Here is a 143,051-nt window from a genome sequence, read left to right as displayed (position 1 = left end):
TTGTGAGCTCTGTGTTGCTGCGTGCTGGCATTGTGACACTCGGGTGACAGAGCCCCACGTGTGAAGCCCCGCCCGCAGCAGCCCTGCTTATCTTCCAAAAATCAAATAGCATTTGCATAGTCAGTGCTTTGCCCTATTGGCTGATCTCTCCCTGTCCTCCTTCACAAGAACTGAAAAGTTACTGGGTTTTGCTGCAGTCTTGCCATCTGGTGGAGGGAAAGGGCATCCCGTTGCAGTTGGCACTTCTCCTCGGCAGGCAAATGTTTGTGCTCTCAGGCAGGGAACAGCCCTGGCGGCTGAACCTTGTCACCAGGAAAGCCAATGGCATCCTGGGGTGCATTAGAAGGGGGGTGGTTAGCAGGTCGATAGAGGTTCTCCTTCCCCTCTACTCTGCCCTGGTGAGACCGCACCTGGAATACTGTGTCCAGTTCTGGGCTCCTCAGTTCAAGAAGGACAGGTGTGTACACATACGCAGGCACGTTGCAAGATGAACCAGAGGCCACTGATGCATTGTAAAGAGCAAGTTTTATTTTAGTAATCTCTCTACTGAGGGATCTCCGAAGCCACACCTGAGCTCCCAGGCAGAGGTGACACAGGCGGGGACACAGGCGCTGGTCAGTTCAGCCCTGCTGGAAGATCGCTGGGCCTGCTGAGCTCGCCTGTATTCCAAGGCTTGAGGCAGGCGCAGCCTCCCGCTCTTTCTCACAACAAAGCAGGAATCTCAGACATAGTGATAAGGTGCCTAGAGCTTCTCACAGGCCTATGTTACCTAACACAGAGGTTCTACTCATCCAGCACGCAAGGTCAGTAAAAGAATTAGTGTGATGTATGTGCTTTTTCTACAGACAGGTGCAAGTCACTTGAGCACATTTACATTTAACTAACCTCCTCGCCAAATCTTCCGCTATATCCCCATACAACAGGGAACTGCTGGAGAGAGTCCAGCGCAGGGCAACAAAGATGGTTAAGGGAGTGGAGCATCTCCCTTATGAGGAAAGGCTGAGGGAGCTGGGTCTCTTTAGTTTGGAGAAGAGGAGACTGAGGGGCGACCTCATAAATGTTTACAGATATATAAAGGGTGAGTGTCACGAGGATGGAGCCAGGCTCTTCTCAGTGACAACCAATGATAAGACAAGGGCAACGGGTACAACCTGGGACACACGAGGTTCCACTTGAATATGAGAAGAAACTTCTTCACAGTGAGGGTGACAGAGCACTGGAACAGGCTGCCCAGGGAAGTTGTGGAGTCTCCTTCTCTGGAGTCATTCAAAACCTGTCTGGACACCTTCCTGTGTAGCCCTATCTAGGTGTTCTGCTTTGGCAGGGGGATTGGACTGGATGATCTTTCGAGGTCCCTTCCAATCCCTGACATTCTGTGATTCTGTGATTCTGTGAAGGAAGGCAGATATCCCTCATGTTAACTGTGCCGTGAACTCATGGAACCTCATTTCCTGACAATTTGGGACTTGAATTGACAAGCCAATGCCTGGTAAGAAATAAGTTAACCCTGCAGTCTTTCCCACAGTGATGAGGAGTTCTGCTCACTTATTCTCACAAATCTTTTCATGAAACTTGCATTAGCTTTGCATCTTTGAGCACTTTATCATTTTACATTCAGACAAATCTGACTGGGAGTTAAAAAATTATGAGGAAGTCAGTGATCTGATAGCCTCATTTTCATTTAGGCTGAACTACAGTGACAGAAGATCATTTCAGGCAGAGCTAGAAACAGAACTCAGCTCTCGTCTTGTGGCAGACTTCTGTTTCATCTGTTTTGCATTTTGGAAAAATAATTGACCCTAAGTCCTTAACTCTGTGAGAACTGCTCCTGCTATTACATTGCCATTGTGACTGTAAGGCAGCTTTTAGCTGGCGATTCACCAAAACTGACTATTTGTCATGTACTCCCTGAAAACCTAGAGATAGCCCAGCTCAGGAACAAATGGTACGTTTTTCTTTAGGCTGTGTGTGCAGGGCCTGTGTAGTAGGTGTCTGTAGTTGTCTGAAGAGACTGTGTGGAAATGCTGTATTTAGATCTGGCTGGTAATGCTATGAGGAAAAAAAAAAAAGCATGCATAGGATCATACCATTAAAGATGGAATGACAATGCATGTGTGCAATTTAGTTTCGTGTTGGGCTGCAAGTTAGATTCCTGTATTTCTTAAGATTTTGTGCCTGTATTGCATAACTCTACAATGCTGCATGTCATTAATACTTTTACTCATTCAATTTAAAGTATTATATTTTTAAAAATTATTGTTTACATGAAACAAATTGTCCTTTACCACACACCAAAACTTAGGAAAATGGGAGGTAGGGCTGTTCTAAAGGAAAAGCTGATACATTTGATTTCCATTTCCTTCTTGTGGTTATCGAAAGTTCTTCCTGATCAAGCAACATCCCCAGAGAGCAAGACATGTTCTCTCCCTGAAATGCTGCTTGGTGCTGAAACTGTCTTCTCTGCAAGTAGAATCAAGAAGAAAATACAGGTAGAGACACTGAGACAAAAAAAAAAAAAAAGTTAGTGGAACGGTTGCAGAGGGTTAAAAAGAACAGGCTGCGTGTGCCGTTGTTTTCTTGCTTTCCGATGCAGTAGTGGCACTGTTTTCATCCAGAAGAGGCAGACCGCCCTAGCAAAGAAATTCCCATTCGCAGTTTATTGCGTCAGTGTCGAGTTGCTTTGGGATCTCGCTGTAACAGGAGAGCAGAGCAGCTGGCGGCAGTCAGCTCTGAGGCACAGAACTGCTTGGGAAAGGGGCACATTCTTTCCAGACAAGCCTGGGACTACAGGCTGCAATTACCTGACTTCTGTTCTTGGTAGGGATGCAGCCGGTTACTTTTGTGTTGCTAGTCAGTACTGCTGAGCCGTTAGGTGCAGAAACAGGGACAATATGCTCAGGGAAGCGTATCTATGTTCTACTGTTGTTTTAAACATCTAAGGAAATATCTATCACAGTTAGGATGGTACTGAAGTGCCCTGGTAAAGTTTTACGATATCTGTTTTACGGATACGAGATTAAACTCCACTATAGAAGTCTCCAGCAGCTCAGAGCTGCATCTGGATTGTACAAGACCTCTGCAAGTGATGCTGTTATAGTTGGGGACTCTACCTATAGTACTAAACTCTGCAGTTACAAGCTATCAATATAGCATGGTACATGATATTGTAATGTCTAATAGCACAGAGCAGTTGAGGTTGGAAGGTGTCTCTGGAGATCATTCAGCCCAAGCCCCCTGCGCAAGGCAGGGTCGGCTAGAGCAGAGCGCACAGTGCTGAGTCCACTGGATACCACCGTGCTGCCTCTCCGTCTGCGAGCAGAGAACCCTCTGACTGGTCCCAGGAGACAATGCTGAACGACAAGTAAGGACATTAAGAAAGGGCAAAAAGTGTTGGATTTACTCCCGCTCCATTATGAAGAGGATGAAGAGCAGCATGAATGTGTCTTTTGAAACGGTGCCGTGAACTCCCTGGTGCCAATGGCGCTCACGCACCGCAGCCGACACCTGTGGATTGGACGGGGCTGTCCGGGGAGGCTGGAGGAGGGCGCGCCGGTCTGGGGGTGCTCGGGGTGGGTCCTTCCCCTCCTGTCTCCCCACACTCTTTGCGTGGGGCGGGGGAAGAAACACAACGTCCCGGTGAGGCGGGGCGGGGCTCGGCCGGGCCCGGAGCGGGAGCTTTTCTTCCGTGTGGGGAGGTGGGGCCAGGGGAGCGGCGCTCGGGCCGTGCCGGGGGCCGCTGCCCGCGCAGAGGCGGGACCGGCGGGGCGCAGCGGGCGGCGCGGGGCGGCCATGGGCTCCGTGAGCTCGGCCCTGGGCCGGCCGCGGCGCGCCCTGGTGCGGAGGGGCACCGAGCCGCCCCCCGCCGCCGCTGTCCGCGGTGCTGAGGCCCCGCGGGGAGGAGGAGGAGGAGGCGGAGGAAGAGGAGGAGAATGAAACGGACCGCCTCGCGGAGCCCCCGGCACCCACCCGCAGCCCCGGCGCCCGTGAGTGTCAGCGGGGGGAGGCGGGACCGCCGGGGCTCCCCGCAGCCGCCGGCGGCACCCGGCCGCCCCCGCCGCTTCCTCGGCGCGGGGCTCGCCCAAGCGGCGGCGGGCGGCACAGCCCCGAGGGGAAGGGGCAGGGGGTGCCCCGGTGTGTGGAGGGGAAGAGCCCAGCCTCGGCCATCTTTCCCCCCGCCCAGCGAGGAAGCGGAGGGGGCTTGTTCAGAGGCAGAGCGCTGTTTGCTCCAGCGGTGCGATGTGGGGAGGGGGCTGGTTTTTTTGGGGGGAAGGAGGTCGGTGGAAGTTAGAGAGCATTTCAAAAAGATGGGCCAAATATGTTACAACTACACAAAAAATTATAAGTGGTTTAATGATTTATCAGGTTTTAGTAAGCTTTTTATAAATGCACAGTATACCCTTCACCTGCTGTATGGACGACATAGAGAGGATAGTTGATAGTTCGTGGTTGCAGAGATGCAGTGACTTCAAACTGGGTCCACCTTTTGGAAACACCCTTCCAGGTTTCTTATGCAGTAACCTGGGTAGAGTTTAGCGGGGGAAAGAGCTTGGTAAGTGTTAGGAGTTTCTTCCCGGGATGCTGGCAGTTTGGAATTGTTCCCACTGTGTCGAAACTTCCTCAGCCAAAGATTTGTGTGTGTGTGTGTAAAACTTTTTTTTTTGTTGTTTTTTTCTTTTGTTTTTGTTTGTTTGTTTGTTTGTTTGTGTTTTTTCGGTTTTTTTGGTTTGGTTGGTTTTTTTTGTTTTTTTTTGTTTTTGTGTGTGTGTGTGGAAAACTTCCTCAGCCAAAGATTTGTGTGTGTGTGTGTGGAAAACTTGTTGTGTGTGTCTGTGGAAAACTTGTCCCATAGCTGTACTTCAGTTTCAAAACAGTGCATCACATTTTGGGTAATACAAAGTGTCCTGGTTTTGTTAAAAACAAGTTTCTCTTTTAGCGAATTTTTGCCTGTCAGCTAAAGCCTTCATATTAGCTGCATTTTCCTGGAGAACCCAACACATGTTTTGGTTAAACCTAGCAATGGAATGCAAACTTATTGATAAGCACGGATGGACATCTCGCGAGAGGGGCAACGAGAAACTGATGACTGAGAGACTGACCAACGGTGTATAACCTTCCATTCACGTGAATACTTCATATAAAAGTGGGAGATCACGAGGATCTCGGCCCTTTTCCCTTTTGTCTCTTTCCCTTTTTTCCTCATGGCTGACATTAGGAGAGGACCTTGCTGGTCGTCCCTGCAAACTGAGGCCTAGTGAGAGACTGAATCCAGCTCCGGTTGGCTACAGAGTCTAATCCAGGACTTTGGGTGCTGGCTCTGCAGTTGCTGAGACTTACAAGATTGGTTTTGTATATTTTGTATGATTTTCTCTATTCTTATTAGTAGCATTAGTAAACATCTTTAACTTTTCCAGCTCTCTTCTCTCTGTCCTTCTTTCCCTCCCGATCGCCTGTCCTGAGTGGGAAGGGGGGAGAGGGAGGGGCAAAAGGGGGAAGTGGGGGGGAGAGGAGGTTAACAATACATCTGCCAGGGTTTGATTGTCACCCCACAATCTTAACCCTCGACACAAAGTGATTGGTGTGTTTTATTCAGTCAGGAGTAATAAAAAGACGTCTGGATGCTGCATTGGTTAAAAAATCTTGAATATGTTGTAAAGGAAGGCAGGGAAGCAAGCTCAGATGAGAAGAAAGTTACACGGTCAGGGAAGTGAATAACCTGCTTATTGTGCTGCTTAGCATCAGCTTTCTCCTGTACATATACATACACATATACGTTACATTAGGTGGTAGGTGTGTTTGTTTTATGAGACTTGCTTTGTAGCTCTCTTTTGTTGTATCTACTCTTTAGACCACACACACAATAACATTTGCAATCAATGATCTAACAAAGCTTAAAGGTACTGATCTAACTAAATGCAAAGTGTGGCTCCTCACAGAAGGGTAGGCTCTCTCATGAGAAGGTTTGATGACCATGGTGACTTTTTCCTTTCATACTGTTCCAACTTTCTTCCTGTTTGATTATCTCCTATTTATGACATTATATGAGTTGGAGCAACTGTTTTTATGTCCCATAAATTTTTCATATTACTAACTCATTGGTGTTTTCACTTCAAACCCTGCAGTTATGTCTTCAGTGCAAGGCACTTGATGTCTGATCAACCTTTTAATACCAACATCCAAATTTGTCAAAAAATCAGTAGAATATGGCCAGATTCTGAAGTGTCATCGTCCCTTGAAAGAGATGGAATGATAGTGGTTGACACTAATGATTTGCCATTAGGATTTATCTGATTATGCCTTCTAACACTTCAGTGTACAGGAGAAAAGAGAACATACAGCAGAATATGCAACCTATTTTTCTTCTTTACAGCAGGGTCGAGATGCCATTTACCTGGAATTTGAGTGGAAGGAATTAATTTGGCATTAAAATAGATTTTAGAGCATGCAGCACTTTTTTTTCCCTCCTCTGAGTGGTTCATAGCTTGTAGACTTCAAATACTTTAAAATCTTGCTAAAGTGCATGACAAGTATTGCAGTCATTTCAGTTGAGTGCTAAGCCTCGAGGCAGTGGTCTGCTGCTGATACTTCCAAATGAATATTTAAGTTCACAGAGAGTTTGGTGTTGCTTAGCCACACATTCAAGATCTAAATATTTCTCAAGATGGTTATTCTGAGCAATGATATTGCCATTTCTTTTGTTACACTCATTTGTAGTATATTTTAAGGTATTATTGTTTATGCCAGGAACATACATATTTATTAGCTGAGCAGTGTCAAATTTAGTAGGCAAGAGATTTCCTTGCTTACGTTGTAACCTGTGTAATTAAATTTAGGACTGATGCCTTGCACTGACAGCAAAATTAAACAATTAAACACAATAATGGGTTTTGAGATTGATCTGTGGAGTCTCCAACTCAGAAGGCATTCAAGACCTGCCTGGACACCTTCCTGTGTAACCTCATCTAGGTGTTCCTGCTCCGGCAGTGGGATTAGACTGGATGATCTTTCGAGGTCCCTTCCAATCCCTAACATTCTGTGATTCTGTGATTCTGTGATCCAGTTTCAGTGGAGGAGACCAGAAGACAGTCAGGAACTATTTGACTTGACTGGGTTTTGCTTGCATCCAACTTAAGAGGCTCAGACTTAGTCTGGGCTTGAATCACCAGTGGGGCAGAGGTGCAGTGCTCTTGTGGGAGCTCTTGGAGACACCGTTCCTTCAAGGACTCACCTGGCAGTTTCCTGAGCTTTGGTGGGCATGAATACAGGGACGGTGGCAAATGCAATCTGCTGTTTCGCTCAGTGCCCATCACTTATGTCCAGGAAAGGGCCTGACACCATTCATCCAGAAATGCTACAAGTACCAGCACGTGGCCTTTCTGCTTTCAAACATTTTATATCACAGAATATTAAATGTTTATAAAATTGAAAAGCCACATGCTGGTACCCATGGCATTTCAGGATGAATTTTCATCCACCTAAGAGCAAAACATTCCAATTGCAGTTTGCAAAGTGGCTTCCAATGGCTTTATTGATCTTAAGGCCTAGTCTTTAAGTCACAGTAGGATAATGCAACATTTGCATATCATGTGATTGCATTATGATGCTGTGATTGCAGGGGGACTGTATCCGTTTAGAGTATGGTATGGGAATGAGACCGAAGGCATAAATTAATAAAACCTTAATTTATCTCTAATGATGTTCTGATCAAAAGGCCTCAGACAGTAGAGGAAAAAGGTTTATAGAGTGCACCAGTCTGTCCGTATCATACGAGTTACCAGCCACTTCTGATCACATGAGAGAAGTGCAGGAAAAGAGTCAGGGCCTCGTTTATTAATTAGTGCTAAAAACTTATGAATTAATTATTTTATTTTTTCTTTTTTCAAGCACAGGAATTTTTAACTGCAGAAACTGACTCGAATCTCATCATCAGTGACTGCCTGACCTCCAGCCTTTCCCCACTGATTTCCCTGCTGTTTCTGTTAACCCAAACTCCAGTCACTGGGTTCTCTGATACCTTCCAAGCCCTTTCCCAGTGCTCAACTGAAGGACCTGAAAAGACCTCCTGAGGCAGGACTGCTCTTTTCCATGACCAGCATGCAAACAAACATCCCATGTTGTCTCCTGGCAACCTAACCATCCTTTGTAGAGCCCTCAGATGTTAAATTGCTCTTTCATGTCCAACCACCAATGTTACACCCCCCATCTTCTCCTTAAAACGATGAGAACCCAACATGTTATTTGTGATGAGGATGAAGGGTGAGAGGACTTGGTGAGCTGCTTTGTTTCTCTGCCCAGGTGCCAAACAGCCCCAGTCCTTCCAGTTGGAGAGCACAGTTGCTTGTGATGTTCTGGTTAGTCTCCTGTTGTTTCTGCAGTGTGGGACTGCATCAATGACAGAGCTTTCTGCCAGATTAATGAAACAGGCTATGTAGAAACGCTAGTGTTCTGGGGAGTCTGTTATCTGTGGTTAGTCTCAGGTTGAAATGTGATATATTAGTTTTGGATACTTTTTCCAATATATGTTTTTTAATCCATAAAACATTTCATCTAATCTGTGGGACACATTATTAAGCTAAAGTTGTGCATATGTACATTAGAACAACGGGCATTACTTCAAAGTCCTTAAGGGCCTAAAGGCCAACTATAAGTAGGTAGGAAATAGTTTAAACATAATTTTTTAATCCACTGGGCTCTGTGACCCTATTTGTTAGCTGCATTATTATCTCCACCGGCCCAAGGAGTGATTTACATCCAATAGCACAGAGAAAACGAGAGGGGAGAGGAGAGATGTGTTGGAGGTGGCAGGGTACTTTGACTTCTGGGGGATTTCAGCTGCAAGTGTAAGAATACAAAACAATTTCCTAAGATCATCAAAAATACCTGGAGGTTTTAATTTGACTTGTAGGGAAAGAGCATTCTTTGAGTTGAGAACTTTGAAGCCCTTCCTCTGTTAACGGAAAGCACTTTGCCATTCTTTACATGCTATGTTCTTTCCATGGATTTTATTTTTTGTTTTCTGTTTTTGTCTACTTCTCTGCCATCTTCATTCATGACCAGTTTCTAAGACATTCAGGACTGTATCTTATTATATAATGAATGCAAATCTACAGAAAGTGTCTAACTTCTGGCTATGTATACATACAAAAATAGTTAAAAAAATACATCTATATTAATTACAGATGGTGCCTCAGGGCTCTAGTGCTGGCTCTTTATGGAAAAAAGGAATAATTTAGGAGGCTAAATTTGTGTTAAACAAATGAGATATATGTCTCTAAATTGAGCTCTTGGGGACTGTTTCAGACTTAAGAGCATGCAGTGCTGATAAAACTTGCTAATTACTGGCTAGTAATGTCATTACAGCTATGAAATATGAAAGATCAGAATCCAGTGCATCTTAACTAGCTGAAAAAGAGTGAATCCAGTATAATATTGATTTGATCTGAAGGTGTTTTTGCTTGTGGCTGAGGTATTGCTGTGAAAAGCTAAATGGCTGACATTATTTCAAGGTGGTGATATCTGGCTCTCAGAATAGCAGGGGCATGTTGCCAAAGTGCTAATAAGGGATTTTCAGAAAACATACCATTTAGTCAATGGTTGGTGTGCCCACAGCCTTCTGGTCCAAAGCTCAGACTCCTGATATTTCAGCTAATGGAATAATCAACACAGCAGTACAAGACTTTATTACCCTTTTGAGCATAGAAAGTGCACACTGACAGTAGTTTGTTAGATTCATCATTTATGTATAACAACATATTTGACAAGCTTATAGATGAGATAACAGTGCTTAGCAGGAAGCTTGCATTTTTTCTTGATGGTAGAAAAGGTTGTGGTTAGAATCAGAGTTTGAGAAAGCACGTAGTCTAAAAGGCAGAATTTAAATAGATAAGTTTTGTGTTTAAATATGAAATTCTTCCAGTTCTTCCCAGTGTCTCATTTAAAAATCCCCTGATACTTGAAATTTTTGTCAATGTACTTATTTTCCTAGTAGTGAAGACTGGGGATAAAAAAAGAAACACTGAATGCCTTCCAGTAGAGGAGGTGGAAATCATAGTCCAGGGATTTTCAGGTCTTCTAAAGACCTCTGGGTTGGTCCTCATCCTTTGCAGACCTTTTGGACAGGCCTCATAATTTAGCAGTCGCAATACACAAACCACTCTAGGGCACAACTCTGAACACCACAGGCAGCCCAAGTACTGCCTTTAACAGCAATTGGACAAACCTGTGTGCCGTTGTTTCTTGTACCCCAGGTATGGGGATTGTACCTGTCCAGGTATTGTTCAGAATAATAGAGTGTTTGAGGTTAGAAGACACCTCTGGTGGTCATCCTGTCCAGTTCACCTGCTCAGGCAGGGTCACCAAGATGGTCCAGATGGCTTTTGAATGTCTCCAAGGATGGAGACTCCACAGCTTCCTGGGGCAAGCTGTGCCAGCACTTGATCACCCTCACAGTGAAAAAGTGTTTCCTGATGTTCCAAGGGAACATCCTGTGTTTCAGTGTGTGTCCCTTGCCCTGCCCCTGGGCACCACTGAAAAGTGCCTGGCTCTGTCATCTTTGCACCCTCCATTCAGGTATTTATATACAAAAATGAGATCCTCCTGAGCCTTCTCTTCTCCAGGCTTCACAGTCCCAGGTCATCTGCTCTTTTTTTAAATAATGTTTTGGAAAATGCAGATCTCTAGCTTAGCACTAAGATCTGAAAATAGCTGCATTATGAATCCTATTAAAAGTCTTGGCATCACCTTGCTTGGATAGTTTGGAGCATGTGGATAAATATTGTTTAAGGGAAGTCTGCCTTTTGAGGCTTGAGCTGGCTCTGTGTGCAGTAACAACTCCAGAACCAAGCATGCTTGGTTCATTATCTTAGGCTGGACTGATTACGCTGGGTGCTATGCTACCCAAATACAGCTGTATCCAATTGGGTGCGGGCTGGCAATCAGAACAGGACGTGGTCTCACACCATGTGTGCTGCTTGGCTTAGGCCACGTGGCATAGATGTGTCTTCAGTTGGGATGACCAGATATTGCCAGAAGAGATTATTCCCAGGTCCCAACAGTAGTTCAGGATGCTATTTCCATGTTTCATAGCATCTTTTTCTTTGTCTCCTATTCTCTAGACACAGTTCTTGGAAACTGCTTGCCATGGGGGCAGGATGGGGTGGAGGGGAAGGTGGTCTATGCTGGGTGACACAACCTGGCACAGCAGGTTTACCTGCCTGCCATGTGGTCCTGTGCTGCAGTTGTGACCTTGCTTTGGTCCCAAGTAGTGTTTTAAGCAATGAAATTCATTTTCCTGTGGTCTATATAAGAGCATATATGCTAGTTTTAAGCAATAACTAGATCTTGGAAGACTTTCCAAGGAAAGTAGAAGTCATTATGCCTGTTTGATGGATGAGGAGATCAAAGTATAGCACCTAGCTTAAAGGGGATGAGATACTATGCCTCAAGGAGCTACCATCTGCAGCTGGACTGTAGCAGAAGTGCGTGTCCTCGGCCCCAGGACTTAGGCAACTTGGCCAAGATTTGTGGTAGACAGGTACAGAAATGAGTTCTCCCTTGTCTTATTAAAATGCTGCATAGGGCCTGCCACAGAATTTGGGACATTATGGCAGATCTGCACATGGGTGGCTTGGTGCCCCTGGCCTGCAGTGGAAATGCTCTTGAGGTTCTTGCTAAGCACTGAGCAGAAACAGGCAATGATGGATGTCTATTGAATGTTCATGGGCAATAATTCCAATGCCTTATTTCATAAAATAAAAGACTTTTTTTTTCTTGGTGGTGAATTCAAGCTTGCAGATGCTACACAGGCACTCCCAGTGACTATTTTCAGCGTATGGCGGTGTGGAATTAAGGTTGAGCTGTGAGGGTGGCAGATGCTTTAATTGCATATTTTGTGTATTATTTACCTTTTTCCTGAGTTTTTTTTAGTTGTTCTGTGCAATACCACAACGCTGACTCAGGTCTCCATTGGCAAGGTTTGCAGGCATCAAAGTATAATTACATGTTTGAATTTATTTCTATAATTTAAGAACCTAGAGGAAATTAATAACAAAATCCATGCCAATGTAATTGTGATGGTTGTATATTATTTTTTCTGGTAGTGAGCCAAAACAACAAATACAAGAGTGTTTCACTCTGTTAAATGCGCAAATAGCATTTGGTTCATTACCTGTGCGCAGAGTTCCATTCATGGTTTGTTGATACGCAAGTGCTTCCTCTCCATGCCCAAAGATCATGAAAAGACCTGGCTGGTTTAATACATAGTGTATAGCAATCCAAGCTGCAGCAGCTCCAAGCTAATGTACATTGAGTTCCTGCAACAGGAAATGTAGCCTAATTCTGACAAAGGTTTTGAGAGCAGGCAGGTCCATAGACTGTGTCTGTCTAGTGTAATCATAAAAACAATGTTTGTACCTCTGCATTTTTCTAAGTGAAAATTTAGGTCTGCTTCCAGAGTAAATATGGCCTGTCCTGTTTTGTTTCAGTTTTGCGATCTGTTTTCAAACTAGTTTCTTGCAGGTGAGAAAAGCCTGTTGGATGCTGGTCTTGCTGCCATGGAGAGAAACCTGCTTTTTTTGTAGCTGGCTGGCAACTCTTGTGACGCACATTTGCTTATCGAGGGCATAATTACACAAAAGTCTGACACTGGGATTTTTAAAAAGTGAAGCATGACTAAAGATTATTGTTCTGAGCTATAATTAAGCACTCATTTTATTGCAGCAGGTCTTGAAGGGAACCTGATAGTTATTATTAACTGTAAGTGTGAATACATACAGTGTGACAAACAACTGCAGATTTTCTATCCTTGCTAATGCAACATAAAGCTGAGTCCTTCCTCTATTTGCTTCCCTCCTAGGCTTTTCCTGATTCCTGGATACAATGGCGTGTTTCATCATGTGTTGCTCTTGTTTACCCTTCATATAAGATCTTGGTTTCTGATACCTCTTTTGGGCTGTTCCGTTTAACTAGAGGAGAATCAAAACTACTGGGGATGCTCATTTTGCAAAGGCCATGGGATCCATCCCATTTGGAGGCTTTATTTTTGACATGTGACCTCTACAGCCACAACAACATCAATGTGCGGTATCTAATTCACCATTCAGGGCTTGCTCAGTGCTGTACTTTCTTGTGTAAAGCCCACAGGTACTCTCAGACTATACTTCTGCTGCTAAATGAATGAGCTTGAACGCTGCTCTCTCATTCTTCTGAGTCGTTCCCTCGTGTGCTGCTGGTTTGTGTGAGTGTCTGGATGTGGTGGGGTGGTGGCACACGAGGGACTGTTCTCACCAGACTGACCCGGGTTTGGATCTCTTCACAGGTGTCCTTTGGGGCCACTGGGTCCTATAGTAGATCAGACAGGCCAGCCTGTGCTGTTTGGCCTCAGGATCAGACACCTGTTTGTGGCCCTGTTCCATCTGACCCTGTAGATGTAGCCTTGAAGGCTGACCACCGTTGGGCTGTTGGACATGCTATGGCTCTATAAAAGAGGAATTCCTCATTAGTAGTATTTTGTAATATTTTCCTGGAACAGAGGTGAGAATCTGGCTCCTGTTGCCTCTGTGGGAGGGTGAAATTTTCTTGCTTGCCACCATAAGACTCTTTTGATTCCTTGAGGACCAGATCATTGCATCAGCATTGAGCTGGCCAGAAGAGAAACTGAATTTTATTCTTAATGACAGTAATTAAATGATTTTTTTTCCCCCCTGAAACTAACAGATATTTCTCTCATTTACAAATTGTGGACTGTACAAAACTATCACCTGCAGAGCCTAGCAGTCTCTTGTGCCTTAGACATATATATGTACACTTGTATGAGGGGCTTAAACACTCGCCCTTCTCAAATGCTTCCTTATTAGTGTTCATGGTAAAACTCCGTCTATAGGTTAGCATCCTGCTTTGATGAAGTGAAATTAAATTCAAGACAGAATTCTGAAAATGTAAGCATTGCTAGTGCAAGATGAAAAGTAAATCTGATGTATGGCACTGCTTCAGTTTTCTATATTAGTCCTAGTGAGAGTTCTTCGATCTTGATTTGCAGGTGTGCAGTCTGTTATCACAACAGACTAAAATCTTCTGTTTTAATCTAATTTTATTGACTCTATTTGAAGTATGGTTTTAAAGTTGATGGCAAAACCTTCAGAACAAAATGCCTTTAGGGAACTGGAAAATAAAGTTAGATTTGCACTGAAAATTTCTCATGTCCATGAGCAGCTTTTCAAGAAGAGAATAATTTTTCCATTTTCTCAGTATTCCCAAAAGAAATACTGACAGAGATCAACCAGCACTCACAGGCTGAACTCCAGTCTCTCTAGAGGAAGCTTGTGTGTATCAGGAGGTAAATTATAAATGTCCATTTCCATGCAAAACCGATTTCCCTGATAATCCCTGCCCCTTCCTTTTCTGGGGCCGTTTTGTACAACATCTGCCAGTGGTGTCAGATTCTGTGGTAGGTTTATGGTGTCTGTGTGCAGCTATCTGTAGACTTTAACATTCAAACAAAGCCAAAGTGTGTCCACCATGATTTAGCTTTTTGTTTGTGGTTTGTTTTTTGTTGTTTGTTTGGTTGGTTTTTTGTTGTTGTTTTTTTCCTGTGTTTGTTGTTGTTGTTGGTTTCGGGGTTTTTTTTCTTATTTGTTTGTTTTTCTTGCCTTTTCTTTTTCAGAAGGCAAAAGGGCACTGGAGCTTGATTAAAGTCAACAAGAGGGTTTTTATTTTGGTCGGGCTGAACACAACCTCGAAGTAGTGTTTTTGTGCAGACCAGGGCTCCTGAAAAGAAACAAAAAAAAAGGTAGAATTGATCTTATGGCATTGTCTTTTGGTTTTTTTTTTTCTTTTTTCCCTATCCTGACCATCTTGATTTTGATAGATCCAAGCATATACAGCCTTTAAGTATTTCTCTTTCAGTTTTAGTGTCTTGGTGGGTGCTGCCTTCTCTTCCATCTTGAAAGGCACCTGCCTCTCAGGAGTCTGTTGGATTAGGCAGCCATGGTGGAAGGTGTCACTGGCTGTAGCTCTTGTCTCCCTTCTGCTGGAGGTTTTCATCACAGCAACAGCAGCAACCAAGTGCCTCCTCCTCAGCTCCTGCAGCTTTGAGGCTCCATAGCACAGCCCAGTAAAATAGCCTTGTGAACCTGGGGTAGCTGAAAAAATGGTTGCACTATTGCTCTTGTTGCCTCTTTTTCTCCTGGTGTTAATCTCCAGCAAAACAGAAGAGCTGGAGGTGATAAATGTTGCTTGTCTGCTGGAGCCCACATGATGGCTCTGAGCTGTGTTGGGGTGGGATTCAGGCTTAATTGAAACTGTCAGGACTTTACCTCATAAATTCAGCGGGGTCAGTGTTTTGAGCCTGATGCCTATGGAGTGTTAGATGGATACCTGCTGCCAAAGTCATGGACTGAGGACTAACTTTCACTTCAGACCATAAAAAACAGGCACTTATTAAGGTTCCGGTGAAGTTAAAGCAAGATAATTGCCTCTCAAAACATTAAGTCTATCCAGCAAGCTCGGTAGTTTTTGTGTACCAAACAAGTGAATTTGGTAGCATACTAAGCTTGTACACATCACCTTGACCTGTGTAGGGTTTTTTAAAATGTTTTCTTTCACATTTGTGAGCACATAAATAGATTTTTGGGGGGATGTGGTAGTGGTGACAGAGCAAAGGTGAATTTGCAGTATTCTGACTGAAGACTTGCCGTTGAGCCAACAGATGTAGTAATTGTTTATGATTCCCTTGACTGTAAGGAGCTAAGAGAAAACAATTCAGAAATTAGCAATTTTATCAATTATTTACAAAGTGGTGTCCTAACAAAGAAAACATCTAATTCTAGGCAAATGAGGTCCAAAGGAAGTGGAAGACTGTCAACAGCACTTGGCAAGTTTGTTCTGAAAGGCTAAGTCCACGTTAAAACCAAGTGTGGATCCCAAAGCAGAATCCTGACTTTATTTACTTGAGTTTCTGGCTCTTGCACTTTTGGAACTGTGATCAATGCAAGTGAGAGTTGGGCTCTGTTTGCAGTAGAGCTGAGTCAGCAGTTGCTCTTGGCAGATGGGACTTGGCTTCTCCATGTCTACTTGGAGCAGAGTGTGAAATGTCCTGTTAGGTGTTAAGCTTGGCACTTTAAAACAGAACAAACCCTAAGTGACTCCTCTAAATGTTCACGTATGCCTTTTTGCATGCAGCTTATTGCTGACTGAGAAATGGTCCTATTCATCAAAAATGATTTATGGTATTGCAGACATGCATACAGAGCAGGAACTCTGCAAACAGCCCATGCAGGGACCTGAAGTAATTGGCAATGTTTGGGCTGTCCTAAAACTTGGTGGGGCCCTGAGTACTGACTGTGGGCATGAACAGATGACTCTAGATTCTGTGCTCAAGGAGAATGGGCATTTTGGAGTCCTTTGCACCTACATACAGGCTCTCCTACGTGAGTATTGCATCTTCAGAATGGCACTGGCAGAAACGTTTTCTGCATCCAGTGTTTTGCCTGACTGCACTTGTACTGCATTGTACTGTTTCTTGTATCTCTAATATTGAGGATCTAGATCCAGCTGAGCTGCTGTCAGCCCTGCCATGACTAGAGGAGGCCTTTGGGGGTCTTCTCAAAATCCAGACAAGGATCTTTCTCATGGGGTATTGTGTGAATTGGGGTTTCTGCCTAAATGCCAAACCCAAAAACACAGCTGTGTGTGTGTTGGGGTGAGGTGGGTGTGTGTTATGAGTATGTTGGCAAAAATTTTTATGAGTCACACTGTTTAACCTTTTCTGACTCAGTTAGCTTTTCATCTTTGTTGTGGTTTAACCCTGGAAGGCAGTGAAGCACCACACAGCTGCTTGTTTGCTTTCTCTGACCCCCAATGGGATGGGGGGAGAGGAAAGGAAGAGTAAAAGCAAGGAAACTTGTACATCAAGATTTAAATCGTTTAATAAGCAAAAGGTAAGTGGAAGAAGAGACAAAGCAAGCAAAAGTCATGCAAAGGCAATCACTCACCACCTCCCACAAGTAGACTGTTGCTCAGCCAGTTCGTGACCAAAAGATAGTTAATCCCCCTAAAATCCCCTCCTCTCCCTTTTTATTGCTGAGTGTGATGTTATATGGTACAGAATACCTCTTCGATCAGTTTGGGTTACCTGTCTGGTCATGTCCCCTCCTAACCTCTTGCAACGCCCCCAAACTATTCGCTGAGCGGGGGCAGAGTGAGAAACAGAGGCCCCCAATGCTGTGCAAGCGCTTTCAGCCACAGCTAAAATGTGTTATCAACCTTGTTTTGGTCACTAATCTAAAACACAGCACCATACAAAGTGCTATGAAGAAAATTCACTCTGTCCCAGCCAGATCTGATACAGTGTTATAAAACCGATGGGATTGATCACCTTTTTTCTAATGAGGAATAAGAAAATCTTCACCATCAGATGTAGTCCTGCAACTGGATCATTAATCATATGTTGTGACTTGAAGCTAGAATAATATTTTTTAAATGATTGCCCCAATTCAAATGAGCTTTTGGTACATCATGATTTCTAGCTAATGAGCACATGGCTAGCACACTAGCTGGAGTGCTGCTGTTGTTTAGCCATTAAATTATATTATTAATACTATTTTGTTACCACAGAAACAACAGAAGCACTGAGTTACAGTCTTTAAGGACTTGAAATACAACACCTGTTTGTGGGTTTTTTGAAAGTATTAGTAATCAATCATTCTGGCAGGACTACCAGCAGGATTATGTTGTACTCCTGCAATGTCCGCCAACCTGCCCACCTTGCTACGTGGGTTCTGATTTGGACAAGGGTCTAAAGTGTTTAGCCTGACACATCTCTCCTCAAGTGTGATGAGTGCTGCATTACCAACAAACAGAAACCCCCATCTTGTGGTGATCTGAAGAAGAACAAACACTGACTGAAGCAACATTAACATTGTTTGTGTATGCAAATAAGATTTTTGTGGATAAAATGATCTTGCACTCAGATTGCAGGGGTAGTATCTAAAGGGTTGGAGTAACTTTTTCAGCTGTCCAAATTAATCTCCTAACAACAAACTCAGAGATGTTTTGACTTGTCATTTGGAAACAATTAGTAGCACTGTGGAAGTAATGTGCATGTGATTTTATTTTTTCTGCTTCAGCAGTTTCTTTTGTTTCACTGAGCTATGTTCAAAAATAAAATGTACCAAATGTTTAGTGTCAATGACTCAAAGAAAACACTCACTCTCTTCAAAAGAACGCCCGAGCAGCAAATGATGCTTAATTGCATTGCTCTTTTTGTTGCCCTCGGGACTGTTAGCCGCTGGGATACGTACAGAGGTTGCCAGGAAAGGACAGGTTAGTGCTGCTGGATGGGTACAGCACACAGTATGCTGCCAGCCTCTGTTACAGAGGTGTCATAGGAAAAAGAAACAAAGAAAGTGTAAGATTTATTTCCCTCCCCCCCACCAAAGTCCTTCATTTTCTCTGTATGGCGATAACTTCTCAGTAGGGGGTGGATTTATTAATGTCACTTCCCTAGAGCCCTGTAGATAAATAATATCTGCCAGGAGAAACAAGGCATAATCAAAAAAAAAATACTTCCTTTATTCTTTGAAGTTCCTGAAGGAGCTCCTGAAGAAGCACCTCTCCCCACTTTCCCTGTCCTTGCACCCAAGCTGTGGCCTTTTCTATCTCTTATTTCCATTGAGTGGCAACTGTGCTCTACCCCCACCAGGATGTATTTCTTTCCATTAGAGGGTCTCAATGGCCCGACATAGTCAACTTGCCACATGCTCCAGAGAGTCTTGCCCTGCCTGATATGTAGGACCGGGGCCTGATTTGTGTGATCAGCTTTAAGTCTGATCCGACATTGTGGACAGGCTGTGAGAATTGCTTCACATGTTCCCACGGACACTGGCCAACCCCGGGATCGGCATTCGTAATAAAGATCTGCTTTTCCAGAATGGCCTTGCTTAAGGTGTAACCATTCAGCTAACTGTGCCCACTCCTCTGGTATGCTTTCAGCTAGCCTGATCTGGGCTAGAAAGTCAGCTTGTTGATTCCATTTGGCAGTGGGGGTTCCATCCTTTGCATGTCCTTTTACCCAGCCCACACTCAAAGGTCGTGACGTGCCTATCTCTAATAGTCTTTGCCAATCTTCAGCTCTCCACACTCTGGTGCAATTTACTTCCCACTGGTTGGATTCCCATTGGCATATCCATTCAGTGGCACCCTTATAGGTTGCATAGGAATCAGTGTAAATCGTGAAGGCTCCTCCTTCTGCTGCTAATAAGAGAGCACGCAGTTCTCCTACTTGAGCACTACCTTCCCCCTCCTCTGTTATTCTTTTTCCAGTAGCAATCTCCAATGCTGCTGCCTTGTACTGCCAGTTTGTCCCTACCCGATGGGCTGATGCATCAGTGAACCAGACTCCTTGTGTGTCTGAGTCCTGAGTTAGCTTAGGTGCTTCTTTTATTGGAGAGGGTTTAGAAGGCAGGCTCAACAGGACCTGATCAGCGTTCACAGGTTGTTGAAGTTTTGAAACTTTTACAGAACCCTCCTTTAGTAGTAACAATTGGCTAACTCCCTCTAAATAGGCGTACCATTTTCGTACCGTTGCGTTCTGTGCCACCCCCTCGGGGGGGTAACCCTTTAAGGATTGAATTCAACAGAGGGAAGGGGCCTTGTACAATAACTTTCTGTGATGTACACAGTTTCTCTGCCTCCTTAACTGCTCAGGTAAGTGAGAGAAGCCCCTTTTCCCACTCCGAATATCGTTGTTCAGCTCCCTTAAATGCGGTGGAAGAGAACAACAAAGGTCTAGCTGGCCCTATTGGCCCCCTCTGGAATATAGCACAATAGGAGGCATGTTCTGCAAACCCCCATTCCACTCTTAATGGGTCTTGTGGATGTAGCGGGCCAAATTTCTGATAGGCTTTAAGTTCATCTTTTAGAACATTAAGGGCCTCTGTATGTTGTAGAGTCCAATTCCATTTCTTGTTTTTTCGGAGTAGGTCATATAGGGGACGGGCAATCACTGAGAATCCTGGGATATGTTTTCTCCAGTACCCTAATGTACCCAACAGGCATTGCAAGTCTGCTTTGCTGTTTGGGGTGTGCCCCTTGTCTACGGTAGCCAGAACATCATCAGGCACTGCTATGGCTCCCCCTGTCCACCAAGCCCCTAGGAATTTAACTTCGTGGCTGGGACCCTGGCACTTGGACGGTGGAATATCTAATCCGTTCTGTGTTAATAAATTCCAAAGAGTTTCTGCTACTTGCCCCACCTGTTCCTTATTGTCTCCGCCCACTAAGATGTCGTCTAAATATTGATATATGCAAATGCCTGACGGTACCTGTACAGTGTCAATGACTGCAGCAAGGGCATTGTGGGCAATAGTAGGAGAGTGTTTGTACCCCTGAGTAAGCTGATTAAAAGTGTATTGCTTCCCTTCCCAGGTAAAAGCAAATTGTGCCTTGTCTTCTTCCCTTAGGGGAATCATGAAGAACATATCTTTAACATCTAAAGCAGCCATCCGTGGGTGGGCTGCTGCTTGTATTACAGTCACCACGAGGCTATGTTTGGGACGGCAGCTGTTAGTGGTGCGGTGTTATTATTCAATTTTCGATAATCAATAGCTAGGCGCCAACAAAAGAAGCTGTTACCCTCAAGTAATAGAGAGGGAGATGTGCCTACTCCTTCCATATTGAAGGAGGGGGGGGGAGAGAGTGGGGGGGAAGGGTTGCATCCTGCCACAGATACTGAGGCTAGCAGCAAAGCACAAAAAAGGAGGATGCCTATGAACAAATATTTGTACAGGGGACCTCCTGTTTTCTGTATTTTTGTGTTGCATTGACTGTATGAAGGGCTGGAGAGCCATTAGCAGGGTCTTCTGAGATTGCTTTTCCTTCCTATAGTGTCTGGCAGGTGGTGAGAGTGTGGCAGGTCATTATATGCTCTGGTTATTTTCTCCTGCTGTGCTGAATCTTTAAGGTTATTGCTAAATCTTAGCAGTATCCTTTACTCAAGGCTCACTTTTTCACTCCAATCTTGCATGCTTTTCTGTTGTTGCTACTGTCTTCTATAAAAGTCTAAGATGAATCTTGTTCAAAATGTTACCTTAACTGCCTTTCTTGGCAGACTTTAATCAGTAACACAGTTTTATGAGTACTTCAAATCTTAAATACGGAATTCTATTCTGTATATCACTGAGACATCAGAAAGAGTATTAGGCAGGCTGAAAAATAAACCTCTGAACAATTATGTCAAACAGCTATGTATATAGAAGATTGAAGTAAATGTTAGTTGCGAAAGAAGACATGCAAACTTGACAGTGAATGAGCCTGTAATTCATTCTGTCCTATCCTGGCACATAGAAATAAAGAGAAATTGTAGAAGATCCTTGCTGCATGAGACATGTTTTCAGAGGGCCTGAGTGTGGGAGGAGAGGCCACATCTCAGTCATGACCTGGAAAAACGGATTATGTTTTAGGGAATACAAAATGCTAGAGGTTTTTCTTCAGTCAACCACTTTCTTCTTCTTGTTGCTTGACAATAGGACTTCTGAGTCCCTGATGTTGCTTCCCCATCAAATAGCAGCTATAAGAGATTTGAGGTTGGTTTTGGCCAGTGCGTACCTGGTACTCTATGCATAGGAATAACTAAGTTTTGAATTGAATGAAAGTGCCCCTACTCTTTTTCTTAAGAAATTATTTTTTATTCCCCATTGAGCTTTGCTGTACTATTTCTATGCTCTATCACTGATAACAATGCTGAGTGATAAAATGCTTCTTGCCTTTGACGTCAGGTCTAATAACACTAATTTTCAAACCAGTCTGAACTCTTTTGTGGAAGAAGATAGGAAAATGATAGGGCGATCATTAGTTTCTTTTTTCCTCTAATCTGGTATAATGTGTCTTATTATGGTCTTTAATAACTGTAACCACAGCAACAAATAGTGATGGATATAATGCATTAGGGTCTCTCCTCTCAGTAATCATATTCTGCTTCCAGATGCCTTTCAGGCCACAAAGTAAATTAACATTCAACAGCAATACATCGAGATGCTGCAGAAATTCCCTCTTCCTTTTCAGAGAGGTGATCCAGGTTGTTAGGGACCTTTGAGTAGTAGCTGACTTTTCCAAAGACCAACAGTATTCCAACTTGACAGTTACTGAGCAGGCTGCTGTGTAAAGATTAATGAAGTTGCCTGCCCAGATTAGTTGGAGGGGCTATACAGGAATCAGCTTGTGGAATAAAATTCAATATATACCAGCAGAAGAATGAGAGAGTGGCTTAAGGGGGCAGGTTGTATTGGAGCTTTGGTTGTAGGGCACTCTCTGTTGTGGGGTGGAGTTTTTCTTAAACTGAAAGTCTTTCAAAGCCAAAATGTTTATATTGGTTATGGTTGTTGGTGTTTTGCATCGCAAACCCTGGCACAGGAACTAAACAGCATGGAGTGACATGCAGTGTTTTTGGAGAGTATTTATGGTCCAGGTGGGGATATAGCAGTAATGTGTCCTGTAATCAGAGGGTGGTATCCTGGTGCAAGAGGTCTTGGGTGAATGTCAAAGCAACAGTGATTACAGAGGAAATGAATACATCTGGTTGTCCTCCCCAGCATCTTGTGGAAAAGACTGAAAACAGCAGCAGAAGTGATGTACTGAATGCAATGGAGAAGAGCTGTACCTTATATGTAATTAATCTTTATTTGAAGGGTTGTTAAAATGGAATCATAGAATCATTTCAGTTGTAAGAAAACCTCAGGATCATCGAGTCCAACCATAACCTAACTCTAGCACTAAACCGTGTCCCTAAGAACCTCCTTTTGACCTCCCCGAAATGAGGAAGGTAATATGTGTGTCCAGTTAAATTTCACATTTGCTGTGTACATAAGCAGGTTTAGAAATGTGAATTTTTGCCCAGCTACAGGATGTCCTGAGATCAGTATGAGAACAAGTGAGATAAATTGCGTCCAAGGAGTGTCTGCATCTTCCTAAAGAAGTTGAAAAAAAATGTCAGCTTTTACATGCCTAAAGTCAGAAGAGATCTGAGTCCTATGGGAAGATTTTTGTAAAACATTCAAGAGGAAGAAACAGAAGAGTGCTTAAACTGTTCGATTGAGTTACTTACTAAAATTGCGTGTGTGTGTGTGTTGTTAAATCTCTTGGGCATTTTAGAAAATAATACCCTTCTCAAAAGAAACTGAGCAAAATATGCTTCCAGATAGTGATTCCACATAATATTTCTAAGAAGAAACAGAATTTTCTTCATTTTTTTAAAGAAATTTGCCTATGGCCTATTTACTACTCTCTTGTTACTAAAATGATTTTTTCTGAACAGTTCACAAATATGTAAATTCTATAGTTATGAAATACATAAAAAATAAACGGTGATCACAGATATATTGCATTCTAGTCCCCGCCAAGGTCCATCAGGTCAGGGGCATTTGAGCACTCTCGGGAGCCCAGGAGATGACTCCAGCTCAAGGGAGGATAGGATAGGATAGGATAGGATAGGATAGGATAGGATAGGATAGGATAGGATAGGATAGGATAGGATAGGATAGGATAGGATAGGATAGGATAGGATAGGATAGGGCTGGGGCAGGTCCTGGGAGGCGTGAGCAGCCTGTGGGACAAGGAGCCAGGTCTGGCTCACATGCTCAGGGAACAGCCGATCGCCAGCACTGGGGTCAGGAAGGAGTTTTTTCCCCCGGGGCAGATCAGCACTGGTCCCCGGGGGTTTTTTGCCTTCCTCTGCAGCATTGAGCATGACCACTTTGCAGAGCTCCTCTGGGCCCTTTTGGCTCGGATCCTGCCTGCTGCTCAAGCACCAGGAAGATGGCCTCTCGTGCCCTGCAGCTGGGGGGAGGAAGGCTTTTTTTTACCCCCCGGTGGGACGGCAAGCGTCTCCGGGGGTTTTTTGCCTTCCTCTGCAGCGCTGAGCACGGCCCCTTGCCACGGCTTCTTTGGGCCATTTGGGCTGGGTGCCTGCTGCTCCACGAGCTGGCCGTAAACTTAGCTAGAACAGCACACCCAAACCAGCATAGAACAGCTCACCTAAACCAACCTTAAAGAAGCTAAACCAATCTGCCTCAAAAAACTTCAATCAGCCACCAACAACCTAAACGGAACCTTAAACAATCTACAACAAATTACCTAAACCAAACAAAATAAACCAACCTAAACACCCTAAAACAAACCTATCTAAACCAAATGATCTAAAAAAATCCTACCTAAAACAATCTAAAACTACATAAACCGGCATTTCTCAACCAACCTTAAGCAACCTAGAACCAAACAAGCTAAACAAACTGAAACCAACCAATCTTAACCTAAAATAACCATTAAACAATCTCAAACAACTTAAAACCAATCTAATAAAGGATAAAACCACCTAAAGCGACCGATCTAAACCAACCTCAAAAATAGGAAACCAAATGACATAACCACACCAAAATGACCTAAAGCAAACAACCCAAAGCTAAATAGAACCACTGAAACCAGCCTACGACGACCAAGCTAAAAACCAATCTAGATCAACTCAACTTCAACAACAAAGCTAAAACACCCTAAAAAACCTCAACAACAAAAACCCAACCACCAGCCACCCTGCCCCAGGCAGTGTCTCACTTGGATGTGCCTGCAGTCTTGGAAGCCTGACTACCCCAGGTTCTCCTCCTAACGGACCCTGAGCTTGTTTGGAGGTCCTCAAGCACGGCGCAGCTACCGTATACCCTTGACCTAGCAACGGTTCGCCTCTAGCGGGGAACGTCGTCCTCTTTGAGCAAGGCGGGGAAACACGTGGAGCAGGGAAGGAGGAAGGGGACGTCTGCCGAGACAGCAGAAACAGCCCAATCGAGCCTGGTGATTAGTGGGGGGACACATGTCCCAGCGAGACTGCACTCACATCCAAAGCATCCAGACACAACCGAAAACCAACTAAACACAATGTACATCTAACCAAACCACCTAAAGCACCCTCAACAACCAATCTAAGCCACCCCAGCCTGAAGGAACCCATCTTCAAAACATGCGCCGTGCATAACACTGCCCTAAACAACCTACCAGGAAATAACTAAACCAACCTAAACCAAACAACCTGAACCAACCTTAACAGAAACCCTTCAAGCGACCTAAACAATGTAAACCAAACCTGCCTAAACCAACCTACCTAAAAACACAGACACTCACCAACCCACCTAAACTGCTTACTGAAAAGAAACAACCTCAAATAACCAACCAACCAACCAACCCACCCCCAACTTAAAATCATCTAAACAAACCTCAACCAAACTACAGAAAACAGCCTCAATGAAAACAGCTTCAGATAGGCCACCTACAACAACCGACGGAAGACAACTTCAACCAAAAATCACCTGCATCAAGCAACCTGAACCCACCAGCCTTCAACAACCAGCCTCTCACAGCCACCCTCAAAGAACCTGCCTCAAACCAACCTCAAACGACCGCAACAAACTGAACCAAGCTACTAAAACCAGAAACCTAAACCAAACTAACACAACCAGTGCTAAAGAATCCTCAGAAAACAGCACCAACCAAAGAACCCAGCAAAACCGAGAAAAAGAAACCTCCTCAGCTAAACCACACAGAGCAGCGCTAAGAAAATCACATCAAACAACCTGAACCCACCCACCTAAACTAACCAACCCAAACCAAGCTAAACCATCAAACCGGAAACAAGCAGCTAAGACCGCCAACCTAAACCAAACTTAACAAACCTTAACCTAAAACAACCAGCCTTCAGTGACCTACGAACACACAACCTACCAACAACGTCATACAGCGTCAAACAACCACCTTCGAACAACCAGTCTCAAAAAGCCTACCAAAACCAACTCATAGAAACTGACCTACACCAACCAAACGAAACAAACTTAAAAAACCCCAACAAAACCAGAACAACAGCAACAAGAGAAACAACACCACCACCACCAAAACAAAAAAAAACAAACAAGGTAGAAAGAAACAGGCAAAACCCAAACAAGTTACAGACAAAGAAGGCAGATGTAGGGAACAGGATGCAGAGATGTTGCATGGGGACCCAGTGCTTTGGAGCAGCCACTGGTGTCCTGTCAGGAACAGGAAGGATTCGCAGCTGCCACTCGGCAGCTCTCCCTGCGGGCAACACCAGCGCCTGGCAGGGACCAGAGCGCTTCTCGTGCATCCCTGCCCAAGAAGCACAGCAGCAAAACAAGCTGTGGAAGGCAAAACACCTGCTTGTCATCGCTACATGTGATGCTTTGGAAAAGATCCCACAGTACCACATACCTCTTCTTTTGTGCATGGTCAGTCCCGCGCCTCATTCTCAAGGTTCTCCCTCTTCAGGAACCAGGGAAAGCTTGGCCTCTATTCCTGCTGCTGCTCTCTGCAGCTCTGGGACTTGCCTTTGCCAGCCTGCAAGGGCTGTTTGTTCAAGCTAAAGTGAAGAACGCAGCAGCCTGCTCCTGGCTACACGTGGGCTTGCGTTAAGGATTGTGAGCACTGGCTCTGAAACAGAGTGAGAAACAGAAATGACATGAAATAACATCAAAGGAAGTACATTAAAAAATAAAATAAAACAAAATAAAATAGAAACACTTGTATCCATTGCGTTTTGTGTCCTGGGAAGTGGTTTTTAGGGAAGAGTGAAGGAAGGGAGAGGGAAGGGGGAAGGGAAGGGAAAAGAAGGCGGAGGAGAAAAGAAAGCCCTGACAGAGCCCTGAGGGCTCCATACCTGAAAGAAATTGTGCTGTTTTCACCGAAAGCGAACTGATTTTCTTCATGCAGCTAGAAACCTTTCTTTTTCACAGCTCGCACGCTCATTATTTGGAATTAGTTTGAGAACAAGAGCTAACACCCCAGCACAGAACTAATGCTTGTAATTGCTCTGGTCTGAGAGCCAAGGACATTCTGACTGCTCTGCCCACAGATGGGACCTGCCGAGGAAGGGGGGCAGAGATGGGACAGAGCTTGACTGACATCCAGGCTGATCAAGAAGAGTATTTCATCCCATTAGCATCACGGTCATTATTTAAGGAGGGAGGGGATCTTTCTCACTCTCTCAGGCGTGCAGTGGAATCTTGATCAACTGGCCACATGGGTCAGGAAAGCTACCTGGCAAGCAAAAAGATCCATTGCACTCTTCTGCTCAGCACATCAAGATTTGCCCTCTGAGTCGCGGCAATTTCTTGAATATCACCAAGAATCAAAACAGGTTTCAAAGAGCAACATGGCATGACCAAATAATAAATACTTCTCTTTAAGTCCACTCATTTGTTTAATCTTTGCCTAGACCTTCAGGAAATGGAAAACCAAACTCACTACGGAGAAGTTCAACACAACAACCCACGCCAAATCAAGGCTACCAGGTAGGAACCCGATGACAAGGATCAGTCACGCAACTGCTACCCTATGACAGGGCTGCCCCGAACAGATCACCCCCAAGGATTCAGTCCAAGGCAGAAACTACTCAGCCGGCAAACATTCCAAAAAAACAAGCACGTTTTGCTTCCACACCTTACAGCAAGTTTTCCCTCAGGAAACACAAAATGAAACAGCAACAACAAGCAGAAATAATACTCACAAGCCTGTAACATCTTCGACGGGATTTTCCCGCACCGGCCGACACCGCCGGACCCGGCGGGCACAGCCGCTCCCCCCGCTCCAGCTGCCCGCCAAGCGGCGGCGCCGAGCGCGCCACCCACGCGTGCCCGCAAGCGGCCTCGTCCTCCCCGCCCGCCCGCCCGCCGGGCACAGGCCGGGCCCCAGCGCAGCCCCGCCCGGGCACCGGGAGAGCGCGGAAGCGTCGCGGCGCCGCTTACCGAGCGGCAGCAGCAGCTGAGAGGGGCTGCTGCTCGCCTTGGCCGCCATGCTGGACACAGACCCGAGCAATCGCTACCGCCTCCCGCAAAGACCGAGCCAGCAGCCCCGACGAGCGGATGGCAGAGCCGTCGCTCCTCGGCCCCGCCCCGTGTGCCGGTAAACGCGGGAACGAGCACTGTCTCTTCAAACACCTTTTGCATTCTTCATCCTACAGCACTAAAGAAATAGCAGAATCCCTTAGCACAGGATAATTGTGCAATACAAGTGCCAGGTTTGTCGTGCTGGTAAAAGATATTGTCAAAAGATGTGCGGCTGTCGGTCTTTCCTCAAGACAAAAGGCAAACGAGCTGGTTCCATCCGAGGCGAGGCAAACCAAATGCAAGCACTGACAGCAGTGCAGAGCAAAATGGCCCCGCGACGGGGCCCTCGTGGCCCTGCGGGCCGCCATGCCGGCCACCGCAGCGTTCGCTGGGGACGCCGCGAGCCTCTGTTGTGGCAGTTGGAGCACAGCCGTGCCAGCCGCGCCAGCGCTCGGAGAGAAGAGGCCGCAGCGAGCAGAAGAGAGAAGAGGAGGCTCACGGACCCCCCGGCCCATGGCTCCGCCGCCCAAGAAACGGCGGCAGCCTGTCGCGAGCACCAGCACCGCCCACAGGCGAGAGGAGGAGCCGATGGAGGTTGACCCACCCCGGGAGGAGGAGGAGCAGCCCATGGACATCGACCCGCCTCGGGAGGAGGCGGAGCCGATGGACGTGGACCCGCCTCAGGCAGGGCTGCTGGGGCACAAGAGCAGCATGGGCGGGCAGCCCCCGGCGCCGTGGTGCCCGAAGCGCCGCAGGACGGCCGGGGGCTCTCCCAGAGCCCCCAAGCAGGCGCCTGGGCACAGGCGGCGCCGCCGCCCCCGCAGCCGCCACTAGCCGCCTCCGGGGCATGGGACGGGATGGGATGGGCCGGGCCGGAGCAGCAGCCGCTCTGGAGCCGCAGGTGAGCCCGGCTTCCCAGCCCGCATCCCCGGCCCTCATGCCGGGGCATCTCCTCTGCCCTGGGGCCTGGGGAAGAGGCGAGGAGAGTCGCTGCCATCTTCTGGTCGGCAGCCCCAGAGCACCGGGAGGAGTCCTCAGGAGCCACCACAGACGGCCAGGACACCCAAGGGCAGCGCTGGAGCTGGAGCTTGCCTTCAAGGGAAAAGGTTTGCACATTGCACAAATAAGTCAGACTTTTTCTCCTTCTCCCTGTAGACGTGTATACAGACTCTAGAGTTAATAGAAATGTGTAGATATAGAAAATAAAAACCAGATATGTGCGTGCGTGCGTGCGTGTGTGTGTGCACAGAAGCCCACTGGAGACCGCCAGAGACCGTCGGGGACCGAAGGACGCCGCTGGAGGACATCGTCGGAGACCAAAGGACAGCGTGGGATCTGCACCTTGCCTTCAAAAGAGGAAAAGTTTGGAGACAAAACCTTACGAGGTATGCTTTGTATTCAGAGCCTGGTCTTTTGGAACCCTTCTCTTACTCCTCTGATTGGCTGAGATTCAAGGGTCTCGTTTACTTCTGTGTTCTCTGCTCCTCCTCTCCTTCCCCTCTTGCTGTTTTCCTCCGTCATCTCTGTTGTGTCCTCTTGTTACGTGCAGTAAGTTTCATCTCTGGCATTTTGTTTTCTCTGCCCAGGTTTGCTCAGGAATTCTTGACAGGACAGTTGGAAGCAGGATTTTCCAAAGTGTCCTTGCCCCCAAGGTCCGTCAGGTGAGAGGCCTTTGGGCACTCTCCCAAGTCCAGGAGATGGCTCCAGCGCAAGGTAGGACAGGCTAGGCTAGGATAGGATAGGCTAGGGCTTGGGCAGGTCCTGGGAGGCGTGAGCAGCCTGTGGGACAAGGAGCCAGGTCTGGCTCACATGCTCAGGGAACAGCCGATCGCCAGCACTGGGGTCAGGAAGGAATTTTTTCCCCCGGGGCAGATTGGCACTGGTCCCCGGGGGTTTTTTTGCCTTCCTCTGCAGCATTGAGCATGACCACTTTGCAGAGCTCCTCTGGGCCCTTTTGGCTCGGATCCTGCCTGCTGCTCAAGCACCAGGAAGATGGCCTCTCGTGCCCTGCAGCTGGGGGGAGGAAGGCTTTTTTTTTCCCCCAGGTGGGACAGCAAGCGTCTCCGGGGGTTTTTTGCCTTCCTCTGCAGCGCTGAGCACGGCCCCTTGCCACGGCTTCTTTGGGCCATTTGGGCTGGGTGCCTGCTGCTCCACGAGCTGGCCCTAAACTTAGCTAGAACAGCACACCCAAACCAGCATAGAACAACTCACCTAAAGCAACCTACAACAGCAAGCAACTAACCGACCTTCAAGAACCTAACATTAAAATAAAAAGAAACACTTTGTATCCATTGTGTTTTGTGTCCTTGAAAGTGTTTTTTAGGGAAAAGAGGAGGGAGGGGGGAGTGAGAGGGAGGGAGGGGGGAGTGAGAGGGAGGGAGGGGGGAGTGAGAGGGAGGGAGGGGGGAGTGAGAGGGAGGGAGGGGGGAGTGAGAGGGAGGGAGGGGGGAGTGAGAGGGAGGGAGGGGGGAGTGAGAGGGAGGGAGGGGGGAGTGAGAGGGAGGGAGGGGGGAGTGAGAGGGAGGGAGGGGGGAGTGAGAGGGAGGGAGGGGGGAGTGAGAGGGAGGGAGGGGGGAGTGAGAGGGAGGGAGGGGGGAGTGAGAGGGAGGGAGGGGGGAGTGAGAGGGAGGGAGGGGGGAGTGAGAGGGAGGGGGGGGAGGGAGTGAGAGGGAGGGAGGGGGGGGAGGGAGTGAGAGGGAGGGAGGGGGGGGAGGGAGTGAGAGGGAGGGAGGGGGGGGAGGGAGTGAGAGGGAGGGAGGGGGGGGAGAGAGTGAGAGGGAGGGAGGGGGGGGAGAGAGTGAGAGGGAGGGAGGGGGGGGAGAGAGTGAGAGGGAGGGAGGGGGGGGAGAGAGTGAGAGGGAGGGAGGGGGGGGAGAGAGTGAGAGGGAGGGAGGGGGGGGAGAGAGTGAGAGGGAGGGAGGGGGGGGAGAGAGTGAGAGGGAGGGAGGGGGGGGAGAGAGTGAGAGGGAGGGAGGGGGGGAGAGAGTGAGAGGGAGGGAGGGGGGGGAGAGAGTGGGGAGGGAGGGGGGGGGGAGAGAGGGGGGAGGGAGGGGGGGGGAGAGAGGGGGGAGGGAGGGGGGGGAGAGAGGGGGGAGGGGGGGGGGGGGGGAGAGAGGGGGGAGGGAGGGAGGGGGGGAGAGAGGGGGGAGGGAGGGGGGGAGGGGGGTGGAGGGAGGGGGGGAGGGGGGTGGAGTGAGGGGGGGGAGGGGGGAGAGGGAGGGAGGGGGGAGGAGAGAGAGTGAGAGGGAGGGGGGAGAGAGAGTGAGAGGGAGGGGGGAGAGAGAGTGAGAGGGAGGGGGGAGAGAGAGTGAGAGGGAGGGGGGGAGAGAGAGTGAGAGGGAGGGGGGGGGGAGAGAGTGAGAGGGAGGGGGGAGAGAGAGTGAGAGGGAGGGGGGAGAGAGAGTGAGAGGGAGGGGGGAGAGAGAGTGAGAGGGAGGGGGGAGAGAGAGTGAGAGGGAGGGGGGAGAGAGAGTGAGAGCGAGGGGGGGGGGAGAGAGTGAGAGGGAGGGGGGGGGAGAGTGAGGGGGGGGGAGAGAGTGAGAGGGAGGGAGGGGGGGGAGAGAGTGAGAGGGAGGGAGGGGGGGGAGAGAGTGAGAGGGAGGGAGGGGGGGAGAGAGTGAGGGGGGGGGAGGGGGGGGGAGAGAGTGAGAGGGGGGGGAGAGAGAGTGGGGGGGGGGGGAGAGAGGGGGGGGGAGAGAGGGAGGGAGGGGGGAGAGGGAGGGAGGGGGGTGAGAGAGGGAGGGAGGGGGGGAGAGAGAGAGGGGGGGGGGAGAGAGAGTGAGGGGGGGGGAGAGGGGGGGGGGAGAGAGTGAGGGGGGGGGAGAGAGTGAGAGGGAGGGAGGGGGGGAGAGAGTGGGGGGGGGGGGAGAGAGTGGGGGGGGGGAGAGAGTGGGGGGGGGGGAGAGAGTGAGGGGGAGGGAGGGGGGGAGAGAGTGGGGGGGGGGGAGAGAGTGAGGGGGGGGGGAGAGAGTGGGGGGGGGGGAGAGAGTGAGAGGGAGGGAGGGGGGGAGAGAGTGGGGGGGGGGGGAGAGAGTGAGGGGGAGGGAGGGGGGGAGAGAGTGGGGGGGGGGGGAGAGAGTGAGGGGGGGGGAGGGGGGGAGAGAGTGGGGGGGGGGGAGAGAGTGAGGGGGAGGGAGGGGGGGAGAGAGTGGGGGGGGGGGAGAGAGTGAGGGGTGGGGAGAGAGTGAGAGGGAGGGAGGGGGGGAGAGAGTGGGGGGGGGGGAGAGAGTGAGGGGGAGGGAGGGGGGGAGAGAGTGGGGGGGAGGGAGGGGGGGAGAGAGTGGGGGGGGGGAGAGAGTGAGGGGGGGGAGAGAGTGGGGGGGGGGGGAGAGAGTGAGGGGGGGGAGAGAGTGGGGGGGGGAGAGAGTGGGGGGGGGGAGAGAGTGGGGGGGGGGGAGAGTGTGGGGGGGGGGGAGAGAGTGGGGTGGGGGAGAGAGTGAGGGGGGGGGGGAGAGAGTGGGGGGGGGGAGAGAGTGAGGGGGGGGAGAGAGTGAGGGGGGGAGAGAGTGGAGGGGGGGGAGAGAGTGGGGGGGGGGGGAGAGAGTGGGGGGGGGAGAGAGTGGGGGGGGGGGAGAGAGTGGGGGGGGGGAGAGAGTGGGGGGGGGGGAGAGTGGGGGGGGGGGAGAGAGTGGGGGGGGGGGAGGTGAGGGGGGAGTGGGGGGGGGAGAGAGTGGGGGGGGAGAGAGGGGGGGGGTGAGAGGGGGGGGGGTGGAGAGTGGGGGGGGGGAGAGAGTGGGGGGGGGGTGAGAGTGGGGGGGGGGGGAGAGTGGGGGGGGGGAGAGTGGTGGGGGGGAGAGAGTGGGGGGGGAGAGAGTGGGGGGGGGGGGAGAGAGTGGGGGGGGGGAGAGTTGGGGGGGGGGAGAGTGGGGGGGGGAGAGGAGTGAGGGGGGGTGAGAGTGAGGGGGGGGGAGAGAGTGGGGGGGGGGGGAGAGTGGGGGGGTGTGTGGGGGGGTTGAGGGGGGGGGGAAGAGTGGGGGGGGGGGAGAGAGTGGGGGGGGAGAGAGTGGGGGGGGGAGAGAGTGGGGGGGGAGAGAGTGAGGGGGGGGGGGGGAGAGAGTGGGGGGGGGGAGAGAGTGGAGGGGGGGGGGAGAGAGTGAGGGGGGGGGGAGAGAGTGAGGGGGGGGGGAGAGAGTGGGGGGGGGGGGAGAGAGTGAGGGGGGGGGAGGAGAGAGTGGGGGGGGGGGAGAGAGTGGGGGGGGGGGAGAGAGTGGGGGGGGGGGAGAGAGTGGGGGGGGGGGAGAGAGTGAGGGGGGGGGAGAGAGTGGGGGGGGGGAGAGAGTGGGGGGGGGGAGAGAGGGGGGGGGGGGGAGAGGGGGGGGGGGGAGAGAGTGAGGGGGGGGGAGAGAGTGGGGGGGGGAGAGAGTGAGGGGGGGGGAGAGAGTGGGGGGGGGGAGAGAGTGAGGGGGGAGAGAGGGGGGGGGAGAGAGTGGGGGGGGGGAGAGAGTGGGGGGGGGGAGAGAGTGAGGGGGGGGGAGAGAGTGGGGGGGGGAGAGAGAGTGGGGGGGGAGAGAGGGAGGGGGGGGAGAGAGGGAGGGGTGGGAGAGAGTGAGGGGGGGGGAGAGAGGGAGGGGGGGAGAGAGGGAGGGAGGGGGGAGAGGGAGGGAGGGGGGTGAGAGAGGGAGGGAGGGGGAGGGAGGGGGGGAGAGAGAGAGGGGGGGAGAGAGAGTGGGGGGGGGGAGAGAGGGAGGGGGGGAGAGAGGGAGGGGGAGGAGAGAGGGAGGGAGGGGGAGAGAGAGAGAGGGAGGGAGGGGGGAGAGAGAGAGAGGGAGGGAGGGGGGAGAGAGAGAGAGGGAGGGAGGGGGGAGAGGGAGGGAGGGAGGGGGGAGAGAGAGAGAGGGAGGGAGGGGGGAGAGGGAGGGAGGGAGGGGGGAGAGAGAGGGAGGGAGGGGGGAGAGAGAGGGAGGGAGGGGGGAGAGAGAGAAAGGGAGGGAGGGGGGAGAGAGAGAAAGGGAGGGAGGGGGGAGAGAGAGAAAGGGAGGGAGGGGGAGTGAGGAGGGATAGGATGGGGAGGGGGGGACAGAGCGGGGAGCGCGGGAGAGACAGGGGAAGGGGGAGGGGGGCAGAAGGGGTGAGAGACAGGGGATGGGGGGGAGGGGAGATGATAGAGGGAGCTACCATTTCAAGGGTTAACTAAACATATCATGGGTGCCTACTAAGAAACTACCACTTTAAGGCTTAGGCACACAAGAAGTGCTTAGTTTAGAGCTTTATGTAGACTTATGCTAAGAAAAACAGAACCCCCTCGAATGCCAAGATAAGAAGTTTTACTGCACCCAGCTGTAAACTTGAGGAGACGAGATAACAAAGATTTAGAGCAAAAGGGGGCGCCAGCCTGGTTTCAATCGACTTGGCAGCTTGGGTCCCAGTCAATTCAACATAATGAGCCAAAGGTAAAAAGTTCCCTGTGACCAAGCTGAAGGAGCCTTCATCCAAAGACCCCTCCTCAAGACCACCAGATGGCACTGCGCAGGCGCAACAGGGAGCTGTCTAGGAGGAGACTTTGCAAATTATGACCTGGGACTCATTTTAATAAGAAGCGGGGAAAGGTTATGAATAAGTATAGGCGTTCCTGGGGTCACTATGAATACCTAACACCTTGCTGTATTTAAACACACCTCGTAGTGTTAGAAGGTGCGCATGAATGGTGGAACGATCCCCCTTGCGCCCGATATCAGATAAACACACCCGCTTTATAACCTTGCACGTTGTAAAGTTTTATGACTTTCTAGGTTGTAAAGTTGTTTCCACGTATCAATTTTGGCCACCACGAAGGCACAAGCTCTGCCCGGCTGTGCGGACCGCCTGAGAGAAACGGACCTCCCAGACGTGTCCCGAACCTTTTATTTCAGAGGGGCTCCGTTCCACTCCGGCTGGTCACCGCGGGGGCAGACGACGACTTTTTGAATTAAGCGGATAAGGTATGCTTCTGTTTTACTGTAACGTGGGCCTGCAACATGGGGGGCCAGCAACTGGCGACGGAAGCCTCCGCATGGCCAGATTCCCCATATTGCTGTAAATGGGCACCTACCTAAGGGGGCTACTGACTTGACTCCACCAGAAGGGGGTCAGCCGCTAGCCATCTTGGGGGTAGATCGAGTAACCCTGAGTGAGCCTTCTGTTGCGTCCCGGTCACGGGAGCCAGGATGGACCCGCTAATGACTGCATGGAAGTGGGAGAAGGGTAAACAGACTCTCCGCTCGTGGGTTCGAGTCCCCCCATGGCAACTGAAGCTTTATAACAGAACCAACCTAAGCCACCCAACCTCAAATCATCTAAACAACCTCAACCAAACCACCTACACCAACCTCAAACAAAATACTGAAAACAACCTCAATGAAAACAACTTCACATACCCCACCTAAAACAACCAAGGGGAAAACAACTTCAACCAAATATCACCTCCATCAAGCTACCTAAACCCACCAGCCTTCACCAACCCAGCCTCCCACAACCACCCTCAAAGAAGAACCTGCCTCAAACAAACCACCTCCAACCACCTCAACAACCTCAACCAAGCTACCAAAACCAAAAACCTCCCTCCACCAAAACAGCCCCTGCTTGGAAGGGCTCCAGCGCGGCTGCAACATCCGCAGCTGCCACTCGGCACCTCTCCCTGCGGGCAACACAAGCGCCTGGCAGGGACCAAAGCGCTCCTCGTGCATCCCTGCCCAAGAAGCACGGCAGCAAAACAAGCTGCGGAAGGCAAAAAGTCTGCTCGTCATCGCTACGTGTCACGTAGCTCTGGAAAACATCCCACGGTACCACACCCGTCATCATCTTCTTCTCCTTCTTCTTCTTCTTTTGGGCATGGTCAGTCCCGCGCCTCATTCTCAAGGTTCTCCCTCTTACGAACCAGGGAAAGCTTGGCCTCTATTCCTGCTGCTGCTCTCTGCAGCTCTCAAAATCACTCTCTTTATGCCTCAGGAAAGGGTTTGTGTCCAGCTGGATTGAGTCCCTGGTCTTCCTTGCTGTGGGACCCAGCGGGCTTTTTATGTGGGGCAGAGAGGAGATGGCTACTAGGGTGGCCTCGAGGCTGCAGGGCTGGTTTCTGCCTGAGAGAAGAGAAACAGCAGGAGGTTTGTTCTGGGGAGCCGAGCGGCGGAGGAGGCCTCAGGGACACCCAGCAGCTGTGCCCAGTGAATGCACACCAAGGGCAGGGACAGCCTCCTGGGCCTCTTCAGCTCAGGGACTGATTCGGGGCCAGCACCCCAAAGGCTTCCTCCATAGGGTGCTGGGCGGATTGGGGGCGGGCGGGGCTGCACACGTGGGGCTCTGTCACCCCCACGTCACAATGCCAGCACCCGGCAACGCAGAGCTCACAATGCCCTGGGCAGGATCAAAGGGAGCAGCCGGGTCCCGCGTCCACTGCCAGAGCTGGCCCGGGGGCAGCCCCAACACATCCTGGAGGAAGCACTTGAGGAGCTGGTGGCATCACAGGGCAGGGGCTGAGGGAGGAAGAGCTTGCGTGAGGCTGCTGGAGGTTCTCCACTGTAAGACAATCTGCTGCCAGGGCCACCTTCAAACCTCAGCTCATGGATGGAAATCCTTTTCAGCTGGGTAGCAGTGGCAAGACGAAGGGAATTTCTTCTTGAGGAGCACTGCAGAGCTCTTCAAGGACGATATCAAGGATGAAAGCCAAAGCAGGAAAAGAGCTATCAAGTCCAAGGAAAGATACGGTAAACAGCACAAAACCATTCAGGACTTCTTCCCGAGCAGACAGCGTCACCATAAATGACAGCATAGCAGCACGTCACTTGCTGCATTGGGAAGGAATGGCACATGGACTGCCAGGGCCACCTTCCAAGCTTATCTGATGGCTGGAAATCCTTTTCAGCTGGATAGCAGTGGCAAGACCAAGGGAATTCCTTCGGGAGGAGCACTGCAGAGCTCACGATCTTCATCCCCTGTGGAGCCAGGCTCAGCAGCCGTAAGAACTAGGATGTAAAGGGGTTGCAAGGGGTTGCAGTGCTTTGGGACAACCACTGGTGTCCCACCAGGCACAGGAAGCATTCTAGTCCCCGCCAAGGTCCATCAGGTCAGGGGCATTTGAGCACTCTCGGGAGTCCCGGAGATGACTCCAGCTCAAGGGAGGACAGGACAGGACAGGACAGGACAGGACAGGATAGGATAGGATAGGGCTGGGGCAGGTCGTGGGAGGCGTGAGCAGCCTGTGGGACAAGGAGCCAGGTCTGGCTCACATGCTCAGGGAACAGCCGATCGCCAGCACTGGGGTCAGGAAGGAATTTTTTCCCCCGGGGCAGATTGGCACTGGTCCCCGGGGGTTTTTTGCCTTCCTCTGCAGCATTGAGCATGACCACTTTGCAGAGCTCCTCTGGGCCCTTTTGGCTCGGATCCTGCCTGCTGCTCAAGCACCAGGAAGATGGCCTCTCGTGCCCTGCAGCTGGGGGGAGGAAGGCTTTTTTTTTCCCCCAGGTGGGACGGCAAGCGTCTCCGGGGGTTTTTTGCCTTCCTCTGCAGCGCTGAGCACGGCCCCTTGCCACGGCTTCTTTGGGCCATTTGGGCTGGGTGCCTGCTGCTCCACGAGCTGGCCCTAAACTTAGCTAGAACAGCCTGCCCAAACCAGCATAGAACAGCTCACCTAAACCAACCTTAAAGAAGCTAAACCAATCTGCCTCAAAAAACTTCAATCAGCCACCAACAACCTAAACGGAACCTTAAACAATCTACAACAAATTACCTAAACCAAACAAAATAAACCAACCTAAACACCCTAAAACAAACCTATCTAAACCAAATGATCTAAAAAAATCCTACCTAAAACAATCTAAAACTACATAAACCGGCATTTCTCAACCAACCTTAAGCAACCTAGAACCAAACAAGCTAAACAAACTGAAACCAACCAATCTTAACCTAAAATAACCATTAAACAATCTCAAACAACTTAAAACCAATCTAATAAAGGATAAAACCACCTAAAGCGACCGATCTAAACCAACCTCAAAAATAGGAAACCAAATGACATAACCACACCAAAATGACCTAAAGCAAACAACCCAAAGCTAAATAGAACCACTGAAACCAGCCTACGACGACCAAGCTAAAAACCAATCTAGATCAACTCAACTTCAACAACAAAGCTAAAACACCCTAAAAAACCTCAACAACAAAAACCCAACCACCAGCCACCCTGCCCCAGGCAGTGTCTCACTTGGATGTGCCTGCAGTCTTGGAAGCCTGACTACCCCAGGTTCTCCTCCTAACGGACCCTGAGCTTGTTTGGAGGTCCTCAAGCACGGCGCAGCTACCGTATACCCTTGACCTAGCAATGGTTCGCCTCTAGCGGGGAACGTCGTCCTCTTTGAGCAAGGCGGGGAAACACGTGGAGCAGGGAAGGAGGAAGGGGACGTCTGCCGAGACAGCAGAAACAGCCCAATCGAGCCTGGTGATTAGTGGGGGGACACATGTCCCAGCGAGACTGCACTCACATCCAAAGCATCCAGACACAACCGAAAACCAACTAAACACAATGTACATCTAACCAAACCACCTAAAGCACCCTCAACAACCAATCTAAGCCACCCCAGCCTGAAGGAACCCATCTGCAAAACATGCGCCGTGCATAACACTGCCCTAAACAACCTACCAGGAAATAACTAAACCAACCTAAACCAAACAACCTGAACCAACCTTAACAGAAACCCTTCAAGCGACCTAAACAATGTAAACCAAACCTGCCTAAACCAACCTACCTAAAAACACAGACACTCACCAACCCACCTAAACTGCTTACTGAAAAGAAACAACCTCAAATAACCAACCAACCAACCAACCCACCCCCAACTTAAAATCATCTAAACAAACCTCAACCAAACTACAGAAAACAGCCTCAATGAAAACAGCTTCAGATAGGCCACCTACAACAACCGACGGAAGACAACTTCAACCAAAAATCACCTGCATCAAGCAACCTGAACCCACCAGCCTTCAACAACCAGCCTCTCACAGCCACCCTCAAAGAACCTGCCTCAAACCAACCTCAAACGACCGCAACAAACTGAACCAAGCTACTAAAACCAGAAACCTAAACCAAACTAACACAACCAGTGCTAAAGAATCCTCAGAAAACAGCACCAACCAAAGAACCCAGCAAAACCGAGAAAAAGAAACCTCCTCAGCTAAACCACACAGAGCAGCGCTAAGAAAATCACATCAAACAACCTGAACCCACCCACCTAAACTAACCAACCCAAACCAAGCTAAACCATCAAACCGGAAACAAGCAGCTAAGACCGCCAACCTAAACCAAACTTAACAAACCTTAACCTAAAACAACCAGCCTTCAGTGACCTACGAACACACAACCTACCAACAACGTCATACAGCGTCAAACAACCACCTTCGAACAACCAGTCTCAAAAAGCCTACCAAAACCAACTCATAGAAACTGACCTACACCAACCAAACGAAACAAACTTAAAAAACCCCAACAAAACCAGAACAACAGCAACAAGAGAAACAACACCACCACCACCAAAACAAAAAAAACCAAACAAGGTAGAAAGAAACAGGCAAAACCCAAACAAGTTACAGACAAAGAAGGCAGATGTAGGGAACAGGATGCAGAGATGTTGCATGGGGACCCAGTGCTTTGGAGCAGCCACTGGTGTCCTGTCAGGAACAGGAAGGATTCGCAGCTGCCACTCGGCAGCTCTCCCTGCGGGCAACACCAGCGCCTGGCAGGGACCAGAGCGCTTCTCGTGCATCCCTGCCCAAGAAGCACAGCAGCAAAACAAGCTGTGGAAGGCAAAACACCTGCTTGTCATCGCTACATGTGATGCTTTGGAAAAGATCCCACAGTACCACATACCTCTTCTTTTGTGCATGGTCAGTCCCGCGCCTCATTCTCAAGGAATGCCGAGGAAGGGGGGCAGAGATGGGACAGAGCTTGACTGACATCCAGGCTGATCAAGAAGAGTATTTCATCCCATTAGCATCACGGTCATTATTTAAGGAGGGAGGGGATCTTTCTCACTCTCTCAGGCGTGCAGTGGAATCTTGATCAACTGGCCACATGGGTCAGGAAAGCTACCTGGCAAGCAAAAAGATCCATTGCACTCTTCTGCTCAGCACATCAAGATTTGCCCTCTGAGTCGCGGCAATTTCTTGAATATCACCAAGAATCAAAACAGGTTTCAAAGAGCAACATGGCATGACCAAATAATAAATACTTCTCTTTAAGTCCACTCATTTGTTTAATCTTTGCCTAGACCTTCAGGAAATGGAAAACCAAACTCACTACGGAGAAGTTCAACACAACAACCCACACCAAATCAAGGCTACCAGGTAGGAACCCGATGACAAGGATCAGTCACGCAACTGCTACCCTATGACAGGGCTGCCCCGAACAGATCACCCCCAAGGATTCAGTCCAAGGCAGAAACTACTCAGCTGGCAAACATTCCAAAAAAACAAGCACGTTTTGCTTCCACACCTTACAGCAAGTTTTCCCTCAGGAAACACAAAATGAAACAGCAACAACAAGCAGAAATAATACTCACAAGCCTGTAACATCTTCGACGGGATTTTCCCGCACCGGCCGACACCGCCGCACCCGGCGGGCACAGCCGCTCCCCCCGCTCCAGCTGCCCGCCAAGCGGCGGCGCCGAGCGCGCCACCCACGCGTGCCCGCAAGCGGCCTCGTCCTCCCCGCCCGCCCGCCCGCCGGGCCCAGGCCGGGCCCCAGCGCAGCCCCGCCCGGGCACCGGGAGAGCGCGGAAGCGTCGCGGCGCCGCTTACCGAGCGGCAGCAGCAGCTGAGAGGGGCTGCTGCTCGCCTTGGCCGCCATGCTGGACACAGACCCGAGCAATCGCTACCGCCTCCCGCAAAGACCGAGCCAGCAGCCCCGACGAGCGGATGGCAGAGCCGTCGCTCCTCGGCCCCGCCCCGTGTGCCGGTAAACGCGGGAACGAGCACTGTCTCTTCAAACACCTTTTGCATTCTTCATCCTACAGCACTAAAGAAATAGCAGAATCCCTTAGCACAGGATAATTCTGCAATACAAGTGCCAGGTTTGTCGTGCTGGTAAAAGATATTGTCAAAAGATGTGCGGCTGTCGGTCTTTCCTCAAGACAAAAGGCAAATGAGCTGGTTCCATCCGAGGCGAGGCAAACCAAATGCAAGCACTGACAGCACTGCAGAGCAAAATGGCCCCGCGACGGGGCCCTCGTGGCCCTCCTCTCCTTCCCCTCTTGCTGTTTTCCTCCGTCATCTCTGTTGTGTCCTCTTGTTACGTGCAGTAAGTTTCATCTCTGGCATTTTGTTTTCTCTGCCCAGGTTTGCTCAGGAATTCTTGACAGGACAGTTGGAAGCAGGATTTTCCAAAGTGTCCTTGCCCCCAAGGTCCGTCAGGTCAGAGGCCTTTGGGCACTCTCCCAAGTCCAGGAGATGGCTCCAGCGCAAGGTAGGACAGGCTAGGCTAGGATAGGATAGGCTAGGGCTTGGGCAGGTCCTGGGAGGCGTGAGCAGCCTGTGGGACAAGGAGCCAGGTCCGATTTTGGGGGTAGATCGAGTAACCCTGAGTGAGCCTTCTGTTGCGTCCCGGTTATGAGAGCCAGGATGGACTTGCTAATGACTGCATGGAAGTGGGAGAAGGGTAAACAGACTCTCCAGTCATGGTTCGAGTCCCACTACAATTGTCAGGGGTTCGAGTCCCCATGGCAATTGAAGCTTTATAACATCTTAACCCCTCAGGATTGATTAAGAAGTTTTTGTGCCCGGTACTGTGCTTTGTGTGAATGAGTGCTTGAGATGCCGTCTGAGTGCCAAGCGAGTGCGGAGTCCTGATCCACGGTTCCATGGTCTCCGCGAGGAGGTCGGGCAGAGGTGGACAAAGCAAACGATAGGTGTTTGTTGAACTAATAGCTAGCTTGGTAATCGTGTGTTATCTTTATAAGTGCCCCGGCATTCCATGTCTGTTGTAATAATCTTTAGTGTACAACCATCTGTACGATGAGCAATTTAGCTTTCACACGAGGTAAGAAATGCTGTTTTGGGATAACAGTTGTAATACCCCAGATGAGGCACTAATAAAAGCCTTGCCCAGTCCAGCTTGCTGAAGGCAGTGGGGGGGGATGGGTGCCGATGGGGCTCCAGCGGGCACTGATCTGTTCTGTCAGGGAAACCCAGCGGTGCGTCTACCCAGCTGAGCAGTGAGTGGCTTAAAGGTGCAATGCTAAAATCCAGATATTGTCTTGAATGAGTGCAACTGTGATCTGTTTGCATATTTGAGCTTGGTATTTGGTCTGCATGTCTGAGATGAGTATTTTAGTTTGCATATTTATATTTGGTACCAAAATAATTTTGTTTGGGGAGACAATTACAAAATGAGAACCGGTTCCGATACTAAAGTACCGCCTTGCTCCCCCTTAACGTGCGTCTTTACACATCACAGTAAATGAGTGGGGGGAAGTGAATGTGAAATTCTGGCTTAGCTGTATTGCAGTTAGTGTTGTTCTAGGGATAGACCGAATTGGACCTAAACTAATGTAAGGGATTGATGCTTAATATGCTGTTTATTGACATCTGTGAGAAATTACAAAAGGTAGGAGCTGAGGGTTTATAGTTGCAGGAATTAAATGAAGAGAGAAAAAGGGCAAAAGGAGCCCAAGCCTACGCTGTGAAGTTCGAATAGAAATTTCAAGGCCTGGCAGCTCCCCGTCGATAAGCTGTGGCGGGAAGAAAAAAGAAATAATAGAAGAAGAAAAAAGAAATAATAGAAGAAGAAAAAAGAAAAGTAGGGAGCTGACTGCGCAGTAAAGCGGCGAAAAAGGGGGGGAGAGCGGCGGCTGCTGGAGCTGGAGGTGCAGCTCCTCTCCTCCTGGCTCGCCGCCCGCGGGGGATGAAGCGGGGGGGCAGTCGCCGCCGCTTGGCCCCTCCGTCCCCTGCTGGGCTGCTTGGTTGTGCGTAACGCGCACAGAGCATTCGGATTTATTTCCCCTTAGATGTACACCTTCTGACCCGGGCTCAGAAGTAGGGATGCAGCAGTTAGTGTTGTTATTTACAAGTCAGTCAGCAAACGATATTCTGAAAGCAACAGAAAGTCGGAATTTGGAAACACTGTTACATGAAGCCTGGAGAGTATTTAGTAACAGGGAAGAAGACCGTGGGAAGGATAGGTATCTGCTAATAGCAGCACTACAAGAGAGTAGGGAACTGAGAACTGGAAGGGCTGGAAGGTTTCCAAAGCCTTTAGAAGGAGATCGGTGTGCACGGTGCGGGGAAAAAAGGACATTGGCACAATGAATGTCGAGAAAGGCGCAGAGGAAGTAGGCAAAGGGAGAATCGGATGGTAGCAAATGTTGAAAGAGACGGACGGAGACCTGGGGAATCCACCCTAGCGAATCCACTGGTTATAATGAAGCCAGGGAAAGAACAAAAACAAGTGAAAGTTTGGTAGATACAGGAGCAACATTCTCAATTCTCAATGCCAATAAGTAATGACTACATAGTAGTAAAGGGAGCCACTGACCAAAGTGAAAGAGCGTAGTTTTGTGAACCTTTGAAATACAGATTGGGTAAACAAGTAGGCATTCACAAACTTCTGTATACGCCTAACTCCGTGAAAGCTCCTTTGGAAAGAGACCTAAAGCTCTACCCGGGTGACTGCATAAGAAACCTGGAAGGTTAATATACAGGGTGTTTTCAAAAGGCGGACCCAGTTTGAAGTCACTGCATCTCTGCAACCACAAACTATCAACTATCCTCTCGATGTTGTCCATACGGCAGGTGATGGGAATACTGCGCATTTATAAAAAGCTTACTAAAACCTGATGAACCATTAAACGGCTCGTAATTTTTTGTGTAATTGTAACATATTTGGCCCATCTTTTTTAAACGCTCTCTAACTTCCAGCGACCTCCTTCCCCCGCAAAAAACAGCCCCCTCCCCACATCGCACCGCTGGAGCAAACAGCGCTCTGCCTCTGAACAAGCCCCCTCCACTTCCTCGCTGGGCGGGGGGAAAGATGGCCGAGGCTGGGCTCTTCCCCTCCACACCCCGGGGCACCCCCTGCCCTTCCCCTTGGGGCTGCGTCGCCCGCCGCCGCTTGGGCGAGCCCCGCGCCGAGGAAGCGGCGGGGGCGACCGGGTGCCGGCGGCGGCTGCGGGGAGCCCCGGCGGTCCCGCCTCCCCCCGCTGACACTCACGGGCGCCGGGGCTGCGGGTGGGTGCCGGGGGCTCCGCAGGGCCGCCCGCTTCCTCCGCCTCCTCCTCCTCTTCTTCCTCCGCCTCCTCCTCCTCCTCCCCGCGGGGCCTCAGCACCGCGGACAGCGGCGGCGGGGCCCGGACAGCGGCGGCGGGGGGCGGCTCGGTGCCCACCCGCACCAGGGCGCGCCGCGGCCGGCCCAGGGCCGAGCTCACGGAGCCCACGGCCGCCCCGCGCCGCCCGCTGCCCCCCGCCGGTCCCGCCTCTGCGCGGGCAGCAGCCCCCGGCACGGCCCGAGCGCCGCTCCCCTGGCCCCACCTCCCCGCACGGAAGAAAAGCTCCCGCTCCGGGCGCGGCCGAGCCACGCCCCGCCTCACCGGGACGTTGTGTTTCTTCCCCCGCCCCACGCAAAGAGTGTGGGGAGACAGGAGGGGAAGGACCCACCCCGAGCACCCCCAGACCGGCGCGCCCTCCTCCACCCTCCCCAGAGAGCCCCGTCCCAACCCACAGGTGTCGGCTGCGGTGTGTGAGCGCCATTGGCACCAGGGAGTTCACGGCACCGTTTCAAAAGACACATTCATGCTGCCCTTCATCCTCTTCATAATGGAGCGGGAGTAAATCCAACACTTTTTGCCCTTTCTTAATGTCCTTATTTGTCGTTCAGCATTGTCTCCTGGGACCAGTCAGAGGGTTCTCTGCTCGCAGACGGAGAGGCAGCACGGTGGTATCCAGTGGACTCAGCACTGTGCGCTCTGCTCTAGCCGACCCTGCCTTTCGCAGGGGGCTTGGGCTGAATGATCTCCAGAGACACCTTCCAACCTCAACTGCTCTGTGCTATTAGACATTACAATACCATGTACCATGCTATACTGATAGCTTGTAACTGCAGAGCACAGTACTATAGATACAGTCCCCAACTATAACAGCATCACTTGCAGAGGTCTTGTACAATCCAGATGCAGCTCTGAGCTGCTGGAGACTTCTATAGTGGAGTTTAATCTCGTATCCGTAAAACAGATATCGTAAAACTTTACCAGGGCACTTCAGTACCATCCTGACTGTGATAGATATTTCCTTAGATGTTTAAAACAACAGTAGAACATAGATACGCTTCCCTGAGCATATTGTCCCTGTTTCTGCACCTAACAGCTCAGCAGTACTGACTAGCAACACAAAAGTAACCGGCTGCATCCCTACCAAGAACAGAAGTCAGGTAATTGCAGCCTGTAGTCCCAGGCTTGTCTGGAAAGAATGTGCCCCTTTCCCAAGCAGTTCTGTGCCTCAGAGCTGACTGCCGCCAGCTGCTCTGCTCTCCTGTTACAGCGAGATCCCAAAGCAACTCGACACTGACGCAATAAACTGCAAATGGGAATTTCTTTGCTAGGGCGGTCTGCCTCTTCTGGATGAAAACAGTGCCACTACTGCATCGGAAAGCAAGAAAACAATGGCACACGCAGCCTGTTCTTTTTAACCCTCTGCAACCGTTCCACTAACTTTTTTTTTTTTGTCTCAGTGTCTCTACCTGTATTTTCTTCTTGATTCTACTTGCAGAGAAGACAGTTTCAGCACCAAGTAGCATTTCACAGAATCACAGGATCACAGAATGTTAGGGATTGGAAGGGACATCGAAAGATCATCCAGTCCAATCCCCCTGCCGGAGCAGGAACACCTAGATGAGGTTACACAGGAAGGTGTCCAGGCACGTCTTGAATGTCTCCAGCGTAGGAGACTCCACAACCTCCCTGGGCAGCCTGTTCCGGTGCTCGGTCACCCTCACTGTGAAGAAGTTTGTTCTCAAATGTAAATGGAACCTCCTGTGTTCCAGTTTGTACACACTGACCCTTGTCTTACCATTGGTTGTCACTGAGAAGAGCCTGGCTCCATCCTCCTGACACTGACCCTTTACGTATTTATAAACATTAATGAGGTCACCCGTCAGTCTCCTCTTCTCCAAACTAAAGAGACCCAGCTCCCTCAGCCTTTCCTTGTAAGGGAGATGCTCCACCCCCTTAATCAACTTCGTGGCTCTGTGCTGGACTCTCTCCAGCAGTTCCCTGTCCTTCTTGAATGGAGGGACCCAGAACTGGACACAATATTCCAGATGTGGTCTCACCAGGGCAGAGTAGAGGGGAAGGAGAACCTCTCTCGACCTGCTAACCACCCCCCTTCTAATACACCCCAGGACACCATTGGCTTTTATGGTGACAAGGTTCAGCCGCCAGGGCTGTTCCCTGCCTGAGAGCACAAATATTTCCCTGCCGAGGGGAAGTGCCAACTGCAACGGGATGCCCTTTCCCTCCACCAGATGACAAGACTGCAGCAAAACCCAATAACTTTTCAATTCTTGTGAAAGAGGCCAGAGAGAGACCAGCAGACAGGGCAAAGCACTGACTATGCAAATGCTGTTTGATCTTTTGGAAGACAAGCGGGGCTGCTGTGGCAGATCGCCACCACTGGGGTCAGGAAGGAAATTTTTCCCCTGGAGCAGACTGGCACTGGTCCCCGGAGGTTTTTTGCCTTCTTCTGAGAAACAGACAACCTACAAACACACAACCAGCCTCAGACAGCACAAAGCAACTGAAAACAACAAACCCCAAACAACCTCAACCAAGCTAAGCCAAATGACCAAAAAAACCTAAACCACCAAACAACCAAAACCAAACCTACCAAGAAACCCAAACTAGACCACCTATTCAACCTAAATCACCAGAAAACACCTCAACCACCTCCAACAGCCTACCCAAATCAAATCCCCTAAGCCAAACTACGCAAAAACAACTAAACCAACCTCAACCAAACCACCCGAACCAACCTCCACACAAACCCTTCAAGCAACCTCAACTGTTGCTTTTTCCATGCGAGCCACGGAACCTGCCACACCAATATGATGTTCACAGAGTTCACTTTATTGTCGGACCGGGCTAGCTTTATAGCAAAGCTGCCCTTTCCTCGCGCCTTACTACTATGTGATTGGTTGTAACTCGTGTTATACAATAACATGATAGGCTGCATGTACTGTCCACGCGCTCTGCACGCATGTGTCCGGCGATTGCTCACTCATTATTACCTTCTAATGGTGCTCCTTTAGTTTCTTCTGTCTCTGGCTTCACCTCTCAGCCAGGCTGGTGACAACCCCATCCCCCTGGGGCGGGGGGGGACTCTGCCACTACACTCAACAACGGAAACCAAACCTACCTAGACCAACCTACCTAAAAACACAGACATCCACCAACCTACCTAAACTGCCTACTGAAAACAAACAGAAACAAATCAAACCAACCTCCAATAACCCACCTAAAACACCCAACCTCAAATCATCTAAACAACCTCAACCAAACCACCTACACCAACCTCCAGCAAACTACTGAAAACAACCTCAATGAAAACAACTTCACATACCCCACACAAAACAACCGACGGAGGACAACTTCAACCAAAAATCACCTACATCAAGCTACCTGAACCCACCAGCCTTCAGCAACCAGCCTCCCACAACCACCCTCAAAGAAGAACCTGCCTCAAACAAACCACCTCCAACCACCTCAACAACCTCAACCAAGCTACCAAAACCAAAAACCTCCCTCCACCAAAACAGCCCCTGCTTGGAAGGGCTCCAGCGCGGCTGCAACATCCGCAGCTGCCACTCGGCACCTCTCCCTGCGGGCAACACAAGCGCCTGGCAGGGACCAAAGCGCTCCTCGTGCATCCCTGCCCAAGAAGCACGGCAGCAAAACAAGCTGCGGAAGGCAAAAAGTCTGCTCGTCATGGCTACGTGTCACGTAGCTCTGGAAAACATCCCACGGTACCACACCCGTCATCATCTTCTTCTCCTTCTTCTTCGTCTTTTGGGCATGGTCAGTCCCGCGCCACAATCTCAAGGTTCTCCCTCTTAGGAACCAGGGGAAGCTTGGCCTCTGTTCCTGCTGCTGCTCTCTGCAGCTCTCAAAATCACTCTCTTTATGCCTCAGGGAAGGGTTTGTGTCCAGCTGGATTGAGTCCCTGGTCTTCCTTGCTGTGGGACCCAGCGGGCTTTTTATGTGGGGCAGAGAGGAGATGGCTACTAGGGTGGCCTCGAGGCTGCAGGGCTGGTTTCTGCCTGAGAGAAGAGAAACAGCAGGAGGTTTGTTCTGGGGAGCCGAGCGGCAGAGGAGGCCTCAGGGACACCCAGCAGCTGTGCCCAGTGAATGCACACCAAGGGCAGGGACAGCCTCCTGGGCCTCTTCAGCTCAGGGACTGATTTGGGGCCAGCACCCCAAAGGCTTCCTCCATAGGGTGCTGGGCGGATTGGGGGCGGGCGGGGCTGCACACGTGGGGCTCTGTCACCCCCACGTCACAATGCCAGCACCCGGCAACGCAGAGCTCACAATGCCCTGGGCAGGATCAAAGGGAGCAGCCGGGTCCCGCGTCCACTGCCAGAGCTGGCCCGGGGGCAGCCCCTACACATCCCGGAGGAAGCACTTGAGGAGCTGGTGGCATCACAGGGCAGGGGCTGAGGGAGGAAGAGCTTGCGTGAGGCTGCTGGAGGTTCTCCACTGTAAGACAATCTGCTGCCAGGGCCACCTTCAAACCTCAGCTCATGGATGGAAATCCTTTTCAGCTGGGTAGCAGTGGAGAGACCAAGGGAATTTCTTCTCTGCTTGGAATGCCCACTGATGTCCCACCAGGCACAGGAAGGATTCTTGCCCCCAAGGTCCATAAGATCAGCGGCGTTTGGGCACTCTCGGAAGTCCGGGAGATGGCTCCAGCTCAAGGGAGGACAGGATAGGATAGGATAGGATAGGATAGGATAGGATAGGATAGGATAGGATAGGATAGGATAGGATAGGGCTTGGGCAGGTCCTGGGAGGCGTGAGCAGCCTGTGGGACAAGGAGCCAGGTCTGACTCACATGCTCAGGGAACAGCCGATCGCCAGCACTGGGGTCAGGAAGGAATTTTTTCCCCCGGGGCAGATTGGCACTGGTCCCCGGGGGTTTTTTGCCTTCCTCTGCAGCATTGAGCATGACCACTTTGCAGAGCTCCTCTGGGCCCTTTTGGCTCGGATCCTGCCTGCTGCTCAAGCACCAGGAAGATGGCCTCTCGTGCCCTGCAGCTGGGGGGAGGAAGGCTTTTTTTTTCCCCCAGGTGGGACGGCAAGCGTCTCCGGGGGTTTTTTGCCTTCCTCTGCAGCGCTGAGCACGGCCCCTTGCCACGGCTTCTTTGGGCCATTTGGGCTGGGTGCCTGCTGCTCCACGAGGTGACCCTAAACTTAGCTAGAACAGTCTGCCCAAACCAGCATAGAACAGCTCACCTAAACCAACCTTAAAGAAGCTAAACCAATCTGCCTTAAAAAACTTCCATCAGCCACCAACAACCTAAACAGAACCTTAAACAATCTACAACAAATTACCTAAAACAATCTAAACCAAACTAAATAAACCAGCCTAAACACCCTAAAACAAACCTACCTAAACCAAATGATCTAAGTAATCCTACCTAAAACAAACTAAAACTACATAAACCGGCATTTCTCAGCATCTTAAGCAACCTAGAACCAAACAAGCTAAACAAACTGAAATCAACCAATCTTAACCCTAGATAACCATTAAACAATCTCAAACAACTTCTAAACAATCTAATAAAGGATAAAACTACCTAAAACAACCGATCTAAACCGAAGGACATAACCTGACCAAAATGACCTAAAGTAAACAACCCAAAGCTAAATAGAACACCAAAACCAACCTACAGTGACGAAGCTAAAAACCAATCTAAATCAGCTCAACTTCAACAACAAAACTAAAACACCCTAATAAACCTCAACAACGAAAACCCAACCACCAGCCACCCTACCCCAGGCAGTGTCTAACTTGGATGTGCCTGCAGTCGTGGAAGCCTGACTACCCCAGGTTCTCCTCCTAACGGACCCTGAGCTTGTTTGGAGGTCCTCAAGCACAGCGCAGCTACCGTATACCCTTGACCTAGCAATGGTTCGCCTCTAGCGGGGAACGTCGTCCTCTTTGAGCAAGGCAGGGAAACACGTGGAGCAGGGAAGGAGGAAGGGGACGTCTGCCGAGACAGCAGAAACTGCCCAATCGAGCCTGGTGATTAGTGGGGGGACACATGTCCCAGCGAGATTGCAGTCACATCCAAAGCATCCAGACACAACCGAAAACCAACAAAAACAATGTACATCTAACCAAACCACCTAAAGCACCCTCAACAACCAATCTAAGCCACCCCAGCCTGAAGGAACCCATCTGCAAAACATGCACCGTGCATAACACTGCCCTAAACAACCTACCAGGAAATAACTAAACCAACCTAAACCAAACAACCTGAACCAACCTTAACAGAAACCCTTCAAGCGACCTAAACAATGTAAACCAAACCTGCCTAAACCAACCTACCTAAAAACACAGACACCCACCAACCCACCTAAACTGCTTACTGAAAAGAAACAACCTCAAATAACCAACCAACCAACCAACCCACCCACCCACCCCCAACTTAAAATCATCTAAACAAACCTCAACCAAACTACAGAAAACAGCCTCAATGAAAACAGCTTCAGATAGGCCACCTACAACAACCAACGGAAGACAACTTCAACCAAAAATCACCTGCATCAAGCAACCTGAACCCACCAGCCTTCAACAACCAGCCTCTCACAGCCACCCTCAAAGAACCTGCCTCAAACCAACCTCAAACGACCGCAACAAACTGAACCAAGCTACTAAACCCAGAAACCTAAACCAAACTAACACAGCCAGTGCTAAAGAATCCTCAGAAAACAGCACCAACCAAAGAACCCAGCAAAACCGAGAAAAAGAAACCTCCTCAGCTAAACCACACAGAGCAGCGCTAAGAAAATCACATCAAACAACCTGAACCCACCCACCTAAACTAACCAACCCAAACCAAGCTAAACCATCAAACCTGAAACAAGCAGCTAAGACCGCCAACCTAAACCAAACTTAACAAACCTTAACCTAAAACAACCAGCCTTCAGTGACCTACGAACACACAACCTACCAACAACGTAATACAGTGTCAAACAACCACCTTCGAACAACCAGTCTCAAAAAGCCTACCAAAACCAACTCATAGAAGCTGACCTACACCAACCAAACGAAACAAACTTAAAAAACCCCAACAAAACCAGAACAACAGCAACAAGAGAAACAACACCACCACCACCAAAACAAAAAAAACCAAACAAGGTAGAAAGAAACAGGCAAAACCCAAACAAGTTACAGACAAAGAAGGCAGATGTAGGGAACAGGATGCAGAGATGTTGCATGGGGACCCAGTGCTTTGGAGCAGCCACTGGTGTCCTGTCAGGAACAGGAAGGATTCGCAGCTGCCACTCGGCAGCTCTCCCTGCGGGCAACACCAGCGCCTGGCAGGGACCAGAGCGCTTCTCGTGCATCCCTGCCCAAGAAGCACAGCAGCAAAACAAGCTGTGGAAGGCAAAACACCTGCTTGTCATCGCTACATGTGATGCTTTGGAAAAGATCCCACAGTACCACAGACCTCCTCTTCTTTTGTGCACGGTCAGTCCCGCGCCTCATTCTCAAGGTTCTCCCTCTCCAGGAACCAGGGAAAGCTTGGCCTCTATTCCTGCTGCTGCTCTCTGCAGCTCTGGGACTTGCCTTTGCCAGCCTGCAAGGGCTGTTTGTTCAAGCTAAAGTGAAGAATGCATCAGCCTGCTCCTGGCTACACGTGGGCTTGTGTTCAGGATTGTGAGCATTGGCTCTGAAACAGAGTGAGAAATGGAGATGATATGAAATAACATAAAATTAAGTAAATTAAAAAAATAAAATAAAATAAAATAAAATAAAATAAAATAGAATAAAATAAAATAAAATAAAATAAAATAAAATAAAATAAAATAAAATAAAATAAAATAAAATAAAATAAAATAAAATAAAATAAAAACACTTGTATCCATTGTGTTTTGTGTCCTGGGAAGTGGTTTTTAGGGAAGAGTGAAGGAAGGGAGAGGGAAGGGGGAAGGGAAGGCAAAAGAAGGCAGAAGAGGAAAGAAATCCCTGACAGAGCCCTGAGGGCTCCATAACTGAAATTGTGCCGTTTTGACTGAAAGTGAACTGATTTTCCTCATGCAGTTAGAAACCTTTCTTTTTCACAGCTCGCACGCTCATTATTTGGAATTAGTTTGAGAACAAGAGCTAACATCCCAGCACAGAACTAATGCTTGTAATTGCTCTGGTCTGAGAGCCAAGGACATTCTGACTGCTCTGCCCACAGATGGGACCTGCCGAGGAAGGGGGGCAGAGATGGGACAGAGCTTTACTGACATCCAGGCTGATCAGTACAAGAATTTCATCCCATTAACATCATGCTAATTATTTAAGGAGGGAGGGGATCTCTCTCACTCTCTCGGGCTCTTTCTCTTGCGCACATAGTTTTGTTTCTTTCCTCTTTTTCTGTCAGAGCCAGGGGAGTTTTGGTGCGGGATGTTTTGTTCGGCCCTTTGCCGTTTTGCAGAGGCCTCTGGGCTTTTCTGCCTTTTTCCTTTTTTATCTCTTTGGGATCAACTGTGGGGACCAGGTGGCCCTTCCTGGGACCGGCTACTCGGTGTGGACAGAGTTTGTGAGAACTGGGTTGAGTACCTTCTATTTCTATTTTTTATACATACATATATATATATATATATATATATATATATTTACTAGTGGTGTATTATTATTTTGTTATATTATTCCAGTGTGTTTATCTCACTCCAAGTTTCTCCTTTCCCTTTTGATTCTCTCCCCTATTGGGGAGGGTAAAGCGGGGTGGGGGTGGGTGTGAGCAGCTATCGTGGTTGTATTGCTAGCTCGAGTTAAACCACAACAAAATGGTAAAATCAGTTTAACTCAATATTTTTTTTTAGATCTGGGTAGTTTAAGGAGTCCTTTTCCGTGCATGCAGGCCACACTTCAAGGCACTCTTCCCCTCTCTAGACAACCATTTCTCACTTCCCTCATGTCCAGACACCTTCACTGTGATGGCAGAAGCACTCACTTATTACTTTCTCAGCAGAAGTAACTTTCAAACATGTAAAATAACCTGAGGCAGTTCTGGGGTGTTTAAAAAAATGTAAGTCTTCAACCACTTATGCAAACAAACAGGATAAGATAACTAACAGGATTTTTCAAAAGGCATCTTCTGGTACTTCAGTCTGACGCCTAGATTCTAAAACAGGACATTGCAAACTGTTATTTATATATTCTCCTATTTGTTGTCCGGCAACATCTCATCCATATGTGCGGTATTACTGTATTTCACAGAGCGGTATTGATTTCAGAAGCAACGGTTATCTCAAACGTTAAGAATTAACTGTCATTAACACATGTAGCTGTGAGCTGTTAGCTAGATGCATATTATACTAACGAGATCAGAGACTTGTGATCCCTAAGAACACAGCAGCACAGGTTGAATAAGAAATCTTTGCTAATGAAGTGAACTGTCTCTGTTGCAGCTCTTAGACCCGAGATATTACTTTACACATTTAGCTACATGGGCCTCAAATGACACAAAACAACTCTGTGTCAGGACGTCACATAAGTGTGGAAGACTGTGATAGTGTGAATTATTTGTCTCAAAGCTTGCTTTCTAAAATAATATCCTTAAGGCCCGCTTGTTACAGAGAAATGCTCGCTCATGCTGCTTGCTTAATTGGGCCTGCTGTAAAGGTCTAAACACAGCGAGTTGAGGGGCAAAACGCATGATCATTGTGAATTGTTAAAACTAAAAGAATACTTGAAGCTTACATGTTAAAATTAAATAGATTGTCTTTACTCTGTCTTTAGGCATAACAATAAAATAAGATTGTTTAGCAGCGTCTGACGTCGTTTGTGTCTTAATCTCTCTCAGAATTTTTGAAACTTCCTGAGTCCAAAATTGGACTGGGAAGCCACACTGTGGGCAAACACCATAACTACAACATAGCTGACTTCCATAGCAGCTGCACATTGGTCTGAATTCATGTTACAATTTAGTAGGTTTATAGGTGTATGGGGATATAGCAGAAGATATGGCGAGGAGATTAGTTAAATGTAAATACGCTGAAGTGACTTGCATCTGTCTGTAGAAAAAGCACGTACATCACACTCATTGTTTTATTTGACCTTGTGTGCTGGATGGGTAGAACCTCTGTGTTAGATAACACAGGCCTGTGAGGAACTCTAGGCACCTTATCACTATGTCTGAGATTCCTGCTTTGTTGTGAGAAAGAGCGGGAAGCTGCGCCTGCCTGAAGCCTTGGAATACAGGGGAGCTCAGCAGGCCCAGCGATCTTCCAGCAGGGCTGAACTGACCAGGGCCTGCGTCCCCGCTGGTGTCACCTCTGCCTGGGAGCTCAGGTGTGGCTTCGGAGATCCCTCAGTAGAGACATTACTAAAATAAAACTTGCTCTTTACAATGCATCCGTGGCCTCCGGCTCTTCTTGCGATGTGCTTGTGTATGTGTACACAGTCAGTTCTTTGCTTTCTTCACAGGAAAGTGCAATGCTGCCTGGCTCCCTGCTGCCTGTAGAAGGGTTCAGGCTCTATCACTTGTTGGACTGTGCATAGCACTAGAAGTTGACAGGAGGAAACCACCTTCCCAGTCCAGCGCCAGTCTGGGGAAGAATGAGTGACTGGAGAAATGCTTCATGAAAGGAAGCATGTTCTTTGTCCTTTTAGAAATGAACTGTAGCGTTTCTAGACAGAGTTGTTTCCTTGAAGTGAATAACAGAGACAAAAGCCAAAATGTGTGTTCTCTGGGAACTCATTTCTGTTTTGTAAAGCGTTGTCTGTCTGCTTGTCTGGCAGTAACTGACTTCATCTGCTGGGAGAGTAAGATCATATTGAATATAAAAACCGCTTTTGTGGTCAACCCTGAAGTCTCCATCTGCTAAAATGTTGTAAAACAAGAACTGTCGCATATGGGTTTGTAGAACTCAAACAGAAAATCGTGTTTATCTTTCATAGCTGGTTCCTGGAGAAGAAGGACCTGAAGTATGAATTCAACAGTTATCATCTACAAAGACATGTTTTATGTAGGTGTATAATCTAAACAGAGCTTTTGGGGTGTGGGTGGGTTTTGGTGTGGGTTGTTTTGTTTTGTTTACAAGCTCTTGCAGCTGACATTTGATAAAAGGTGAGCAGTTCCTATTCAGGGAATGTGCGTTGCTAATGAGAATACTGACTTTGTATGTTGAACTCATGGCTTCTTGTAAAGACGCACTGATCTCTTCTGAATCAAAGACTTTCTTTTTGTTAGTTATTGTGTTCTGTTCTGTAAGTGCACAAGCCATAGGTAGTTTCCTGACTGGTTGATGGAATGGAAAAATAATAGTTGTTTTTCAGCTGCTCTAAGCCTTTTGTTTTTCAGTGTCTGGTGCGTTTGCTTATGGCCCAGGTCTGTAGAAATCACCAGTTGTGAGCTGGTGTTGCTCTTCTTTGGGGTACAGGCAGATACTAAGCTGGATCATGTGTTTAAACATATCTTCAGGCTGTATCACCAGAAACCATGTGATAAAATGCTGTAAAATTCTGGCAGCTCCTCCAAGTGGATGCATCTGTGTGGTGCTCAGCAGCCTTTGGTTCTGCTGGCTTTGAGGTTCAGCTCTCTTGGACTTCTTTTGCTTGGTAGCTCCACTTTCTTGTAGTGAAGGCACCGGAATGGTATTTGGCAAGTGAGGACAGACAGACCAGACCCAGTTCATGTTCAAGGGGTTAAAAATGAAAACTGGAGCAAACCTAAAAGAGGGCTGGTGTTAAATCTTCTTCATGTCAGTGGTGATTCTGCTTTCACCACCAGGTGGCGCTGTGTGTATTTAATTGCACTGGGAGCTGCCTGTGCCTGCCTGTGTAGTTCAGAGCAGTCATTAGAGGAAATGTTCTTCTGGCTGCGTCTGTTCTCCTGTGATATTAAAAACTGGAGAGATATTGGGAGCAGCTACTACTTTAGGAGAATTTCTATGAAGTAAGGAATTGCTGGTTTTATTTTGTCAGCATGGACAAGAAAAGAACTGATTCTAACTCATGTCCACTGCAGCTTATGCTTCCATGATCCACTGCTCCACTCATCACTGTGCATAAATGTCTTTGGAGAGGAATGGCAGGTGCTGGCTCTTCCCATGGACAAGTAGGGTGCTGTGTGGGCTCCCAGGGACAGGACACGCTTTGCCTTCCCGTCTCCAGAAGAAAGAAGAGTTGAAGAAGGGGCCTCAGGAGCGAGAGACTGCAAAGAAGTTGCTGCACTAGATCCATTTTTCTTCATTTATCTGTCAGAAAAGCTGCGTTCTGCTCACTGTGTCTTAGCTCAAAATACAGTGAGAGCTTCTTGCTTGAGCCTGCTAAAGGAGAAAAACCCTTCCCTATCTCAGGGAGCGTGCGACTTTTGACTCGCTTGTTCTGAATCTATGAGCTGCAGGTACCATGTTCAGATTGTGTGGTGACAATCTATACCACTGACTCCCTGAATGGGTTTTCATTTCTGACCCTATTTCCTTCTCCAGCATTTTTCACTATATAAAGAAAAAAAAATATTTTTAGAAAAAAATTAGATTGGATTGGGACATCATGTTGATTTTGGTCCCAAAGACTCTGTTTGCTAGAAATAAGTTGAGTCTTCATCAGATCACTGCAGAGATTTCTAGCCAGTGTAGAACTATTGCATTATGTTGTTTTTAACACGATTCAATGCATGTTCCAGTGTGTGCATTTAACTTCTACTTCACTCAGTATTTTGAAAACAGCCTTAAACTGAAGAGAGCTTTCAAGCTTGGGAGAGAAAAAGAGCAGATCTTGACTCCAAGGTCTGCGGACATCACTCTAAAGACAGTTTCTGTGCATCCAAATGCTGTTAATCCTTGATAATATGATGGTTGTGTGATGGCTACGGAAACACACAGAGGGGCAGCAATGAGGAAAGAAGAACCTTTAAAGATAGTCTGGTGTTGCTCACATCCCAAAGGAGGATGATCAGTTTTCCGTGTCATTCCTTACAAATGCTTGTCTAATTTATTCTTTAAAAATTCCTTTAATGTTACTCCTGTTGCAAAGGTTGCTGCATACCCTAAGTTTTTCAGGTGTTTAACTTAAGCCTCATAATTCTGTGTCCTGTGTGCAGTGGATGTACACAAAAGTTTTTCTTCATAGCTACCTTTTACATGTTTAAACACACTTGTTTCTCTTCACTATTGCCCTTTACAGGTTAAGCAGCTGGTTTTCGATTTGCACTTTGAAGTCGGACTTTTGTTCCCCTTTGGACTTTCTGTAGAATCCCAGAGGTTGTACTACACCCTTCTCAAAAGTCAAGACATCATCTGCAGGGTTCAACAGCTAATCTGTGCAAATACAATGCTGCAAAAATAATGCGTGGCTGTACCTACTGAAGTGTCATGTGTGATGAGGAGTCACTGGGTGTTTTAATTAGTGAGAAATGGTACATAAAAACTAGGTGACAGAAACAGGACATGAGGCTGGCCTACTGTTCTTCAAGCTTGCGGTGCAGCTCTGTGGGCTTTGGATGACTAAAGGAAAGCAGCAGGCACAGGAGAGAGCTGCTGCTGGATCTTAATGAAAGATGGCAAATGATTTGGAGAGAGGTTTTCAAAGTCAGAAATGCAAGTCAGGAGCCCAGTTCCAACTTGCCTGTGAAATCACTGTGTACTTCCCTTGCTTGTGTAACTTTGTGTATTGTCCAGAAGCTTTCATTTCAATGTTAAGAAAGTTACAGTTGTCTGATAGGTGATGTAATGATCTCGTAATAACAGCTATAATGAAAGTAATGGAAAATGTCAGTATTCAAAACAGAGCCATGATAAATTATTAATGAACTTATACAACTGTTGCTTACCGTACCTTCCATGTTACAGCTGTCGTTAGGCATTGATGCTGTTTCCTCAGAGTTCGAGCTGTAGTATCTGATTTTTGTTTCAGGGTGTGTTCTGAAGCTGCTGATGGCAATGCCTTTGGCTACAAAGTGTAGCAAATATTTTGTGGATTATCAGTCTGAGCAGCAGTCAAACAGCATTCTTTTCAAATCACTAAGGAAGAAAGTTGTACCAGTTCATCTCAGTTCCCTAATGCCAAAGGTCTTTTTCACATCTATTGATCCTTTTGTATTTTGTTCCTTCTTTAAGGTCAGTTGATGCCTGGAGGGAACTGTCACATCTTTGAAAACTCCTTGTAGCTACGGAAAAGAGATTTGATGACTTCCTCGAGTGATAAGTAGACACTGAAGAAATGATATGCTGCTCATCTCTAAGTCAGAAATAGGAATTAGGAAGGAATGTCTTACTGGAAAATAAAATAGGACCGGGCCCCTTGAGACAGAAATATGTTGATGAAATCGTGTAGTGTTATTAACCAAGACATAGTGACTCTTTGGCCAGGAAACAAACAGATCCTATGCTAAAATAGTGTTTGTTCCAGGTAATTCACGTCAGTCTCTCCAAGCAATGGATCTACTTTGCAAGTGAGAAAAGATAGACCTAAATATTGAAACAATAAGGGCTGTTTTTCTTCCCCCGGATCAAAACTGACACAGCAGAGCCCATGTAGTTTTCAAATCAGTAGCAGCGCCTTCACCTACTTGCTATCATACAGAGCAGAATCTGTACTTTCTCCTTCTGTATGGCTCTTGGAAGAAACTTGGTTGCACTTGTTCACTTGTTCACTTGTTGCTAAGAACGGGATGTTGATCAAGTGCAACTGTAGCAAATACTTGATTTGCTTAAACAATTTAGAATTTTCCTGTGTTGATTCTCATCAGAAAAAATTAAAACATGAAAAAAACAATACTTTAAGGATTAAACTATAAGATTGTTTTAAACAAAAAGAACATCATAGTTTTATAGAAAGTAATTTTTTATTTTCATAGCACTTTGAAGTGAGGTAAAATAGCTGTCTGTAAGCACAATTTTGAAACAAAAGCTATGTCATCTCTGTTATTCTTTTTGCGGCCTTCTAAATGAAAAGTCTGTGTGAACTCTTGTTATCTGTGTTCTAGAAAACTGATCTGCTTTGCAAGCTGAGATGATTCTGAGGCAGAACAAAGCATGAGAGACATGGTCTTCTCATTATTGTATAGTTTAAGCATACTATGTAACAGCCAAATCTTTTTGTGATTTAAAAACTTCATTTAACTACATAAAGGATGAATGTGCTGCATGAATAGTTTCTTGTGTTCAAGCATATTGCCAGTGTTTTACTACTGAGAGAAATCCTAGCAACTGCAAACAACTAGATAATTCATCAGAAGCCAAACATATATGTATCTCAAATAATTTTTGGTATTTTTCCATTTGTGTGGTCTAGATTAACTCGTATCATTCTCAACGACAACTGTCGAGGTGAAAGTTTTATTTTCACGTATCCTGGGTATCAGAAATGATAGGCATAAGTAAATTGTCAGAGGTTTGAATTTACAAGTGTACTGAAGCTTTTAAGTGCCTGATTCAGGTTTAAGAGCAGAAGAAACCCTACTGTTCTCAAGTGGGACCATGTTTTTGTGAAGCAGCAAATCTGGTTTCAGTACACTCAACACTCATTTAGAAATGCTGTAACTACATGGTGCAAAGCAGTGAAATCTTGTGAAGTTGCTCTTCTAACATTTTTTGTGAATAAATTTTGAGTGAGCAATTTCTCCTGGGAAACTCTCTGATGGATCATGTACTGTTTCCTCCCCCACAAAGCGTAAGAACTGTCATAAATATCAGATTGTAAATTCTGGCTCAATCAAAAGAAATTTGCTTAAACCTTGTCAACAGGAAATTTCAACTTTTAGGTGATCCAAGTAGTGCACAGACCTGATAATAATAAAAATTGAACTACAGTTTCCACACTCCATTGGAGTGAAGCCAGAATGTACAGTACTTCCACATCCAGCTTAGCTGTAACCAACTGGTTTTGCCATATTGTAAGTAATTATTTTTATCTTATGTTGAGTTTCAAAGTTATTATGAATAGTAAGCTGTGTGTATACCATAATGCACGATGTTTAGTAAGTTGAAGTGAATGTTTTCTAGCAGCACAAGAAGAAAATGACGTCTAGCATAGCATTATAATTGAACCCCAAAATCGTGACATGAGAATTTTGCCAGGGAGTATTTGTAACAGAAATCCACGATACTGCCGAATCACCTGTTTTCGTCACAAGTGAAGATGTCAGTTTTCAGTAAGATGTGGCTAAATGAAACACGTAGGCAAGAAAGCATCTTTTATTGAACACAGAGGAATTAATATTAAACTGAAGTCAAGTTTTCACATAAAAATTCACTGTGCTTGTTCTTGAGGTTTTGGATTACATAAGAAGGAAAGGCATGTGTCCCGTTAAGTCAACAGGCTTTTTCTAAGGTGTGTACTGAAAGACCATATATTTCTTGCTCCAAGGTTAAATTAGCATCTCATGCAGACAACAGAGGCAGCTTTAAAAGTGAAATCCTTCAGTTTCATGCTCCAAGTCATCGATGCTGCTAAGTCTTCTAAATTGTTGAAATTTACACCAAATTTAAAGCTAATAGTTTCCTCTTGCGAAGGTTTAATTGTACCTTGGGGAAAAGTTGCTTCCCTTTGAGATTAAAAGGGAAATACTTCTATGGACAACAGCTGCATTAAATGTAAACTTCTCAGCCATGTATGCTGGCTGCAGGACCTGTGCTAATCTATAGAAAAGCAAACAAATTCAGTGAGTTTTCTCTGCAGACCAAAATGATGTGAAATTTTACTAATTTTACAAAAATGACATTTCTCAGTTACCCGTAACAATGTTTGTTGTCTCACGTTAAACATTTAGCTGAAAGTAAGCTGCTGTTCTCTGCCAAACTCTGGTTGTCCTCTGCACCAAGAGTGGGATCAGGGGCAAGAACTGTCTGGTCAGGAACCTTGGTCAGAGCTGTGGATGTGAAGCTCTTGGGGAAGAGCTGTTTTAGCTTAATCCATGATCCTCCTTAACAAACGAGAAACAGCACTTTACTTGCAACTGATTTTTGTGATGTTTCTTTTCCCCATCTTTCTCTTTATATTTCTGACATGCTGGAGTCTCCCAGAGGATGGCATGGTGTCATGAGCGCTCAGGCAGAGTATATCCACTTTAGTTCAAATAATTGGTATGTGTTTCCTAGGTTGCTGCCTATAAAAAGCACTTAACTATGGCAATAGTCCCTAGTGACAAAGTGGATGGGTTTGTTGGTTTAATTAAACCTCTCTTGCACTCCTCATTTCCCCACCTTATCCCCCATCAAGCTTATATAAAAAAATCAAGTAACAAGGCAGTCTAGAAATGGAAATGTGAGTTTTAAGGCAAGAGGAACCGTCATTTAATCTGCACTCCAGCAGGCCATGAAGGAGGTTTGTGTCAAGCAATTGCTAAATCAAACTTTGTGTGATGGCTGTTTATTATGGTAATGATTAGGGATGAACCAAAATTACATGATGGCTGTGCAAGTGTAAAGAAGTAGCTGAATTTCTGTGGTCTATTTGTTCTGGATACACATTGTTTAATGCACGTGTATAGCTAATATTCACATACTTAAGTAGTGAATTGTTCTAGCTTGTGTCTACAGACTGTCAATGACTCAGTGCTGAATGTGGTGAATATTCTGAGAAATTAGTGCTGAAATTCTGAACTTGCGGAAGAGAGATACCATCTTGAAGTATTTCTTCAAACGGAAGACATCCACTAATACTTCAAGTGCCGTTTAATCTGAATGTTACATTGTGGCAGTTTCTTTTGATATCATAGCGTAACATTAGGATGGTGTTTCATTTTTTTCACAGATATTTCGCAGCTCACAAAGAATGGAAAGCTCAGGAAGACAAAAGCACAAAAGCTTTATTTTGTACATGAACATCTATAAGAAAGCAGTTGGAAAACATCCAATGGCAAACATATCTTTGCAATATATCTTTACTCCTCTTTGGTTATTTATCTCTCTTCTCTTAGTTCTGCAAAACCTTCCAAGCATTTGAATTGTCTACTCTGTGTGTATTGATTTGTGCATTCATCATCTTAAATTACATGTGCATAACACAGAGTTGTTTTGTATCATTTGAGGCTCATGTTGCTAAATGTGTAAAGTAATATCTCGGGTCTAAGAGCTGCAACATAGTTCACTTCATTAGCCAAGATTTCTTATTCAGCCTATGCCACTGTGTTCTTAGGGATTACGAGTCTCTGATCTCATTAGTATAATATGCATCTAGACAATAGCTCACAGCTATTTGTGTTAGAGGAAATGACAGTTTATTCTTAACATTTGAGATCACCATTGCTCCTGAAATCAATCCAACTCTGTGAAATACAGTAATAGCACACATATGGATGAGATGTTGCCAGACAACAAATAGGCAGAACAGAAAAATAATAGTTTGCAACGTCCTGTTGTAGAATCTAGGAATCAGACTGAAGTATCAGAAGATGCCTTTTGAAAAATCCTGTTAGTTATCTTATCCTGTTTGTTTGCAAAAGTGGTTAAAGACTTATATTTTTTTAAACACCCCAGAACTGCCTCAGGTTATTTTACATGTTTGAAAGTTACTTCTGCTGAGAAAGTAATAAGTGAGTGCTTCTGCCATCACAGTGAAGGTGTCTGGACATGAGGGAAGTGAGAAATGGTTGTCTAGAGAGGGGAAGAGTGCCTTGAAGTGTGGCCTGCATGCATGGAAAAGGACTTCTTAAACTACCCAGATCTAAAACAATATTGAGTTAAAATGGTTTTACCATTTTGTCGTGGTTTAACTCGAGCTAGCAATACAAACACAAGAGCCACTCATTCACTCCATCCTCCCGCCCACTCCCCAATAGAGAATGAAAAGAGAAGGAAGAAACTTGGATAGATAAACACAGTGTAATAAAATAACAAAATACTAATATACTACTAGTAAATACATATATAAATAGAACTAAAAGGTACTCAAGCCAATTCTCAGAAACTCTGTCCACACCGAGTAGCCGGTCCCAGGAAGGGGCACCTGGTCCCCACAGTTGATCCCAAAGAGATAAAAAAGGAAAAAGGCAGAAAAGCCCAGAGGCCTCTGCAAAACGGCAAAGGGCCCAACAAAACATCCCGCACCAAAACTCCCCCGGCTCTGACAAAATAGAGCGAAGAAAAAAAACTATGCACACAAGAGAAAGTGCCTGAGAGAGTGAGAGATCCCCTCCCTTCTTAAATAATTAGCGTGATGCTAATGGGATTAAATTCTTGTATTGCTCAGCCTGAATGTCAGCCAAGCTCTGTTCCATCTCTGCCCCTCTTCCTCGATACATATGTTAAATGTTAGGATTAGAAAACCAGGAATAAGTAGGATTCATGTCCTTAGTAGGATACATCTTTTCTCCTTCTCCCTCTCTCCCTTCCCTTCCCTTCCCTTCCCTTCCCTTCCCTTCCCTTCCCTTCCCTTCCCTTCCCTTCCCTTCCCTTCCCTTCCCTTCCCTTCCCTTCCCTTCCCTTCCCTTCCCTCTCTCTTCCCTAAAAACTGCATTCAAGGACACAAAACACAATGGATACAAGTGTTTCTATTTCTATTTATTTTATTTTATTTTATTTATTTTATTTTATTTTATTATTTTATTTTTATTATTTTTATTTTTTATTATTAGTTATTTTTATTTTATATTTTGTTTTGTTGTTAATTTATTAATTTACTTTATTTTCTGTTATTTCATGTCATGTTATTTCATGTCATATTATTTCCATTTCTGATTCTGTTTCAGAGGCAGTGCTCACAATCCTTAACACAAGCCCATATGTAGCCAGGAGCAGGTTGATGCATTCTTCAGTTCAGCTTGAACAAACAGCCCTTGCAGGCTGGCAAAGGCAAGTCCCAGAGCTGCAGAGAGCAGCAGCAGGAATAGAGGCCAAACTTTCCCTGCTTCCTGAAGAGGGAGAACCTTGAGAATGAGGCGGGGGACTGACCATGCACAAAAGAAGAAGAAGAAGAAGATGATGATGACAGGTGTGGCACCATGGGATGTCTTCCAGAGCTACGTGACACGTAGCGATGACGAGCAGACTTTTTGCCTTCCGCAGCTTGTTTTGCTGCCGTGCTTCTTGGGCAGGGATGCACGAGGAGCGCTTTGGTCCCTGCCAGGCGCTTGTGTTGCCCGCAGGGAGAGGTGCCGAGTGGCAGCTGCAGATGTTGCAGCCGCGCTGGAGCCCTTCCAAGCAGGGGCTGTTTTGGTGGAGGGAGGTTTTTGGTTTTGGTAGCTTGGTTGAGGTTGTTGAGGTGGTTTGAGGCAGGTTCTTCTTTGAGGGTGGTTGTGGGAGGCTGGTTGTTTAAGGTTGGTGGGTTTAGGTAGCTTGATGTAGGTGATTTTTGGTTGAAGTTGTCTTCCTTTGGCTATTTTAGGTGTGGTATGTGAAGTTGATTTTGTTGAGGTCGTTTTCAGTGGTTTGTTTGAGGTTGGTGTAGGTGGTTTGATTGAGGTCATTTTGATGATATGAGGTTGGGTGGTTTAGGCAGGTTATTTGAGGCTGGTTTGATTTATTTCTGTTTGTTTTCAGTAGGCAGTTTAGGCAGGTTGGTGGATGTCTGTGTTTTTAGGTAGGTTGGTCTAGGTAGGTTTGGTTTCCATCGTTGAGGTTGCTTGAAGGGTTTGTGTTGAGGTTGGTTCAGGTTGTTTGGTTGAGGTTGGTTTAGTTTTTTTTAGGTAGGTTGGGTTAGGTGATTTGATGACATCAGGCTGTTGGAGGTTGTTGAGGTGTTTTCTGGTGGTTTAGGTTGAATAGGTGGTCTAGTTTGGATTTCTTGGTAGATTTGGTAATGATCGTTTGGTGGTTGAGATTCTTTTGGGCATTTGACTTAGGTTGTTTGGGTTGTTTGGGGTTTGTTGTTTTCAGTTGTTTTGTGCTGTCTGAGGCTGTTCGTGTGTTTGTAGGTTGTCTGTTTCTCAGAGGCTTCATATTGTTGAAGCTGGGTTCTTGGAGGTCATTGAAAGTTGTTTGTTTTTTGGTTTCGGTTGGTTGCTTGAGGTTGATCAAGGTTGGTTCAGGTAGTATGTTGTAGATCGTTGAAGGTTCTTTTTAGGTTGTTGATGGCTGGTTGTGTGAAGATTTTGAAGCTAGATTGGTTTAGGCTCTTGAAGGTTGGTTGACTGTTTGTAGACGTTTAAGGTTGGTTTAGGTGAGTTGTTCTATGCTGGTTTGGGCAGGCTGTTCTAGCTAAGTTTAGGGCCAGCTCGTGGAGCAGCAGGCACCCAGCCCAAATGGCCCAAAGAAGCCGTGGCAAGGGGCCGTGCTCAGCGCTGCAGAGGAAGGCAAAAAACCCCCGGAGACGCTTGCCGTCCCACCTGGGGGAAAAAAAAAGCCTTCCTCCCCCCAGCTGCAGGGCACGAGAGGCCATCTTCCTGGTGCTTGAGCAGCAGGCAGGATCCGAGCCAAAAGGGCCCAGAGGAGCTCTGCAAAGTGGTCATGCTCAATGCTGCAGAGGAAGGCAAAAAACCCCCGGGGACCAGTGCCAATCTGCCCCGGGGGAAAAAATTCCTTCCTGACCCCAGTGCTGGCGATCGGCTGTTCCCTGAGCATGTGAGCCAGACCTGGCTCCTTGTCCCACAGGCTGCTCACGCCTCCCAGGACCTGCCCAAGCCCTGTCCTGTCCTGTCCTGTCCTATGCTATCCTCCCTTGAGCTGGAGCCATCTCCTGGACTTGGGAGAGTGCCCAAATGCCTCTGATCTTATGGACCTTGGGGGCAAGAATGCTTCCTGTGCCTGGTGGGACACCAGTGGGTGTTCCAAAGCACTGCAACCCCTTGCAACCCCTCTACATCCTATTTCTTACAGCTCCTGAGCCTGGCTCCACAGGGGATGAAGATGGTGAGCTCTGCAGTGCTCCTCCAGAAGAAATTTTCTTGGTCTCTCCACTGCTATCCAGCTGAAAAGGATTTCCATGCATCAGATGAGTTTGGAAGGTGGCCCTGGCAGCACATTGCCTTGCAGTGGAGAACCTCCAGCAGCCTCATGCAAGGTCTTCCTCCCTCAGCCCCTGCCCTGTGATGCCACCAGCCCCTCAAATGCTTCCTCCGGGATGTGTTGGGGCTGCCCCCGGGCCAGCTCTGGCAGTGGACGCGGGACCCGGCTGCTCCTTTTGATCCTGCCCAGGGCATTGTGAGCTCTGTGTTGCTGCGTGCTGGCATTGTGACACTCGGGTGACAGAGCCCCACGTGTGAAGCCCCGCCCGCAGCAGCCCTGCTTATCTTCCAAAAATCAAATAGCATTTGCATAGTCAGTGCTTTGCCCTATTGGCTGATCTCTCCCTGTCCTCCTTCACAAGAACTGAAAAGTTACTGGGTTTTGCTGCACTCTTGCCATCTGGTGGAGGGAAAGGGCATCCCGTTGCAGTTGGCACTTCTCCTCGGCAGGCAAATGTTTGTGCTCTCAGGCAGGGAACAGCCCTGGCGGCTGAACCTTGTCACCAGGAAAGCCAATGGCATCCTGGGGTGCATTAGAAGGGGGGTGGTTAGCAGGTCGATAGAGGTTCTCCTTCCCCTCTACTCTGCCCTGGTGAGACCGCACCTGGAATACTGTGTCCAGTTCTGGGCTCCTCAGTTCAAGAAGGACAGGTGTGTACACATACGCAGGCACGTTGCAAGATGAACCAGAGACCATGAATGCATTGTAAAGAGCAAGTTTTATTTTAGTAATGTCTCTACTGAGGGATCTCCGAAGCCACACCTGAGCTCCCAGGCAGAGGTGACACAGGCGGGGACGCAGGCCCTGGTCAGTTCAGCCCTGCTGGAAGATCGCTGGGCCTGCTGAGCTCGCCTGTATTTCAAGGCTTGAGGCAGGCGCAGCCTCCCGCTCTTTCTCACAACAAAGCAGGAATCTCAGACATAGTGATAAGGTGCCTAGAGCTTCTCACAGGCCTATGTTACCTAACACAGAGGTTCTACTCATCCAGCACGCAAGGTCAGTAAAAGAATTAGTGTGATGTATGTGCTTTTTCTACAGACAGGTGCAAGTCACTTGAGCACATTTACATTTAACTAACCTCCTCGCCAAATCTTCCGCTATATCCCCATACAACAGGGAACTGCTGGAGAGAGTCCAGCACAGGGCAACAAAGATGGTTAAGGGAGTGGAGCATCTCCCTTATGAGGAAAGGCTGAGGGAGCTGGGTCTCTTTAGTTTGGAGAAGAGGAGACTGAGGGGCGACCTCATAAATGTTTACAGATATATAAAGGGTGAGTGTCACGAGGATGGAGCCAGGCTCTTCTCAGTGACAACCAATGATAAGACAAGGGCAACGGGTACAACCTGGGACACACGAGGTTCCACTTGAATATGAGAAGAAACTTCTTCTCAGTGAGGGTGACAGAGCACTGGAACAGGCTGCCCAGGTACGTTTTTCTTTAGGCTGCGTGTGCAGGGCCTGTGTAGTAGGTGTCTGTAGCTGTCTGAAGAGACTGTGTGGAAATGCTGTATTTAGATCTGGCTGGTAATGCTATGAGGAAAAAAAAAAAAGCATGCATAGGATCATACCATTAAAGATGGAATGACAATGCATGTGTGCAATTTAGTTTCGTGTTGGGCTGCAAGTTAGATTCTTGTATTTCTTAAGATTTTGTGCCTGTATTGCATAACTCTACAATGCTGCATGTCATTAATACTTTTACTCATTCAATTTAAAGTATTATATTTTTAAAAATTATTGTTTACATGAAACAAATTGTCCTTCACCACACACCAAAACTTAGGAAAATGGGAGGTAGGGCTGTTCTAAAGGAAAAGCTGATACATTTCATTTCCATTTCCTTCTTGTGGTTATCGAAAGTTCTTACTGATCAAGCAACATCCCCAGAGAGCAAGACATGTTCTCTCCCTGAAATGCTGCTTTGTGCTGAAACTGTCTTCTCTGCAAGTAGAATCAAGAAGAAAATACAGGTAGAGACACTGAGACAAAAAAAAAAAAAAGTTAGTGGAACGGTTGCAGAGGGTTAAAAAGAACAGGCTGCGTGTGCCGTTGTTTTCTTGCTTTCCGATGCAGTAGTGGCACTGTTTTCATCCAGAAGAGGCAGACCGCCCTAGCAAAGAAATTCCCATTTGCAGTTTATTGCGTCAGTGTCGAGTTGCTTTGGGATCTCGCTGTAACAGGAGAGCAGAGCAGCTGGCGGCAGTGAGCTCGCAGGCACAGAACTGCTTGGGAAAGGGGCACATTCTTTCCAGACAAGCCTGGGACTACAGGCTGCAATTACCTGACTTCTGTTCTTGGTAGGGATGCAGCCGGTTACTTTTGTGTTGCTAGTCAGTACTGCTGAGCCGTTAGGTGCAGAAACAGGGACAATATGCTCAGGGAAGCGTATCTATGTTCTACTGTTGTTTTAAACATCTAAGGAAATATCTATCACAGTTAGGATGGTACTGAAGTGCCCTGGTAAAGTTTTACGATATCTGTTTTACGGATACGAGATTAAACTCCACTATAGAAGTCTCCAGCAGCTCAGAGCTGCATCTGGATTGTACAAGACCTCTGCAAGTGATGCTGTTAAAGTTGGTGACTCTACCTATAGTACTAAACTCTGCAGTTACAAGCTATCAATATAGCATGGTACATGATATTGTAATGTCTAATAGCACAGAGCAGTTGAGGTTGGAAGGTGTCTCTGGAGATCATTCAGCCCAAGCCCCCTGCGAAAGGCAGGGTCGGCTAGAGCAGAGCGCACAGTGCTGAGTCCACTGGATACCACCGTGCTGCCTCTCCGTCTGCGAGCAGAGAACCCTCTGACTGGTCCCAGGAGACAATGCTGAACGACAAATAAGGACATTAAGAAAGAGCAAAAAGTGTTGGATTTACTTCCGCTCCATTATGAAGAGGATGAAGAGCAGCATGAATGTGTCTTTTGAAACGGTGCCGTGAACTCCCTGGTGCCAATGGCACTCACGCACCGCAGCCGACACCTGTGGGTTGGACGGGGCTCTCCGGGGAGGCTGGAGGAGGGCGCGCCGGTCTGGGGGTGCTCGGGGTGGGTCCTTCCCCTCCTGTCTCCCCACACTCTTCGCGTGGGGCGGGGGAAGAAACACAACGTCCCGGTGAGGCGGGGCGGGGCTCGGCCGCGCCCGGAGCGGGAGCTTTTCTTCCGTGCGGGGAGGTGGGGCCAGGGGAGCGGCGCTCGGGCCGTGCCGGGGGCCGCTGCCCGCGCAGAGGCGGGACCGGCGGGGGGCAGCGGGCGGCGCGGGGCGGCCGTGGGCTCCGTGAGCTCGGCCCTGGGCCGGCCGCGGCGCGCCCTGGTGCGGGTGGGCACCGAGCCGCCCCCCGCCGCCGCTGTCCGCGGTGTTGAGGCCCCGCGGGGAGGAGGAGGAGGAGGCGGAGGAAGAGGAGGAGAATGAAACGGACCGCCTCGCGGAGCCCCCGACACCCACCCGCAGCCCCGGCGCCCGTGAGTGTCAGCGGGGGGAGGCGGGACCGCCGGGGCCCCCCGCAGCCGCCGCCGGCACCCGGCCGCCCCCGCCGCTTCCTCGGCGCGGGGCTCGCCCAAGCGGCGGCGGGCGGCGCAGCCCCGAGTGGAAGGGGCAGGGGGTGCCCCGGGGTGTGGAGGGGAAGAGCCCAGCCTCGGCCATCTTTCCCCCCGCCCAGCGAGGAAGCGGAGGGGGCTTGTTCGGAGGCAGAGCGCTGTTTGCTCCAGCGGTGCGATGTGGGGAGGGGGCTGGTTTTTTGGGGGGAAGGAGGTCGCTGGAAGTTAGAGAGCGTTTCGAAATGATGGGCCAAATATGTTACAACTACACAAAAAATTACAAGTGGTTTAATGATTTATCAGGTTTTAGTAAGCTTTTTATAAATGCACAGTATACCCTTCACCTGCTGTATGGACGACATAGAGAGGATAGTTGATAGTTTGTGGTTGCAGAGATGTAGTGACTTCAAACTGGGTCCACCTTTTGGAAACACCCTTCCAGGTTTCTTATGCAGTAACCTGGGTAGAGTTTAGCGGGGGAAAGAGCTTGGTAAGTGTTAGGAGTTTCTTCCCGGGGTGCTGGCAGTTTGAAATTGTTCCCACTGTGTCGAAACTTCCTCAGCCAAAGATTTCCATTCTTGCTGTGTGTGTCTGTGGAAAACTTTTCCCATAGCTGTACTTCAGTTTCAAAACAGTGCATCACATTTTGGGTAATACAAAGTGATTGGTGTGTTTTATTCAGTCAGGAGTAATAAAAAGACGTCTGGATGCTGCATTGGTTAAAAAATCTTGAATATGTTGTAAAGGAAGGCAGGGAAGCAAGCTCATATGAGAAGAAAGTTACAGTCAGGGAAGTGAATAACCTGCTTATTGTGCGGCTTAGCATCAGCTTTCTCCTGTACATATACATACACATATACGTTACATTAGGTGGTAGGTGTGTTTGTTTTATGAGACTTGCTTTGTAGCTCTCTTTTGTTGTATCTACTCTTTAGACCACACACACAATAACATTTGGAATCAATGATCTAACAAAGCTTAAAGGTACTGATCTAACTAAATGCAAAGTGTGGCTCCTCACAGAAGGGTAGGCTCTCTCATGAGAAGGTTTGATGACCATGGTGACTTTTTCCTTTCATACTGTTCCAACTTTCTTCCTGTTTGATTATCTCCTATTTATGACATTATATGAGTTGGAGCAACTGTTTTTATGTCCCATAAATTTTTCATATTACTAACTCATTGGTGTTTTCACTTCAAACCCTGCAGTTATGTCTTCAGTGCAAGGCACTTGATGTCTGATCAACCTTTTAATACCAACATCCAAATTTGTCAAAAAATCAGTAGAATATGGCCAGATTCTGAAGTGTCATCGTCCCTTGAAAGAGATGGAATGATAGTGGTTGACACTAATGATTTGCCATTAGGATTTATCTGATTATGCCTTCTAACACTTCACTGTACAGGAGAAAAGAGAACATACAGCAGAATATGCAACCTATTTTTCTTCTTTACAGCAGGGTCGAGATGCCATTTACCTGGAATTTGAGTGGAAGGAATTAATTTGGCATTAAAATAGATTTTAGAGCATGCAGCACTTTTTTTTCCTCCTCTGAGTGGTTCATAGCTTGTAGACTTCAAATACTTTAAAATCTTGCTAAAGTGCATGACAAGTATTGCAGTCATTTCAGCTGAGTGCTAAGCCTCGAGGCAGTGGTCTGCTGCTGATACTTCCAAATGAATATTTAAGTTCACAGAGAGTTTGGTGTTGCTTAGCCACACATTCAAGATCCAAATATTTCTCAAGATGGTTATTCTGAGCAATGATATTGCCATTTCTTTTGTTACACTCATTTGTAGTATATTTTAAGGTATTATTGTTTATGCCAGGAACATACATATTTATTAGCTGAGCAGTGTCAAATTTAGTAGGCAAGAGATTTCCTTGCTTACGTTGTAACCTGTGTAATTAAATTTAGGACTGATGCCTTGCACTGACAGAAAAATTAAACAATTAAACACAATAATGGGTTTTGAGATTGATCTGTGGAGTCTCCAACTCTGAAGGCATTCAAGACCTGCCTGGACACCTTCCTGTGTAACCTCATCTAGGTGTTCCTGCTCCGGCAGTGGGATTAGACTGGATGATCTTTCGAGGTCCCTTCCAATCCCTAACATTCTGCGATTCTGTGATTCTGTGATCCAGTTTCAGTGGAGGAGACCAGAAGACAGTCAGGAACTATTTGACTTGACTGGGTTTTGCTTGCATCCAACTTAAGAGGCTCAGACTTAGTCTGGGCTTGAATCACCAGTGGGGCAGAGGTGCAGTGCTCTTGTGGGAGCTCTTGGAGACACCGTTCCTTCAAGGACTCACCTGGCAGTTTCCTGAGCTTTGGTGGGCATGAATACAGGGACGGCGGCAAATGCAATCTGCTGTTTCGCTCAGTGCCCATCACTTATGTCCAGGAAAGGGCCTGACACCATTCATCCAGAAATGCTACAAGTACCAGCACGTGGCCTTTCTGCTTTCAAACATTTTATATCACAGAATATTAAATGTTTATAAAATTGAAAAGCCACATGCTGGTACCCATGGCATTTCAGGATGAATTTTCATCCGCCTAAGAGCAAAACATTCCAATTGCAGTTTGCAAAGTGGCTTCCAACGGCTTTATTGATCTTAAGGCCTAGTCTTTAAGTCACAGTAGGATAATGCAACATTTGCATATCATGTGATTGCATTATGATGCTGTGATTGCAGGGGGACTGTATCTGTTTAGAGTATGGTATAGGAATGAGACCGAAGGCATAAATTAATAAAACCTTAATTTATCTCTAATGATGTTCTGATCAAAAGGCCTCAGACAGTAGAGGAAAAAGGTTTATAGAGTGCACCAGTCTGTCCGTATCATACGAGTTACCAGCCACTTCTGATCACATGAGAGAAGTGCAGGAAAAGAGTCAGGGCCTCGTTTATTAATTAGTGCTAAAAACTTATGAATTAATTATTTTATTTTTTCTCTTTTCAAGCACAGGAATTTTTTAACTGCAGAAACTGACTCAAATCTCATTATCAGTGACTGCCTGACCTCCAGCCTTTCCCCACTGATTTCCCTGCTGTTTCTGTTAACCCAAACTCCAGTCACTGGGTTCTCTGATACCTTCCAAGCCCTTTCCCAGTGCTCAACTGAAGGACCTGAAAAGACCTCCTGAGGCAGGACTGCTCTTTTCCATGACCAGCATGCAAACAAACATCCCATGTTGTCTCCTGGCAACCTAACCATCCTTTGTAGAGCCCTCAGATGTTAAATTGCTCTTTCATGTCCAACCACCAATGTTACACCCCCCATCTTCTCCTTAAAACGATGAGAACCCAACATGTTATTTGTGATGAGGATGAAGGGTGAGAGGACTTGGTGAGCTGCTTTGTTTCTCTGCCCAGGTGCCAAACAGCCCCAGTCCTTCCAGTTGGAGAGCACAGTTGCTTGTGATGTTCTGGTTAGTCTCCTGTTGTTTCTGCAGTGTGGGACTGCATCAATGACAGAGCTTTCTGCCAGATTAATGAAACAGGCTATGTAGAAACGCTAGTGTTCTGGGGAGTCTGTTATCTGTGGTTAGTCTCAGGTTGAAATGTGATATATTAGTTTTGGATACTTTTTCCAATATATGTTTTTTAATCCATAAAACATTTCATCTAATCTGTGGGACACATTATTAAGCTAAAGTTGTGCATATGTACATTAGAACAACGGGCATCACTTCAAAGTCCTTAAGGGCCTAAAGGCCAACTATAAGTAGGTAGGAAATAGTTTAAACATAATTTTTTAATCCACTGGGCTCTGTGACCCTATTTGTTAGCTGCATTATTATCTCCACCGGCCCAAGGAGTGATTTACATCCAATAGCACAGAGAAAACGAGAGGGGAGAGGAGAGATGTGTTGGAGGTGGCAGGGTACTTTGACTTCTGGGGGATTTCAGCTGCAAGTGTAAGAATAAAAAACAATTTCCTAAGATCATCAAAAATACCTGGAGGTTTTAATTTGACTTGTAGGGAAAGAGCATTCTTTGAGTTGAGAACTTTGAAGCCCTTCCTCTGTTAACGGAAAGCACTTTGCCATTCTTTACATGCTATGTTCTTTCCATGGATTTTATTTCTAGTTTTCTGTTTTTGTCTACTTCTCTGCCATCTTCATTCATGACCAGTTTCTAAGACATTCAGGACTGTGTCTTATTATATAATGAATGCAAATCTACAGAAAGTGTCTAACTTCTGGCTATGTATACATACAAAAATAGTTAAAAAAATACATCTATATTAATTACAGATGGTGCCTCAGGGCTCTAGTGCTGGCTCTTTATGGAAAAAAGGAATAATTTAGGAGGCTAAATTTGTGTTAAACAAATGAGATATATGTCTCTAAATTGAGCTCTTGGGGACTGTTTCAGACTTAAGAGCATGCAGTGCTGATAAAACTTGCTAATTACTGGCTAGTAATGTCATTACAGCTATGAAATATGAAAGATCAGAATCCAGTGCATCTTAACTAGCTGAAAAAGAGTGAATCCAGTATAATATTGATTTGATCTGAAGGTGTTTTTGCTTGTGGCTGAGGTATTGCTGTGAAAAGCTAAATGGCTGACATTATTTCAAGGTGGTGATATCTGGCTCTCAGAATAGCAGGGGCATGTTGCCAAAGTGCTAATAAGGGATTTTCAGAAAACATACCATTTAGTCAATGGTTGGTGTGCCCACAGCCTTCTGGTCCAAAGCTCAGACTCCTGATATTTCAGCTAATGGAATAATCAACACAGCAGTACAAGACTTTATTACCCTTTTGAGCATAGAAAGTGCACACTGACAGTAGTTTGTTAGATTCATCATTTATGTATAACAACATATTTGACAAGCTTATAGATGAGATAACAGTGCTTAGCAGGAAGCTTGCATTTTTTCTTGATGGTAGAAAAGGTTGTGGTTAGAATCAGAGTTTGAGAAAGCACGTAGTCTAAAAGGCAGAATTTAAATAGATAAGTTTTGTGTTTAAATATGAAATTCTTCCAGTTCTTCCCAGTGTCTCATTTAAAAATCCCCTGATACTTGAAATTTTTGTCAATGTACTTATTTTCCTAGTAGTGAAGACTGGGGATAAAAAAAGAAACACTGAATGCCTTCCAGTAGAGGAGGTGGAAATCATAGTCCAGGGATTTTCAGGTCTTCTAAAGACCTCTGGGTTGGTCCTCATCCTTTGCAGACCTTTTGGACAGGCCTCATAATTTAGCAGTCGCAATACACAAACCACTCTAGGGCACAACTCTGAACACCACAGGCAGCCCAAGTACTGCCTTTAACAGCAATTGGACAAACCTGTGTGCCGTTGTTTCTTGTACCCCAGGTATGGGGATTGTACCTGTCCAGGTATTGTTCAGAATAATAGAGTGTTTGAGGTTAGAAGACACCTCTGGTGGTCATCCTGTCCAGTTCACCTGCTCAGGCAGGGTCACCAAGATGGTCCAGATGGCTTTTGAATGTCTCCAAGGATGGAGACTCCACAGCTTCCTGGGGCAAGCTGTGCCAGCACTTGATCACCCTCACAGTGAAAAAGTGTTTCCTGATGTTCCAAGGGAACATCCTGTGTTTCAGTGTGTGTCCCTTGCCCTGCCCCTGGGCACCACTGAAAAGTGCCTGGCTCTGTCATCTTTGCACCCTCCATTCAGGTATTTATATACAAAAATGAGATCCTCCTGAGCCTTCTCTTCTCCAGGCTTCACAGTCCCAGGTCATCTGCTCTTTTTTTAAATAATGTTTTGGAAAATGCAGATCTCTAGCTTAGCACTAAGATCTGAAAATAGCTGCATTATGAATCCTATTAAAAGTCTTGGCATCACCTTGCTTGGATAGTTTGGAGCATGTGGATAAATATTGTTTAAGGGAAGTCTGCCTTTTGAGGCTTGAGCTGGCTCTGTGTGCAGTAACAACTCCAGAACCAAGCATGCTTGGTTCATTATCTTAGGCTGGACTGATTACGCTGGGTGCTATGCTACCCAAATACAGCTGTATCCAATTGGGTGCGGGCTGGCAATCAGAACAGGACGTGGTCTCACACCATGTGTGCTGCTTGGCTTAGGCCACGTGGCATAGATGTGTCTTCAGTTGGGATGACCAGATATTGCCAGAAGAGATTATTCCCAGGTCCCAACAGTAGTTCAGGATGCTATTTCCATGTTTCATAGCATCTTTTTCTTTGTCTCCTATTCTCTAGACACAGTTCTTGGAAACTGCTTGCCATGGGGGCAGGATGGGGTGGAGGGGAAGGTGGTCTATGCTGGGTGACACAACCTGGCACAGCAGGTTTACCTGCCTGCCATGTGGTCCTGTGCTGCAGTTGTGACCTTGCTTTGGTCCCAAGTAGTGTTTTAAGCAATGAAATTCATTTTCCTGTGGTCTATATAAGAGCATATATGCTAGTTTTAAGCAATAACTAGATCTTGGAAGACTTTCCAAGGAAAGTAGAAGTCATTATGCCTGTTTGATGGATGAGGAGATCAAAGTATAGCACCTAGCTTAAAGGGGATGAGATACTATGCCTCAAGGAGCTACCATCTGCAGCTGGACTGTAGCAGAAGTGCGTGTCCTCGGCCCCAGGACTTAGGCAACTTGGCCAAGATTTGTGGTAGACAGGTACAGAAATGAGTTCTCCCTTGTCTTATTAAAATGCTGCATAGGGCCTGCCACAGAATTTGGGACATTATGGCAGATCTGCACACGGGTGGCTTGGTGCCCCTGGCCTGCAGTGGAAATGCTCTTGAGGTTCTTGCTAAGCACTGAGCAGAAACAGGCAATGATGGATGTCTATTGAATGTTCATGGGCAATAATTCCAATGCCTTATTTCATAAAATAAAAGACTTTTTTTTTCTTGGTGGTGAATTCAAGCTTGCAGATGCTACACAGGCACTCCCAGTGACCATTTTCAGCGTATGGCGGTGTGGAATTAAGGTTGAGCTGTGAGGGTGGCAGATGCTTTAATTGCATATTTTGTGTATTATTTACCTTTTTCCTGAGTTTTTTTCAGTTGTTCTGTGCAATACCACAACGCTGACTCAGGTCTCCATTGGCAAGGTTTGCAGGCATCAAAGTATAATTACATGTTTGAATTTATTTCTATAATTTAAGAACCTAGAGGAAATTAATAACAAAATCCATGCCAATGTAATTGTGATGGTTGTATACTATTTTTTCTGGTAGTGAGCCAAAACAACAAATACAAGAGTGTTTCACTCTGTTAAATGTGCAAATAGCATTTGGTTCATTACCTGTGCACAGAGTTCCATTCATGGTTTGTTGATACTCAAGTGCTTCCTCTCCATGCCCAAAGATCATGAAAAGACCTGGCTGGTTTAATACATAGTGTATAGCAATCCAAGCTGCAGCAGCTCCAAGCTAATGTACATTGAGTTCCTGCAACAGGAAATGTAGCCTAATTCTGACAAAGGTTTTGAGAGCAGGCAGGTCCATAGACTGTGTCTGTCTAGTGTAATCATAAAAACAATGTTTGTACCTCTGCATTTTTCTAAGTGAAAATTTAGGTCTGCTTCCAGAGTAAATATGGCCTGTCCTGTTTTGTTTCAGTTTTGCGATCTGTTTTCAAACTAGTTTCTTGCGGGTGAGAAAAGCCTGTTGGATGCTGGTCTTGCTGCCATGGAGAGAAACCTGCTTTTTTTGTAGCTGGCTGGCAACTCTTGTGACGCACATTTGCTTATCGAGGGCATAATTACACAAAAGTCTGACACTGGGATTTTTAAAAAGTGAAGCATGACTAAAGATTATTGTTCTGAGCTATAATTAAGCACTCATTTTATTGCAGCAGGTCTTGAAGGGAACCTGATAGTTATTATTAACTGTAAGTGTGAATACATACAGTGTGACAAACAACTGCAGATTTTCTACCCTTGCTAATGCAACATAAAGCTGAGTCCTTCCTCTATTTGCTTCCCTCCTAGGCTTTTCCTGATTCCTGGATACAATGGCGTGTTTCATCATGTGTTGCTCTTGTTTACCCTTCATATAAGATCTTGGTTTCTGATACCTCTTTTGGGCTGTTCCGTTTAACTAGAGGAGAATCAAAACTACTGGGCATGCTCATTTTGCAAAGGCCATGGGATCCATCCCATTTGGAGGCTTTATTTTTGACATGTGACCTCTACAGCCACAACAACATCAATGTGCGGTATCTAATTCACCATTCAGGGCTTGCTCAGTGCTGTACTTTCTTGTGTAAAGCCCACAGGTACTCTCAGACTATACTTCTGCTGCTAAATGAATGAGCTTGAACGCTGCTCTCTCATTCTTCTGAGTCGTTCCCTCGTGTGCTGCTGGTTTGTGTGAGTGTCTGGATGTGGTGGGGTGGTGGCACACGAGGGACTGTTCTCACCAGACTGACCCGGGTTTGGATCTCTTCACAGGTGTCCTTTGGGGCCACTGGGTCCTATAGTAGATCAGACAGGCCAGCCTGTGCTGTTTGGCCTCAGGATCAGACACCTGTTTGTGGCCCTGTTCCATCTGACCCTGTAGATGTAGCCTTGAAGGCTGACCACCGTTGGGCTGTTGGACATGCTATGGCTCTATAAAAGAGGAATTCCTCATTAGTAGTATTTTGTAATATTTTCCTGGAACAGAGGTGAGAATCTGGCTCCTGTTGCCTCTGTGGGAGGGTGAAATTTTCTTGCTTGCCACCATAAGACTCTTTTGATTCCTTGAGGACCAGATCATTGCATCAGCATTGAGCTGGCCAGAAGAGAAACTGAATTTTATTCTTAATGACAGTAATTAAATGATTTTTTTTTCCCCCCTGAAACTAACAGATATTTCTCTCATTTACAAATTGTGGACTGTACAAAACTATCACCTGCAGAGCCTAGCAGTCTCTTGTGCCTTAGACATATATATGTACACTTGTATGAGGGGCTTAAACACTCGCCCTTCTCAAATGCTTCCTTATTAGTGTTCATGGTAAAACTCCGTCTATAGGTTAGCATCCTGCTTTGATGAAGTGAAATTAAATTCAAGACAGAATTCTGAAAATGTAAGCATTGCTAGTGCAAGATGAAAAGTAAATCTGATGTATGGCACTGCTTCAGTTTTCTATATTAGTCCTAGTGAGAGTTCTTCGATCTTGATTTGCAGGTGTGCAGTCTGGTATCACAACAGACTAAAATCTTCTGTTTTAATCTAATTTTATTGACTCTATTTGAAGTATGGTTTTAAAGTTGATGGCAAAACCTTCAGAACAAAATGCCTTTAGGGAACTGGAAAATAAAGTTAGATTTGCACTGAAAATTTCTCATGTCCATGAGCAGCTTTTCAAGAAGAGAATAATTTTTCCATTTTCTCAGTATTCCCAAAAGAAATACTGACAGAGATCAACCAGCACTCACAGGCTGAACTCCAGTCTCTCTAGAGGAAGCTTGTGTGTATCAGGAGGTAAATTATAAATGTCCATTTCCATGCAAAACCGATTTCCCTGATAATCCCTGCCCCTTCCTTTTCTGGGGCCGTTTTGTACAACATCTGCCAGTGGTGTCAGATTCTGTGGTAGGTTTATGGTGTCTGTGTGCAGCTATCTGTAGACTTTAACATTCAAACAAAGCCAAAGTGTGTCCACCATGATTTAGCTTTTTGTTTGTGGTTTGTTTTTTGTTGTTTGTTTGGTTGGTTTTTTGTTGTTGTTTTTTTCCTGTGTTTGTTGTTGTTGTTGGTTTCGGGTTTTTTTTTCTTATTTGTTTGTTTTTCTTGCCTTTTCTTTTTCAGAAGGCAAAAGGGCACTGGAGCTTGATTAAAGTCAACAAGAGGGTTTTTATTTTGGTCGGGCTGAACACAACCTCGAAGTAGTGTTTTTGTGCAGACCAGGGCTCCTGAAAAGAAACAAAAAAAAAGGTAGAATTGATCTTATGGCATTGTCTTTTGGTTTTTTTTTTTCTTTTTTCCCTATCCTGACCATCTTGATTTTGATAGATCCAAGCATATACAGCCTTTAAGTATTTCTCTTTCAGTTTTAGTGTCTTGGTGGGTGCTGCCTTCTCTTCCATCTTGAAAGGCACCTGCCTCTCAGGAGTCTGTTGGATTAGGCAGCCATGGTGGAAGGTGTCACTGGCTGTAGCTCTTGTCTCCCTTCTGCTGGAGGTTTTCATCACAGCAACAGCAGCAAACAAGTGCCTCCTCCTCAGCTCCTGCAGCTTTGAGGCTCCATAGCACAGCCCAGTAAAATAGCCTTGTGAACCTGGGGTAGCTGAAAAAATGGTTGCACTATTGCTCTTGTTGCCTCTTTTTCTCCTGGTGTTAATCTCCAGCAAAACAGAAGAGCTGGAGGTGATAAATGTTGCTTGTCTGCTGGAGCCCACATGATGGCTCTGAGCTGTGTTGGGGTGGGATTCAGGCTTAATTGAAACTGTCAGGACTTTACCTCATAAATTCAGCGGGGTCAGTGTTTTGAGCCTGATGCCTATGGAGTGTTAGATGGATACCTGCTGCCAAAGTCATGGACTGAGGACTAACTTTCACTTCAGACCATAAAAAACAGGCACTTATTAAGGTTCCGGTGAAGTTAAAGCAAGATAATTGCCTCTCAAAACATTAAGTCTATCCAGCAAGCTCGGTAGTTTTTGTGTACCAAACAAGTGAATTTGGTAGCATACTAAGCTTGTACACATCACCTTGACCTGTGTAGGGTTTTTTAAAATGTTTTCTTTCACATTTGTGAGCACATAAATAGATTTTTGGGGGGATGTGGTAGTGGTGACAGAGCAAAGGTGAATTTGCAGTATTCTGACTGAAGACTTGCCGTTGAGCCAACAGATGTAGTAATTGTTTATGATTCCCTTGACTGTAAGGAGCTAAGAGAAAACAATTCAGAAATTAGCAATTTTATCAATTATTTACAAAGTGGTGTCCTAACAAAGAAAACATCTAATTCTAGGCAAATGAGGTCCAAAGGAAGTGGAAGACTGTCAACAGCACTTGGCAAGTTTGTTCTGAAAGGCTAAGTCCACGTTAAAACCAAGTGTGGATCCCAAAGCAGAATCCTGACTTTATTTACTTGAGTTTCTGGCTCTTGCACTTTTGGAACTGTGATCAATGCAAGTGAGAGTTGGGCTCTGTTTGCAGTAGAGCTGAGTCAGCAGTTGCTCTTGGCAGATGGGACTTGGCTTCTCCATGTCTACTTGGAGCAGAGTGTGAAATGTCCTGTTAGGTGTTAAGCTTGGCACTTTAAAACAGAACAAACCCTAAGTGACTCCTCTAAATGTTCACGTATGCCTTTTTGCATGCAGCTTATTGCTGACTGAGAAATGGTCCTATTCATCAAAAATGATTTATGGTATTGCAGACATGCATACAGAGCAGGAACTCTGCAAACAGCCCATGCAGGGACCTGAAGTAATTGGCAATGTTTGGGCTGTCCTAAAACTTGGTGGGGCCCTGAGTACTGACTGTGGGCATGAACAGATGACTCTAGATTCTGTGCTCAAGGAGAATGGGCATTTTGGAGTCCTTTGCACCTACATACAGGCTCTCCTACGTGAGTATTGCATCTTCAGAATGGCACTGGCAGAAACGTTTTCTGCATCCAGTGTTTTGCCTGACTGCACTTGTACTGCATTGTACTGTTTCTTGTATCTCTAATATTGAGGATCTAGATCCAGCTGAGCTGCTGTCAGCCCTGCCATGACTAGAGGAGGCCTTTGGGGGTCTTCTCAAAATCCAGACAAGGATCTTTCTCATGGGGTATTGTGTGAATTGGGGTTTCTGCCTAAATGCCAAACCCAAAAACACAGCTGTGTGTGTGTTGGGGTGAGGTGGGTGTGTGTTATGAGTATGTTGGCAAAAATTTTTATGAGTCACACTGTTTAACCTTTTCTGACTCAGTTAGCTTTTCATCTTTGTTGTGGTTTAACCCTGGAAGGCAGTGAAGCACCACACAGCTGCTTGTTTGCTTTCTCTGACCCCCAATGGGATGGGGGGAGAGGAAAGGAAGAGTAAAAGCAAGGAAACTTGTACATCAAGATTTAAATCGTTTAATAAGCAAAAGGTAAGTGGAAGAAGAGACAAAGCAAGCAAAAGTCATGCAAAGGCAATCACTCACCACCTCCCACAAGTAGACTGTTGCTCAGCCAGTTCGTGACCAAAAGATAGCTAATCCCCCTAAAATCCCCTCCCCTCCCTTTTTATTGCTGAGTGTGATGTTATATGGTACAGAATATCTCTTCGATCAGTTTGGGTTACCTGTCTGGTCATGTCCCCTCCTAACCTCTTGCAACGCCCCCAAACTATTCGCTGAGCGGGGGCAGAGTGAGAAACAGAGGCCCCCAATGCTGTGCAAGCGCTTTCAGCCACAGCTAAAATGTGTTATCAACCTTGTTTTGGTCACTAATCTAAAACACAGCACCATACAAAGTGCTATGAAGAAAATTCACTCTGTCCCAGCCAGATCTGATACAGTGTTATAAAACCGATGGGATTGATCACCTTTTTTCTAATGAGGAATAAGAAAATCTTCACCATCAGATGTAGTCCTGCAACTGGATCATTAATCATATGTTGTGACTTGAAGCTAGAATAATATTTTTTAAATGATTGCCCCAATTCAAATGAGCTTTTGGTACATCATGATTTCTAGCTAATGAGCACATGGCTAGCACACTAGCTGGAGTGCTGCTGTTGTTTAGCCATTAAATTATATTATTAATACTATTTTGTTACCACAGAAACAACAGAAGCACTGAGTTACAGTCTTTAAGGACTTGAAATACAACACCTGTTTGTGGGTTTTTTGAAAGTATTAGTAATCAATCATTCTGGCAGGACTACCAGCAGGATTATGTTGTACTCCTGCAATGTCCGCCAACCTGCCCACCTTGCTACGTGGGTTCTGATTTGGACAAGGGTCTAAAGTGTTTAGCCTGACACATCTCTCCTCAAGTGTGATGAGTGCTGCATTACCAACAAACAGAAACCCCCATCTTGTGGTGATCTGAAGAAGAACAAATACTGACTGAAGCAACATTAACATTGTTTGTGTATGCAAATAAGATTTTTGTGGATAAAATGATCTTGCACTCAGATTGCAGGGGTAGTATCTAAAGGGTTGGAGTAACTTTTTCAGCTGTCCAAATTAATCTCCTAACAACAAACTCAGAGATGTTTTGACTTGTCATTTGGAAACAATTAGTAGCACTGTGGAAGTAATGTGCATGTGATTTTATTTTTCTGCTTCAGCAGTTTCTTTTGTTTCACTGAGCTATGTTCAAAAATAAAATGTACCAAATGTTTAGTGTCAATGACTCAAAGAAAACACTCACTCTCTTCAAAAGAACGCCCAAGCAGCAAATGATGCTTAATTGCATTGCTCTTTTTGTTGCCCTCGGGACTGTTAGCCGCTGGGATACGTACAGAGGTTGCCAGGAAAGGACAGGTTAGTGCTGCTGGATGGGTACAGCACACAGTATGCTGCCAGCCTCTGTTACAGAGGTGTCATAGGAAAAAGAAACAAAGAAAGTGTAAGATTTATTTCCCTCCCCCCCACCAAAGTCCTTCATTTTCTCTGTATGGCGATAACTTCTCAGTAGGGGGTGGATTTATTAATGTCACTTCCCTAGAGCCCTGTAGATAAATAATATCTGCCAGTAGAAACAAGGCATAATCAAAAAAAAAATACTTCCTTTATTCTTTGAAGTTCCTGAAGGAGCTCCTGAAGAAGCACCTCTCCCCACTTTCCCTGTCCTTGCACCCAAGCTGTGGCCTTTTCTATCTCTTATTTCCATTGAGTGGCAACTGTGCTCTACCCCCACCAGGATGTATTTCTTTCCATTAGAGGGTCTCAATGGCCCGACATAGTCAACTTGCCACATGCTCCAGAGAGTCTTGCCCTGCCTGATATGTAGGACCGGGGCCTGATTTGGGTGATCAGCTTTAAGTCTGATCCGACATTGTGGACAGGCTGTGAGAATTGCTTCACATGTTCCCACGGACACTGGCCAACCCCGGGATCGGCATTCGTAATAAAGATCTGCTTTTCCAGAATGGCCTTGCTTAAGGTGTAACCATTCAGCTAACTGTGCCCACTCCTCTGGTATGCTTTCAGCTAGCCTGATCTGGGCTAGAAAGTCAGCTTGTTGATTCCATTTGGCAGCGGGGGTTCCATCCTTTGCATGTCCTTTTACCCAGCCCACACTCAAAGGTCGTGACCTGCCTATCTCTAATAGTCTTTGCCAATCTTCAGCTCTCCACACTCTGGTGCAATTTACTTCCCACTGGTTGGATTCCCATTGGCATATCCATTCAGTGGCACCCTTATAGGTTGCATAGGAATCAGTGTAAATCGTGAAGGCTCCTCCTTCTGCTGCTAATAAGAGAGCACGCAGTTCTCCTACTTGAGCACTACCTTCCCCCTCCTCTGTTATTCTTTTTCCAGTAGCAATCTCCAATGCTGCTGCCTTGTACTGCCAGTTTGTCCCTACCCAATGGGCTGATGCATCAGTGAACCAGACTCCTTGTGTGTCTGAGTCCTGAGTTAGCTTAGGTGCTTCTTTTATTGGAGAGGGTTTAGAAGGCAGGCTCAACAGGACCTGATCAGCGTTCACAGGTTGTTGAAGTTTTGAAACTTTTACAGAACCCTCCTTTAGTAGTAACAATTGGCTAACTCCCTCTAAATAGGCGTACCATTTTCGTACCGTTGCGTTCTGTGCCACCCCCTCGGGGGGGTAACCCTTTAAGGATTGAATTCAACAGAGGGAAGGGGCCTTGTACAATAACTTTCTGTGATGTACACAGTTTCTCTGCCTCCTTAACTGCTCAGGTAAGTGAGAGAAGCCCCTTTTCCCACTCCAAATATCGTTGTTCAGCTCCCTTAAATGCGGTGGAAGAGAACAACAAAGGTCTAGCTGGCCCTATTGGCCCCCTCTGGAATATAGCAAAATAGGAGGCATGTTCTGCAAACCCCCATTCCACTCTTAATGGGTCTTGTGGATGTAGCGGGCCAAATTTCTGATAGGCTTTAAGTTCATCTTTTAGAACATTAAGGGCCTCTGTATGTTGTAGAGTCCAATTCCATTTCTTGTTTTTTCGGAGTAGGTCATATAGGGGACGGGCAATCACTGAGAATCCTGGGATATGTTTTCTCCAGTACCCTAATGTACCCAACAGGCATTGCAAGTCTGCTTTGCTGTTTGGGGTGTGCCCCTTGTCTATGGTAGCCAGAACATCATCAGGCACTGCTATGGCTCCCCCTGTCCACCAAGCCCCTAGGAATTTAACTTCCTGGCTGGGACCCTGGCACTTGGACGGTGGAATATCTAATCCGTTCTGTGTTAATAAATTCCAAAGAGTTTCTGCTACTTGCCCCACCTGTTCCTTATTGTCTCCGCCCACTAAGATGTTGTCTAAATATTGATATATGCAAATGCCTGACAGTACCTGTACAGTGTCAATGACTGCAGCAAGGGCATTGTGGGCAATAGTAGGAGAGTGTTTGTACCCCTGAGTAAGCTGATTAAAAGTGTATTGCTTCCCTTCCCAGGTAAAAGCAAATTGTGCCTTGTCTTCTTCCCTTAGGGGAATCATGAAGAACATATCTTTAACATCTAAAGCAGCCATCCATGGGTGGGCTGCTGCTTGTATTACAGTCACCACGAGGCTATGTTTGGGACGGCAGCTGTTAGTGGTGCGGTGTTATTATTCAATTTTCGATAATCAATAGCGAGGCGCCAACAAAAGAAGCTGTTACCCTCAAGTAATAGAGAGGGAGATGTGCCTACTCCTTCCATATTGAAGGGGGGGGGGAGAGAGTGGGGGGGAAGGGTTGCATCCTGCCACAGATACTGAGGCTAGCAGCAAAGCACAAAAAAGGAGGATGCCTATGAACAAATATTTGTACAGGGGACCTCCTGTTTTCTGTATTTTTGTGTTGCATTGACTGTATGAAGGGCTGGAGAGCCATTAGCAGGGTCTTCTGAGATTGCTTTTCCTTCCTATAGTGTCTGGCAGGTGGTGAGAGTGTGGCAGGTCATTATATGCTCTGGTTATTTTCTCCTGCTGTACTGAATCTTTAAGGTTATTGCTAAATCTTAGCAGTATCCTTTACTCAAGGCTCACTTTTTCACTCCAATCTTGCATGCTTTTCTGTTGTTGCTACTGTCTTCTATAAAAGTCTAAGATGAATCTTGTTCAAAATGTTACCTTAACTGCCTTTCTTGGCAGACTTTAATCAGTAACACAGTTTTATGAGTACTTCAAATCTTAAATACGGAATTCTATTCTGTATATCACTGAGACATCAGAAAGAGTATTAGGCAGGCTGAAAAATAAACCTCTGAACAATTATGTCAAACAGCTATGTATATAGAAGATTGAAGTAAATGTTAGCTGCGAAAGAAGACATGCAAACTTGACAGTGAATGAGCCTGTAATTCATTCTGTCCTATCCTGGCACATAGAAATAAAGAGAAATTGTAGAAGATCCTTGCTGCATGAGACATGTTTTCAGAGGGCCTGAGTGTGGGAGGAGAGGCCACATCTCAGTCATGACCTGGAAAAACGGATTATGTTTTAGGGAATACAAAATGCTAGAGGTTTTTCTTCAGTCAACCACTTTCTTCTTCTTGTTGCTTGACAATAGGACTTCTGAGTCCCTGATGTTGCTTCCCCATCAAATAGCAGCTATAAGAGATTTGAGGTTGGTTTTGGCCAGTGCGTACCTGGTACTCTATGCATAGGAATAACTAAGTTTTGAATTGAATGAAAGTGCCCCTACTCTTTTTCTTAAGAAATTATTTTTTATTCCCCATTGAGCTTTGCTGTACTATTTCTATGCTCTATCACTGATAACAATGCTGAGTGATAAAATGCTTCTTGCCTTTGACGTCAGGTCTAATAACACTAATTTTCAAACCAGTCTGAACTCTTTTGTGGAAGAAGATAGGAAAACGATAGGGCGATCATTAGTTTATTTTTTCCTCTAATCTGGTATAATGTGTCTTATTATGGTCTTTAATAACTGTACCCACAGCAACAAATAGTGATGGATATAATGCATTAGGGTCTCTCCTCTCAGTAATCATATTCTGCTTCCAGATGCCTTTCAGGCCACAAAGTAAATTAACATTCAACAGCAATACATCGAGATGCTGCAGAAATTCCCTCTTCCTTTTCAGAGAGGTGATCCAGGTTGTTAGGGACCTTTGAGTAGTAGCTGACTTTTCCAAAGACCAACAGTATTCCAACTTGACAGTTACTGAGCAGGCTGCTGTGTAAAGATTAATGAAGTTGCCTGCCCAGATTAGTTGGAGGGGCTATACAGGAATCAGCTTGTGGAATAAAATTCAATATATACCAGCAGAAGAATGAGAGAGTGGCTTAAGGGGGCAGGTTGTATTGGAGCTTTGGTTGTAGGGCACTCTCTGTTGTGGGGTGGAGTTTTTCTTAAACTGAAAGTCTTTCAAAGCCAAAATGTTTATATTGGTTATGGTTGTTGGTGTTTTGCATCGCAAACCCTGGCACAGGAACTAAACAGCATGGAGTGACATGCAGTGTTTTTGGAGAGTATTTATGGTCCAGGTGGGGATATAACAGTAATGTGTCCTGTAATCAGAGGGTGGTATCCTGGTGCAAGAGGTCTTGGGTGAATGTCAAAGCAACAGTGATTACAGAGGAAATGAATACATCTGGTTGTCCTCCCCAGCATCTTGTGGAAAAGACTGAAAACAGCAGCAGAAGTGATGTACTGAATGCAATGGAGAAGAGCTGTACCTTATATGTAATTAATCTTTATTTGAAGGGTTGTTAAAATGGAATCATAGAATCATTTCAGTTGTAAGAAAACCTCAGGATCATCGAGTCCAACCATAACCTAACTCTAGCACTAAACCGTGTCCCTAAGAACCTCCTTTTGACCTCCCCGAAATGAGGAAGGTAATATGTGCGTCCAGTTAAATTTCACATTTGCTGTGTACATAAGCAGGTTTAGAAATGTGAATTTTTGCCCAGCTACAGGATGTCCTGAGATCAGTATGAGAACAAGTGAGATAAATTGCGTCCAAGGAGTGTCTGCATCTTCCTAAAGAAGTTGAAAAAAAATGTCAGCTTTACATGCCTAAAGTCAGAAGAGATCTGAGTCCTATGGGAAGATTTTTGTAAAACATTCAAGAGGAAGAAACAGAAGAGTGCTTAAACTGTTCGATTGAGTTACTTACTAAAATTGCGTGTGTGTGTGTGTTGTTAAATCTCTTGGGCATTTTAGAAAATAATACCCTTCTCAAAAGAAACTGAGCAAAATATGCTTCCAGATAGTGATTCCACATAATATTTCTAAGAAGAAACAGAATTTTCTTCATTTTTTTAAAGAAATTTGCCTATGGCCTATTTACTACTCTCTTGTTACTAAAATGATTTTTTCTGAACAGTTCACAAATATGTAAATTCTATAGTTATGAAATACATAAAAAATAAACGGTGATCACAGATATATTGCATTCTAGTCCCCGCCAAGGTCCATCAGGTCAGGGGCATTTGAGCACTCTCGGGAGCCCAGGAGATGACTCCAGCTCAAGGGAGGACAGGATAGGATAGATAGGATAGGATAGGATAGGATAGGATAGGATAGGATAGGATAGGATAGGATAGGATAGGATAGGATAGGATAGGATAGGATAGGGCTGGGGCAGGTCCTGGGAGGCGTGAGCAGCCTGTGGGACAAGGAGCCAGGTCTGGCTCACATGCTCAGGGAACAGCCGATCGCCAGCACTGGGGTCAGGAAGGAATTTTTTCCCCCGGGGCAGATCAGCACTGGTCCCCGGGGGTTTTTTGCCTTCCTCTGCAGCATTGAGCATGACCACTTTGCAGAGCTCCTCTGGGCCCTTTTGGCTCGGATCCTGCCTGCTGCTCAAGCACCAGGAAGATGGCCTCTCGTGCCCTGCAGCTGGGGGGAGGAAGGCTTTTTTTTTCCCCCAGGTGGGACGGCAAGCGTCTCCGGGGGTTTTTTGCCTTCCTCTGCAGCGCTGAGCACGGCCCCTTGCCACGGCTTCTTTGGGCCATTTGGGCTGGGTGCCTGCTGCTCCACGAGCTGGCCCTAAACTTAGCTAGAACAGCACACCCAAACCAGCATAGAACAGCTCACCTAAACCAACCTTAAAGAAGCTAAACCAATCTGCCTTAAAAAACTTCAATCAGCCACCAACAACCTAAACGGAACCTTAAACAATCTACAACAAATTACCTAAACCAAACAAAATAAACCAACCTAAACAATCCTAAAACAAACCTATCTAAACCAAATGATCTAAAAAAATCCTACCTAAAACAATCTAAAACTACATAAACCGGCATTTCTCAACCAACCTTAAGCAACCTAGAACCAAACAAGCTAAACAAACTGAAACCAACCAATCTTAACCTAAAATAACCATTAAACAATCTCAAACAACTTAAAACCAATCTAATAAAGGATAAAACCACCTAAAGCGACCGATCTAAACCAACCTCAAAAATAGGAAACCAAATGACATAACCACACCAAAATGACCTAAAGCAAACAACCCAAAGCTAAATAGAACCACTGAAACCAGCCTACGACGACCAAGCTAAAAACCAATCTAGATCAACTCAACTTCAACAACAAAGCTAAAACACCCTAAAAAACCTCAACAACAAAAACCCAACCACCAGCCACCCTGCCCCAGGCAGTGTCTCACTTGGATGTGCCTGCAGTCTTGGAAGCCTGACTACCCCAGGTTCTCCTCCTAACGGACCCTGAGCTTGTTTGGAGGTCCTCAAGCACGGCGCAGCTACCGTATACCCTTGACCTAGCAACGGTTCGCCTCTAGCGGGGAACGTCGTCCTCTTTGAGCAAGGCGGGGAAACACGTGGAGCAGGGAAGGAGGAAGGGGACGTCTGCCGAGACAGCAGAAACAGCCCAATCGAGCCTGGTGATTAGTGGGGGGACACATGTCCCAGCGAGACTGCACTCACATCCAAAGCATCCAGACACAACCGAAAACCAACTAAACACAATGTACATCTAACCAAACCACCTAAAGCACCCTCAACAACCAATCTAAGCCACCCCAGCCTGAAGGAACCCATCTTCAAAACATGCGCCGTGCATAACACTGCCCTAAACAACCTACCAGGAAATAACTAAACCAACCTAAACCAAACAACCTGAACCAACCTTAACAGAAACCCTTCAAGCGACCTAAACAATGTAAACCAAACCTGCCTAAACCAACCTACCTAAAAACACAGACACTCACCAACCCACCTAAACTGCTTACTGAAAAGAAACAACCTCAAATAACCAACCAACCAACCAACCCACCCCCAACTTAAAATCATCTAAACAAACCTCAACCAAACTACAGAAAACAGCCTCAATGAAAACAGCTTCAGATAGGCCACCTACAACAACCGACGGAAGACAACTTCAACCAAAAATCACCTGCATCAAGCAACCTGAACCCACCAGCCTTCAACAACCAGCCTCTCACAGCCACCCTCAAAGAACCTGCCTCAAACCAACCTCAAACGACCGCAACAAACTGAACCAAGCTACTAAAACCAGAAACCTAAACCAAACTAACACAACCAGTGCTAAAGAATCCTCAGAAAACAGCACCAACCAAAGAACCCAGCAAAACCGAGAAAAAGAAACCTCCTCAGCTAAACCACACAGAGCAGCGCTAAGAAAATCACATCAAACAACCTGAACCCACCCACCTAAACTAACCAACCCAAACCAAGCTAAACCATCAAACCGGAAACAAGCAGCTAAGACCGCCAACCTAAACCAAACTTAACAAACCTTAACCTAAAACAACCAGCCTTCAGTGACCTACGAACACACAACCTACCAACAACGTCATACAGCGTCAAACAACCACCTTCGAACAACCAGTCTCAAAAAGCCTACCAAAACCAACTCATAGAAACTGACCTAAACCAACCAAACGAAACAAACTTAAAAAACCCCAACAAAACCAGAACAACAGCAACAAGAGAAACAACACCACCACCACCAAAACAAAAAAAACCAAACAAGGTAGAAAGAAACAGGCAAAACCCAAACAAGTTACAGACAAAGAAGGCAGATGTAGGGAACAGGATGCAGAGATGTTGCATGGGGACCCAGTGCTTTGGAGCAGCCACTGGTGTCCTGTCAGGAACAGGAAGGATTCGCAGCTGCCACTCGGCACCTCTCCCTGCGGGCAACACCAGCGCCTGGCAGGGACCAGAGCGCTTCTCGTGCATCCCTGCCCAAGAAGCACAGCAGCAAAACAAGCTGTGGAAGGCAAAACACCTGCTTGTCATCGCTACATGTGATGCTTTGGAAAAGATCCCACAGTACCACATACCTCTTCTTTTGTGCACGGTCAGTCCCGCGCCTCATTCTCAAGGTTCTCCCTCTTCAGGAACCAGGGAAAGCTTGGCCTCTATTCCTGCTGCTGCTCTCTGCAGCTCTGGGACTTGCCTTTGCCAGCCTGCAAGGGCTGTTTGTTCAAGCTAAAGTGAAGAACGCAGCAGCCTGCTCCTGGCTACACGTGGGCTTGCGTTAAGGATTGTGAGCACTGGCTCTGAAACAGAGTGAGAAACAGAAATGACATGAAATAACATCAAAGGAAGTACATTAAAAAATAAAATAAAACAAAATAAAATAGAAACACTTGTATCCATTGCGTTTTGTCTCCTGGGAAGTGGTTTTTAGGGAAGAGTGAAGGAAGGGAGAGGGAAGGGGGAAGGGAAGGGAAAAGAAGGCGGAGGAGAAAAGAAAGCCCTGACAGAGCCCTGAGGGCTCCATACCTGAAAGAAATTGTGCTGTTTTCACCGAAAGCGAACTGATTTTCTTCATGCAGCTAGAAACCTTTCTTTTTCACAGCTCGCACGCTCATTATTTGGAATTAGTTTGAGAACAAGAGCTAACACCCCAGCACAGAACTAATGCTTGTAATTGCTCTGGTCTGAGAGCCAAGGACATTCTGACTGCTCTGCCCACAGATGGGACCTGCCGAGGAAGGGGGGCAGAGATGGGACAGAGCTTGACTGACATCCAGGCTGATCAAGAAGAGTATTTCATCCCATTAGCATCACGGTCATTATTTAAGGAGGGAGGGGATCTTTCTCACTCTCTCAGGCGTGCAGTGGAATCTTGATCAACTGGCCACATGGGTCAGGAAAGCTACCTGGCAAGCAAAAAGATCCATTGCACTCTTCTGCTCAGCACATCAAGATTTGCCCTCTGAGTCGCGGCAATTTCTTGAATATCACCAAGAATCAAAACAGGTTTCAAAGAGCAACATGGCATGACCAAATAATAAATACTTCTCTTTAAGTCCACTCATTTGTTTAATCTTTGCCTAGACCTTCAGGAAATGGAAAACCAAACTCACTACGGAGAAGTTCAACACAACAACCCACGCCAAATCAAGGCTACCAGGTAGGAACCCGATGACAAGGATCGGTCACGCAACTGCTACCCTATGACAGGGCTGCCCCGAACAGATCACCCCCAAGGATTCAGTCCAAGGCAGAAACTACTCAGCCGGCAAACATTCCAAAAAAACAAGCACGTTTTGCTTACACACCTTACAGCAAGTTTTCCCTCAGGAAACACAAAATGAAACAGCAACAACAAGCAGAAATAATACTCACAAGCCTGTAACCTCTTCGACGGGATTTTCCCGCACCGGCCGACACCGCCGGACCCGGCGGGCACAGCCGCTCCCCCCGCTCCAGCTGCCCGCCAAGCGGCGGCGCCGAGCGCGCCACCCACGCGTGCCCGCAAGCGGCCTCGTCCTCCCCGCCCGCCCGCCCGCCGGGCACAGGCCGGGCCCCAGCGCAGCCCCGCCCGGGCACCGGGAGAGCGCGGAAGCGTCGCGGCGCCGCTTACCGAGCGGCAGCAGCAGCTGAGAGGGGCTGCCGCTCGCCTTGGCCGCCATGCTGGACACAGACCCGAGCAATCGCTACCGCCTCCCGCAAAGACCGAGCCAGCAGCCCCGACGAGCGGATGGCAGAGCCGTCGCTCCTCGGCCCCGCCCCGTGTGCCGGTAAACGCGGGAACGAGCACTGTCTCTTCAAACACCTTTTGCATTCTTCATCCTACAGCACTAAAGAAATAGCAGAATCCCTTAGCACAGGATAATTGTGCAATACAAGTGCCAGGTTTGTCGTGCTGGTAAAAGATATTGTCAAAAGATGTGCGGCTGTCGGTCTTTCCTCAAGACAAAAGGCAAACGAGCTGGTTCCATCCGAGGCGAGGCAAACCAAATGCAAGCACTGACAGCAGTGCAGAGCAAAATGGCCCCGCGACGGGGCCCTCGTGGCCCTGCGGGCCGCCATGCCGGCCACCGCAGCGTTCGCTGGGGACGCCGCGAGCCTCTGTTGTGGCAGTTGGAGCACAGCCGTGCCAGCCGCGCCAGCGCTCGGAGAGAAGAGGCCGCAGCGAGCAGAAGACAGAAGAGGAGGCTCACGGACCCCCCGGCCCATGGCTCCGCCGCCCAAGAAACGGCGGCAGCCTGTCGCGAGCACCAGCACCGCCCACAGGCGAGAGGAGGAGCCGATGGAGGTTGACCCACCCCGGGAGGAGGAGGAGCAGCCCATGGACATCGACCCGCCTCGGGAGGAGGCGGAGCCGATGGACGTGGACCCGCCTCAGGCAGGGCTGCTGGGGCACAAGAGCAGCATGGGCGGGCAGCCCCCGGCGCCGTGGTGCCCGAAGCGCCGCAGGACGGCCGGGGGCTCTCCCAGAGCCCCCAAGCAGGCGCCTGGGCACAAGCGGCGCCGCCCCCGCAGCCGCCACTAGCCGCCTCCGGGGCATGGGACGGGATGGGATGGGCCGGGCCGGAGCAGCAGCCGCTCTGGAGCCGCAGGTGAGCCCGGCTTCCCAGCCCGCATCCCCGGCCCTCATGCCGGGGCATCTCCTCTGCCCTGGGGCCTGGGGAAGAGGCGAGGAGAGTCGCTGCCATCTTCTGGTCGGCAGCCCCAGAGCACCGGGAGGAGTCCTCAGGAGCCACCACAGGCGGCCAGGACACCCAAGGGCAGCGCTGGAGCTGGAGCTTGCCTTCAAGGGAAAAGGTTTGCACATTGCACAAATAAGTCAGACTTTTTCTCCTTCTCCCTGTAGACGTGTATACAGACTCTAGAGTTAATAGAAATGTGTAGATATAGAAAATAAAAACCACATATGTGCGTGCGTGCGTGTGTGTGTGTGTGCACAGAAGCCCACTGGAGACCGCCAGAGACCGTCGGGGACCGAAGGACGCCGCTGGAGGACATCGTCGGAGACCAAAGGACAGCGTGGGATCTGCACCTTGCCTTCAAAAGAGGAAAAGTTTGGAGACAAAACCTTACGAGGTATGCTTTGTATTCAGAGCCTGGTCTTTTGGAACCCTTCTCTTACTCCTCTGATTGGCTGAGATTCAAGGGTCTCGTTTACTTCTGTGTTCTCTGCTCCTCCTCTCCTTCCCCTCTTGCTGTTTTCCTCCGTCATCTCTGTTGTGTCCTCTTGTTACGTGCAGTAAGTTTCATCTCTGGCATTTTGTTTTCTCTGCCCAGGTTTGCTCAGGAATTCTTGACAGGACAGTTGGAAGCAGGATTTTCCACAGTGTCCTTGCCCCCAAGGTCCGTCAGGTGAGAGGCCTTTGGGCACTCTCCCAAGTCCAGGAGATGGCTCCAGCGCAAGGTAGGACAGGCTAGGCTAGGATAGGATAGGCTAGGGCTTGGGCAGGTCCTGGGAGGCGTGAGCAGCCTGTGGGACAAGGAGCCAGGTCTGGCTCACATGCTCAGGGAACAGCCGATCGCCAGCACTGGGGTCAGGAAGGAATTTTTTCCCCCGGGGCAGATTGGCACTGGTCCCCGGGGGTTTTTTTGCCTTCCTCTGCAGCATTGAGCATGACCACTTTGCAGAGCTCCTCTGGGCCCTTTTGGCTCGGATCCTGCCTGCTGCTCAAGCACCAGGAAGATGGCCTCTCGTGCCCTGCAGCTGGGGGGAGGAAGGCTTTTTTTTTCCCCCAGGTGGGACAGCAAGCGTCTCCGGGGGTTTTTTGCCTTCCTCTGCAGCGCTGAGCACGGCCCCTTGCCACGGCTTCTTTGGGCCATTTGGGCTGGGTGCCTGCTGCTCCACGAGCTGGCCCTAAACTTAGCTAGAACAGCACACCCAAACCAGCATGGAACAACTCACCTAACCCAACCTACACCAACAGCAAGCAACTAACCGACCTTCAAGAACCTAAAATAAAATAAAAAGAAACACTTTGTATCCATTGTGTTTTTTGTCCTTGAAAGTGTTTTTTAGGGAAAAGAGGAGGGAGGGGGGAGTGAGAGGGAGGGAGGGAGGGAGGGGGGAGTGAGAGGGAGGGAGGGAGGGAGGGAGGGGGGAGTGAGAGGGAGGGAGGGAGGGAGGGGGGAGTGAGAGGGAGGGAGGGAGGGAGGGGGGAGTGGGAGGGAGGGAGGGGGGAGTGAGAGGGAGGGAGGGAGGGAGGGAGGGGGGAGTGAGAGGGAGGGAGGGAGGGAGGGAGGGGGGAGTGAGAGGGAGGGAGGGAGGGGGGAGTGAGAGGGAGGGAGGGAGGGAGGGGGGAGTGAGAGGGAGGGAGGGAGGGGGGAGTGAGAGGGAGGGAGGGAGGGAGGGGGGAGTGAGAGGGAGGGAGGGAGGGAGGGGGGAGTGAGAGGGAGGGAGGGAGGGAGGGGGGAGTGAGAGGGAGGGAGGGAGGGAGGGAGGGGGGAGTGAGAGGGAGGGAGGGAGGGAGGGAGGGGGGAGTGAGAGGGAGGGAGGGAGGGGGGAGTGGGAGGGAGGGAGGGAGGGGGGAGTGAGAGGGAGGGAGGGAGGGAGGGGGGAGTGAGAGGGAGGGAGGGAGGGAGGGGGGAGTGAGAGGGAGGGAGGGAGGGAGGGGGGAGTGAGAGGGAGGGAGGGAGGGGGGAGTGGGAGGGAGGGAGGGAGGGGGGAGTGGGAGGGAGGGAGGGAGGGGGGAGTGGGAGGGAGGGAGGGAGGGGGGAGTGGGAGGGAGGGAGGGAGGGGGGAGTGGGAGGGAGGGAGGGAGGGGGGAGTGGGAGGGAGGGAGGGAGGGGGGAGTGGGAGGGAGGGAGGGAGGGGGGAGTGGGAGGGAGGGAGGGAGGGGGGAGTGGGAGGGAGGGAGGGAGGGGGGAGTGGGAGGGAGGGAGGGAGGGGGGAGTGGGAGGGAGGGAGGGAGGGGGGAGTGAGAGGGAGGGAGGGAGGGGGGAGTGAGAGGGAGGGAGGGGGGAAGGAGAGGGAGGGAGGGGGGAGGGAGAGGGAGGGAGGGGGGAGGGAGAGGGAGGGAGGGGGGAGGGAGAGGGAGGGAGGGGGGAGAGGGAGGGAGGGAGGGGGGAGAGGGAGGGAGGGAGGGGGGAGTGGGAGGGAGGGAGGGAGGGGGGAGTGGGAGGGAGGGAGGGAGGGGGGAGTGGGAGGGAGGGAGGGAGGGGGGAGTGGGAGGGAGGGAGGGAGGGGGGAGTGAGAGAGAGGGAGGGAGGCAGGGGGGAGAGAGTGAGAGGGAGGGAGGCAGGGGGGAGAGAGTGAGAGGGAGGGAGGGAGGCAGGGGGGAGAGAGTGAGAGGGAGGGAGGGGGGAGAGAGTGAGAGGGAGGGAGGGGGGGGAGAGAGTGAGAGGGAGGGAGGGGGGGGAGAGAGTGAGGGGGGGGGGGGAGAGTGAGAGGGAGGGAGGGGGGGAGAGAGTGAGAGGGAGGGAGGGGGGAGAGAGAGTGAGAGGGAGGGGGGGGGAGAGAGAGTGAGAGGGAGGGGGGGGGGAGAGAGTGAGGGGGGGGAGGGGGGGGAAGAGAGTGAGGGGGGGGAGGGGGGAGAGAGTGGGAGGGAGGAGTGGGAGAGAGTGAGGGGGGGGGAGAGAGTGAGGGGGAGGGGGAGAGAGTGAGGGGGGGGGAGAGAGTGAGGGGGGGGGAGAGAGTGAGGGGGAGGGGGAGAGAGTGAGGGGGAGGGGGAGAGAGTGAGGGGGAGAGAGTGAGGGGGAGGAGGGGGAGAGAGTGAGGAGGAGGGGGAGAGAGTGAGAGGGAGGGGGGGAGAGAATGGGGGGGGGAGAGAGTGAGGGGGGGGAGAGAGTGAGGGGGGGGGAGAGTGAGAGGGGGGGAGAGAGGGAGGGGGGGAGAGAGGGAGGGGGGGAGAGAGGGAGGGGGGGAGAGAGGGAGGGGGGGAGAGAGGGAGGGAGGTGGGAGAGGGAGGGAGGGGGAGAGGGAGGGAGGGGGAGAGGGAGGGAGGGGGAGAGGGAGGGAGGGGGGTGAGAGAGAGAGGGGGGTGAGAGAGAGGGAGGGAGGGGGGGAGAGAGAGGGAGGGAGGGGGGAGAGGGAGGGAGGGAGGGGGGAGAGAGAGGGAGGGAGGGGGGAGAGAGAGGGAGGGAGGGAGGGGGGAGAGAGAGGGAGGGAGGGAGGGGGGAGAGAGAGGGAGGGAGGGAGGGGGGAGAGAGAGGGAGGGAGGGAGGGGGGAGAGAGAGGGAGGGAGGGGGGAGAGAGAGGGAGGGAGGGAGGGGGGAGAGAGAGGTAGGGAGGGAGGGGGGAGAGAGAGGGAGGGAGGGAGGGGGGAGAGAGAAGGAGGGAGGGAGGGGGGAGAGGGAGGGAGGGAGAGGGGAGTGAGAGGGAGGGAGGGAGGGGGGAGTGAGAGGGAGGGAGGGAGGGGGGAGTGAGAGGGAGGGAGGGGGGAGTGAGAGGGAGGGAGGGAGGGGGGAGTGAGAGGGAGGGAGGGAGGGAGGGGGGAGTGAGAGGGAGGGAGGGAGGGGGGAGTGAGAGGGAGGGAGGGAGGGGGGAGTGAGAGAGAGGGAGGGAAGGGGGAGAGAGTGAGAGGGAGGGAGGGAGGGGGGAGAGAGTGAGAGGGAGGAAGGGAGGGGGGAGAGAGTGAGAGGGAGGGAGGGAGGGGGGAGAGAGTGGGAGGGAGGGAGGGGGGAGAGAGAGTGAGAGGGAGGGAGGGGGGGAGAGAGTGAGAGGGAGGGAGGGGGGAGAGAGAGTGAGAGGGAGGGGGGGGGGAGAGAGTGGGGGGGGGGAGGGGGGAGAGAGTGGGAGGGAGGAGTGGGAGAGAGTGAGGGGGGGGGGAGAGAGTGAGGGGGAGGGGGAGAGAGTGAGGGGGAGGGGGAGAGAGTGAGGGGGAGGGGGAGAGAGTGAGGGGGAGGAGGGGGAGAGAGTGAGGGGGAGGAGGGGGAGAGAGTGAGGGGGAGGAGGGGGAGAGAGTGAGGGGGAGGAGGGGGAGAGAGTGAGGGGGAGGGGGAGAGAGTGAGGGGGAGGGGGGGAGAGAATGAGGGGGGGGAGAGAGTGAGAGGGGGGGAGAGTGAGAGGGGGGAAGAGAGGGAGGGGGGAGAGAGGGAGGGGGGGAGAGAGGGAGGGAGGTGGGAGAGGGAGGGAGGGGGAGAGGGAGGGAGGGGGGTGAGAGAGAGAGGGGGGTGAGAGAGAGAGGGGGGTGAGAGAGGGAGGAGGGGAGAGAGAGGGAGGGAGGGACGGGGGAGAGAGGGAGGGAGGGGGGAGAGAGAGGGAGGGAGGGGGGAGAGAGAGGGAGGGAGGGGGGAGAGAGACAGAGGGAGGGAGGGGGGAGAGAGAGAAAGGGAGCGAGGGGGGAGAGAGAGAAAGGGAGCGAGGGGGGAGGGAGGGAGGGGGAGTGAGGAGGGATAGGATGGAGAGGGGGGGACAGAGCGGGGAGCGCGGGAGAGACAGGGGGGCAGAAGGGGTGAGAGACAGGGGATGGGGGGGAGGGGAGATGATAGAGGGAGCTACCATTTCAAGGGTTAACTAAACATATCATGGGTGCCTACTAAGAAACTACCACTTTAAGGCTTAGGCACACAAGAAGTGCTTAGTTTAGAGCTTTATGTAGACTTATGCTAAGAAAAACAGAACCCCCTCGAATGCCAAGATAAGAAGTTTTACTGCACCCAGCTGTAAACTTGAGGAGACGAGATAACAAAGATTTAGAGCAAAAGGGGGCGCCAGCCTGGTTTCAATCGACTTGGCAGCTTGGGTCCCAGTCAATTCAACATAATGAGCCAAAGGTAAAAAGTTCACTGTGACCAAGCTGAAGGAGCCTTCATTCAAAGACCCCTCCTCAAGACCACCAGATGGCACTGCGCAGGCGCAACAGGGAGCTGTCTAGGAGGAGACTTTGCAAATTATGACCTGGGACTCATTTTAATAAGAAGCGGGGAAAGGTTATGAATAAGTATAGGCGTTCCTGGGGTCACTATGAATACCTAACACCTTGCTGTATTTAAACACACCTCGTAGTGTTAGAAGGTGCGCATGAATGGTGGAACGATCCCCCTTGCGCCCGATATCAGATAAACACACCCGCTTTATAACCTTGCACGTTGTAAAGTTTTATGACTTTCTAGGTTGTAAAGTTGTTTCCACGTATCAATTTTGGCCACCACGAAGGCACAAGCTCTGCCCGGCTGTGCGGACCGCCTGAGAGAAACGGACCTCCCAGACGTGTCCCGAACCTTTTATTTCAGAGGGGCTCCGTTCCACTCCGGCTGGTCACCGCGGGGGCAGACGACGACTTTTTGAATTAAGCGGATAAGGTATGCTTCTGTTTTACTGTAACGTGGGCCTGCAACATGGGGGGCCAGCAACTGGCGACGGAAGCCTCCGCATGGCCAGATTCCCCATATTGCTGTAAATGGGCACCTACCTAAGGGGGCTACTGACTTGACTCCACCAGAAGGGGGTCAGCCGCTAGCCATCTTGGGGGTAGATCGAGTAACCCTGAGTGAGCCTTCTGTTGCGTCCCGGTCACGGGAGCCAGGATGGACCCGCTAATGACTGCATGGAAGTGGGAGAAGGGTAAACAGACTCTCCGCTCGTGGGTTCGAGTCCCCCCATGGCAACTGAAGCTTTATAACAGAACCAACCTAAGCCACCCAACCTCAAATCATCTAAACAACCTCAACCAAACCACCTACACCAACCTCAAACAAAATACTGAAAACAACCTCAATGAAAACAACTTCACATACCCCACCTAAAACAACCAAGGGGAAAACAACTTCAACCAAATATCACCTCCATCAAGCTACCTAAACCCACCAGCCTTCACCAACCCAGCCTCCCACAACCACCCTCAAAGAAGAACCTGCCTCAAACAAACCACCTCCAACCACCTCAACAACCTCAACCAAGCTACCAAAACCAAAAACCTCCCTCCACCAAAACAGCCCCTGCTTGGAAGGGCTCCAGCACGGCTGCAACATCCGCAGCTGCCACTCGGCACCTCTCCCTGCGGGCAACACAAGCGCCTGGCAGGGACCAAAGCGCTCCTCGTGCATCCCTGCCCAAGAAGCACGGCAGCAAAACAAGCTGCGGAAGGCAAAAAGTCTGCTCGTCATCGCTACGTGTCACGTAGCTCTGGAAAACATCCCACGGTACCACACCCGTCATCATCTTCTTCTCCTTCTTCTTCTTCTTTTGGGCATGGTCAGTCCCGCGCCTCATTCTCAAGGTTCTCCCTCTTACGAACCAGGGAAAGCTTGGCCTCTATTCCTGCTGCTGCTCTCTGCAGCTCTCAAAATCACTCTCTTTATGCCTCAGGAAAGGGTTTGTGTCCAGCTGGATTGAGTCCCTGGTCTTCCTTGCTGTGGGACCCAGCGGGCTTTTTATGTGGGGCAGAGAGGAGATGGCTACTAGGGTGGCCTCGAGGCTGCAGGGCTGGTTTCTGCCTGAGAGAAGAGAAACAGCAGGAGGTTTGTTCCGGGAAGCCGAGCGGCGGAGGAGGCCTCAGGGACACCCAGCAGCTGTGCCCAGTGAATGCACACCAAGGGCAGGGACAGCCTCCTGGGCCTCTTCAGCTCAGGGACTGATTCGGGGCCAGCACCCCAAAGGCTTCCTCCATAGGGTGCTGGGCGGATTGGGGGCGGGCGGGGCTGCACACGTGGGGCTCTGTCACCCCCACGTCACAATGCCAGCACCCGGCAACGCAGAGCTCACAATGCCCTGGGCAGGATCAAAGGGAGCAGCCGGGTCCCGCGTCCACTGCCAGAGCTGGCCCGGGGGCAGCCCCTACACATCCCGGAGGAAGCACTTGAGGAGCTGGTGGCATCACAGGGCAGGGGCTGAGGGAGGAAGAGCTTGCGTGAGGCTGCTGGAGGTTCTCCACTGTAAGACAATCTGCTGCCAGGGCCACCTTCAAACCTCAGCTCATGGATGGAAATCCTTTTCAGCTGGGTAGCAGTGGCAAGACGAAGGGAATTTCTTCTTGAGGAGCACTGCAGAGCTCTTCAAGGACGATATCAAGGATGAAAGCCAAAGCAGGAAAAGAGCTATCAAGTCCAAGGAAAGATACGGTAAACAGCACAAAACCATTCAGGACTTCTTCCCGAGCAGACAGCGTCACCATAAATGACAGCATAGCAGCACGTCACTTGCTGCATTGGGAAGGAATGGCACACGGACTGCCAGGGCCACCTTCCAAGCTTATCTGATGGCTGGAAATCCTTTTCAGCTGGATAGCAGTGGCAAGACCAAGGGAATTCCTTCGGGAGGAGCACTGCAGAGCTCACCATCTTCATCCCCTGTGGAGCCAGGCTCAGCAGCCGTAAGAACTAGGATGTAAAGGGGTTGCAAGGGGTTGCAGTGCTTTGGGACAACCACTGGTGTCCCACCAGGCACAGGAAGCATTCTAGTCCCCGCCAAGGTCCATCAGGTCAGGGGCATTTGAGCACTCTCGGGAGTCCCGGAGATGACTCCAGCTCAAGGGAGGACAGGACAGGACAGGACAGGACAGGACAGGATAGGATAGGATAGGGCTGGGGCAGGTCGTGGGAGGCGTGAGCAGCCTGTGGGACAAGGAGCCAGGTCTGGCTCACATGCTCAGGGAACAGCCGATCGCCAGCACTGGGGTCAGGAAGGAATTTTTTCCCCCGGGGCAGATTGGCACTGGTCCCCGGGGGTTTTTTGCCTTCCTCTGCAGCATTGAGCATGACCACTTTGCAGAGCTCCTCTGGGCCCTTTTGGCTCGGATCCTGCCTGCTGCTCAAGCACCAGGAAGATGGCCTCTGCAGCTGGGGGGAGGAAGGCTTTTTTTTTCCCCCAGGTGGGACGGCAAGCGTCTCCGGGGGTTTTTTGCCTTCCTCTGCAGCGCTGAGCACGGCCCCTTGCCACGGCTTCTTTGGGCCATTTGGGCTGGGTGCCTGCTGCTCCACGAGCTGGCCCTAAACTTAGCTAGAACAGCCTGCCCAAACCAGCATAGAACAGCTCACCTAAACCAACCTTAAAGAAGCTAAACCAATCTGCCTTAAAAAACTTCAATCAGCCACCAACAACCTAAATGGAACCTTAAACAATCTACAACAAATTACCTAAACCAAACAAAATAAACCAACCTAAACACCCTAAAACAAACCTATCTAAACCAAATGATCTAAAAAAATCCTACCTAAAACAATCTAAAACTACATAAACCGGCATTTCTCAACCAACTTTAAGCAACCTAGAACCAAACAAGCTAAACAAACTGAAACCAACCAATCTTAACCTAAAATAACCATTAAACAATCTCAAACAACTTAAAACCAATCTAATAAAGGATAAAACCACCTAAAGCGACCGATCTAAACCAACCTCAAAAATAGGAAACCAAATGACATAACCACACCAAAATGACCTAAAGCAAACAACCCAAAGCTAAATAGAACCACTGAAACCAGCCTACAACGACCAAGCTAAAAACCAATCTAGATCAACTCAACTTCAACAACAAAGCTAAAACACCCTAAAAAACCTCAACAACAAAAACCCAACCACCAGCCACCCTGCCCCAGGCAGTGTCTCACTTGGATGTGCCTGCAGTCGTGGAAGCCTGACTACCCCAGGTTCTCCTCCTAACGGACCCTGAGCTTGTTTGGAGGTCCTCAAGCACGGCGCAGCTACCGTATACCCTTGACCTAGCAACGGTTCGCCTCTAGCGGGGAACGTCGTCCTCTTTGAGCAAGGCGGGGAAACACGTGGAGCAGGGAAGGAGGAAGGGGACGTCTGCCGAGACAGCAGAAACAGCCCAATCGAGCCTGGTGATTAGTGGGGGGACACATGTCCCAGCGAGACTGCACTCACATCCAAAGCATCCAGACACAACCGAAAACCAACTAAACACAATGTACATCTAACCAAACCACCTAAAGCACCCTCAACAACCAATCTAAGCCACCCCAGCCTGAAGGAACCCATCTTCAAAACATGCGCCGTGCATAACACTGCCCTAAACAACCTACCAGGAAATAACTAAACCAACCTAAACCAAACAACCTGAACCAACCTTAACAGAAACCCTTCAAGCGACCTAAACAATGTAAACCAAACCTGCCTAAACCAACCTACCTAAAAACACAGACACTCACCAACCCACCTAAACTGCTTACTGAAAAGAAACAACCTCAAATAACCAACCAACCAACCAACCCACCCCCAACTTAAAATCATCTAAACAAACCTCAACCAAACTACAGAAAACAGCCTCAATGAAAACAGCTTCAGATAGGCCACCTACAACAACCGACGGAAGACAACTTCAACCAAAAATCACCTGCATCAAGCAACCTGAACCCACCAGCCTTCAACAACCAGCCTCTCACAGCCACCCTCAAAGAACCTGCCTCAAACCAACCTCAAACGACCGCAACAAACTGAACCAAGCTACTAAAACCAGAAACCTAAACCAAACTAACACAACCAGTGCTAAAGAATCCTCAGAAAACAGCACCAACCAAAGAACCCAGCAAAACCGAGAAAAAGAAACCTCCTCAGCTAAACCACACAGAGCAGCGCTAAGAAAATCACATCAAACAACCTGAACCCACCCACCTAAACTAACCAACCCAAACCAAGCTAAACCATCAAACCGGAAACAAGCAGCTAAGACCGCCAACCTAAACCAAACTTAACAAACCTTAACCTAAAACAACCAGCCTTCAGTGACCTACGAACACACAACCTACCAACAACGTCATACAGCGTCAAACAACCACCTTCGAACAACCAGTCTCAAAAAGCCTACCAAAACCAACTCATAGAAACTGACCTACACCAACCAAACGAAACAAACTTAAAAAACCCCAACAAAACCAGAACAACAGCAACAAGAGAAACAACACCACCACCACCAAAACAAAAAAAACCAAACAAGGTAGAAAGAAACAGGCAAAACCCAAACAAGTTACAGACAAAGAAGGCAGATGTAGGGAACAGGATGCAGAGATGTTGCATGGGGACCCAGTGCTTTGGAGCAGCCACTGGTGTCCTGTCAGGAACAGGAAGGATTCGCAGCTGCCACTCGGCAGCTCTCCCTGCGGGCAACACCAGCGCCTGGCAGGGACCAGAGCGCTTCTCGTGCATCCCTGCCCAAGAAGCACAGCAGCAAAACAAGCTGTGGAAGGCAAAACACCTGCTTGTCATCGCTACATGTGATGCTTTGGAAAAGATCCCACAGTACCACATACCTCTTCTTTTGTGCATGGTCAGTCCCGCGCCTCATTCTCAAGGTTCTCCCTCTTCAGGAAGCAGGGAAAGCTTGGCCTCTATTCCTGCTGCTGCTCTCTGCAGCTCTGGGACTTGCCTTTGCCAGCCTGCAAGGGCTGTTTGTTCAAGCTAAAGTGAAGAACGCATCAGCCTGCTCCTGGCTACACGTGGGCTTGCGTTAAGGATTGTGAGCACTGGCTCTGAAACAGAGTGAGAAACAGAAATGACATGAAATAACATCAAAGGAAGTACATTAAAAAGTAAAATAAAACCAAATAAAATAGAAACACTTGTATCCATTGCGTTTTGTGTCCTGGGAAGTGGTTTTTAGGGAAGAGTGAAGGAAGGGAGAGGGAAGGGGGAAGGGAAGGGAAAAGAAGGCGGAGGAGAAAAGAAAGCCCTGACAGAGCCCTGAGGGCTCCATACCTGAAAGAAATTGTGCTGTTTTCACCGAAAGCGAACTGATTTTCTTCATGCAGTTAGAAACCTTTCTTTTTCACAGCTCGCACGCTCATTATTTGGAATTAGTTTGAGAACAAGAGCTAACACCCCAGCACAGAACTAATGCTTGTAATTGCTCTGGTCTGAGAGCCAAGGACATTCTGACTGCTCTGCCCACAGATGGGACCTGCCGAGGAAGGGGGGCAGAGATGGGACAGAGCTTGACTGACATCCAGGCTGATCAAGAAGAGTATTTCATCCCATTAGCATCACGGTCATTATTGAAGGAGGGAGGGGATCTTTCTCACTCTCTCAGGCGTGCAGTGGAATCTTGATCAACTGGCCACATGGGTCAGGAAAGCTACCTGGCAAGCAAAAAGATCCATTGCACTCTTCTGCTCAGCACATCAAGATTTGCCCTCTGAGTCGCGGCAATTTCTTGAATATCACCAAGAATCAAAACAGGTTTCAAAGAGCAACATGGCATGACCAAATAATAAATGCTTCTCTTTAAGTCCACTCATTTGTTTAATCTTTGCCTAGACCTTCAGGAAATGGAAAACCAAACTCACTACGGAGAAGTTCAACACAACAACCCACGCCAAATCAAGGCTACCAGGTAGGAACCCGATGACAAGGATCAGTCACGCAACTGCTACCCTATGACAGGGCTGCCCCGAACAGATCACCCCCAAGGATTCAGTCCAAGGCAGAAACTACTCAGCTGGCAAACATTCCAAAAAAACAAGCACGTTTTGCTTACACACCTTACAGCAAGTTTTCCCTCAGGAAACACAAAATGAAACAGCAACAACAAGCAGAAATAATACTCACAAGCCTGTAACATCTTCGACGGGATTTTCCCGCACCGGCCGACACCGCCGGACCCGGCGGGCACAGCCGCTCCCCCCGCTCCAGCTGCCCGCCAAGCGGCGGCGCCGAGCGCGCCACCCACGCGTGCCCGCAAGCGGCCTCGTCCTCCCCGCCCGCCCGCTCGCCGGGCACAGGCCGGGCCCCAGCGCAGCCCCGCCCGGGCACCGGGAGAGCGCGGAAGCGTCGCGGCGCCGCTTACCGAGCGGCAGCAGCAGCTGAGAGGGGCTGCTGCTCGCCTTGGCCGCCATGCTGGACACAGACCCGAGCAATCGCTACCGCCTCCCGCAAAGACCGAGCCAGCAGCCCCGACGAGCGGATGGCAGAGCCGTCGCTCCTCGGCCCCGCCCCGTGTGCCGGTAAACGCGGGAACGAGCACTGTCTCTTCAAACACCTTTTGCATTCTTCATCCTACAGCACTAAAGAAATAGCAGAATCCCTTAGCACAGGATAATTGTGCAATACAAGTGCCAGGTTTGTCGTGCTGGTAAAAGATATTGTCAAAAGATGTGCGGCTGTCGGTCTTTCCTCAAGACAAAAGGCAAACGAGCTGGTTCCATCCGAGGCGAGGCAAACCAAATGCAAGCACTGACAGCAGTGCAGAGCAAAATGGCCCCGCGACGGGGCCCTCGTGGCCCTGCGGGCCGCCATGCCGGCCACCGCAGCGTTCGCTGGGGACGCCGCGAGCCTCTGTTGTGGCAGTTGGAGCACAGCCGTGCCAGCCGCGCCAGCGCTCGGAGAGAAGAGGCCGCAGCGAGCAGAAGACAGAAGAGGAGGCTCACGGACCCCCCGGCCCATGGCTCCGCCGCCCAAGAAACGGCGGCAGCCTGTCGCGAGCACCAGCACCGCCCACAGGCGAGAGGAGGAGCCGATGGAGGTTGACCCACCCCGGGAGGAGGAGGAGCAGCCCATGGACATCGACCCGCCTCGGGAGGAGGCGGAGCCGATGGACGTGGACCCGCCTCAGGCAGGGCTGCTGGGGCACAAGAGCAGCATGGGCGGGCAGCCCCCGGCGCCGTGGTGCCCGAAGCGCCGCAGGACGGCCGGGGGCTCTCCCAGAGCCCCCAAGCAGGCGCCTGGGCACAAGCGGCGCCGCCCCCGCAGCCGCCACTAGCCGCCTCCGGGGCATGGGACGGGATGGGATGGGCCGGGCCGGAGCAGCAGCCGCTCTGGAGCCGCAGGTGAGCCCGGCTTCCCAGCCCGCATCCCCGGCCCTCATGCCGGGGCATCTCCTCTGCCCTGGGGCCTGGGGAAGAGGCGAGGAGAGTCGCTGCCATCTTCTGGTCGGCAGCCCCAGAGCACCGGGAGGAGTCCTCAGGAGCCACCACAGGCGGCCAGGACACCCAAGGGCAGCGCTGGAGCTGGAGCTTGCCTTCAAGGGAAAAGGTTTGCACATTGCACAAATAAGTCAGACTTTTTCTCCTTCTCCCTGTAGACGTGTATACAGACTCTAGAGTTAATAGAAATGTGTAGATATAGAAAATAAAAACCACATATGTGCGTGCGTGCGTGTGTGTGTGTGTGCACAGAAGCCCACTGGAGACCGCCAGAGACCGTCGGGGACCGAAGGACGCCGCTGGAGGACATCGTCGGAGACCAAAGGACAGCGTGGGATCTGCACCTTGCCTTCAAAAGAGGAAAAGTTTGGAGACAAAACCTTACGAGGTATGCTTTGTATTCAGAGCCTGGTCTTTTGGAACCCTTCTCTTACTCCTCTGATTGGCTGAGATTCAAGGGTCTCGTTTACTTCTGTGTTCTCTGCTCCTCCTCTCCTTCCCCTCTTGCTGTTTTCCTCCGTCATCTCTGTTGTGTCCTCTTGTTACGTGCAGTAAGTTTCATCTCTGGCATTTTGTTTTCTCTGCCCAGGTTTGCTCAGGAATTCTTGACAGGACAGTTGGAAGCAGGATTTTCCAAAGTGTCCTTGCCCCCAAGGTCCGTCAGGTGAGAGGCCTTTGGGCACTCTCCCAAGTCCAGGAGATGGCTCCAGCGCAAGGTAGGACAGGCTAGGCTAGGATAGGATAGGCTAGGGCTTGGGCAGGTCCTGGGAGGCGTGAGCAGCCTGTGGGACAAGGAGCCAGGTCTGGCTCACATGCTCAGGGAACAGCCGATCGCCAGCACTGGGGTCAGGAAGGAATTTTTTCCCCCGGGGCAGATTGGCACTGGTCCCCGGGGGTTTTTTTGCCTTCCTCTGCAGCATTGAGCATGACCACTTTGCAGAGCTCCTCTGGGCCCTTTTGGCTCGGATCCTGCCTGCTGCTCAAGCACCAGGAAGATGGCCTCTCGTGCCCTGCAGCTGGGGGGAGGAAGGCTTTTTTTTTCCCCCAGGTGGGACAGCAAGCGTCTCCGGGGGTTTTTTGCCTTCCTCTGCAGCGCTGAGCACGGCCCCTTGCCACGGCTTCTTTGGGCCATTTGGGCTGGGTGCCTGCTGCTCCACGAGCTGGCCCTAAACTTAGCTAGAACAGCACACCCAAACCAGCATGGAACAACTCACCTAACCCAACCTACACCAACAGCAAGCAACTAACCGACCTTCAAGAACCTAAAATAAAATAAAAAGAAACACTTTGTATCCATTGTGTTTTTTGTCCTTGAAAGTGTTTTTTAGGGAAAAGAGGAGGGAGGGGGGAGTGAGAGGGAGGGAGGGAGGGAGGGGGGAGTGAGAGGGAGGGAGGGAGGGAGGGGGGAGTGAGAGGGAGGGAGGGAGGGAGGGGGGAGTGAGAGGGAGGGAGGGAGGGAGGGGGGAGTGAGAGGGAGGGAGGGAGGGAGGGGGGAGTGAGAGGGAGGGAGGGAGGGAGGGGGGAGTGAGAGGGAGGGAGGGAGGGAGGGGGGAGTGAGAGGGAGGGAGGGAGGGAGGGGGGAGTGAGAGGGAGGGAGGGGGGAGTGAGAGGGAGGGAGGGGGGAGTGAGAGGGAGGGAGGGAGGGGGGAGTGAGAGGGAGGGAGGGAGGGGGGAGTGAGAGGGAGGGAGGGAGGGAGGGAGGGGGGAGTGAGAGGGAGGGAGGGAGGGAGGGAGGGGGGAGTGAGAGGGAGGGAGGGAGGGGGGAGTGAGAGGGAGGGAGGGAGGGGGGAGTGGGAGGGAGGGAGGGAGGGGGGAGTGGGAGGGAGGGAGGGAGGGGGGAGCGGGAGGGAGGGAGGGAGGGGGGAGCGGGAGGGAGGGAGGGAGGGGGGAGCGGGAGGGAGGGAGGGAGGGGGGAGCGGGAGGGAGGGAGGGGGGAGCGGGAGGGAGGGAGGGGGGAGCGGGAGGGAGGGAGGGGGGAGCGGGAGGGAGGGAGGGGGGAGCGGGAGGGAGGGAGGGGGGAGCGGGAGGGAGGGAGGGAGGGGGGAGCGGGAGGGAGGGAGGGAGGGGGGAGCGGGAGGGAGGGAGGGAGGGGGGAGGGAGAGGGAGGGAGGGAGGGGGGAGGGAGAGGGAGGGAGGGGGGAGGGAGAGGGAGGGAGGGAGGGGGGAGGGAGAGGGAGGGAGGGGGGAGGGAGAGGGAGGGAGGGGGGAGGGAGAGGGAGGGAGGGGGGAGGGAGAGGGAGGGAGGGGGGAGAGGGAGGGAGGGAGGGGGGAGAGGGAGGGAGGGAGGGGGGAGTGGGAGGGAGGGAGGGGGGAGTGGGAGGGAGGGAGGGGGGAGTGGGAGGGAGGGAGGGAGGGGGGAGTGGGAGGGAGGGAGGGAGGGGGGAGTGGGAGGGAGGGAGGGAGGGAGGGGGGAGTGAGAGAGAGGGAGGGAGGGGGGAGTGAGAGAGAGGGAGGGAGGCAGGGGGGAGAGAGTGAGAGGGAGGGAGGGAGGCAGGGGGGAGAGAGTGAGAGGGAGGGAGGGAGGGGGGAGAGAGTGAGAGGGAGGGAGGGGGGGGAGAGAGTGAGAGGGAGGGAGGGGGGGGAGAGAGTGGGGGGGGGGGGAGAGAGTGAGAGGGAGGGAGGGGGGAGAGAGAGGGAGGGAGGGGGGAGAGAGAGGGAGGGAGGGGGGAGAGAGAGGGAGGGAGGGGGGAGAGAGAGGGAGGGAGGGGGGAGAGAGAGGGAGGGAGGGGGGAGAGAGACAGAGGGAGGGAGGGGAGGGAGGGAGGGGGGAGAGAGAGAAAGGGAGCGAGGGGGGAGAGAGAGAAAGGGAGCGAGGGGGGAGGGAGGGAGGGGGAGTGAGGAGGGATAGGATGGGGAGGGGGGGACAGAGCGGGGAGCGCGGGAGAGACAGGGGGGCAGAAGGGGTGAGAGACAGGGGATGGGGGGGAGGGGAGATGATAGAGGGAGCTACCATTTCAAGGGTTAACTAAACATATCATGGGTGCCTACTAAGAAACTACCACTTTAAGGCTTAGGCACACAAGAAGTGCTTAGTTTAGAGCTTTATGTAGACTTATGCTAAGAAAAACAGAACCCCCTCGAATGCCAAGATAAGAAGTTTTACTGCACCCAGCTGTAAACTTGAGGAGACGAGATAACAAAGATTTAGAGCAAAAGGGGGCGCCAGCCTGGTTTCAATCGACTTGGCAGCTTGGGTCCCAGTCAATTCAACATAATGAGCCAAAGGTAAAAAGTTCACTGTGACCAAGCTGAAGGAGCCTTCATTCAAAGACCCCTCCTCAAGACCACCAGATGGCACTGCGCAGGCGCAACAGGGAGCTGTCTAGGAGGAGACTTTGCAAATTATGACCTGGGACTCATTTTAATAAGAAGCGGGGAAAGGTTATGAATAAGTATAGGCGTTCCTGGGGTCACTATGAATACCTAACACCTTGCTGTATTTAAACACACCTCGTAGTGTTAGAAGGTGCGCATGAATGGTGGAACGATCCCCCTTGCGCCCGATATCAGATAAACACACCCGCTTTATAACCTTGCACGTTGTAAAGTTTTATGACTTTCTAGGTTGTAAAGTTGTTTCCACGTATCAATTTTGGCCACCACGAAGGCACAAGCTCTGCCCGGCTGTGCGGACCGCCTGAGAGAAACGGACCTCCCAGACGTGTCCCGAACCTTTTATTTCAGAGGGGCTCCGTTCCACTCCGGCTGGTCACCGCGGGGGCAGACGACGACTTTTTGAATTAAGCGGATAAGGTATGCTTCTGTTTTACTGTAACGTGGGCCTGCAACATGGGGGGCCAGCAACTGGCGACGGAAGCCTCCGCATGGCCAGATTCCCCATATTGCTGTAAATGGGCACCTACCTAAGGGGGCTACTGACTTGACTCCACCAGAAGGGGGTCAGCCGCTAGCCATCTTGGGGGTAGATCGAGTAACCCTGAGTGAGCCTTCTGTTGCGTCCCGGTCACGGGAGCCAGGATGGACCCGCTAATGACTGCATGGAAGTGGGAGAAGGGTAAACAGACTCTCCGCTCGTGGGTTCGAGTCCCCCCATGGCAACTGAAGCTTTATAACAGAACCAACCTAAGCCACCCAACCTCAAATCATCTAAACAACCTCAACCAAACCACCTACACCAACCTCAAACAAAATACTGAAAACAACCTCAATGAAAACAACTTCACATACCCCACCTAAAACAACCAAGGGGAAAACAACTTCAACCAAATATCACCTCCATCAAGCTACCTAAACCCACCAGCCTTCACCAACCCAGCCTCCCACAACCACCCTCAAAGAAGAACCTGCCTCAAACAAACCACCTCCAACCACCTCAACAACCTCAACCAAGCTACCAAAACCAAAAACCTCCCTCCACCAAAACAGCCCCTGCTTGGAAGGGCTCCAGCACGGCTGCAACATCCGCAGCTGCCACTCGGCACCTCTCCCTGCGGGCAACACAAGCGCCTGGCAGGGACCAAAGCGCTCCTCGTGCATCCCTGCCCAAGAAGCACGGCAGCAAAACAAGCTGCGGAAGGCAAAAAGTCTGCTCGTCATCGCTACGTGTCACGTAGCTCTGGAAAACATCCCACGGTACCACACCCGTCATCATCTTCTTCTCCTTCTTCTTCTTCTTTTGGGCATGGTCAGTCCCGCGCCTCATTCTCAAGGTTCTCCCTCTTACGAACCAGGGAAAGCTTGGCCTCTATTCCTGCTGCTGCTCTCTGCAGCTCTCAAAATCACTCTCTTTATGCCTCAGGAAAGGGTTTGTGTCCAGCTGGATTGAGTCCCTGGTCTTCCTTGCTGTGGGACCCAGCGGGCTTTTTATGTGGGGCAGAGAGGAGATGGCTACTAGGGTGGCCTCGAGGCTGCAGGGCTGGTTTCTGCCTGAGAGAAGAGAAACAGCAGGAGGTTTGTTCCGGGAAGCCGAGCGGCGGAGGAGGCCTCAGGGACACCCAGCAGCTGTGCCCAGTGAATGCACACCAAGGGCAGGGACAGCCTCCTGGGCCTCTTCAGCTCAGGGACTGATTCGGGGCCAGCACCCCAAAGGCTTCCTCCATAGGGTGCTGGGCGGATTGGGGGCGGGCGGGGCTGCACACGTGGGGCTCTGTCACCCCCACGTCACAATGCCAGCACCCGGCAACGCAGAGCTCACAATGCCCTGGGCAGGATCAAAGGGAGCAGCCGGGTCCCGCGTCCACTGCCAGAGCTGGCCCGGGGGCAGCCCCTACACATCCCGGAGGAAGCACTTGAGGAGCTGGTGGCATCACAGGGCAGGGGCTGAGGGAGGAAGAGCTTGCGTGAGGCTGCTGGAGGTTCTCCACTGTAAGACAATCTGCTGCCAGGGCCACCTTCAAACCTCAGCTCATGGATGGAAATCCTTTTCAGCTGGGTAGCAGTGGCAAGACGAAGGGAATTTCTTCTTGAGGAGCACTGCAGAGCTCTTCAAGGACGATATCAAGGATGAAAGCCAAAGCAGGAAAAGAGCTATCAAGTCCAAGGAAAGATACGGTAAACAGCACAAAACCATTCAGGACTTCTTCCCGAGCAGACAGCGTCACCATAAATGACAGCATAGCAGCACGTCACTTGCTGCATTGGGAAGGAATGGCACACGGACTGCCAGGGCCACCTTCCAAGCTTATCTGATGGCTGGAAATCCTTTTCAGCTGGATAGCAGTGGCAAGACCAAGGGAATTCCTTCGGGAGGAGCACTGCAGAGCTCACCATCTTCATCCCCTGTGGAGCCAGGCTCAGCAGCCGTAAGAACTAGGATGTAAAGGGGTTGCAAGGGGTTGCAGTGCTTTGGGACAACCACTGGTGTCCCACCAGGCACAGGAAGCATTCTAGTCCCCGCCAAGGTCCATCAGGTCAGGGGCATTTGAGCACTCTCGGGAGTCCCGGAGATGACTCCAGCTCAAGGGAGGACAGGACAGGACAGGACAGGACAGGACAGGATAGGATAGGATAGGGCTGGGGCAGGTCGTGGGAGGCGTGAGCAGCCTGTGGGACAAGGAGCCAGGTCTGGCTCACATGCTCAGGGAACAGCCGATCGCCAGCACTGGGGTCAGGAAGGAATTTTTTCCCCCGGGGCAGATTGGCACTGGTCCCCGGGGGTTTTTTGCCTTCCTCTGCAGCATTGAGCATGACCACTTTGCAGAGCTCCTCTGGGCCCTTTTGGCTCGGATCCTGCCTGCTGCTCAAGCACCAGGAAGATGGCCTCTCGTGCCCTGCAGCTGGGGGGAGGAAGGCTTTTTTTTTCCCCCAGGTGGGACGGCAAGCGTCTCCGGGGGTTTTTTGCCTTCCTCTGCAGCGCTGAGCACGGCCCCTTGCCACGGCTTCTTTGGGCCATTTGGGCTGGGTGCCTGCTGCTCCACGACCTGGCCCTAAACTTAGCTAGAACAGCCTGCCCAAACCAGCATAGAACAGCTCACCTAAACCAACCTTAAAGAAGCTAAACCAATCTGCCTTAAAAAACTTCCATCAGCCACCAACAACCTAAACGGAACCTTAAACAATCTACAACAAATTACCTAAACCAAACAAAATAAACCAACCTAAACACCCTAAAACAAACCTATCTAAACCAAATGATCTAAAAAAATCCTACCTAAAACAATCTAAAACTACATAAACCGGCATTTCTCAACCAACCTTAAGCAACCTAGAACCAAACAAGCTAAACAAACTGAAACCAACCAATCTTAACCTAAAATAACCATTAAACAATCTCAAACAACTTAAAACCAATCTAATAAAGGATAAAACCACCTAAAGCGACCGATCTAAACCAACCTCAAAAATAGGAAACCAAATGACATAACCACACCAAAATGACCTAAAGCAAACAACCCAAAGCTAAATAGAACCACTGAAACCAGCCTACGACGACCAAGCTAAAAACCAATCTAGATCAACTCAACTTCAACAACAAAGCTAAAACACCCTAAAAAACCTCAACAACAAAAACCCAACCACCAGCCACCCTGCCCCAGGCAGTGTCTCACTTGGATGTGCCTGCAGTCTTGGAAGCCTGACTACCCCAGGTTCTCCTCCTAACGGACCCTGAGCTTGTTTGGAGGTCCTCAAGCACGGCGCAGCTACCGTATACCCTTGACCTAGCAATGGTTCGCCTCTAGCGGGGAACGTCGTCCTCTTTGAGCAAGGCGGGGAAACACGTGGAGCAGGGAAGGAGGAAGGGGACGTCTGCCGAGACAGCAGAAACAGCCCAATCGAGCCTGGTGATTAGTGGGGGGACACATGTCCCAGCGAGACTGCACTCACATCCAAAGCATCCAGACACAACCGAAAACCAACTAAACACAATGTACATCTAACCAAACCACCTAAAGCACCCTCAACAACCAATCTAAGCCACCCCAGCCTGAAGGAACCCATCTTCAAAACATGCGCCGTGCATAACACTGCCCTAAACAACCTACCAGGAAATAACTAAACCAACCTAAACCAAACAACCTGAACCAACCTTAACAGAAACCCTTCAAGCGACCTAAACAATGTAAACCAAACCTGCCTAAACCAACCTACCTAAAAACACAGACACTCACCAACCCACCTAAACTGCTTACTGAAAAGAAACAACCTCAAATAACCAACCAACCAACCAACCCACCCCCAACTTAAAATCATCTAAACAAACCTCAACCAAACTACAGAAAACAGCCTCAATGAAAACAGCTTCAGATAGGCCACCTACAACAACCGACGGAAGACAACTTCAACCAAAAATCACCTGCATCAAGCAACCTGAACCCACCAGCCTTCAACAACCAGCCTCTCACAGCCACCCTCAAAGAACCTGCCTCAAACCAACCTCAAACGACCGCAACAAACTGAACCAAGCTACTAAAACCAGAAACCTAAACCAAACTAACACAACCAGTGCTAAAGAATCCTCAGAAAACAGCACCAACCAAAGAACCCAGCAAAACCGAGAAAAAGAAACCTCCTCAGCTAAACCACACAGAGCAGCGCTAAGAAAATCACATCAAACAACCTGAACCCACCCACCTAAACTAACCAACCCAAACCAAGCTAAACCATCAAACCGGAAACAAGCAGCTAAGACCGCCAACCTAAACCAAACTTAACAAACCTTAACCTAAAACAACCAGCCTTCAGTGACCTACGAACACACAACCTACCAACAACGTCATACAGCGTCAAACAACCACCTTCGAACAACCAGTCTCAAAAAGCCTACCAAAACCAACTCATAGAAACTGACCTACACCAACCAAACGAAACAAACTTAAAAAACCCCAACAAAACCAGAACAACAGCAACAAGAGAAACAACACCACCACCACCAAAACAAAAAAAAACAAACAAGGTAGAAAGAAACAGGCAAAACCCAAACAAGTTACAGACAAAGAAGGCAGATGTAGGGAACAGGATGCAGAGATGTTGCATGGGGACCCAGTGCTTTGGAGCAGCCACTGGTGTCCTGTCAGGAACAGGAAGGATTCGCAGCTGCCACTCGGCAGCTCTCCCTGCGGGCAACACCAGCGCCTGGCAGGGACCAGAGCGCTTCTCGTGCATCCCTGCCCAAGAAGCACAGCAGCAAAACAAGCTGTGGAAGGCAAAACACCTGCTTGTCATCGCTACATGTGATGCTTTGGAAAAGATCCCACAGTACCACATACCTCTTCTTTTGTGCATGGTCAGTCCCGCGCCTCATTCTCAAGGTTCTCCCTCTTCAGGAAGCAGGGAAAGCTTGGCCTCTATTCCTGCTGCTGCTCTCTGCAGCTCTGGGACTTGCCTTTGCCAGCCTGCAAGGGCTGTTTGTTCAAGCTAAAGTGAAGAACGCATCAGCCTGCTCCTGGCTACACGTGGGCTTGCGTTAAGGATTGTGAGCACTGGCTCTGAAACAGAGTGAGAAACAGAAATGACATGAAATAACATCAAAGGAAGTACATTAAAAAGTAAAATAAAACCAAATAAAATAGAAACACTTGTATCCATTGCGTTTTGTGTCCTGGGAATTGGTTTTTAGGGAAGAGTGAAGGAAGGGAGAGGGAAGGGGGAAGGGAAGGGAAAAGAAGGCGGAGGAGAAAAGAAAGCCCTGACAGAGCCCTGAGGGCTCCATACCTGAAAGAAATTGTGCTGTTTTCACCGAAAGCGAACTGATTTTCTTCATGCAGCTAGAAACCTTTCTTTTTCACAGCTCGCACGCTCATTATTTGGAATTAGTTTGAGAACAAGAGCTAACACCCCAGCACAGAACTAATGCTTGTAATTGCTCTGGTCTGAGAGCCAAGGACATTCTGACTGCTCTGCCCACAGATGGGACCTGCCGAGGAAGGGGGGCAGAGATGGGACAGAGCTTGACTGACATCCAGGCTGATCAAGAAGAGTATTTCATCCCATTAGCATCACGGTCATTATTGAAGGAGGGAGGGGATCTTTCTCACTCTCTCAGGCGTGCAGTGGAATCTTGATCAACTGGCCACATGGGTCAGGAAAGCTACCTGGCAAGCAAAAAGATCCATTGCACTCTTCTGCTCAGCACATCAAGATTTGCCCTCTGAGTCGCGGCAATTTCTTGAATATCACCAAGAATCAAAACAGGTTTCAAAGAGCAACATGGCATGACCAAATAATAAATGCTTCTCTTTAAGTCCACTCATTTGTTTAATCTTTGCCTAGACCTTCAGGAAATGGAAAACCAAACTCACTACGGAGAAGTTCAACACAACAACCCACGCCAAATCAAGGCTACCAGGTAGGAACCCGATGACAAGGATCAGTCACGCAACTGCTACCCTATGACAGGGCTGCCCCGAACAGATCACCCCCAAGGATTCAGTCCAAGGCAGAAACTACTCAGCTGGCAAACATTCCAAAAAAACAAGCACGTTTTGCTTACACACCTTACAGCAAGTTTTCCCTCAGGAAACACAAAATGAAACAGCAACAACAAGCAGAAATAATACTCACAAGCCTGTAACATCTTCGACGGGATTTTCCCGCACCGGCCGACACCGCCGGACCCGGCGGGCACAGCCGCTCCCCCCGCTCCAGCTGCCCGCCAAGCGGCGGCGCCGAGCGCGCCACCCACGCGTGCCCGCAAGCGGCCTCGTCCTCCCCGCCCGCCCGCTCGCCGGGCACAGGCCGGGCCCCAGCGCAGCCCCGCCCGGGCACCGGGAGAGCGCGGAAGCGTCGCGGCGCCGCTTACCGAGCGGCAGCAGCAGCTGAGAGGGGCTGCTGCTCGCCTTGGCCGCCATGCTGGACACAGACCCGAGCAATCGCTACCGCCTCCCGCAAAGACCGAGCCAGCAGCCCCGACGAGCGGATGGCAGAGCCGTCGCTCCTCGGCCCCGCCCCGTGTGCCGGTAAACGCGGGAACGAGCACTGTCTCTTCAAACACCTTTTGCATTCTTCATCCTACAGCACTAAAGAAATAGCAGAATCCCTTAGCACAGGATAATTGTGCAATACAAGTGCCAGGTTTGTCGTGCTGGTAAAAGATATTGTCAAAAGATGTGCGGCTGTCGGTCTTTCCTCAAGACAAAAGGCAAACGAGCTGGTTCCATCCGAGGCGAGGCAAACCAAATGCAAGCACTGACAGCAGTGCAGAGCAAAATGGCCCCGCGACGGGGCCCTCGTGGCCCTGCGGGCCGCCATGCCGGCCACCGCAGCGTTCGCTGGGGACGCCGCGAGCCTCTGTTGTGGCAGTTGGAGCACAGCCGTGCCAGCCGCGCCAGCGCTCGGAGAGAAGAGGCCGCAGCGAGCAGAAGACAGAAGAGGAGGCTCACGGACCCCCCGGCCCATGGCTCCGCCGCCCAAGAAACGGCGGCAGCCTGTCGCGAGCACCAGCACCGCCCACAGGCGAGAGGAGGAGCCGATGGAGGTTGACCCACCCCGGGAGGAGGAGGAGCAGCCCATGGACATCGACCCGCCTCGGGAGGAGGCGGAGCCGATGGACGTGGACCCGCCTCAGGCAGGGCTGCTGGGGCACAAGAGCAGCATGGGCGGGCAGCCCCCGGCGCCGTGGTGCCCGAAGCGCCGCAGGACGGCCGGGGGCTCTCCCAGAGCCCCCAAGCAGGCGCCTGGGCACAAGCGGCGCCGCCCCCGCAGCCGCCACTAGCCGCCTCCGGGGCATGGGACGGGATGGGATGGGCCGGGCCGGAGCAGCAGCCGCTCTGGAGCCGCAGGTGAGCCCGGCTTCCCAGCCCGCATCCCCGGCCCTCATGCCGGGGCATCTCCTCTGCCCTGGGGCCTGGGGAAGAGGCGAGGAGAGTCGCTGCCATCTTCTGGTCGGCAGCCCCAGAGCACCGGGAGGAGTCCTCAGGAGCCACCACAGGCGGCCAGGACACCCAAGGGCAGCGCTGGAGCTGGAGCTTGCCTTCAAGGGAAAAGGTTTGCACATTGCACAAATAAGTCAGACTTTTTCTCCTTCTCCCTGTAGACGTGTATACAGACTCTAGAGTTAATAGAAATGTGTAGATATAGAAAATAAAAACCACATATGTGCGTGCGTGCGTGTGTGTGTGTGTGCACAGAAGCCCACTGGAGACCGCCAGAGACCGTCGGGGACCGAAGGACGCCGCTGGAGGACATCGTCGGAGACCAAAGGACAGCGTGGGATCTGCACCTTGCCTTCAAAAGAGGAAAAGTTTGGAGACAAAACCTTACGAGGTATGCTTTGTATTCAGAGCCTGGTCTTTTGGAACCCTTCTCTTACTCCTCTGATTGGCTGAGATTCAAGGGTCTCGTTTACTTCTGTGTTCTCTGCTCCTCCTCTCCTTCCCCTCTTGCTGTTTTCCTCCGTCATCTCTGTTGTGTCCTCTTGTTACGTGCAGTAAGTTTCATCTCTGGCATTTTGTTTTCTCTGCCCAGGTTTGCTCAGGAATTCTTGACAGGACAGTTGGAAGCAGGATTTTCCAAAGTGTCCTTGCCCCCAAGGTCCGTCAGGTGAGAGGCCTTTGGGCACTCTCCCAAGTCCAGGAGATGGCTCCAGCGCAAGGTAGGACAGGCTAGGCTAGGATAGGATAGGCTAGGGCTTGGGCAGGTCCTGGGAGGCGTGAGCAGCCTGTGGGACAAGGAGCCAGGTCTGGCTCACATGCTCAGGGAACAGCCGATCGCCAGCACTGGGGTCAGGAAGGAATTTTTTCCCCCGGGGCAGATTGGCACTGGTCCCCGGGGGTTTTTTTGCCTTCCTCTGCAGCATTGAGCATGACCACTTTGCAGAGCTCCTCTGGGCCCTTTTGGCTCGGATCCTGCCTGCTGCTCAAGCACCAGGAAGATGGCCTCTCGTGCCCTGCAGCTGGGGGGAGGAAGGCTTTTTTTTTCCCCCAGGTGGGACAGCAAGCGTCTCCGGGGGTTTTTTGCCTTCCTCTGCAGCGCTGAGCACGGCCCCTTGCCACGGCTTCTTTGGGCCATTTGGGCTGGGTGCCTGCTGCTCCACGAGCTGGCCCTAAACTTAGCTAGAACAGCACACCCAAACCAGCATGGAACAACTCACCTAACCCAACCTACACCAACAGCAAGCAACTAACCGACCTTCAAGAACCTAAAATAAAATAAAAAGAAACACTTTGTATCCATTGTGTTTTTTGTCCTTGAAAGTGTTTTTTAGGGAAAAGAGGAGGGAGGGGGGAGTGAGAGGGAGGGAGGGAGGGAGGGGGGAGTGAGAGGGAGGGAGGGAGGGAGGGGGGAGTGAGAGGGAGGGAGGGAGGGGGGAGTGAGAGGGAGGGAGGGAGGGAGGGGGGAGTGAGAGGGAGGGAGGGAGGGAGGGGGGAGTGAGAGGGAGGGAGGGAGGGAGGGGGGAGTGAGAGGGAGGGAGGGAGGGAGGGGGGAGTGAGAGGGAGGGAGGGAGGGAGGGGGGAGTGAGAGGGAGGGAGGGAGGGAGGGGGGAGTGAGAGGGAGGGAGGGAGGGAGGGGGGAGTGAGAGGGAGGGAGGGAGGGAGGGGGGAGTGAGAGGGAGGGAGGGGGGAGTGAGAGGGAGGGAGGGAGGGAGGGGGGAGTGAGAGGGAGGGAGGGAGGGGGGAGTGAGAGGGAGGGAGGGAGGGAGGGAGGGGGGAGTGAGAGGGAGGGAGGGAGGGAGGGAGGGGGGAGTGAGAGGGAGGGAGGGGGGAGCGAGAGGGAGGGAGGGAGGGGGGAGCGGGAGGGAGGGAGGGAGGGGGGAGCGGGAGGGAGGGAGGGAGGGGGGAGCGGGAGGGAGGGAGGGAGGGGGGAGCGGGAGGGAGGGAGGGAGGGGGGAGCGGGAGGGAGGGAGGGAGGGGGGAGCGGGAGGGAGGGAGGGGGGAGCGGGAGGGAGGGAGGGGGGAGCGGGAGGGAGGGAGGGAGGGGGGAGGGAGAGGGAGGGAGGGAGGGGGGAGGGAGAGGGAGGGAGGGAGGGGGGAGGGAGAGGGAGGGAGGGGGGAGGGAGAGGGAGGGAGGGAGGGGGGAGGGAGAGGGAGGGAGGGGGGAGGGAGAGGGAGGGAGGGGGGAGGGAGAGGGAGGGAGGGGGGAGGGAGAGGGAGGGAGGGGGGAGAGGGAGGGAGGGAGGGGGGAGAGGGAGGGAGGGAGGGGGGAGTGGGAGGGAGGGAGGGGGGAGTGGGAGGGAGGGAGGGGGGAGTGGGAGGGAGGGAGGGAGGGGGGAGTGGGAGGGAGGGAGGGAGGGGGGAGTGGGAGGGAGGGAGGGAGGGAGGGGGGAGTGAGAGAGAGGGAGGGAGGGGGGAGTGAGAGAGAGGGAGGGAGGCAGGGGGGAGAGAGTGAGAGGGAGGGAGGGAGGCAGGGGGGAGAGAGTGAGAGGGAGGGAGGGAGGGAGGGGGGAGAGAGTGAGAGGGAGGGAGGGGGGGGAGAGAGTGAGAGGGAGGGAGGGGGGGGAGAGAGTGGGGGGGGGGGGGAGAGAGTGAGAGGGAGGGAGGGGGGAGAGAGAGGGAGGGAGGGGGGAGAGAGAGGGAGGGAGGGGGGAGAGAGAGGGAGGGAGGGGGGAGAGAGAGGGAGGGAGGGGGGAGAGAGAGGGAGGGAGGGGGGAGAGAGACAGAGGGAGGGAGGGGAGGGAGGGAGGGGGGAGAGAGAGAAAGGGAGCGAGGGGGGAGAGAGAGAAAGGGAGCGAGGGGGGAGGGAGGGAGGGGGAGTGAGGAGGGATAGGATGGGGAGGGGGGGACAGAGCGGGGAGCGCGGGAGAGACAGGGGGGCAGAAGGGGTGAGAGACAGGGGATGGGGGGGAGGGGAGATGATAGAGGGAGCTACCATTTCAAGGGTTAACTAAACATATCATGGGTGCCTACTAAGAAACTACCACTTTAAGGCTTAGGCACACAAGAAGTGCTTAGTTTAGAGCTTTATGTAGACTTATGCTAAGAAAAACAGAACCCCCTCGAATGCCAAGATAAGAAGTTTTACTGCACCCAGCTGTAAACTTGAGGAGACGAGATAACAAAGATTTAGAGCAAAAGGGGGCGCCAGCCTGGTTTCAATCGACTTGGCAGCTTGGGTCCCAGTCAATTCAACATAATGAGCCAAAGGTAAAAAGTTCACTGTGACCAAGCTGAAGGAGCCTTCATTCAAAGACCCCTCCTCAAGACCACCAGATGGCACTGCGCAGGCGCAACAGGGAGCTGTCTAGGAGGAGACTTTGCAAATTATGACCTGGGACTCATTTTAATAAGAAGCGGGGAAAGGTTATGAATAAGTATAGGCGTTCCTGGGGTCACTATGAATACCTAACACCTTGCTGTATTTAAACACACCTCGTAGTGTTAGAAGGTGCGCATGAATGGTGGAACGATCCCCCTTGCGCCCGATATCAGATAAACACACCCGCTTTATAACCTTGCACGTTGTAAAGTTTTATGACTTTCTAGGTTGTAAAGTTGTTTCCACGTATCAATTTTGGCCACCACGAAGGCACAAGCTCTGCCCGGCTGTGCGGACCGCCTGAGAGAAACGGACCTCCCAGACGTGTCCCGAACCTTTTATTTCAGAGGGGCTCCGTTCCACTCCGGCTGGTCACCGCGGGGGCAGACGACGACTTTTTGAATTAAGCGGATAAGGTATGCTTCTGTTTTACTGTAACGTGGGCCTGCAACATGGGGGGCCAGCAACTGGCGACGGAAGCCTCCGCATGGCCAGATTCCCCATATTGCTGTAAATGGGCACCTACCTAAGGGGGCTACTGACTTGACTCCACCAGAAGGGGGTCAGCCGCTAGCCATCTTGGGGGTAGATCGAGTAACCCTGAGTGAGCCTTCTGTTGCGTCCCGGTCACGGGAGCCAGGATGGACCCGCTAATGACTGCATGGAAGTGGGAGAAGGGTAAACAGACTCTCCGCTCGTGGGTTCGAGTCCCCCCATGGCAACTGAAGCTTTATAACAGAACCAACCTAAGCCACCCAACCTCAAATCATCTAAACAACCTCAACCAAACCACCTACACCAACCTCAAACAAAATACTGAAAACAACCTCAATGAAAACAACTTCACATACCCCACCTAAAACAACCAAGGGGAAAACAACTTCAACCAAATATCACCTCCATCAAGCTACCTAAACCCACCAGCCTTCACCAACCCAGCCTCCCACAACCACCCTCAAAGAAGAACCTGCCTCAAACAAACCACCTCCAACCACCTCAACAACCTCAACCAAGCTACCAAAACCAAAAACCTCCCTCCACCAAAACAGCCCCTGCTTGGAAGGGCTCCAGCACGGCTGCAACATCCGCAGCTGCCACTCGGCACCTCTCCCTGCGGGCAACACAAGCGCCTGGCAGGGACCAAAGCGCTCCTCGTGCATCCCTGCCCAAGAAGCACGGCAGCAAAACAAGCTGCGGAAGGCAAAAAGTCTGCTCGTCATCGCTACGTGTCACGTAGCTCTGGAAAACATCCCACGGTACCACACCCGTCATCATCTTCTTCTCCTTCTTCTTCTTCTTTTGGGCATGGTCAGTCCCGCGCCTCATTCTCAAGGTTCTCCCTCTTACGAACCAGGGAAAGCTTGGCCTCTATTCCTGCTGCTGCTCTCTGCAGCTCTCAAAATCACTCTCTTTATGCCTCAGGAAAGGGTTTGTGTCCAGCTGGATTGAGTCCCTGGTCTTCCTTGCTGTGGGACCCAGCGGGCTTTTTATGTGGGGCAGAGAGGAGATGGCTACTAGGGTGGCCTCGAGGCTGCAGGGCTGGTTTCTGCCTGAGAGAAGAGAAACAGCAGGAGGTTTGTTCCGGGAAGCCGAGCGGCGGAGGAGGCCTCAGGGACACCCAGCAGCTGTGCCCAGTGAATGCACACCAAGGGCAGGGACAGCCTCCTGGGCCTCTTCAGCTCAGGGACTGATTCGGGGCCAGCACCCCAAAGGCTTCCTCCATAGGGTGCTGGGCGGATTGGGGGCGGGCGGGGCTGCACACGTGGGGCTCTGTCACCCCCACGTCACAATGCCAGCACCCGGCAACGCAGAGCTCACAATGCCCTGGGCAGGATCAAAGGGAGCAGCCGGGTCCCGCGTCCACTGCCAGAGCTGGCCCGGGGGCAGCCCCTACACATCCCGGAGGAAGCACTTGAGGAGCTGGTGGCATCACAGGGCAGGGGCTGAGGGAGGAAGAGCTTGCGTGAGGCTGCTGGAGGTTCTCCACTGTAAGACAATCTGCTGCCAGGGCCACCTTCAAACCTCAGCTCATGGATGGAAATCCTTTTCAGCTGGGTAGCAGTGGCAAGACCAAGGGAATTTCTTCTTGAGGAGCACTGCAGAGCTCTTCAAGGACGATATCAAGGATGAAAGCCAAAGCAGGAAAAGAGCTATCAAGTCCAAGGAAAGATACGGTAAACAGCACAAAACCATTCAGGACTTCTTCCCGAGCAGACAGCGTCACCATAAATGACAGCATAGCAGCACGTCACTTGCTGCATTGGGAAGGAATGGCACACGGACTGCCAGGGCCACCTTCCAAGCTTATCTGATGGCTGGAAATCCTTTTCAGCTGGATAGCAGTGGCAAGACCAAGGGAATTCCTTCGGGAGGAGCACTGCAGAGCTCACCATCTTCATCCCCTGTGGAGCCAGGCTCAGCAGCCGTAAGAACTAGGATGTAAAGGGGTTGCAAGGGGTTGCAGTGCTTTGGGACAACCACTGGTGTCCCACCAGGCACAGGAAGCATTCTAGTCCCCGCCAAGGTCCATCAGGTCAGGGGCATTTGAGCACTCTCGGGAGTCCCGGAGATGACTCCAGCTCAAGGGAGGACAGGACAGGACAGGACAGGACAGGACAGGATAGGATAGGATAGGGCTGGGGCAGGTCGTGGGAGGCGTGAGCAGCCTGTGGGACAAGGAGCCAGGTCTGGCTCACATGCTCAGGGAACAGCCGATCGCCAGCACTGGGGTCAGGAAGGAATTTTTTCCCCCGGGGCAGATTGGCACTGGTCCCCGGGGGTTTTTTGCCTTCCTCTGCAGCATTGAGCATGACCACTTTGCAGAGCTCCTCTGGGCCCTTTTGGCTCGGATCCTGCCTGCTGCTCAAGCACCAGGAAGATGGCCTCTCGTGCCCTGCAGCTGGGGGGAGGAAGGCTTTTTTTTTCCCCCAGGTGGGACGGCAAGCGTCTCCGGGGGTTTTTTGCCTTCCTCTGCAGCGCTGAGCACGGCCCCTTGCCACGGCTTCTTTGGGCCATTTGGGCTGGGTGCCTGCTGCTCCACGAGCTGGCCCTAAACTTAGCTAGAACAGCCTGCCCAAACCAGCATAGAACAGCTCACCTAAACCAACCTTAAAGAAGCTAAACCAATCTGCCTTAAAAAACTTCCATCAGCCACCAACAACCTAAACGGAACCTTAAACAATCTACAACAAATTACCTAAACCAAACAAAATAAACCAACCTAAACACCCTAAAACAAACCTATCTAAACCAAATGATCTAAAAAAATCCTACCTAAAACAATCTAAAACTACATAAACCGGCATTTCTCAACCAACCTTAAGCAACCTAGAACCAAACAAGCTAAACAAACTGAAACCAACCAATCTTAACCTAAAATAACCATTAAACAATCTCAAACAACTTAAAACCAATCTAATAAAGGATAAAACCACCTAAAGCGACCGATCTAAACCAACCTCAAAAATAGGAAACCAAATGACATAACCACACCAAAATGACCTAAAGCAAACAACCCAAAGCTAAATAGAACCACTGAAACCAGCCTACGACGACCAAGCTAAAAACCAATCTAGATCAACTCAACTTCAACAACAAAGCTAAAACACCCTAAAAAACCTCAACAACAAAAACCCAACCACCAGCCACCCTGCCCCAGGCAGTGTCTCACTTGGATGTGCCTGCAGTCTTGGAAGCCTGACTACCCCAGGTTCTCCTCCTAACGGACCCTGAGCTTGTTTGGAGGTCCTCAAGCACGGCGCAGCTACCGTATACCCTTGACCTAGCAATGGTTCGCCTCTAGCGGGGAACGTCGTCCTCTTTGAGCAAGGCGGGGAAACACGTGGAGCAGGGAAGGAGGAAGGGGACGTCTGCCGAGACAGCAGAAACAGCCCAATCGAGCCTGGTGATTAGTGGGGGGACACATGTCCCAGCGAGACTGCACTCACATCCAAAGCATCCAGACACAACCGAAAACCAACTAAACACAATGTACATCTAACCAAACCACCTAAAGCACCCTCAACAACCAATCTAAGCCACCCCAGCCTGAAGGAACCCATCTTCAAAACATGCGCCGTGCATAACACTGCCCTAAACAACCTACCAGGAAATAACTAAACCAACCTAAACCAAACAACCTGAACCAACCTTAACAGAAACCCTTCAAGCGACCTAAACAATGTAAACCAAACCTGCCTAAACCAACCTACCTAAAAACACAGACACTCACCAACCCACCTAAACTGCTTACTGAAAAGAAACAACCTCAAATAACCAACCAACCAACCAACCCACCCCCAACTTAAAATCATCTAAACAAACCTCAACCAAACTACAGAAAACAGCCTCAATGAAAACAGCTTCAGATAGGCCACCTACAACAACCGACGGAAGACAACTTCAACCAAAAATCACCTGCATCAAGCAACCTGAACCCACCAGCCTTCAACAACCAGCCTCTCACAGCCACCCTCAAAGAACCTGCCTCAAACCAACCTCAAACGACCGCAACAAACTGAACCAAGCTACTAAAACCAGAAACCTAAACCAAACTAACACAACCAGTGCTAAAGAATCCTCAGAAAACAGCACCAACCAAAGAACCCAGCAAAACCGAGAAAAAGAAACCTCCTCAGCTAAACCACACAGAGCAGCGCTAAGAAAATCACATCAAACAACCTGAACCCACCCACCTAAACTAACCAACCCAAACCAAGCTAAACCATCAAACCGGAAACAAGCAGCTAAGACCGCCAACCTAAACCAAACTTAACAAACCTTAACCTAAAACAACCAGCCTTCAGTGACCTACGAACACACAACCTACCAACAACGTCATACAGCGTCAAACAACCACCTTCGAACAACCAGTCTCAAAAAGCCTACCAAAACCAACTCATAGAAACTGACCTACACCAACCAAACGAAACAAACTTAAAAAACCCCAACAAAACCAGAACAACAGCAACAAGAGAAACAACACCACCACCACCAAAACAAAAAAAAACAAACAAGGTAGAAAGAAACAGGCAAAACCCAAACAAGTTACAGACAAAGAAGGCAGATGTAGGGAACAGGATGCAGAGATGTTGCATGGGGACCCAGTGCTTTGGAGCAGCCACTGGTGTCCTGTCAGGAACAGGAAGGATTCGCAGCTGCCACTCGGCAGCTCTCCCTGCGGGCAACACCAGCGCCTGGCAGGGACCAGAGCGCTTCTCGTGCATCCCTGCCCAAGAAGCACAGCAGCAAAACAAGCTGTGGAAGGCAAAACACCTGCTTGTCATCGCTACATGTGATGCTTTGGAAAAGATCCCACAGTACCACATACCTCTTCTTTTGTGCATGGTCAGTCCCGCGCCTCATTCTCAAGGTTCTCCCTCTTCAGGAAGCAGGGAAAGCTTGGCCTCTATTCCTGCTGCTGCTCTCTGCAGCTCTGGGACTTGCCTTTGCCAGCCTGCAAGGGCTGTTTGTTCAAGCTAAAGTGAAGAACGCATCAGCCTGCTCCTGGCTACACGTGGGCTTGCGTTAAGGATTGTGAGCACTGGCTCTGAAACAGAGTGAGAAACAGAAATGACATGAAATAACATCAAAGGAAGTACATTAAAAAGTAAAATAAAACCAAATAAAATAGAAACACTTGTATCCATTGCGTTTTGTGTCCTGGGAATTGGTTTTTAGGGAAGAGTGAAGGAAGGGAGAGGGAAGGGGGAAGGGAAGGGAAAAGAAGGCGGAGGAGAAAAGAAAGCCCTGACAGAGCCCTGAGGGCTCCATACCTGAAAGAAATTGTGCTGTTTTCACCGAAAGCGAACTGATTTTCTTCATGCAGCTAGAAACCTTTCTTTTTCACAGCTCGCACGCTCATTATTTGGAATTAGTTTGAGAACAAGAGCTAACACCCCAGCACAGAACTAATGCTTGTAATTGCTCTGGTCTGAGAGCCAAGGACATTCTGACTGCTCTGCCCACAGATGGGACCTGCCGAGGAAGGGGGGCAGAGATGGGACAGAGCTTGACTGACATCCAGGCTGATCAAGAAGAGTATTTCATCCCATTAGCATCACGGTCATTATTGAAGGAGGGAGGGGATCTTTCTCACTCTCTCAGGCGTGCAGTGGAATCTTGATCAACTGGCCACATGGGTCAGGAAAGCTACCTGGCAAGCAAAAAGATCCATTGCACTCTTCTGCTCAGCACATCAAGATTTGCCCTCTGAGTCGCGGCAATTTCTTGAATATCACCAAGAATCAAAACAGGTTTCAAAGAGCAACATGGCATGACCAAATAATAAATGCTTCTCTTTAAGTCCACTCATTTGTTTAATCTTTGCCTAGACCTTCAGGAAATGGAAAACCAAACTCACTACGGAGAAGTTCAACACAACAACCCACGCCAAATCAAGGCTACCAGGTAGGAACCCGATGACAAGGATCAGTCACGCAACTGCTACCCTATGACAGGGCTGCCCCGAACAGATCACCCCCAAGGATTCAGTCCAAGGCAGAAACTACTCAGCTGGCAAACATTCCAAAAAAACAAGCACGTTTTGCTTACACACCTTACAGCAAGTTTTCCCTCAGGAAACACAAAATGAAACAGCAACAACAAGCAGAAATAATACTCACAAGCCTGTAACATCTTCGACGGGATTTTCCCGCACCGGCCGACACCGCCGGACCCGGCGGGCACAGCCGCTCCCCCCGCTCCAGCTGCCCGCCAAGCGGCGGCGCCGAGCGCGCCACCCACGCGTGCCCGCAAGCGGCCTCGTCCTCCCCGCCCGCCCGCTCGCCGGGCACAGGCCGGGCCCCAGCGCAGCCCCGCCCGGGCACCGGGAGAGCGCGGAAGCGTCGCGGCGCCGCTTACCGAGCGGCAGCAGCAGCTGAGAGGGGCTGCTGCTCGCCTTGGCCGCCATGCTGGACACAGACCCGAGCAATCGCTACCGCCTCCCGCAAAGACCGAGCCAGCAGCCCCGACGAGCGGATGGCAGAGCCGTCGCTCCTCGGCCCCGCCCCGTGTGCCGGTAAACGCGGGAACGAGCACTGTCTCTTCAAACACCTTTTGCATTCTTCATCCTACAGCACTAAAGAAATAGCAGAATCCCTTAGCACAGGATAATTGTGCAATACAAGTGCCAGGTTTGTCGTGCTGGTAAAAGATATTGTCAAAAGATGTGCGGCTGTCGGTCTTTCCTCAAGACAAAAGGCAAACGAGCTGGTTCCATCCGAGGCGAGGCAAACCAAATGCAAGCACTGACAGCAGTGCAGAGCAAAATGGCCCCGCGACGGGGCCCTCGTGGCCCTGCGGGCCGCCATGCCGGCCACCGCAGCGTTCGCTGGGGACGCCGCGAGCCTCTGTTGTGGCAGTTGGAGCACAGCCGTGCCAGCCGCGCCAGCGCTCGGAGAGAAGAGGCCGCAGCGAGCAGAAGACAGAAGAGGAGGCTCACGGACCCCCCGGCCCATGGCTCCGCCGCCCAAGAAACGGCGGCAGCCTGTCGCGAGCACCAGCACCGCCCACAGGCGAGAGGAGGAGCCGATGGAGGTTGACCCACCCCGGGAGGAGGAGGAGCAGCCCATGGACATCGACCCGCCTCGGGAGGAGGCGGAGCCGATGGACGTGGACCCGCCTCAGGCAGGGCTGCTGGGGCACAAGAGCAGCATGGGCGGGCAGCCCCCGGCGCCGTGGTGCCCGAAGCGCCGCAGGACGGCCGGGGGCTCTCCCAGAGCCCCCAAGCAGGCGCCTGGGCACAAGCGGCGCCGCCCCCGCAGCCGCCACTAGCCGCCTCCGGGGCATGGGACGGGATGGGATGGGCCGGGCCGGAGCAGCAGCCGCTCTGGAGCCGCAGGTGAGCCCGGCTTCCCAGCCCGCATCCCCGGCCCTCATGCCGGGGCATCTCCTCTGCCCTGGGGCCTGGGGAAGAGGCGAGGAGAGTCGCTGCCATCTTCTGGTCGGCAGCCCCAGAGCACCGGGAGGAGTCCTCAGGAGCCACCACAGGCGGCCAGGACACCCAAGGGCAGCGCTGGAGCTGGAGCTTGCCTTCAAGGGAAAAGGTTTGCACATTGCACAAATAAGTCAGACTTTTTCTCCTTCTCCCTGTAGACGTGTATACAGACTCTAGAGTTAATAGAAATGTGTAGATATAGAAAATAAAAACCACATATGTGCGTGCGTGCGTGTGTGTGTGTGTGCACAGAAGCCCACTGGAGACCGCCAGAGACCGTCGGGGACCGAAGGACGCCGCTGGAGGACATCGTCGGAGACCAAAGGACAGCGTGGGATCTGCACCTTGCCTTCAAAAGAGGAAAAGTTTGGAGACAAAACCTTACGAGGTATGCTTTGTATTCAGAGCCTGGTCTTTTGGAACCCTTCTCTTACTCCTCTGATTGGCTGAGATTCAAGGGTCTCGTTTACTTCTGTGTTCTCTGCTCCTCCTCTCCTTCCCCTCTTGCTGTTTTCCTCCGTCATCTCTGTTGTGTCCTCTTGTTACGTGCAGTAAGTTTCATCTCTGGCATTTTGTTTTCTCTGCCCAGGTTTGCTCAGGAATTCTTGACAGGACAGTTGGAAGCAGGATTTTCCAAAGTGTCCTTGCCCCCAAGGTCCGTCAGGTGAGAGGCCTTTGGGCACTCTCCCAAGTCCAGGAGATGGCTCCAGCGCAAGGTAGGACAGGCTAGGCTAGGATAGGATAGGCTAGGGCTTGGGCAGGTCCTGGGAGGCGTGAGCAGCCTGTGGGACAAGGAGCCAGGTCTGGCTCACATGCTCAGGGAACAGCCGATCGCCAGCACTGGGGTCAGGAAGGAATTTTTTCCCCCGGGGCAGATTGGCACTGGTCCCCGGGGGTTTTTTTGCCTTCCTCTGCAGCATTGAGCATGACCACTTTGCAGAGCTCCTCTGGGCCCTTTTGGCTCGGATCCTGCCTGCTGCTCAAGCACCAGGAAGATGGCCTCTCGTGCCCTGGAGCTGGGGGGAGGAAGGCTTTTTTTTTCCCCCAGGTGGGACAGCAAGCGTCTCCGGGGGTTTTTTGCCTTCCTCTGCAGCGCTGAGCACGGCCCCTTGCCACGGCTTCTTTGGGCCATTTGGGCTGGGTGCCTGCTGCTCCACGAGCTGCCCTTAACTTAGCTAGAACAGCACACCCAAACCAGCATAGAACAACTCACCTAAAGCAACCTACAACAGCAAGCAACTAACCGACCTTCAAGAACCTAACATTAAAATAAAAAGAAACACTTTGTATCCATTGTGTTTTGTGTCCTTGAAACTGTTTTTTAGGGAAAAGAGGAGGGAGGGGGGGAAGAGAGTGGGAGGGAGGGAGGGGGGGAAGAGAGTGGGAGGGAGGGAGGGGGGGGAGAGAGTGGGAGGGAGGGAGGGGGGGGAGACAGGGAGGGAGGGAGGGGGGAGAGAGAGAAAGGGAGCGAGGGGGGAGAGAGAGAAAGGGAGCGAGGGGGGAGGGAGGGGGAGTGAGGAGGGATAGGATGGGGAGGGGGGGACAGAGCGGGGAGCGCGGGAGAGACAGGGGGGCAGAAGGGGTGAGAGACAGGGGATGGGGGGGAGGGGAGATGATAGAGGGAGCTACCATTTCAAGGGTTAACTAAACATATCATGGGTGCCTACTAAGAAACTACCACTTTAAGGCTTAGGCACACAAGAAGTGCTTAGTTTAGAGCTTTATGTAGACTTATGCTAAGAAAAACAGAACCCCCTCGAATGCCAAGATAAGAAGTTTTACTGCACCCAGCTGTAAACTTGAGGAGACGAGATAACAAAGATTTAGAGCAAAAGGGGGCGCTAGCCTGGTTTCAATCGACTTGGCAGCTTGGGTCCCAGTCAATTCAACATAATGAGCCAAAGGTAAAAAGTTCCCTGTGACCAAGCTGAAGGAGCCTTCATTCAAAGACCCCTCCTCAAGACCACCAGATGGCACTGCGCAGGCGCAACAGGGAGCTGTCTAGGAGGAGACTTTGCAAATTATGACCTGGGACTCATTTTAATAAGAAGCGGGGAAAGGTTATGAATAAGTATAGGCGTTCCTGGGGTCACTATGAATACCTAACACCTTGCTGTATTTAAACACACCTCGTAGTGTTAGAAGGTGCGCATGAATGGTGGAACGATCCCCCTTGCGCCCGATATCAGATAAACACACCCGCTTTATAACCTTGCACGTTGTAAAGTTTTATGACTTTCTAGGTTGTAAAGTTGTTTCCACGTATCAATTTTGGCCACCACGAAGGCACAAGCTCTGCCCGGCTGTGCGGACCGCCTGAGAGAAACGGACCTCCCAGACGTGTCCCGAACCTTTTATTTCAGAGGGGCTCCGTTCCACTCCGGCTGGTCACCGCGGGGGCAGACGACGACTTTTTGAATTAAGCGGATAAGGTATGCTTCTGTTTTACTGTAACGTGGGCCTGCAACATGGGGGGCCAGCAACTGGCGAGGGAAGCCTCCGCATGGCCAGATTCCCCATATTGCTGTAAATGGGCACCTACCTAAGGGGGCTACTGACTTGACTCCACCAGAAGGGGGTCAGCCGCTAGCCATCTTGGGGGTAGATCGAGTAACCCTGAGTGAGCCTTCTGTTGCGTCCCGGTCACGGGAGCCAGGATGGACCCGCTAATGACTGCATGGAAGTGGGAGAAGGGTAAACAGACTCTCCGCTCGTGGGTTCGAGTCCCCCCATGGCAACTGAAGCTTTATAACAGAACCAACCTAAGCCACCCAACCTCAAATCATCTAAACAACCTCAACCAAACCACCTACACCAACCTCAAACAAAATACTGAAAACAACCTCAATGAAAACAACTTCACATACCCCACCTAAAACAACCAAGGGGAAAACAACTTCAACCAAATATCACCTCCATCAAGCTACCTAAACCCACCAGCCTTCACCAACCCAGCCTCCCACAACCACCCTCAAAGAAGAACCTGCCTCAAACAAACCACCTCCAACCACCTCAACAACCTCAACCAAGCTACCAAAACCAAAAACCTCCCTCCACCAAAACAGCCCCTGCTTGGAAGGGCTCCAGCGCGGCTGCAACATCCGCAGCTGCCACTCGGCACCTCTCCCTGCGGGCAACACAAGCGCCTGGCAGGGACCAAAGCGCTCCTCGTGCATCCCTGCCCAAGAAGCACGGCAGCAAAACAAGCTGCGGAAGGCAAAAAGTCTGCTCGTCATCGCTACGTGTCACGTAGCTCTGGAAAACATCCCACGGTACCACACCCGTCATCATCTTCTTCTCCTTCTTCTTCTTCTTTTGGGCATGGTCAGTCCCGCGCCTCATTCTCAAGGTTCTCCCTCTTACGAACCAGGGAAAGCTTGGCCTCTATTCCTGCTGCTGCTCTCTGCAGCTCTCAAAATCACTCTCTTTATGCCTCAGGAAAGGGTTTGTGTCCAGCTGGATTGAGTCCCTGGTCTTCCTTGCTGTGGGACCCAGCGGGCTTTTTATGTGGGGCAGAGAGGAGATGGCTACTAGGGTGGCCTCGAGGCTGCAGGGCTGGTTTCTGCCTGAGAGAAGAGAAACAGCAGGAGGTTTGTTCTGGGGAGCCGAGCGGCGGAGGAGGCCTCAGGGACACCCAGCAGCTGTGCCCAGTGAATGCACACCAAGGGCAGGGACAGCCTCCTGGGCCTCTTCAGCTCAGGGACTGATTCGGGGCCAGCACCCCAAAGGCTTCCTCCATAGGGTGCTGGGCGGATTGGGGGCGGGCGGGGCTGCACACGTGGGGCTCTGTCACCCCCACGTCACAATGCCAGCACCCGGCAACGCAGAGCTCACAATGCCCTGGGCAGGATCAAAGGGAGCAGCCGGGTCCCGCGTCCACTGCCAGAGCTGGCCCGGGGGCAGCCCCTACACATCCCGGAGGAAGCACTTGAGGAGCTGGTGGCATCACAGGGCAGGGGCTGAGGGAGGAAGAGCTTGCGTGAGGCTGCTGGAGGTTCTCCACTGTAAGACAATCTGCTGCCAGGGCCACCTTCAAACCTCAGCTCATGGATGGAAATCCTTTTCAGCTGGGTAGCAGTGGCAAGACGAAGGGAATTTCTTCTTGAGGAGCACTGCAGAGCTCTTCAAGGACGATATCAAGGATGAAAGCCAAAGCAGGAAAAGAGCTATCAAGTCCAAGGAAAGATACGGTAAACAGCACAAAACCATTCAGGACTTCTTCCCGAGCAGACAGCGTCACCATAAATGACAGCATAGCAGCACGTCACTTGCTGCATTGGGAAGGAATGGCACACGGACTGCCAGGGCCACCTTCCAAGCTTATCTGATGGCTGGAAATCCTTTTCAGCTGGATAGCAGTGGCAAGACCAAGGGAATTCCTTCGGGAGGAGCACTGCAGAGCTCACCATCTTCATCCCCTGTGGAGCCAGGCTCAGGAGCCGTAAGAACTAGGATGTAAAGGGGTTGCAAGGGGTTGCAGTGCTTTGGGACACCCACTGGTGTCCCACCAGGCACAGGAAGCATTCTAGTCCCCGCCAAGGTCCATCAGGTCAGGGGCATTTGAGCACTCTCGGGAGTCCCGGAGATGACTCCAGCTCAAGGGAGGACAGGACAGGACAGGATAGGATAGGATAGGATAGGGCTGGGGCAGGTCGTGGGAGGCGTGAGCAGCCTGTGGGACAAGGAGCCAGGTCTGGCTCACATGCTCAGGGAACAGCCGATCGCCAGCACTGGGGTCAGGAAGGAATTTTTTCCCCCGGGGCAGATTGGCACTGGTCCCCGGGGGTTTTTTGCCTTCCTCTGCAGCATTGAGCATGACCACTTTGCAGAGCTCCTCTGGGCCCTTTTGGCTCGGATCCTGCCTGCTGCTCAAGCACCAGGAAGATGGCCTCTGCAGCTGGGGGGAGGAAGGCTTTTTTTTTCCCCCAGGTGGGACGGCAAGCGTCTCCGGGGGTTTTTTGCCTTCCTCTGCAGCGCTGAGCACGGCCCCTTGCCACGGCTTCTTTGGGCCATTTGGGCTGGGTGCCTGCTGCTCCACGAGCTGGCCCTAAACTTAGCTAGAACAGCCTGCCCAAACCAGCATAGAACAGCTCACCTAAACCAACCTTAAAGAAGCTAAACCAATCTGCCTTAAAAAACTTCAATCAGCCACCAACAACCTAAACGGAACCTTAAACAATCTACAACAAATTACCTAAACCAAACAAAATAAACCAACCTAAACACCCTAAAACAAACCTATCTAAACCAAATGATCTAAAAAAATCCTACCTAAAACAATCTAAAACTACATAAACCGGCATTTCTCAACCAACCTTAAGCAACCTAGAACCAAACAAGCTAAACAAACTGAAACCAACCAATCTTAACCTAAAATAACCATTAAACAATCTCAAACAACTTAAAACCAATCTAATAAAGGATAAAACCACCTAAAGCGACCGATCTAAACCAACCTCAAAAATAGGAAACCAAATGACATAACCACACCAAAATGACCTAAAGCAAACAACCCAAAGCTAAATAGAACCACTGAAACCAGCCTACGACGACCAAGCTAAAAACCAATCTAGATCAACTCAACTTCAACAACAAAGCTAAAACACCCTAAAAAACCTCAACAACAAAAACCCAACCACCAGCCACCCTGCCCCAGGCAGTGTCTCACTTGGATGTGCCTGCAGTCTTGGAAGCCTGACTACCCCAGGTTCTCCTCCTAACGGACCCTGAGCTTGTTTGGAGGTCCTCAAGCACGGCGCAGCTACCGTATACCCTTGACCTAGCAACGGTTCGCCTCTAGCGGGGAACGTCGTCCTCTTTGAGCAAGGCGGGGAAACACGTGGAGCAGGGAAGGAGGAAGGGGACGTCTGCCGAGACAGCAGAAACAGCCCAATCGAGCCTGGTGATTAGTGGGGGGACACATGTCCCAGCGAGACTGCACTCACATCCAAAGCATCCAGACACAACCGAAAACCAACTAAACACAATGTACATCTAACCAAACCACCTAAAGCACCCTCAACAACCAATCTAAGCCACCCCAGCCTGAAGGAACCCATCTTCAAAACATGCGCCGTGCATAACACTGCCCTAAACAACCTACCAGGAAATAACTAAACCAACCTAAACCAAACAACCTGAACCAACCTTAACAGAAACCCTTCAAGCGACCTAAACAATGTAAACCAAACCTGCCTAAACCAACCTACCTAAAAACACAGACACTCACCAACCCACCTAAACTGCTTACTGAAAAGAAACAACCTCAAATAACCAACCAACCAACCAACCCACCCCCAACTTAAAATCATCTAAACAAACCTCAACCAAACTACAGAAAACAGCCTCAATGAAAACAGCTTCAGATAGGCCACCTACAACAACCGACGGAAGACAACTTCAACCAAAAATCACCTGCATCAAGCAACCTGAACCCACCAGCCTTCAACAACCAGCCTCTCACAGCCACCCTCAAAGAACCTGCCTCAAACCAACCTCAAACGACCGCAACAAACTGAACCAAGCTACTAAAACCAGAAACCTAAACCAAACTAACACAACCAGTGCTAAAGAATCCTCAGAAAACAGCACCAACCAAAGAACCCAGCAAAACCGAGAAAAAGAAACCTCCTCAGCTAAACCACACAGAGCAGCGCTAAGAAAATCACATCAAACAACCTGAACCCACCCACCTAAACTAACCAACCCAAACCAAGCTAAACCATCAAACCGGAAACAAGCAGCTAAGACCGCCAACCTAAACCAAACTTAACAAACCTTAACCTAAAACAACCAGCCTTCAGTGACCTACGAACACACAACCTACCAACAACGTCATACAGCGTCAAACAACCACCTTCGAACAACCAGTCTCAAAAAGCCTACCAAAACCAACTCATAGAAACTGACCTACACCAACCAAACGAAACAAACTTAAAAAACCCCAACAAAACCAGAACAACAGCAACAAGAGAAACAACACCACCACCACCAAAACAAAAAAAACCAAACAAGGTAGAAAGAAACAGGCAAAACCCAAACAAGTTACAGACAAAGAAGGCAGATGTAGGGAACAGGATGCAGAGATGTTGCATGGGGACCCAGTGCTTTGGAGCAGCCACTGGTGTCCTGTCAGGAACAGGAAGGATGCGCAGCTGCCACTCGGCAGCTCTCCCTGCGGGCAACACCAGCGCCTGGCCGGGACCAGAGCGCTTCTCGTGCATCCCTGCCCAAGAAGCACAGCAGCAAAACAAGCTGTGGAAGGCAAAACACCTGCTTGTCATCGCTACATGTGATGCTTTGGAAAAGATCCCACAGTACCACATACCTCTTCTTTTGTGCACGGTCAGTCCCGCGCCTCATTCTCAAGGTTCTCCCTCTTCAGGAACCAGGGAAAGCTTGGCCTCTATTCCTGCTGCTGCTCTCTGCAGCTCTGGGACTTGCCTTTGCCAGCCTGCAAGGGCTGTTTGTTCAAGCTAAAGTGAAGAACGCAGCAGCCTGCTCCTGGCTACACGTGGGCTTGCGTTAAGGATTGTGAGCACTGGCTCTGAAACAGAGTGAGAAACAGAAATGACATCAAATAACATCAAAGGAAGTACATTAAAAAATAAAATAAAACAAAATAAAATAGAAACACTTGTATCCATTGCGTTTTGTGTCCTGGGAAGTGGTTTTTAGGGAAGAGTGAAGGAAGGGAGAGGGAAGGGGGAAGGGAAGGGAAAAGAAGGCAGAGGAGAAAAGAAAGCCCTGACAGAGAGAGCCCTGAGGGCTCCATACCTGAAAGAAATTGTGCTGTTTTCACCGAAAGCGAACTGATTTTCTTCATGCAGTTAGAAACCTTTCTTTTTCACAGCTCGCACGCTCATTATTTGGAATTAGTTTGAGAACAAGAGCTAACACCCCAGCACAGAACTAATGCTTGTAATTGCTCTGGTCTGAGAGCCAAGGACATTCTGACTGCTCTGCCCACAGATGGGACCTGCCGAGGAAGGGGGGCAGCGATGGGACAGAGCTTGACTGACATCCAGGCTGATCAAGAAGAGTATTTCATCCCATTAGCATCACGGTCATTATTGAAGGAGGGAGGGGATCTTTCTCACTCTCTCAGGCGTGCAGTGGAATCTTGATCAACTGGCCACATGGGTCAGGAAAGCTACCTGGCAAGCAAAAAGATCCATTGCACTCTTCTGCTCAGCACATCAAGATTTGCCCTCTGAGTCGCGGCAATTTCTTGAATATCACCAAGAATCAAAACAGGTTTCAAAGAGCAACATGGCATGACCAAATAATAAATGCTTCTCTTTAAGTCCACTCATTTGTTTAATCTTTGCCTAGACCTTCAGGAAATGGAAAACCAAACTCACTACGGAGAAGTTCAACACAACAACCCACGCCAAATCAAGGCTACCAGGTAGGAACCCGATGACAAGGATCAGTCACGCAACTGCTACCCTATGACAGGGCTGCCCCGAACAGATCACCCCCAAGGATTCAGTCCAAGGCAGAAACTACTCAGCTGGCAAACATTCCAAAAAAACAAGCACGTTTTGCTTACACACCTTACAGCAAGTTTTCCCTCAGGAAACACAAAATGAAACAGCAACAACAAGCAGAAATAATACTCACAAGCCTGTAACATCTTCGACGGGATTTTCCCGCACCGGCCGACACCGCCGGACCCGGCGGGCACAGCCGCTCCCCCCGCTCCAGCTGCCCGCCAAGCGGCGGCGCCGAGCGCGCCACCCACGCGTGCCCGCAAGCGGCCTCGTCCTCCCCGCCCGCCCGCTCGCCGGGCACAGGCCGGGCCCCAGCGCAGCCCCGCCCGGGCACCGGGAGAGCGCGGAAGCGTCGCGGCGCCGCTTACCGAGCGGCAGCAGCAGCTGAGAGGGGCTGCTGCTCGCCTTGGCCGCCATGCTGGACACAGACCCGAGCAATCGCTACCGCCTCCCGCAAAGACCGAGCCAGCAGCCCCGACGAGCGGATGGCAGAGCCGTCGCTCCTCGGCCCCGCCCCGTGTGCCGGTAAACGCGGGAACGAGCACTGTCTCTTCAAACACCTTTTGCATTCTTCATCCTACAGCACTAAAGAAATAGCAGAATCCCTTAGCACAGGATAATTGTGCAATACAAGTGCCAGGTTTGTCGTGCTGGTAAAAGATATTGTCAAAAGATGTGCGGCTGTCGGTCTTTCCTCAAGACAAAAGGCAAACGAGCTGGTTCCATCCGAGGCGAGGCAAACCAAATGCAAGCACTGACAGCAGTGCAGAGCAAAATGGCCCCGCGACGGGGCCCTCGTGGCCCTGCGGGCCGCCATGCCGGCCACCGCAGCGTTCGCTGGGGACGCCGCGAGCCTCTGTTGTGGCAGTTGGAGCACAGCCGTGCCAGCCGCGCCAGCGCTCGGAGAGAAGAGGCCGCAGCGAGCAGAAGACAGAAGAGGAGGCTCACGGACCCCCCGGCCCATGGCTCCGCCGCCCAAGAAACGGCGGCAGCCTGTCGCGAGCACCAGCACCGCCCACAGGCGAGAGGAGGAGCCGATGGAGGTTGACCCACCCCGGGAGGAGGAGGAGCAGCCCATGGACATCGACCCGCCTCGGGAGGAGGCGGAGCCGATGGACGTGGACCCGCCTCAGGCAGGGCTGCTGGGGCACAAGAGCAGCATGGGCGGGCAGCCCCCGGCGCCGTGGTGCCCGAAGCGCCGCAGGACGGCCGGGGGCTCTCCCAGAGCCCCCAAGCAGGCGCCTGGGCACAAGCGGCGCCGCCCCCGCAGCCGCCACTAGCCGCCTCCGGGGCATGGGACGGGATGGGATGGGCCGGGCCGGAGCAGCAGCCGCTCTGGAGCCGCAGGTGAGCCCGGCTTCCCAGCCCGCATCCCCGGCCCTCATGCCGGGGCATCTCCTCTGCCCTGGGGCCTGGGGAAGAGGCGAGGAGAGTCGCTGCCATCTTCTGGTCGGCAGCCCCAGAGCACCGGGAGGAGTCCTCAGGAGCCACCACAGGCGGCCAGGACACCCAAGGGCAGCGCTGGAGCTGGAGCTTGCCTTCAAGGGAAAAGGTTTGCACATTGCACAAATAAGTCAGACTTTTTCTCCTTCTCCCTGTAGACGTGTATACAGACTCTAGAGTTAATAGAAATGTGTAGATATAGAAAATAAAAACCAGATGTGTGCGTGCACAGAAGCCCACTGGAGACCGCCAGAGACCGTCGGGGACCGAAGGACGCCGCTGGAGGACATCGTCGGAGACCAAAGGACAGCGTGGGATCTGCACCTTGCCTTCAAAAGAGGAAAAGTTTGGAGACAAAACCTTACGAGGTATGCTTTGTATTCAGAGCCTGGTCTTTTGGAACCCTTCTCTTACTCCTCTGATTGGCTGAGATTCAAGGGTCTCGTTTACTTCTGTGTTCTCTGCTCCTCCTCTCCTTCCCCTCTTGCTGTTTTCCTCCGTCATCTCTGCTGTGTCCTCTTGTTACATGCAGTAAGTTTCATCTCTGGCATTTTGTTTTCTCTGCCCAGGTTTGCTCATGAATTCTTGACAGGACAGTTGGAAGCAGGATTTTCCAAAGTGTCCTTGCCCCCAAGGTCCGTCAGAGGTCAGAGGCCTTTGGGCACTCTCCCAAGTCCAGGAGATGGCTCCAGCGCAAGGTAGGACAGGCTAGGCTAGGATAGGATAGGCTAGGGCTTGGGCAGGTCCTGGGAGGCGTGAGCAGCCTGTGGGACAAGGAGCCAGGTCTGGCTCACATGCTCAGGGAACAGCCGATCGCCAGCACTGGGGTCAGGAAGGAATTTTTTCCCCCGGGGCAGATTGGCACTGGTCCCCGGGGGTTTTTTGCCTTCCTCTGCAGCATTGAGCATGACCACTTTGCAGAGCTCCTCTGGGCCCTTTTGGCTCGGATCCTGCCTGCTGCTCAAGCACCAGGAAGATGGCCTCTCGTGCCCTGCAGCTGGGGGGAGGAAGGCTTTTTTTTTCCCCCAGGTGGGACAGCGAGTGTCTCCGGGGGTTTTTTGCCTTCCTCTGCAGCGCTGAGCACGGCCCCTTGCCATGGCTTCTTTGGGCCATTTGGGCTGGGTGCCTGCTGCTCCACGAGCTGGCCCTAAACTTAGCTAGAACAGCACACCCAAACCAGCATAGAACAGCTCACCTAAAGCAACCTACAACAACAGCAAGCAACTAACCGACCTTCAAGAACCTAAAATAAAATAAAAAGAAACACTTTGTATCCATTGTGTTTTGTGTCCTTGAAAGTGTTTTTTAGGGAAAAGAGGAGGGAGGGGGGAGAGAGAGAGAGAGGGAGGGAGGGGGAGTGAGGAGAGAGGGATAGGACGGGGAGGGGGGGACAGAGCGGGGAGCGTGGGAGAGACAGGGGAAGGGGGTGGGGGGAAGAGGGGGGGAGAAGGGGTGAGAGACAGGGGATGGGGGGGGGGGAGATGATAGAGGGAGCTACCATTTTAAGGGTCAACTAAACATATCATGGGTGCCTACTAACGAACTACCACTTTAAGGCTTAGGCACACAATAAGTGCTTAGTTTAGAGCTTTATGTAGACTTATGCTAAGAAAAACAGAACCCCCTCGAATGCCAAGATAAGAAGTTTTACTGCACCCAGCTGTAAACTTGAGGAGACGAGATAACAAAGATTTAGAGCAAAAGGGGGCGCCAGCCTGGTTTCAATCGACTTGGCAGCTTGGGTCCCAGTCAATTCAACATAATGAGCCAAAGGTAAAAAGTTCACTGTGACCAAGCTGAAGGAGCCTTCATCCAAAGACCCCTCCTCAAGACCACCAGATGGCACTGCGCAGGCGCAACAGGGAGCTGTCTAGGAGGAGACTTTGCAAATTATGACCTGGGACTCATTTTAATAAGAAGCGGGGAAAGGTTATGAATAAGTATAGGCGTTCCTGGGGTCACTATGAATACCTAACACCTTGCTGTATTTAAACACACCTCATAGTGTTAGAAGGTGCGCATGAATGGTGGAACGATCCCCCTTGCGCCCGATATCAGATAAACACACCCGCTTTATAACCTTGCACGTTGTAAAGTTGTTTCCACGTATCAATTTTGGCCACCACGAAGGCACAAGCTCTGCCCGGCTGTGCGGACCGCCTGAGAGAAACGGACCTCCCAGACGTGTCCCGAACCTTTTATTTCAGAGGGGCTCCGTTCCACTCCGGCTGGTCACCGCGGGGGCAGACAACGACTTTTTGAATTAAGCGGATAAGGTATGCTTCTGTTTTACTGTAACGTGGGCCTGTAACATGGGGGGCCAGCAACTGGCGAGGGAAGCCTCCGCATGGCCAGATTCCCCATATTGCTGTAAATGGGCACCTACCTAAGGGGGCTACTGACTTGACTCCACCAGAAGGGGGTCAGCCGCTAGCCATCTTGGGGGTAGATCAAGTAACCCTGAGTGAGCCTTCTGTTGCGTCCCGGTCACGGGAGCCAGGATGGACCCGCTAATGACTGCATGGAAGTGGGAGAAGGGTAAACACACTCTCCGCTCGTGGGTTCGAGTCCCCCCATGGCAACTGAAGCTTTATAACAGAACCAACCTAAGCCACCCAACCTCCAATCATCTAAACAACCTCAACCAAACCACCTACACCAACCTCAAACAAAATACTGAAAACAACCTCAATGAAAACAACTTCACATACCCCACCTAAAACAACCAAGGGGAAAACAACTTCAACCAAATATCACCTCCATCAAGCTACCTAAACCCACCAGCCTTCACCAACCCAGCCTCCCACAACCACCCTCAAAGAAGAACCTGCCTCAAACAAACCACCTCCAACCACCTCAACAACCTCAACCAAGCTACCAAAACCAAAAACCTCCCTCCACCAAAACAGCCCCTGCTTGGAAGGGCTCCAGCGCGGCTGCAACATCCGCAGCTGCCACTCGGCACCTCTCCCTGCGGGCAACACAAGCGCCTGGCAGGGACCAAAGCGCTCCTCGTGCATCCCTGCCCAAGAAGCACGGCAGCAAAACAAGCTGCGGAAGGCAAAAAGTCTGCTCGTCATCGCTACGTGTCACGTAGCTCTGGAAAACATCCCACGGTACCACACCCGTCATCATCTTCTTCTCCTTCTTCTTCTTCTTTTGGGCATGGTCAGTCCCGCGCCTCATTCTCAAGGTTCTCCCCCTTACGAACCAGGGAAAGCGTGGCCTCTATTCCTGCTGCTGCTCTCTGCAGCTCTCAAAATCACTCTCTTTATGCCTCAGGAAAGGGTTTGTGTCCAGCTGGATTGAGTCCCTGGTCTTCCTTGCTGTGGGACCCAGTGGGCTTTTTATGTGGGGCAGAGAGGAGATGGCTACTAGGGTGGCCTCGAGGCTGCAGGGCTGGTTTCTGCCTGAGAGAAGAGAAACAGCAGGAGGTTTGTTCTGGGGAGCCGAGCGGCAGAGGAGGCCTCAGGGACACCCAGCAGCTGTGCCCAGTGAATGCACACCAAGGGCAGGGACAGCCTCCTGGGCCTCTTCAGCTCAGGGACCGATTTGGGGCCAGCACCCCAAGGCTTCCTCCATAGGGTGCTGGGCGGATTGGGGGCGGGCGGGGCTGCACACGTGGGGCTCTGTCACCCCCACGTCACAATGCCAGCACCCGGCAACGCAGAGCTCACAATGCCCTGGGCAGGATCAAAAGGAGCAGCCGGGTCCCGCGTCCACTGCCAGAGCTGGCCCGGGGGCAGCCCCAACACATCCCGGAGGAAGCACTTGAGGAGCTGGTGGCATCACAGGGCAGGGGCTGAGGGAGGAAGAGCTTGCGTGAGGCTGCTGGAGGTTCTCCACTGTAAGACAATCTGCTGCCAGGGCCACCTTCAAACCTCAGCTCATGGATGGAAATCCTTTTCAGCTGGGTAGCAGTGGCAAGACCAAGGGAATTTCTTCTTGAGGAGCACTGCAGAGCTCTTCAAGGACGATATCAAGGATGAAAGCCAAAGCAGGAAAAGAGCTATCAAGTCCAAGGAAAGATACGGTAAACAGCACAAAACCATGCAGGACTTCTTCCCGAGCAGACAGCGTCACCATAAATGACAGCGTAGCAGCACGTCACTTGCTGCATTGGGTAGGAA

General features: G+C 50.2%; 3 long non-coding RNA genes across 4 annotated transcripts; all 3 read right to left on the bottom strand.

Moving 5' to 3' along the window:
* Positions 1 to 14,681: 14,681 nt before the first annotated feature.
* On the bottom strand, positions 14,682 to 27,414 carry LOC136098082 (uncharacterized). Its single transcript, XR_010650902.2, has 2 exons — positions 26,254 to 27,414; positions 14,682 to 14,760 (listed from the first exon to the last, which is right to left on the bottom strand). It is a non-coding gene; the product is annotated as an uncharacterized lncRNA (long non-coding RNA).
* A 42,305-nt stretch (positions 27,415 to 69,719) lies between these two features.
* Positions 69,720 to 92,068, bottom strand: LOC136098081 (uncharacterized). The gene is made up of 2 exons (XR_010650901.2): positions 90,789 to 92,068; positions 69,720 to 79,304 (listed from the first exon to the last, which is right to left on the bottom strand). It is a non-coding gene; the product is annotated as an uncharacterized lncRNA (long non-coding RNA).
* A 5,954-nt stretch (positions 92,069 to 98,022) lies between these two features.
* Positions 98,023 to 127,629, bottom strand: LOC139827217 (uncharacterized). 2 transcript variants are annotated; one of them, XR_011737558.1, is made up of 4 exons: positions 126,377 to 127,626; positions 115,125 to 115,343; positions 103,852 to 104,070; positions 98,023 to 100,962 (listed from the first exon to the last, which is right to left on the bottom strand). It is a non-coding gene; the product is annotated as an uncharacterized lncRNA (long non-coding RNA). The 2 variants fall into 2 exon arrangements; XR_011737559.1 differs by lacking the exons at positions 98,023 to 100,962; positions 103,852 to 104,070 and adding an exon at positions 109,281 to 112,227 and having other exon boundaries at positions 126,377 to 127,629.
* Between the last annotated feature and the right edge of the window lie 15,422 nt (positions 127,630 to 143,051).

This window comes from Patagioenas fasciata, chromosome 2 (genome assembly GCF_037038585.1).
Source record: "Patagioenas fasciata isolate bPatFas1 chromosome 2, bPatFas1.hap1, whole genome shotgun sequence".
In the NCBI taxonomy this organism is placed as follows: domain Eukaryota; kingdom Metazoa; phylum Chordata; class Aves; order Columbiformes; family Columbidae; genus Patagioenas; species Patagioenas fasciata.
This window is presented reverse-complemented; position numbering and strand designations above follow the sequence as displayed.